Here is a 144179-nt window from a genome sequence, read left to right as displayed (position 1 = left end):
GTTTTCTGCATAGTGCATTTTTGATAAAACCTCCCTGGAAAAAAAATTGTAAAACATAATCTGAACCTCCCTGCAACCTAAAAAATTATTTTCCCAGAAGAGGCTGGAATTTTCACTTTCATTCACAGAACGTTTAAAAAACATTGGATTTTACCTGTCAGGAAACTCATGGCTTCATTCCCAGAACCAATGGGACAACAAAAAATGTATAAGGAACCAAATGTGCTAGCTGGGTTATGTCCCCCAATTTTTTTTTACCCACAAGCCAAATTCGGCATGCGGGCCACCAGTTGGGGAACCCTGCTCTACCAGCATCTTTCCTTCCCATAAAAAAAACCTAAAGGAGCTGTCCATTTCAGAACCACATATCATCGCCTTTGCGTATCTATTTCAGGTAATGTCTATTTCAACCTGACGATCCCATACCTGATGGGACTCGAAACGATCATCTCGAAGATAAGCTCGTCTGTATGCGGACTGCAGTGCCAATAACAGCGTGTTGCCTGCAGTACGCCGTTGAAATAGGCTACCCATCGCCCATCCGTGGGCTATGCTATAGTAACATGCCGTCAGACCGACTCACCGATACCGTGCTGTCCTTCTGCAACGTTTAGCCTTCCAAATGTCCCGGTAAGTGTCCAGCAAGTGTCACGTTTTACACCTTCGCATGTAATTAATCAACAGGACGTCACGTTCCTGTGCAGGTCATTGTTATAGATAATAGGTGAAATATCAAATGGGAAAAGTAGCCTTCTACTCAAACATATCAATGACTAATGTCAATTAAGAATAACTTGACGCTCGGGACATTCATTGCACCATGTTCTCGTGGTGTACCTGTAAAATGTGCAACCTCTAAAAAGGTCGTGAAGTGTCGTCGACGTTGCTGTAATTTAACTGTATCTATCTTTCACCATTCTTTTTTTTTTATCGCATTGCATATTTTAGTCATACACATTGGTATTAAGTTTTGGTCTTAAGTGGAAAAGTTATGTGTGATTGACGACTGTGGCATATTGATTGTGAGCTACGTGAGGAGAATGTAAATGAATACTTTAACCATCAGGATGTCTGTATCAGTCAGGCCAGGCTAATTGAGAGTTTATAATATCTACTCAATATAATAGAGTATTTTGAAGCAGAAAATATTGACATAAAATATTTTGTGTTAAATCTGTGTAAATACACATAATTGTTTATTTTAGTGAGAAATACCTCACATAACTGCATTTTCAGAAATTGCCACAGTGAGTGGCCGTGAGTTTCTGAGATTGTCAAGTTGCTATTGTCAACATATATAACATTACTAGTCTACATTGAATATTGAATGAGTTCTACATCAGATGAGGTCTTGCTATAACTTAGCATGTAGAGAGGCCTAGTAGAGACACAATATTTCCCATAATGTATGTTGATGTATGCTGATGATGATGAATTATACTGCAGAGACTGCTCACTACTGCAGCTGCCTTAGGGGAGAAGGCTACATGACCATTCCAGGACCACTGTCAAATGCCTCCTAGGAGGAGCTCTCTCCCCTACTACTACAGCCAGCTGAAAGTATCTGTCTTAATTTGTTGCACTTTATGAAGTGCTTTCGCACAGCCTGATCTCATAGACTAGACATAACATAGTAAATGTAAATCCAGGACACTTAAATTTGTATGATATGTTATGTTTGGTATGGTTACATAAGACAGAAGGTTACTTTAGGCAAAAACATAAGGAGTGGATGGGTGGGCGTATAATGCGAACGTCACAGAAAACTTTAGTAACATTGCAACTACTTAGCATGTTAGCTAACCCTTTCCCTAACCCTAACCTTAACCTTAACCATTTTAGCTAACCCTTCAACTAACCTTAACCCTTTAAACCTAACTTGTAACCTTAACTCTAACCTTAACCCCAGCCCCTAACCTAACCCCTAGCCTAGCTAACGTTAGCCACCTAACCACGTAGCTGTAGCACTAGGAAGTAGTTTCGGGGTGGGGGTGCTGCGATTTTGCAGAATAAAAAATTGCCCACGCTGAAGGCATCTATATTGGTCGCTAATACAGGACTAGTAAAGGCCCAGTGCACTACTTTTGTGATTTTTTAAAAACGAAATGTATTTGAGTGTTTACCAGCATTTGTAACTTGAGTCTGATAATTACCTGTACAAAATAGTTAATCTGATAATACTTGTGGAATATACAAATATTTGCTTGATATATGCTTTTCAGTTTCTTTAAATATTTTTCAAATGCAACTTATCTAGAGAAACTTACAGAGTGGAGTGTCTTGGATTTACATACAGAATGATACGAAATGCTCTGAGACCAGGTTGCAGCTTTCCCTGGGTTCTTCCACCAGGCTCCTCTCTCTTGCTCTTGCTCTGTCACATGACAACTGTATCACTGTATTCACAATGCTATTGTCCTCCTCACCTCCTACATACCTGGGTTGTTCCAACAATTAGGTGCCTTTTGAGTAGTGTAACTTGTTAGAAAAATGTATTTTCTTTCAGCTAATTTTAACATTCGGTCATAATCAACTAAAAAACAAATTTTCCCATTTTAGGAGGTTACTAAAGTAAGTGACTATTAAGTGCCTAATAAAGTAACAGGGTTGACCATAACAGGGTTGACGACTTCATCAGCTATAAATCCCCTTGTGACAGGGGGAATGGACGCTTGTTGTGTCAGCAGGGAGGGGCAATTGAATGCAAGCTTCACTAAAACATTGATATTGTTAAAACATTTCTAGCCTGTCTATCTATGGTTAACCGGGTTGACATGTTATGTTCTACCAGCTCAGTTTTCCACCATAAAATGGCCAAAAAGAGTAGAACCAGCTCACCTGCTTTTACACTATGATTTGACTATAAGTTGTTCAATGTCTCTTTACATTTGTTTTAAAGGAATAGTTTCACCATATTAAAACGAGAGTTCAGTTCACGTAACAGGGTTGACCTAAAAATTAGGTACAGGGGTTTTTGATGATAAAATGAAGCACTAATAACATGAAATAAATAATCATCTTTAGAAATGGCTTCGTCAACAACAACAAAAAATAGCTATGTCTTTACAATGATGGTGAAAACTTGGAGAAATGCGAGGTTAAGTGGGTTTAAATATTCCTAGAATTCACAGAGGATACACAGAAAAACATGTAAAAATGCTGAATTTTGGCACTTTAGCAAGTCTTTATTCATATTACAAATCAGATTTATTGAAATGTCCATATGGTATATATTAAAGGGTACTTCATTTAATAATACAGGCTTTTAAAATCCAATATTCGTTCACAAATTCTACTTAAAAAACAGCAACGAAAAAAGGCACTTATTTCGTGGAACGGCCCACCTATAGACACAGTACCGTGTACACACACGCACACGCACACACACACACACACACACACACACACACACACACACACACACACACACACACACACACACACACACACACACACACACACACACACACACACACACACAGATCTTCTTCATTATCTTTGCAGTTCTGCTTGCCATTGCATTTCCCTACAAAATAAATTGCTCAGCAGTTAACCAGTATCCATAGATTTCAGATGTACAAGAGGCCATATTATCCCTGCAAACCTGCGGCAAAAACTTCAGTTGAATGTTTATACCTCATTGAATCAAATCAAATCAAATCCAATTCAATTGGTCACATACACATGGTTAGCAGATGTTATTGTGAGTGTAGCGAAATGCTTGTGCTTCTAGTTCCGACAGTGTAGCAATATCTAACAAGTAATCTAATAATTCCACAACAACTACCTAATACACACAAATCTAAGTAAAGGAAGGGAATAAGAATATATACATATAAATATATGGATGAGCAATGACCGAGCAGCATAGGCAAGATGCAATAGATGGTATAAAATACAGTATATACATATGTGATCAGTAATGCAAGATATGTAAACATTATTAAAGTGACTAGTAATCCATTTATGTAGGCAGCAGCCTCCCTGTGTTAGTGATGGCTGTTTAAAAGTCTGATGGCCTTGAGATAGAAGCTATTTTTCAGTCTCTCGGTCCCAGCTTTGATGCACCTGTACTGACCTCGCCTTCTGGATGATAGCGGGGTGAACAGGCAGTGGCTCGGGTGGTTGATGTCCTTGATGATCTTTTTGGCCTTCCTGTGACATCGGGTGCTGTAGGTGTCCTGGAGGGCAGGTAGTTTGCCCCCAGTGATCCGTTGTGCAGACCACACCACCCTTTGGAGAGCCCTGCGGTTATGGGCGGTGCAGTTGCCGTACCAGGCGGTGATGCAGCCCGACAGGATGCTCTCAATTGTGCATCTGTGAGGGCTTTAGGTGATAAGCCAAATTTCTTCAACCTCCTGAGGTTGAAGAGGCGCTGTTGCACCTTCTTTACCACACTGTCTGTTCGGGTGGACCATTTCAGTTTGTCCGTGATGTGTACGCTGAGGAACTTAAAACTTTCCATCTTCTCCACTGCTGTCCCGTCGATGTGGATAGGGGGTTGCTCCCTCTGCTGTTTCCTGAAGTCCACGATCATCTCCTTTGTTTTGTTGACGTTGAGTGAGAGGCTGTTTTCCTGACACCACACTCCGAGGGCCCTCACCTCCTGCCTATAGAATGTCTCGTCATTGTTGGTAATCAAGCCCACTACTGTTGTGTCGTCTGCAAACTTGATGATTGAGTTGGAGGCGAGCAGTCATGGTTGAACAGGGAGTACAGGAGGGGGCTGGGCCCCAGTGTTGAGGATCAGTGAAGTGGAGATGTTGTTTCCTACCTTCACCACCTGGGGCGGCCCATCAGGAAGTCCAGCACCCAATTGCACAGGGCGGGGTTGAGACACATGGCTTCAAGCTTAATGAGCTTGGAAGGTACTATGGTGTTGAATGCTGAGCTGTAGTCAATGAACAGCATTCTTACATAGGTATTCCTCTTGTCCAGGTGGGATAGGGCAGAGTGCAGTGTGATGGCGATTGCATCGTCTGTAGATCTATTGGGGCGGTACGCAAATTGAAGTGGGTCTAGGGTGACAGGTAAGGTGGCGGTGATATGATCCTTGACTAGTCTCTCAAAGCACTTCATGATGACAGAAGTGAGTGCTACGGGGCGATAGTTATTTAGTTCTGTTACCTTTGCCTTCTTGGGTACAGGAACAATGGTGGCCATCTTGAAGCATGTGGGGACAGCAGACTGGGATAGGGAGAGATTGAATATGTCCGTAAACACACCAGCCAGCTGGTCTGCGCATGCTCTGAGGACACGGCTAGGGATGCCGTCTTAGCCGGCAGCCTTGCGAGAGTTAACACGTTTAAATGTCTTACTCACGTCGGCCATGGAGAAGGAGATCCCACAGTCCTTGGTAGCGGGCCGCATCGGTGGCACTGTATTATCCTTAAAGCGGGCAAAGAAGGTGTTTAGTTTGTCTGGAAGCAAGACGTCGGTGTCCGTGACGTGGCTGGTTTTCTTTTTGTAGTACGTGATTGTCTGTAGACCCTGCCACATACGACTCGTGTCTGAGCTGTTGAATTGCAACTCTATACTGACATTTCGCTTGTTTGATTGCTTGCGGAGGGAATAACTACACTATTTGGGGGTTAAATGCGGTGAATGCATTAACACTCTTATGTAGAAAAACTAGTATCTGACAGGATAAATGTAGACAAACTAGTATCTGACAGGATAAAATCAATTTAAATCTGGTGGTTTATTGATCACATATTGAACACAAATTGAAAAACATCTCTATAGGGTAAGGCCCAGGTTAAAAACTAAATTGGGCAGTTGCACTGTATATCTTTAAATGATTTGTCTATTGTGTACTGGGGGTTTGATTTGCAAACAATGCAGGAACATAATAGCTGTGAAAAATGGTCCACCACAGATTGCATCCAACATCATGCCCTGATAACATATGTTCTAGAGCTGGGATGAAATGGATGGCAGCACTAACCGTCTCCAGGAACCCAATCGATTCTCGGTGTAACAGAGGATGTGATTGTCTGCTGACCTCTCTATCTCACGCTGTTAGACAGGCTGAGGAAACAGACCATTGGTGACTGATCAAGCTTGAGAGATTATTTCGTCTTCCTCACACATTTTCAATTCGTTTTCTTCCCACACACAAATGCATACTACTGTGCTCTGAGCACACAATTTGGAGCACGGGAGGGTCGGCGTATGAGTCCAAATCAAAGTATGCGAAACGGAGCCCGGAGGGCACTTCTCGAATGCGCACTCCGTTTGTACATATTTTGAAGCATGCATAGATGCAAGCTTCAACGGAAAGTATGCAAAGAAATATGATGCAACCACATACAAAAAATTATTCAAATTTTCAATAGAGCTAACTGGCTAGCTACTACTGTTAGCTAGCCTGATAGCCACAAATGATTGTTAGCTAGCTACCCATGAATAATTGACATCAACTGTACCTTGCTTAAATAGTTTTTGCCTGTCCACCTGCTAGCTGGCTAGCTAGATTACAACGATTCACATAGCTAGCTGATAATTATGAAGTAAAACGTTTGCTTTGTCTATTTCTTGTTTCCTCTCTATTGTTGCCATTGTCCTGGCTGGAAGAAGGTTCAGTGAATGGGGAGATACAGCGTGAGGTAATACAGTAGGAGGAGTGCGAGTGCTTCTCAAATGTAATGTTTTATGCGTTCTCCACACTCTCGTCCTCACAAGAACGTACTCAAGAGAACATCCTCGGATAATGTACTTGGAGCATTAGAGTGTGCAGGACGGTAGTATGCATATTGAGAAACACCCACTGTTTCTCACTCATTCTCACTAACCTTTATCCCTTTGTCTTTTCCATCACTTTGTGTTATTGTGTTTTCCATTTGAAATCATTGGATGGCTAAGGAGCTCATAGATTGTGGAGTCATATTCATCCCACAAAGAGGTTCCAGACCGTGCTGCTACTTTTAAACAGGTGGATGTAAGAGTTATTGAACAGGTCAATATTGTTGTTGCTGTTTATTTGGATTGCTTTTAGCCTATCATCAGGCTAATCTTCAGATAGTCTTTACATTTACAGAATACATACAAAATGCATATAAATACAATCAAAACCATGGACAATACGGTTAAACCGAACAAGCTATAGCACATTGTATGGGGGTGGTGCTGCTGGCACTAAAGAGGGCGGTTACCATTTGGAGACTGCGATTATGGCACGCATTAGCATTTCACATTCCTGCTGCTTTCCCTATCATGAGGGACAGAATTAGCACAATCTGTGGAGCTATCTTGGCTTTGCTGCAGATGGAGGGCTTTGCAGTAACCTGTATTCCCTGTGCGATTAATGAAACTAAAACCTGTTAAAGAGCCACTCTGTTGTTGTTAGAACCGAAATGCCTCCTCTGCTGCTTTGTTTAGAGCTGTGTATTGGCATGTGTGAGATATTTGTTTAGAGCTATTTCATTGCCAGGAATTGATTTTGTAGTCTGTTCTTTGATAGTCACGCAGGACTGTCCTTTGTGTGATAGCCAAATTTATGTCACTCTACATGTCGGCGTACATTACATTTTAGTCATTTAGAAGACACTCTTATCAAGAGCGACTTACAGGAGCAATTAAGGTTAAGTGCCTTGCTCAAGGGCACATCAACAGATTCTTCACCTAGTTGGCTCATACTTCTAATGCCAATTGAGGCATTGATGTCCAAAAGTATTTTACCTCTTAAGCATCCCTTTTTAGCCACAGTCTGTCCAGCTATGATCATCATCAATACAATCGATTCTTGATCTTTCGCAAGATAAGCCAAATAGTATACTTCTCCAAAACATTTTTGAAAGATTGATAGAGAGGAACTAACTCCATTCACATGAAGTGTTCGGGCGTTACTAACTAGTCACTTAGGGTTGCAAAGCTACCGGTAATTTACCAAAGTTACCGGAATCTTCAGTAATTTTGGTAATTTACACTTGAATAACTTCATTTTAAAAAATTCATATATAGTATAAATGTATTATATCTGCGTCCATATTGTTCATGAGTTTATAGTAGATAGACCATATGGTTCAAGAGAAAATAGCCTAATTAATGAAAAAAGCATCTAATCAACAATGGCATTATTTTCAATTAACTCTGCAACTCTTCCAACTATTGACTTTTTTCACAACTACCACCAGTTTGACACCAAAACATTGACAACAAATACATATTGACATAGTAAAGAAAATAAGCGGTTGTAAAAAACAATATATAAAGGATATTTCATGCTGAAACCCTCATATTCAACACCAATGGTATTCACTACGTTGATGGTTTATATTTAGGATAACGTTTTACGGCTTTGTCATTCTATTTTTTGTTTTAAAATCATCTTTTGTAATTATTTCATATATGTTAAATGTGATAAGGCCACACAGAGGGCCAGAGATAATTACAGACACCTATGATAATCGGAAGGACCCAAGAAAGGCATTTCACTGTACTCGTGCATGTGACCTTAAAATCTTGAATCTTGAAACTTGAAAAGGGCCACTAGATGTCTCGTGATAGATTACATAAAATCCTTGAAAGATACCAAAATTCTGGAAGTTGACTGGTAAATTTCGAAAGTTTCCAGTAATATACCCTCCCTTTGCAACCCTACTTGTCCCATTATGACATTCACCAACATTTATTTCAGTACCCCCACAAAAACAGTGACATTTTTGGTCTTTGTACAGGAGACTGTGGAAGACGAGCCAAATTGCCACAGCTGTGGAAGCAATCAAGATAATTCTAAAGTTTGATTGGCCTTAACATTATTTGTTTGAAACGCTTTCTTTTTACAGTGGGCTATAGCAAGGCAGTTTAAGCTTCAATGTATTTAAACCCCCTCCGCATGCATTTGCCTTCTGGAGTGCGAGTGCTGACACTGCTCAAAGGTAAAAGCTGGCTTCAGTGGTGTGTTTTGGTGCAGTCTGCAGAGATAGCTCGGGCTGTTGTTGTGATAGTTGACAGGACCCTATGAATTCTGATGTCTGTTATGAGGATACCCTGCTTTGAGTGACGCCGTGTGATTGTGCAACTAATGTCATCATGTTTATCCTTTTACGGTTGTCTGTTGCCAAGACAGGCGACACCAATCTGTTGCAAGACGAGAATCCTGGACGCAAAACATCTGACATTTAGAGTGTCATGAATCAGGCAGAGGTACATGTCTTCAAATCCTGAAAGCTACTTATTCATGAATAGAAAGCTTAGGTTTATGTTTTCAAGTTCCATTTCCTGTCTTCTGAGAGGACAAGATACTTTTTCCGCCAAACAGCCCCCATATCCAACAGTGTCCAGGGGAACACATGGCTGCAGACAGTGACACAGGAGTAGAGCTACAAATGTGATGATAGGCCAGGGTACATTGGAATAAATGAGCTGGCAGCTCCAAGGTTCCATTGGAGGTCATAGGTAGAGAGGTGGCCAGCTGCCCTGCAGCACTCCCCTATTGTGACTGGTAATCATTTTCACTTGACTGCGGGCAAAGGCTTTCCCTGGCAGTCCCGATGTCATCACACTAAAGGTGTGTTCTGGGGGGGTGGCTGTGTTGACAGAAGGAAAGGACATGTTTTTGGATTGTCCAAGGCTGTTAGAGGAGAGGCAAGTTACAGCTTCTCCTCTTAACCCGTCTATTGTTTATCAGGGCTGTCTCGTGTTATCAAGCTCGGCAGCGTCTGCTACTGGTGGCTCGTCCTGTCACACAGACAACCTGCCTAGACAGTCCTTTCTGTCTGTCTGTCTGTCTGTCTGTCTGTCTGTCTGTCTGTCTGTCTGTCTGTCTGTCTGTCTGTCTGTCTGTCTGTCTGTCTGTCTGTCTGTCTGTCTGTCTGTCTGTCTGTCTGTCTGTCGTTGTTACGTCTGTCTGTCTGTTGTTGTTACGTCTGTCTGTCTGTTGTTATGTCTGTTTGTCCAGTCCTGTCTGCCTACTGCCTGTCTACCTGCCCATCCATCCGTCCATCCATCTGTTTATCTCTAACCAGACCACACTGTGAACTCCAGCATACAAGCAGACAGGAGCATCAGCAGTGGTGTAGTGGATGGTATACGCTGGTATACGTCGTATCAATTAATAAGGCTGATGGAACAGATCAGAATGTTTAGTTAAAAAATGTTGATAAGCGATTATTTCTTACAATTTTTGTCACAACAATGTGCACACGGCGGCAGGCCTACGTGTGAATGTTCCAAAATGTAATTTGCGGGAAAACACAATTCTAAACTGTGCACTGCACATGTGAGTGGTTGCATGGACAGAGATGCAAATATCCATTAAAACGTTTGAAAGAGGGTAGATCTAAAGATGCAACAACTATCAAGGGTGCTAATATGACTAGGATAATGCCTTTGGCTGCTAAACAATAAAATAAAGTTGAAAGAAAACCAATAGAACAGGAGAACACATATGAGGAAGTCTTTATAAAATAATTGCATCCACATTTCTGTGGTGGGATTTTGGCTATAGGCTACTTTAAAACAAGGTAAGACACCCTCTAAAAAGAAAAGGTTCCTGGAGTATCCTGTAGGGGTTCTTCAAATTTCAACTGTGGGGGAACTCCTTTTAATGGATCCTCGAAGAACCTTTTGAAGAACCTTTAGGGGTACATTTTTTAACTACCCCCCCTACTATTATTATTAATACTCATAACAATTAAATCAATAACACAATATTTTAGTTGTCAGTGTTTATTCTGATTTTATTGGCAAAGCAGAATAAAAAAATCGAAATATGAGGTAAACTCCCAGCAGAGCCCCAAGTCTAATGGGTTTATCCTCTGGCGTGTTGATGTTAATGTGTTGATGTTCTCCGTATCCATAGCCAGAATGATTTTGCAGTGCATGGTGATCGAACAGGTTTCCTGCTATATTCATCAGAGGTGAAGTCTGTGAATCCCCAAAACATTTATTATACAGATGATTAACAAAACATGCACACGGCTGTATTCATACCTTGTTTTTTTGTGGTAAGTGTGGATAGAAAAAACTGTTTGGATAATGGTTTTCATACACACACCTTGTCCATAATATAGAGGCCTATGGAAGAGGCAAGGGAGGAGGATGGTACATGTGATCTGCATAACATACCAATACCAATTGACATGCCTCCTCGTCTGTATACCTGCAGACACAGACACAAAAGTGAGCAGTTCAGTCATCTGCACCCAATACAGTTAGCCTTCAACATAGTCTTATAGCCTACATATTATTACCTCTGTTGATTGATATCCATTGAATTGTGTCATTTTTCTGTTTTAGAAAGATTTGCACAAATACGAAAAGAGAGATGGTCTCATCATAAAACAATATACATTTAGATCATACAAGAGACAAACCTTATCTTGAATTGAGATCTTTACATTTGTCAGTTAAGTAGGACTGCACCTGCTGTCCTTTCAAATGAAAATCCAAACGTTTCAGTTGGGCAGTTAGGTTCCTGCAAGAACCCCCACCAACTAAGGAGGTTCCTCGATTAACCCCACCTTCTGTGGGGTTCTTGGAAGAACCTTTTGGGGGCAATTTTCAGTGCCAAGATCCCTAAGGTTTTTCAAAGAACTTTGAGGATCTTAGAAGAACCCTTGTTGAACCCCTAATTTTTAGAGTGCATGCCTCATAATATGAAGTGAAACTTCCAGGTTTCAAACAAGGAAAGAACAGGAAAAAGAGACAGATGATAATAACCTTCTGGTAGGCCTAACCGTCTTCTCAATTAAATGTTAACTAGCTACAAAGTAGCATATGCCTACCTGGCGTAATGATATCATGATTGTTTGTATCAATCCAGTGGCCATTTGTTTTGCAAACTCCATCTCATGTGCTACAGAAACACTGATAACCAAACAACAGTGCTAGGCACCTGTGCACTTGAATTAAGGTTGGGTTGGCCTGACTGTGAAAGACCAATATGGGATTTGTCATTTTACGTCATTCAGAATCTATGTCACTGTTTGTCATATCATTTTTTTTTTTACACAGGGCGCCTTTCCTTTGTGCCGTATGGGAAATATTTGGCTAAATTAGAGTATACCCACTTCTCCAGCACCACTACACCACTGAGCATCAGTCTTTTATAGAAGAAGAGCAAAAAGATGGGATTTTCATTGATCGTCACTGTTCTGTTGTGTCATGTGGCATACATTAGAGATTGTCACACCACATGACAGGAAATGTATAGGCACACTTCGCACAGGATGGAAAGGCACTGAAAAATATAGGTTTGCTCTTTTATTTAAAGCTACCAGCGATGCTCTTTAATATTTCATAAGACTGAAAAGTGTGCTGTAATCTTTTTCTCTGTGCTGTTCTGAGCATCTGAGAATGCTTTAAGACTTCACAGCAGGATCTCGCAGCAGGATCTCGCAGCAGGATCTCGCAACTGTCACTCCGGATGTAACAAGACATGACTACGCAGTCCGATATCTCAAATCCTGATTTTGTCGTCTTTGGGATATCTCTCTCAATATCACAGTTATAGGGATATAATTTAAAAATCTTTAGGACTTCAAATTATGTCAGTTTCAATGGAACTTTGAGTCACAAAGGTGCTCGAAGCAAAGCTTAGCTTTTTGGTTAACTTTTGTAGGTCCTCTCAGGCTGATCTCTGTCAGTTCCTTCATAGTACTCAGATCTTCCTACAGTTTCATCTTGAAACTCATGGATGAGAATATCTCTGGTTATCTAATAGGTCATAGTTTGATAAGCACGTGTGGTCCATAGGGGTTTATCAATACCACTTTGCCAAATACAGAAGGTTTCATAACACATTTTATTGCTGGTTATAAGAGGAACAAGATTTAATATTTCCTTGAATTATTAAGCCACCCATATTCATTGCGTGATACGTTTACATTATTCATGTTGCCTATGCATTGTACATATGGCTATATTAACCCTAAACCTACAGCTCATGCTGAAGGTTAGTTATGATTTGTTTATTCAAGTACATGTTCAGACGTGTGTGTGTATGTGTGTGTGTGTGTGTGGTGAGTATTATATACAGTGCTTTCGGAAATTATTCAGACCCCTTGACTTTTCCACATTTTGTTACGTTACAGCCTTGTTCTAAAATTGATTAAATTAATGTTTTTCCTCATCAATCTACACACAATACCCCATAATGACAAAGTTAAAACAGGTTTTTCAAAATCTGGGCAAATTTATTATAAAAAAAACACAAATACCTTATTTACATAAGTGTTCAGACCCTTTGCTATGAGACTCGAAATTGAGCTCAGGTGCATCCTGTTTCCATTGATCATCCTTGAGATGTTTCTATAACTTGATTGGAGTTCACCTGTGGTAAATTCAATTGATTAGGCATGATTTGGAAAGGCACACACCTGTTTATATAAGCTCCCACATTTGACAATGCATGTCAGAGCAAAAACCAAGCCATGAGGTCGAAGGAATTGTCCGTAGAGCTCCAAGACATGATTGTGTCGAGGCACCGATCTGGGAAAGGATGCCAACAGTTTTTTGCATTGAAGGTCTCCAAGAACACAGTGGCCTCCATCCTTCTTCAATGGAAGAAATTTGGAACCACCAAGACTCTTCCTAGAGCTGGCCGCCCGGCCAAACTAAGCAATCGGGGGACAAGGACCTTGGTCAGGGAGGTGACCAAGAACCCGATGGTCACTCTGACAGAGCTCCAGAGTTCCTCTGTGGAGATGGGAGAATCTTCCAAAAGGACAACCATCTCTGCAGCACTCCACCAATCAGCCAGACAGAAGCCACTCCTCAGTAAAAGGCACATGACAGCCCGCTTGGAGTTTTCCAAAAGGCATCTAAAGACTCTCAGACCATGAGAAACAAGATTCTCTGGTCTGATGAAATCAAGATGGAACTCTTTGGCTCTTTGGCTATCCCTACGGTGATGCATGGTGGTGGCAGCATCATGATGTAGGGATGTTTTTCTGCGGCAGGGACAGGGAGAGGGAAAGATGAATGGAGCAAAGTACATGGAGATCCATGATGAAACCTACTCCAGAGCACTCAGGACCTCAGACTGGGGTGAAGGTTCATCTTCCAACAGGATAACAACCCTAAGCACACAGCCAAGACAAAGCAGAAGTGGCTTCGGGACAAGTCTCTGAATATCCTTGAGTGGCCCAGCCAGAGCCCGCACTTGAACCCGATCAAACATCTCTGGAAAGACATGAAAATAGCTGTGCAGCAACGCTCCCCATCCAACCTGACAGAGCTTGAGAGGATCTGCAGAGAAGAATGGGAGAAACTCCCCAAATACCGGTGTGCCAAGCTTGTAGCGTCATACCCAAGAAGACTCGAGGCTGTAATCGCTGCCAAAGGTTCTTCAACAAAGTACTGAGTAAAGGGTCTGAATATTTACGTAAATGTAATATTTAATTTTGCTACAAAATCTAAAAACCTGTTTTTGCTTTATGATTATGGGGCATTGTGTGTAGATTGATGAGGATTTTTTTAAATCAATTTTAGAATAAGGCTGTAACGTAACAAAATGTGGAAAAGTCAAGGGGTTTGAATCCTTTCTGAATGCACTGTACTACAGTAGCAGCATTGGTCAGGGTTTGGCTATATATTGTTGTTCCTCTCCCATCTGCCAACTCCCTCCTAAACTCTATCATGTCACACTTCCCTTCTGTCCTAGTGCCCTTTGTGCCTAGAAATCAACCCTAAAACTCCTGTACCCACCACCACACTCACTTCGACCGTTTACACCACCACAAACTACTCCACACACGGTGTGTGAGGCAGAGTGGGAGGGCCAGCCGGTTTGAGTGTGCTGATTGGTTAGTGGGGTGGTTAGTGGGTGTGGTCTGAGGCAGCGTTGCCTGCAGGGGGAGGCTGGCCAGTATAGCAGCAGCCTGGAGTAGTTGGGCAGGTCTATGCATCTACTGCATGCTGCAGCCGGGTAAGGAAGGAAAGAAAGAGGGCAAGAAGGAAGAAAAGACGGACTAAGAAGTCCGTGTGGGAGGTGTAAATCCACTGTGGATGAGCATGCTGAGGGGAGAAGAAGAGGTAATAGAGAAGGAGGGAAGAGAAGAGAGGCAGGGAGGCAGGAGAGGAGATTCGGCTGGCTATATGTGTGAGGCTGCAGTTGCTGCTTCTCCCTCTGCTGTTTCTGCACTGTGTGGTCGATCACGATAAAGCTTCACCAAGATAACAGAAGGCTTTGACAGAGGATGAAGGTGTGTACTGTATCTAATATTTGGGTGTAATTATAATGACTAACTGAAGAGATGAAGATTAGTCAGAGCATGGGAAAGTAAGCCTGTTTGAGTGTGTGGTTTGCCTGCGAGGGGTGTGTGTGTGCGCGTTCGTGCATGCGTGAGAGAGAGCATTTGTGAGTAAATATGTATGCATGGGGGTGTGTCAATGTTAGTGTATACTTAGAATATGAGGGCATGTCAATGTAAGCACTTTCAAGTAGTTTTTCTGTCCCACATATATGTACTTTACAGAAGAACTGAGCAGTATTTTGCATAAGTGCAATGCATCAAACACTTGGTATTTATTTTTTCAGTGTATCGTAATTCAAAACCCAGTACTACTATAGTTGTATGTGCCTGTGCCTGTGCCTGTGCCTGTGCCTGTGCCTGTGCCTGTGCCTGTGCCTGTGCCTGTGCCTGTGCCTGTGCCTGTGCCCGTGCCCGTGCCCGTGCCCGTGCCTGTGCCTGTGCCTGTGTGTGTGATGGTTAAAAATATACAGGTCAGTATTGGAGAACTTACTGTAGGCCTATGTGGTTTATCTAAATGAGGCTTCTGGAATCTTTGTTTTGGCTCTCAGTAGGAAAATAATGCTCAGATGCTGACAGTCTCCTTCCCTTTATCAGAGCCAGTAGCTTCAGTCCCTTCATCAATGTAGCGCATGTTAACTCTCTTCTCTCAGATAGTGGGGCCAACCAGATACTTCACTGGAAAACAGTGCTAATTGAAAACAAAATAGCCCTTGTATTAATTAGTTCTCATCGAGTCCTGACAACTGGTTCAGTTTAGGACAGTTTAGGACTTAGCACTGAGATGTTTTTTCTCCTGTGTTGGTAATGTCTCCAAGGACTGGGTTTTCTTTCTCAAACATGAGCTGGCTTAGAGACTGTCTCTGTGGTTCAAAGAGAGGAAGAACAATTGAGCGCATTTGATCAGAGTTGTGAAGTAGATTCAAATATGCGTTTTCACTCCTACCTTCACCCTACAGCCACTAATAAAATACATGTGACCCTCCTGTTAATAACACTGATGCTCCATTAGTCAATAAATGGATGGACACATAAGCCTCCTTGTCTTAAACTGAACAATGTGCTGCTGGCCCAGAAAGAGCTTGAGATAAAGGGATGTTTACTAGAAAACAAAATATTGGGGTGTGTCTTGGTCACATGCTGTTATGTCATTCGTCATTGTTTCTTTAAAAAGTCACAAAAGCAGTGAGGAATAGATCTTTACCTGCCACAAGGTCATGTACCACTTCATACCATTCCACTAGTGAGTACTGATGGAAAACACGTCTTTTCTTCTCCATCTCTCTCTCTCTCTCTCTCTCTCTCTCTCTCTCTCTCTCTCTCTCTCTCTCTCTCTCTCTCTCTCTCTCTCTCTCTCTCTCTCTCTCACTCTCACTCTGACATGCACAGACAGACAGACAGACAGACAGACAGACAGACAGACAGACAGACAGACAGACAGACAGACAGACAGACAGACAGACAGACAGACAGACAGACAGACAGACAGACAGACAGACAGACACACTCTCTCTCTCTCTCTTTCCCTTTGTGCCGTCTGTATGAGTCAGACGGCATCTTTGTCTCTGTCTCAGTCCCTCTTGGAAGAAAGTTGAGAGAGAGAGAGAGAGAGAGAGACGAGAGAGAGAGAGAGACGAGAGAGAGAGAGACGAGAGAGACGAGAGAGACGAGAGAGAGAGAGATGGCTTTGTCTCTGTTCCAACCAGAGTCATATTTTAAATGTTAAGGGCAGCTACGTACAGTACGGTACAACTCTCATATTACATCAGCCTTGTTAGTAAGCTTCTTGGCACTGTTAATTCAGTACAGCATATTGGAGGTTCATTGAGTTTGTAGTGTATTGTAGGAGCGACAGCTCCTTACTAAGCGTCTGCTTCAGATATGTGTGAGACATACAGTGAACAATGACCGGCGGTCATACTATCCCAAGGAATCCATGCTGTCAACATTCAATCAATGTGAGTAGGAGAGTATAGATAGAATTGCCAGAGTCATGTCTTTGCTATGACCGTATTCGTCACACATGAAGGGACTACAAAACTTTTCTTCTCTCCTGGCTTTGAGGCGTCACAACACTGCGAAGCTTGCTGTCATGCTGCTGAAATCATAGCTGCCTGCTTAAGACGGTCAGCAAGCTTGTGGCTAATATTAGCACGCTCACACCGTCGTTTCCCTGCAGCCTAATATTAGCTCTCTGTGCTCACTGGGGTTTAATTATCTGTGTGATTTGACTCAAACACACACATACGCACACACATACCCTGAGCCCCCTTGCGCTGATTGCTGGAGGGGTGTCAAATTCGCCTGGTGTGTGTCCGTCCTCTGTGCTTTGTGTCTGTCCTTCTGTAACAAGCCTCATAGAGTCACGAATGGAGAAGCTCCTTGGGTTGTCATGGAGAGCAGAAATGGAGGAGAAATCCATACAACCCAAGGACATCAGACAATCAGTATCTCTGATAAGATTCAGGAGTTTCTGACTTACGTCTGATTTGACCATGGCATTCTCATCCTATATCTGATTCTATTATATAAGTCACAGTAATTACAGTACCTGTCAAAAGTTTGGACACACCTACTCATTCAAGGGTTTTTCTTTATTTTTACTATTTTCTACATTGTAGAATAATAGTGAAGACATCAACACTATGAAATAACACATATGGGATCATGTAGCAACCAAAAAAGTGTTAAACAAATCAAAATATATTTTATATTTGAGATTCTTCAAAGTAGCCACCTTTTGCCTTGATGACAGCTTTGCACACTTGGCATTCTCTCAACCAGCTTCACCTGGAATGCTTTTCCAACAGCCATGCTGGTTAAGTGTGCCTTGAATTCTAAATAAATCACTGACAGTGTCACCAGCAAAGCACCCCCACACCATCACACCTCCTCCTCCATGCTTCATGTTGGGAACCACACATGCGATCATCCATTCACCTACTCTGCTTCTCACAATGACACACAAAGACACAGAAATCTCAAATTTGGACTCATCAGACCAAAGGACAGATTTCCACCGGTCTAATGTCCAAGTCTCTTCTTCTTATTGGTGTCCTTTAATAGTGGTTTCTTTGCAGCAATTCGACCACGAAGGCCTGATTCACGCAGTCTCCTCTGAACAGTTGATGTTGAGATGTGTCTGTTACTTGAACTCCATGAAGCATTTATTTGGGCTGCAAGTTCTGAGGCTGGTAACTCTAATGAACTTACCCTCTGCAGCAGAGGTAACTTATGGTCTTCCTTTCCTGTGGCATTCCTCATGAGAGCCAGTTTCATCATAGCCCTTGATGGTTTTTGCAACTGCACTTGAAGAAACGTTCAAAGTTCTTGAAATGTTCCCGTATTGACTGACGTTCATGTCTTAAAGTAACGATGGACTGTTGTTTCTCTTTCCTTATTTGAGCTGTTCTTGCCATGATATGGACTTGGTCTTTTACCAAATAGGGCTATCATCTGTATACCAACCCTACCTTGTCACAACACAACTGATTGGCTGAAACGCATTAAGAAGGAAAGAAATGTTAATACAACTTTTCCTTTAAGTCCAAGTCAACAGTAAATCAGTAACCACATGGCAGCTGGGTAGTGGTAATGATCTCGCTCCATTGGGACTCTTGGCACGGCAGACCGGTGTGTGTGTGTTTGTGACTGGAGAGCGCCCATATCCCGCCAGCCTGCATGCCAACTTGGCCAACTCTCAGTGAGCAGGGCATTCAAGGGTGGCACTGCAGCATGTATACCACCGGTACTAAGGATAGACGAGGAGGAGGACAATATGTCCCTTAACTCTGTTCCATGGCATCTGGGTGCTAGTCGGGAACTGTTGCTTACCTAAGCCCTATGTAATTCCGTTACCGCAGGCTACTTCCTGTAAATCTCCACTCTGATCACTTTGTCTTCCTGCCACTTCCTCTCTCCCTGTCGTTTACACAGATTTTTCGTCCTCTCTTCCTCTATCTCTTTCTGTCTTTTTCTCCCTCACAGTCCTGTCTGGGCCGACGTGGTAATGGATAGTAGGGCGTCAATGAGGTTGAGGCTCATCAGCCTCCAAAATGAATACGGCCCGGTGTCGTCTTTCAGCTGACGGCCTGACAGCTACAAACATAACTGATAGTTGTGGTTCATCAGCCAGTAGCTTTCTGAGGTGAGATCATTGCTACCAGGAACAGGAGTGGCTGTCACGTTTATGACACTGGTTAAGGAGATTATCTTCCTGTTGACACCATTTAGACAATGAGACCTCATGGGGCCCACTGCTGTAAAACCCCTGTAACAAATTGTATAAAAGCCTCATTAAGGCGTCTACATTGCCTGTGAGTTGGCGCTAGCTCCGCTGAATGAAGGTGCGATGGGTCGTTCCACGAATAGAGGGCATTTTATGTTCTTGAGACATTTTGTGGGGTGGCAGGTAGCCTAGTGGTTAGAGCGTTGGGCCAGTAACAGTAAAGGTTGCTAGATCGAATCTCCGAGCTGACAAGGTAAAAATCTGTTGTTCTGCGCCTGAACAAGGCAGTTAACCCACTGTTCCTAGGCCGTCATTGTAAATAAGAATTTGTTCTTAACTGACTTGCCTAGTTAAATAAGGGTTTAAAAAAATGTGAATGCATTTTATTATGAGATTAAACACACAATTTAACAATAGGATCACATACATCTACAGTCTAACTATACTATCTAAGCTAAAATTCCAATATTCAAATAAATGTGTTGTTTTCTCAGAAAATCCAAGTTTTAGCATGTCTCATGTCTGTCCGACCCACTTAACCCCAATTTCTGACGACCCTGTTACGTGAACTGAACTCTCGTTTTAATATGGTGAAACTATTCTTTTTTAAAGTCATTTTTTCAAAAGAAATATTGTACATCTAATAGGCTTGTCAAATCATATTGTAAAAGCAGGTCAGCTGGTTCTCGTCTTTATGGTCATTTCCTGGTGTTTTGTGGTTGAAAACTGAGTGAGTCGAGGATAACGTGCCAACGCTGTTACCCATAGATAGATAGGCTAGAAATGTTTTGTCAAGTTCAAATGTTTTGCTAGGCTTGTATTTCATTGTCCCTCCTTGTTGCGCACAACACGCTTCCATTCCTCCTGTCACAAGGGGAGTTATGGCTGATTTAAGCTGAAATTGTCAACCGTGTTATGGTCAACCCTGTCACTTTTTAATTTTCAGTTTAATGTCATATTTCTTAATTTAACCTCTTGAGTTAGGAAAACGTGTTTGTTATGAAGTTGAACATGTGCTCTTTATGACATAATGTTAAAAGTATAAATTGTTTTTTTTATGCCAAAATTACACTACCCAAAAGGCACTCTAAGCATGGAATGAAACTGATGTGGAGGGAGGTAGGGGTCAGAGAAGGGGGGTAAGCAGGCATAGAGGAGTAGTCTTTGTAAAATGCTGTGTGTGTGTGTGTGTGTGTGTGTGTGTGTGTGTGTGTGTGTGTGTGTGTGTGTGTGTGTGTGTGTGTGTGTGTGTGTGTGTGTGTGTGTGTGTGTGTGTGTGTGTGTGTGTGTGTGTGTGTGTGTGATGCCAAGTCTTAAACACATTCTCTTTGTTCTGTTAAGTCCTATTTGACCCCCACCGATGCACACGCTTTCTCCTACTGTTACCGTAAGGCTAGCCTTAGCTCCAATCTGTCCCCCTCTTCCACTTGAGTTCCTCCTTGTTTCTGTGCAGCTTCTCATAGCAACACGGGGAAACACTTTTGATGGTTGGACAGCAGGTATTTCTTAACTGGAAGCATTTTGTAGTTAAATATGGTTAAATATGGCTAGTCTTGGTTTAAAAACATGTTTTTAATGTGTTCAGACTTTTGTGATGAAAGAGGGACAGCTTGGTGTGTGACATACTGACATACACTGACAGATCTTTGTTATGACATGTTTTGAAGAAGAAAATATTTCCATATGTGACTTGTGAGGGAATTCCAGACGTTTGACAGATATGAGCTATGTGAGATTGAAGAGGGTGATGGCAGGTTCGAATACACCGCTTATTTGACTAAAGATATGCCATATCGGGAAGCAATGCCAAAAGTCCTCAGTCTCCTTCCCACTGCATCATTGTCTAATGGATTCCTCTAAAGAAAGCCAAGTCTTCATTTCCTACAGCTTAAAGCTTCCTAAACTGAGACTCCTTGAAGTGTCTTGTCAGAATAGATACTGTGATGGTCATTCTAACAGCCAATCAGGATAAAATGTAATTCTCAATCACTAGGCCATCTTACACACTGTGTTAAACCGATAGAGAGCCAGAAGGTTGGCATTTAGTCATCAGGGAAAGCAGCTTTCCTTTGTTGTTGATTAAGACAATTATCTCAAAGCTGTAAAGTCTAGATTGGATGATTGGAAGTGATAGTGTGTAGTACACCTCTATGTCTGTTGAAGTGTACAGCATTCTATACGGATTATGGATTACCTTTCTAGGTTATCTGAGGAAAAGCTGTTTGACTTCTCACTACAGCTTCTCTCTCCCTCCCTCCCTCTCCCCCCTCTCTCACAGGTATGGTGACTAAAGATCTGCTGGAGGCGTCCTAAGGGCCTGTTTGTCCTCTGTTTGCCCATAATGTCCTTAGTCTTACTGAGTAGGAAGGAATATGTCCTAAAAATACAGTGACACCCCCATCAACAGATAAACAAACAAAACCCTAGTAAAAGGAGAGGAGGCCAGTCTCTGTCTTCTGTATCACTCGCGCTCTCTTCCTGGCCTCGAGTGTGAGGTCATGTCCCAGTCTGGAAAAGTCCTTCATCTGTACGTGGAGGTAAGGTCAGCCCCGGAGCAGGAGGGGAAGGGGGGCTTGGGGGGAGGAGTGGAGGGTCCTAGGACTGGGAGTAACTCAGCCTCAGCACAGGATGGGCCAGCTGGGCTTTTGTCCAAGCTAACCTGCCAGACAAAATGTCAGACTCCTACCAAAGCTCCAACGCACCGCCTAGCCCATAACTTCACTCACACCCAGTCTCCCTCCAGACACACAGTGAGCTTCCAGCTCCACCAAGGCAATGGCAACCAGTCGCCTAGCATCTCCAAGCGGCAGAGTTTACCAGCAGCACTGAACCACTCCCCAGCCTTTTCCAGAAATGGGAGGACCACCACCCCCCACAAACCCTCCTCCAAAGGGCAGGGGGTGGGGGGAAATGCCAAACGCTCGGTGGTCACCTTCAGCTACATTGAGAAGGCTAACGTCAAGACAGTGGAGAGCCCACAGAACTCTGCCTGTCAGAGGAGGTCTAGGGAGGAGAGGTCGTCCCCACCTTCCTACCCCCGGAAGAGACTCAGCGACCCCATCTGGTTGGGTAGTCCTGGCTCCTCCTGCAGCTCCAGTCCCAAACTAGCGTTTCGTCCCCCAGGGTGTATCCAGCAACAACAGCAACCGTCAGTCTCCCCCAGCCACCGCCACCCCGTCTTGGATCCCGTTGGCAGGGCAGCCACCCAGCTTGCCCTGGAAGAGTTTGGGTTTGGTTCCCCCCTGCACAGGAGTAAGATCCTCCATGGGCTCGAGCAGAGTCCCAGGTGCTCCCGCCACAACCAGCAGGCACGTTGCCTGTCCTGGGCAGGCGGCTCTCCTGTCCAACGCCACAGCGCCTGCAATAATCTCCCCAATAATCACGACATGGACACAGATAGAAACCGGGCCATTTGCGGGCCATTACCCAGGAGCCCAGCCTCCGACCAGCTTTCGTCTCATGCTAGCCAGGCCGCTCTGGTTATGTCTCCTAACTCGAGACCCAGGTTGTGTATGGGGCCCAAGGCCCAGAGCCCACACCAATGGGAACGTCAGGACAAAGCTATCATAGGGAGTCCAGCCACCCAGAGACAAGTACACAAGCCCTGTAACAGCAGTTCCTCCCCTCAAGGGACCATTCTCCAACTTAGCAATAAACTAGGGGTGGGAACTGTACTGAACCAGCTAAGTGGTAGCAAACCCTCCTCCCCATCCAACAGCCCTGAAGTGGCCCGGAGGCTAGCTGAGGAGGCTACTAAAGTGTCCTCTATTTTAGCAGAGGTAAGGAGGAACTCATTGACATTGCACAGCACTTTAGACGAAGTAGAGAGCCTCAACTGTGGATGTATGTCCAGAGAAGCCAACAGTTCTGTCCCAAAAGCACATCTGCAACATTTGCAGCATCAGAAAGTTAAGATGAACATCCCTTTACACGGCCTACACACACCAGCATCGAACGACACTGACTCTCACCAGACTGGAAACTCTTTACCATCGTCACGCACACAGGACACAAACTCTCCAACACTAACCAATCATGGGACACAGCGCGGAGGAGGGCAGGCTCTGGGTCAGAGCTCCATCCTATCAGACGCAGTAGTGGATGGAGGAGTGTCCCCAGCCCTGCCTTCACGCTTCCTCCGTCCATTTCTTCCACCAGCCGAGACCAGCTCCCCTCTGAGGGACCCCAGGCTGCTGAGAGCCCAGCTCAGAGTCACCGACAGCCCCACGCTGCACCGCTGTCAGCCCCCTCAATACACTGGAGATTTCTGGTCCTTTGAGCCGGACAGGAGAGCCGACTTGTCCTGCTTCGACAGGGGGGACAGTGCCGAGCTGGCCCGTAGGCTCTACATACGCCAGAGTGTGGAAGAAGCCCCTGTCAGCTGGACTTCCAGGCAGCCCTGGAGCCACCTGGTAGGGGAGGAGAGCAGCAGCTCCAGGTCCAGCCCCAGACATGGACCTGGACCCGGTCAGCAGCCCTTGAGCACGGCCCAGCAGAAGAGGGCTGAGCAGAGGAGGAGGGAGGTTCTGCTGCTGGGCCCTGTGGTGCTGGATTCCCCAGAGGAGGACGAGGGCCTGGATGGGGATGGGGAAGGGGAGGAGGTTTCAGGACAAGGGCAGCAGCCAAGCCTGCTGAGGGTGGAGGAGCCTCGAGGGGGGGAGCAAATTGTGATAGCGGGGTCCTCGTCGCGCAGCTCCAGCGGGGTGACGGGCAGCCTAGGTGAAAGGGAATGTGTGTCCCCAGAGTCCAGTCAGTCCAGCCACCAGAGCAACGAGACAGGGGCTGCCACTTCAGGGATACAGGTGAGACATTTCTCTTCTTACACTGCCCTACATATTTATTTGTACAGTGAAGTTAAAACTTTTAATTTGTCTATATTCTCCAGCATTTTGGATTTGTCATTTTGGATGACTACTTTAAAACACATATAAGTGAATTTGTCAAAATGTCTTAATGGTAAAGCAGATATGTATGAAAATACCCTCAACTTAAAGGTGACATTATGTACTGTTGCCTCATATGGAGTATTGAGCCTAATTAAAAGTTTTAGCTTCACTATCAAAATAAATATGTAGGGGAGTGTATATGCATTCAAATATTAATTTAAAGATATTAATGTTAACTAAATGTATCTTGTATTTTGTTAAATTTGCCATGTGTACATGTCTGCGTGTGTGTTCCAGACGGACAGTGGCACTGCAGTCCCAGGCCCCTCCCTCCACTCCCAGAGGATAGCTCGTGCCAAGTGGGAGTTCCTATTTGGGACACCCGCTGAGGAGGCTGCCAGCAGGGGGGAGAAAAGTGAGAGCATATTTACCACCCATACCACGCATAGAGCTATATATAGTATTTATCTCTGTCTATGACCCTTTAACTGTTCCCACAGGATAGACACTATACTGTAGATGTGATTCAAGTGATGCATGAAACGTATCATAGCACGTGTTCAAAACACGCACATAGGTCGGTGTTCAGCAACCAATAACAACAACATTAACATTAGCATGGTAGCGCAGGAGTTTTCTGTACTTTTTCGGTGATATCAACTGCTTCCTCTGTTCCATCATGGCAGGTACCATCGAACCCTCCACAGCTCCTCCCAGTGGCCAGTCCAGTGAATCCCCCACCTCCCCCACCTCCCTCCCCCTCATCTCAGCCAATCACGAGGTGCAGCACGTGGAGGTGGAGCTGGTGACTCCAGCGGCGGCGGGGGAGTCGCCAAAGACGGGCATCATCCGGAGGACCCTCAAGTACTCGGAGACGGACCTGGACGCCGTGCCCCTGCGCTGCTACCACGAGACCGACATCGATGAGGTGCTATTGGCTGAGCAGGAAGACGCCGACTCAGCGTTTGGGAGTAACCGTAGTGTGAAAAGCACGTCGGGTACAGGCAGCAGCCCCCTGGGTGTCTGTCCCTATGAGAGAACGAGTGGGGAGGAGGAGGAGGTGGAAGGAGAGGAGGAAGAGGAGGAGGATGACGAGGAGGACGAGGAGGAGGTGGTGAGCTGGGTCTCAGTGAGGATGCAGGGGGACATTAAGAGGCAGCAGCAGCAGCAGGTGATCAGTCAGCTGCTGAAGAGGTGAGATGGACACACGCATAGACACGTGGAAACACACACACACTCAAATGCATACACAAACACACACACACACACAAATATGCTTACACATACAGATTCATACACACACACACACACATACATACACACTCATGTAACGCAGATACACAGAAACACACATTTCAAGTTTGACAGGATTTTGACCAATTTATGCATCCTCACATGTTCATTACAGACCACTATGAGTGCTGTCTATTTCTAGCTTCTGTCCTTGTGAATAGAACAAAGATGCTAATGTTTTTAGTTGGTGTCATCATTTTTTTTCTCCCACAAGAACACTGGTGGATCAGGATCTAGCAAGAACTCCCGTACAAAAGTATGAATGTGTGTCTCTTTCTGCTACCGCCTGTTGAGATCTTCCTAGCAACCTACTTACTCAGTAGACCTCTCAAACCAGTTTGATGACATTGTTTTTCTTTACCACTCGTAGTTTTCTATGGTCAAACATTTACAGTGTACCGTAGTCAGGCACTTGACTACAGTTTATTTTATCGCTTCGGTGCAATTTTCACAGGTATGTGGTATATATATATACAGTTGAAGTCAGAAGTTTACATACACCTTAGCCAAATACATTTAAACTCAGTTTTTCACAATTCCTGACATTTAATCCTAGTAAAAAATCCCTGTCTTAGGTCAGTTAGGATCACCACTTTATTTTAAGAATGTGCAATGTCAGAATAATAGTAGAGAGAATGATTTATTTCAGCTTTGATTTCTTTCATCACATTCCCAGTGGGTCAGAAGTTTACATACACTCAATTAGTATTTGGTAGCATTGCCTTTAAATTGTTTCGCTTGGGTCAAACGTTTCGGGTAGCCTTCCACAAGCTTCCCATAATAACTTGGGTGAATTTTGGCCCATTCCTCCTCCTGACAGAGCTGGTGTAACTGAGTCAGGTTTGTAGGCCTCCTTGCTCGCACACGCTTTTTCAGTTCTCCCCACAAATTTTCTATAGGATTGAGGTCAGGGCTTTGTGATGGCCACTCCAATACCTTGACTTTGTTGTCCTGAAGCCATTTTGCCACAACTTTGGAAGTATGCTTGGGGTCATTGTCCATTTGGAAGACCCCTTTGCGACCAAGCTTTAACTTCCTGACTGATGTCTTGAGATGTTGCTTCAATATATCCACATAATTTTCCTCCCTCATGATGCCATCTATTTTGTGAAGTGCACCAGTCCCTCCTGCAGCAAGGCACCCCCACAACATGATGCTGCCACCCCTGTGCTTCACGGTTGGGATGGTGTTCTTCGGATTTCAAGCCTCCCCCTTTTTCCTCCAAATATAACGATGGTCATTATGGCCAATCAGTTCTATTTTTGTTTCATCAGACCAGAGGACATTTCTACAAAAAGTACGATCTTTGTCCCCATGTGCAGTTGCAAACCGTTGTCTGGCTTTTTTATGGTGGTTTTGGAGCAGTGGCTTCTTCCTTGCTGAGCAGCCTTTCAGGTTATGTCGATATAGGACTTGTTTTACTGTGGATATAGATACTTTTGTACATGATTACTCCAGCATCTTCACAAGGTCCTTTGCTGTTCTTCTGGGATTGATTTGCACTTTTCGCACCAAAGTACATCCATCTCTAGGAGACAGAATGCGTCTCCTTCCTGAGCAGTATGACGGCTGCATGGTCCCATGGTGTTTATACTTGCGTACTATTGTTTGTACAGATGAACGTGGTAACTTCAGGCATTTGGAAATTGCTCTCAAGGATGAACCAGACTTGTGGAAACTTGTTGATTTTCTCATGACGTCAAGCAATGAGGCACTGAGTTTGAAGGTAGGCCTTGAAATACATCCACAGGTACACCTCCAATTGACTCAAATTATGTCAATTAGCATATCAAAAGCTTCTAAAGCCATGACATCATTTTCTGGAATTTTCCAAGCTGTTTAAAGTCAGTCATCTTAGTGTATGTAAACTTCTGACCCACTGGAATTATGATACAGTGAATTATAAGTGAAATAATCTGTCTGTAAACAATTGTTGGAAAAATTACTTGTGTCATGCACAAAGTAGTTATCCTAACCGACTTGCCAAAACTATAGTTTGTTATCAAGAAATTTGTGGTGGTTGAAAAACAAGATTTAATGACTCCAACCTAAGTGTATGTAAACTTCCGACTTCAACTTTTCTCTTGAAGCATATGGTCTATCTACTACTAGAAACTCATGGACAATATGGACCCAGATATAATAAATGAATAAAATGAGTTTGACATCCTTGAAGTAGAGCCTTCCTGTGCCTCACTCTTGGTTGTTATCCTCTTTCCCTATTTCTCTCTTTCCATCTAGGCCATTGGACAGTTTCTTCGACAACCTCCCGGTCCTCAAGTCGCCCATCCTGGTTTCGGGGCCTCGTCTGGCAGGCACGACTGAGGACACCTTCAGCCGCCATTTTGAGAGCATTATGGAGTCACATCGCGCCAAGGGCACATCCTACTGCAGCCTGGACAGCGAGGAGCTGCTGACCTCCAGCACCCAGACGGTCCTGACCTTTGACCTTCCCACACTGACCCCAGAGATCCAGGGCGGTCAGATGATCTGTCAGAGCGCCCGGCACATTGTCAAGTTGAGTTTCGCCCCACTGGCCCACTGCGAGAGGGGAACAAGCCTATCAGATTCCATCGTCACGGTGACAGGCGACTCGGACGCCACGCGCGCCCCCTCCAGCGAAAGGCTGAGCAGTGGCTCGGAGGACACACTCCCGCGAGGGGGCGGGGCACGGATGTTGGGGAGCAGCTGGTACAGCAACCCCACATTCTCCTTCCCTAGGTCAGTGATGTCATACAGCAGCAACCCCTCCCTCTCCTTCCACAGGTCAGTGATGTCATCACTACTGCTCTGATGTAGTACTTTATGAAAGGCCAGACCCGATAGGCTGCTGACATAAAGTACCCACTGGGCACAGACGTCATATTAACGTCTAGTTTTGAATTACATTTGGTTGAATTGTCAACTAACGTGAATTCAACATGAAATCACCAAACATATCACCCTGTCATTGAATTTAGGTTAAAAGTTGGGTGATAAAAGACAAATCCAATCAGTTTGCCACGTTTTTGGTTGAAATTACGTGGAAACAACGTTGATTCAACCAGTTGTTGCCCAGTGGGTATGAGGTTACTCTCATTGATGAAGTAAAGCCAAGGTAGGCTTCTATTCAGAACATACAGTATGGTATAATCTAAGATGAAATAAAAAACAACAATCACTAAATTATACTATATTGTCCATGTACAGTATTAGAGGACAACGTAATAACTGAGGATCATAATGTGCATATGTTATGTACTGTATTTGTACATTGAAAATATACTTTTTTAAGAGTCTTCCCCTAACAATATCAGTTACCAAAAGCGCCAGTCCTAGGCTTGTCTGCTGGGACACAGCACCTGCTGCAGTGCGATTTTGGAGCAGAGCTGTTAGTGAAGGTCGCTAGGAGGCTGTCTGCCTCACCGTACCGCTGGTTTCCATGACGGCATGCGGTGTGAGTGTGTGTGTTGGTATGTGTGACTATACGTGTGTGTGTGTGTGTGTGTGTCTGTGTCTTTGCCGTTGTGTGTGATGGCTGGAGCAGGTGACTGGTACTGACTGGGGCAGGTGGCTGTGGTAGTACATTCAAGTGATTCAACTAGCTTTGCTATTACTGTCAATAACAGGATAGCTGGAACTCTTTACCAATCAGATTGCGTGGCCAGATCGATCTGTTATATAAATATTAAGATGATGTATCATCATATATTATGATATATGCAAATATTGTCATTTTAGGTAGAGAATATTCTTATTTCTCATGTGGTCAATATACACTTCTGCTTAATCAGCGTTGATCATTTTCGTCAACACCAATAACAGAGAATGATCTGCTAGGGGTTTGACAACCCAGCACCATCTGGTGGGTTTTGTGGTTAGTGTAGAGAGGAACTGCAGTGCTGATGAGGGAGAGAGGAAGATAATTGTGTTTGGCAGCACTGCGGTGGCAGTGGGACACTGTCGCCTTGCGGTACAGACCACTAGATGCTGCTAAAGGACCATGTTGTAGGTTGTGGATTGATACTGTCTGAACATATGGATAAGAATGCCAATGGGTTTTTAGAGCTCAATGTGTGGACCACTTGGACCAATGTGTGGACCACTTGTGGTGTCTACTGTAAGTGATATTTGTTGGCGAAAACAGCATTAAAGTAGCGTTCTTCAGTGATCATACTGTTAACACGACAGACATATGTTTATTGTTCAAGATAAGGTAGTTGCGTGTGCGTGTGTGTACGTCCGTGTATGTACGTCCGTGTATGCATGCGTGCTTGCAGACTTGAGTGCGTACTGTACGCGTGCGTTTATAGGCTTCAGTATGTATGTTTACCATTGGCACTGGGCCACCACTGTTAGTCCTGGTCTGTAGGGCCGTAGGGCTGGTGACAGCAAAATGTGGTGACATCAGTCCATTTCCAGTAGTCTGTTCAGCTGCAGCCTGCCACGACACCAGAAGAACAGAACAGAACAGTGGCTGGATTGTGTGGGGCCAGAAAAGCCCTGAAAGCCCACTGACAGTGATAATTCACTCTTAAGTCCAAAGTGTTTCCTGGGAACACATCCAATGACCAGTACAAAACCAAACCAAAATAGGAAATAGTGGCTTAAAAAGTTCAACTCTGTCGTAGTTGACCAAGTTCCCTCTGTGAAGAACAAATTTATTCTATTCTATTTGTCTGGTAAATATTGACATTGTGCTGGTATTTTTACCACAGTTACTGTACAAACTGATCCACATATCACAGTCCTGCAAGAAAGGAATCCATGAAGAGGACACCAGGGAAAATATTTCAGAGGTCTTATCCACTCCATACTTTGATAACAGTTGGAATTTCAGCCCTCATGCCCCCCTCCTTCCCTCACATCTCCCTTTTGAGATGGTTTGAGCCATTAGACAGAGGCCCATTGTGTAGAACTATCCATCTAGACAGACGGAGGGGGGCCAATTGTGTGGCGATGGACCGTTGAAGTGGAGGCTGACGATAGTGGGAATTCTCTTATGGCCTTATGTGATAGCTGTTCAATTAGTGCTCACTACTGTAGCGTGCTATGGTGGTTATCGCCTGCAAGTTGCTTACAGTAAACAGGCACCTCATTAATGACTGGTGCTCACAATAGGCCTCTCTATTCCATGTATGTTTCTAAACCGGGGTTCAATCCCAGCACTAGCACACCTGATGGAAATACTGTAATCAAAGGCTTGATGATACAGTATGTTTACCAGTTGAGTCAAGTATGTGTGTACAGGGATGGAACAAAAAAGTTTTCCCCCTTTGGGTCTGGAGTTGAGGAATAAACCTGATTCCTTTCCCTGGATACCAAGTCGTTGTTGTGGAGAGAGAGAACAAAAATATTTGTTCTACTGTAATTTGTTAATAATATAATCATATTTCTATTATAGCACATACCTATAGGGTTTATCAATGGGAGTTGTCCCTGGCACTAACCCGCTTTGTTTTCCTTTGTGTGCTTATAGCTCCATTAAGAGTCGAGGTGAACAGCATGTATACCTCATCCAAAGGATGTACCTACTGACTATGAGTAATTGGAGCTTGTGAGAGAGGAGGCAGGAGGGAGGGTGGGAGAGAGTGTGAGAGCGAGAGAGGGAGGGAGAGATTTTGAGTGAAAGGCAGTCAAGTTCCGTGCCATGCTTAGTGCCCAAGGTCGGCAGGGGACGTTGCAAAAGTTTACATAGAGAGGGAGAGAGAGAGAGAGAGAGAGAGAGAGAGAGAGAGAGAGAGAGAGAGAGAGAGAGAGAGGGCGGAGTGAATAGAACAGAAACAAACAGAGAGAGAAGAGAAGAGAAAGAGGCACTGCTGGACAAAATGTATCTAGCTTGGGAAACTTGCTGAAAGGAGAGAAGGAAAAGAAAGCAAATAGAAAAATAAAGTGCCGTCACACAGCTGTGTGTGTTAGCTAAAGCTAAAGGGAGTGACTTGCTAGCTGAGTCTTAGTCCTTATGGGGTTAGAATCCAGGTGATGTACTGCACTAGGACTAGCTAGCAGACCAGCAGGCACTGAGAAAAACAGAGAGGTAGAGGGGAGCGGTAGAGGGGTTAGCGGGAGGGGGATGCGATCAGGCCGGGGTGCCAGGACAGGGAGAGGGGGGGTCAATAGGGTGACCAGTTTGAGACACTCGTACAGGGAGGGGACAGGTACAACAAGGAAGGCCAGCTCTGTGTTCTGTTGGCATGGCTCACTCGGAGAGGATAGGTACCTTCCTACTCGCCACTCGAGCTCAAGGCGGAGGTAAGAGCTCTCCTCTCCTCTCCTCTCCTCTCCTCTCCTCTCCTCTCCTCTCCTCTCCTCTCCTCTCCTCTCAGACTACTGTAGGTAGTGTGGAAATATCTGCCTTCTAATCCTCCCACTGCCTCTGTAGGCTGCATATGAGACAAGGAAACAAGGGTGTCTGGTGATCAGTCATTGCTCAGTAACAAAGCCATTCATTCAGCTAATAGAATGGCCTGTTTGCTCTGTGGAGGTGTGTATGACTCAGTGATAATAAGGAAGTCTGAATGTGCTGTGCTGTAGTCCTGGTAGTCTGGGTAAAGTGTGTTTCTGTCATACTTTAAATACTTTAAATACTGTTCCCAAGCTTGTATTCTTGGATGGATACAAACTCATCAAAAAAATATACATCCCTTTTTCAGGACCCTGTCTTTCAAAGATAATTCGTAAAAATCCAAATAACTTCACAGATCTTCATTGTAAAGGGTTTAACACTGTTTCCCATGCTTGTTCAATGAACCATAAACAATTAATGAACATGCACCTGTGGAACGGTCGTTAAGACACTAACAGCTTACAGAAGGTAGGCAATTAAGGTCACAGTTATGGAAACGTAGGACACTAAAGAGGCCTTTCTACTGACTGAAAAACACCAAAAGAAAGATGCCCAGGCTCCCTGCTCATCTGCGTGAACGTGCCTTAGGCATGCTGCAAGGAAGCATGAGGACTGCAGATGGGGCCAGGGCAATAAATTGCAATGTCCCCACTGTGAGATACCTAAGACAGCGCTACAGGGAGACAGGACAGACAGCTGATCGTCCTCGCAGTGGCAGACCATGTGTAACAATACCTGCACAGGATCGGTACATCCGAACATCACACCTGCAGGACAGGTACAAGATGGCAACAACAACTGCCCAAGTTACACCAGGAATGCACAATCCCTCCATCAGTGCTCAGACTGTCCACAATAGGCTGAGAGAGGATGGACTTAGGGCTTGTAGGCCTGTTGTAAGCAGATCCTCACCAGACATAACCGGCAACAACGTCGCCTATGGGCACAAACCCACCGTCGCTGGACCAGACAGGACTGGCAAAAAGTTCTCTTCACTGTCGCGGTTTTGTCTCAACAGGGGTGATGGTCGGATTTGCGTTTATCATCGAAGGAATGAGCGTTACACTGAGGCCTGTACTCTGGAGCGGGATCGATTTGGGGGTGGAGGGTCCATCATGGTCTGGGGTGGTGTGTCACAGCATCATCGGACTGAGCTTCTTGTCATTGCAGGCAATCTCAGCGCTGTGTGTTACAGGGAAGACATCCTCCTCCCTCATGTGGTATCCTTCCTGCAGGTTCATCCTGACATGACCCCCCAGCATGACAATACCACCAGCCATACTGCTCGTTCTGTGAGTGATTTTCTGCAAGACAGGAATGTCAGTGTTCTGCCATGGCCAGCGAAGAGCCCGGATCTCAATCCCATTGAGCACGTCTGTGACCTGTTGGATCGGAGGGTGAGAGCTAGGGCCATTCTCCCCAGAAATGTCCGGGAACATGCAGGTGCCTTGGTGGAAGAGTGGGGTAACATCTCACAGCAAGAACTGGCAAATCTGGTGCCGTCCATGAGGAGGAGATGCACTGCAGTACTTAATGCAGCTGGTGGCCACACCAGATACTGACTGTTACTTTTGATTTTGACCCCCCCTTTGTTCAGGGACACATTATTCCATTTCTGTTCGTCACATGTCTGTGGAACTTGTTCAGTTTATGTCTCAGTTGTTGAATCTTATGTTCATACAAATATTTACACACGTTAAGTTTGCTGAAAATAAACGCAGTAGACAGTGAGAGGACGTTTCTTTTTTTGCTGAGTTTATTATGACATATTATGGCTGAAGTCCAGACTTGTAGTTCAAGTCCTCTTCTACCATTCGAAAACCATGTATTATCAACAGATAGAACTCACAGGTCTTAATTTTCCACATTTTTCCCGAAGTGAAAAGCTCTGTGCTTGTTCCAAGGTGACATAACATGCTTAAAGCTATTACCACAGTATAATTGAGATATAGTACGGCGTGTCCTCCTGAACCCTCTACTGCTTGAAAGGGGGCTAAATGACTGGGTGATATAGAGAGAGTTGCAGGAAAGGATAGATTTACAGAAGGAGGTTATATAATGTGTCATTCTGCTTATAGGGCCCTGTTTATGCTTAACATGGTCCACATTTGAGTGTATTAATGTACTGAATTATCATTGTGTCACACCAGAAGAAAGCATTGGCCTACAATAGGAAAGGTTCCAGGACTATTCTTTTCAGTAGACCTGACCAGCGACTTACAGTTTTGCTGCAAGCTTTAAAGTGTTGCCGTGAAGAAATTACAACAAAGTGGGTTACATCATAATTTATCCACACCTCCCTTCACTCTTTGTCTTTGTCCTCACGCTCCTTCCCTTTCTCCCTCTATCCCCCTCCCTCTCCCTCTTAACTCGTCTCTCCCTCTCTTTCCCCCTCTTACTTTTTCTCTGCCCCCCAGGGAGAAGGCTCGTCTGGCGACAGACTCGGAGCTGGATCAGGACCTCAGTGAGCGGCTGGGACTGGGGAGCAGCGACACCCTCACCAACGGTAACCGTGCTGACGGGGAGGCCGCTAAGCGCCTGGCCAAGCGCCTCTTCACCCTGGACGGCTTCAGGAAGTCCGACGTGGCCCGTCACCTCAGCAAGAAGTGAGCACCTGGCACCCAGCCTTCTCGTGTTATCGATCCCTCTCTTTACGATGTGCTGCTATACTTTGTCTATGCTATGTGTAGCGCGTATACTGCCGATGACAACACCTAGTATGGATGTGGCTAACATTTCCAAGATCTCTCTCTCTCTCTCTCTCGCTCTCTGCTATACTAAACCTGGTCTGGACCTTGTCTGACCCCTTGGTTTTCCTCCGCGGCTGTGCTCTTGGATAAGTCTGTCTGTCTGTCTGTCTGTCTGTCTGTCTGTCTGTCTGTCTGTCTGTCCGTCCGTCCGTCCGTCCGTCCGTCCGTCCGTCCGTCCGTCTGTACCTTCGTCCGTCTGTTTGGTGAAAAGGAATTTGTGATGAAAAGATATTCCTTCTGTCTGACAGATTCACCCTGGGAATCAAAGTTTCAAACTGAGTGTTATTATAAGGGGAGTTAGTCCAAAGATGTCACGTTGGGGGGGCGCATCTTAAACTCTTACAATGATCATACCCAATGAAAAGCTGTCTGTCTGTATGTCTGTCTGTCCGTCCATCTTTCTGCACATCCGTCTTTCTGCACATCCATCCGTCCGTCCATCTGTCTGATGAAAAGGAATTTAGGATGAAAAGAGATTCCTCCTCTCTGACAGATGCACTCTGGGAATCACAGTTTTTGGCCCCAAGTCTTCGTCTCAAGGACACAAACCAACTGTGCTGTGTGACTGGCAGTGACTGAGAGGCTGAATGGCCTTGTGTGTTTGAGCTGGGAAAGCCAGCATCTGATTAACACGTTGTTCTCTCTCCCTCTCCCTCTTTCTCTCTTTCCCTCTTTCTCCCTCTCTTTCTCTTTCTCTCTCTTTTCCTGTCTCTCTCTATTTATTTCTATATGTTTCTCTCTCTCTCCCCAGCAATGACTTCAGTCATAAGGTTGCAGAGGAGTATCTACACTTCTTTAACTTCACAGGTCTTAATGTGGACCAGGCTCTGAGGTGAGAGGTTCAAACTGACTGACTTGTTCAACTAGCCAGCCAATGGTTAGTAGATGGTAATACTGCTCTCTGGTGGCAGGCTGAGGGAATGTAGCCTAATATGCCAGACTAGTGTTTCTAGCCCAGAAAAAACGCTCCTGATTCAATTAACCAAGGGCTTGGTGATTAATTAAGTCGTTGAATGAGGTGGACAGGTGCGTAATGAGGTGCGTTACCGCTGGGCTGGAACCAACATTTGCCACCCTTTAGGATACTAGAGAAACTGGATACTGGATTGGGGTTGAGAAGCACTGTGCTTCTGCTCAATGTGTGTGTCTGTGTGTTCCAGAGCCTTACTCAAACAGTTTTCCCTGATGGGAGAGACTCAGGAGAGGGAGCGGGTGCTGTCTCACTTCTCCAGGAGATACCTGCACTGTAACCCAAAACTCATACCCTCTGAGGGTAAGAGGACGCCACTGTCTCATTTCTACTATAGAAATAGCACAGCTCAGTCGTCATGGTAATAGATTGACATGTTTCCTCCTTATCCAGATGGTGTTCATACCTTGACCTGTGCCCTGATGCTGCTAAACACAGACCTGCATGGCCATGTAAGTCGAGTTCTGTGTGTGTGTGTGTGTGTGTGTGTGTGTGTGTGTGTGTGTGTGTGTGTGTGTGTGTGTGTGTGTGTGTGTGTGTGTGTGTGTGTGTGTGTGTGTGTGTGTGTTAGGGATACAAATGTCATTAAGTTCACGGTAGAGTTCAGTGTAGCGACATTTTTCAGAGATCCATTCCCCCCCAAGCTCCACTGACTCAGTATAGTGGTAGCTTTGGGAAATAAGCCCCCGACTTATCGAAAGCTGATCTGGGACCATCCTCCTGATTACAATGTGCTCTACACTATCATAAAATCCAGTCCATATCAAACTGTAGACTGATTCCAGTATAACTCTAAATCTAGGCCATCTATTGCTGCATGGTGTGATGTGCAGCCTCTACAGATGACTACAGGTAGTTTAGTCGAAACCGTTTATATTATATGGAAATATTCAGGTCTGGTTGAAGGGGCTAGAGCTGGCTTGATGAGAAACCCACTCTCTCAGGGGAAGGGGGGATTGAGAGATGCCTGGCTGGTATAGTTCTGTGCTTCATCACCATCATCATCATTCATCATCGTCACCAATGTCATTATCTTCTTCTTCTTCAAAATCATCATCGTCATCAATGGCGTCATCCTGATCATCATCATCATCATCATAGTCCCCCGCATCTTCTTCGTCTTTATCTTCACTCACTATCTCTTTTCAGCAATATTCCCAGAATGCAATAGTAGCAGATGGGGCTCTGTGAAAACTCACTCCTCAGCATGAAGTGTCTCCCCTTGCGCTGCCGAAAAACGAGCTTTTCCGCGGTGTGACTGAGTAAGACGCTTCAGGAGGGCGGCCACGTTTGTTTGCGAGGCAGAGGTCATGCGTTCGAGCCTCAGTGTGAGCCCAATCAGGAGAAAGCGGTACTCGCTAAGCAAGCAGCGTGACGTCCTTTAAACAATCTCCTTCTGAAAACTCTCAGCTCATCAGCTAGATTAAATCAATTGGATGAGGACCCTGAAAGTCATTTCTCCCCATAACATCCTTCAGAGATGAATTCTAATATAATAGTTTGTCAAAGAGCTGCAGAAGGACAGATGAATTAGACAATCTGTGCCTCGAATATTTTAGATGACTGATGTTGGTGATGCTTTTTAAAGATTATATTCATTTATAGCATAGTAGTCTCGGAAATCTCAGAGATAGGGCAATAGCGCTAGGTCTAACAAATCACAAGTTTGGCTAGGCGAGGCTTAAAAATAATCCCCTCGGAAACATGCCAGAGGCGGACACACAATATAGACGCGGATAGCTAGGCAAATTTTAGCCCCAGTCAGTGGTTTTAAGCTGGTAAAGCTAAAATATGGCGCATGCAAACTAGTCACTTGCGAAACACACTCATTGAAAATATCTAGCTAGCTACCGGAGATGTTTACGGCAGGGATCTGGACGGATTTTCCGGCATCCAACTCCGCCCTTTCCTCTCTGCCAAACTGACGTTGGTTTGAGGACAGACATGCTGGAACATTGGTACATTGTGGGAGAAAACCCATCTGTCTAGAGCAGGGGTGGGTACCTGACGATATTCTACTATGAGTTACAATAGTAGAATACACCAGCTCAAATTTCTAAATGTGGTTTTGCATCAGCAGTTGTTCTCTTGTTATGTCAGTCACTGACAGTCACTCAATGAGCCATGTCAGCTGACAATTCTTTAGATTGGTAGTTAGTTTAGCCAGTTATCGAAACGTAGTTTAAAATGGCAGGAAATTAGCTGTAAAATGTAACTTAGGGCCCCTAAAAGGCTAGGTCTCTACCATGTTTGGGTATGGATGTGGGTATGCAGACCAGCGAGTCACTGAGGCCCCTTATTACGAGTTCAAAAGTCCATGGTCTAGAGAGACTAATAGCATAGAGTAAGTACTGTGTGTCATGTTTTTCAGAACATTGGCAAAAGGATGTCCTGCACACAGTTCATTGACAACCTGGAGGGTCTGAATGAGGGTCACGACTTTCCCAAAGACTTGCTGAAGGTGAGTCACTGTACTGTACATTGCTATAAAAACACACATACACACACTAATTGTTGTGTTGTCTCGCAGACCAGGAGAAGACGTACTGTACCTTCCCTCTGGTGAATCTGTGCTCGAGATCGGACAGTATTAGATTATGCTATTAGCTTCTTTCTCCCTGTTGTGGGCAGCATAATGGGGTTAGGCCCATCTGGGGCCATTCATTGGAAGCCCACAGGCACACCAGCGGATGCCAGATGAGCTAAATCAGTGGGGTTGCCTGCCGTTGACGTGGCTAATGATGATGCGTTTGATTCGTGTTGTCTGCAAAACGTTCCCTCACCGAGTAAGTCAACAAGTTGTAATGGTGTATCTATAATACATGTGAGGTAGAGGGAACCGGGCAATATTTATCACCCAGAAATGAAGGAATATGAATTCTAAAAATGACAGGCTTTGCTGTTATTTAGTCAGGATAGCATCAGCTCCCCTGCCATGGTACAGCTTTTAAAGAGAGAGAGAGAGAGAGAGAGAGAGAGAGAGAGAGAGAGAGAGAGAGAGAGAGAGAGAGAGAGAGAGAGAGAGAGAGAGAGAGAGAGAGAGAGAGAGAGAGAGAGAGAGAGAGAGAGAGAGAGAGAGAGAGAGAGAGAGAGAGAGAGAGAGAGAGAGAGAGAGAGAGAGAGAGAGAGAGAGAGAGAGAGAGAGAGAGAGAGAGAGAGAGAGAGAGAGAGAGAGAGAGAGAGAGAGAGAGAGAGAGAGAGAGAGAGAGAGAGAGAGAGAGAGAGAGAGAAAAGCTGTTTTATTAATGCACTGTATATATCTAGGAAGTGTGTTTTAAATCATGCTCTCCTCCCACTCCCTCTTTCTCTAACTCTCCAAATGTTTTCCCTGCTCACTGTCGTGTCTTTACTATCATTAAATTGAATACTTAGTTTTATCAAAGATTCTCTGTAATTAGTATTACGCGATTAAACTGAATAATCATGTAACTGTAATTAACTAGGAAGTCGGGGCACCAAGGAAAATATTCAGATTACAAAGTTATAATTTCCCAATATAACCTTTCAGATATTTTCATATCTGATCAATAGTCTTCTGATTAATGAATTATTTATTTTACCTCACGTTAGTCTCATTCCAAACGTCGTAAATTGTTGGTTATCTGCACGAACCCAGTCTTCACTATGAGTCATCCATACATCAATTGTCTTAAATCATTTATTTATTACTAACTAAGTAATTCACAGAAATGCATAAACAAACAAACAAAGTAAATATGGTTACAAGAAATGATAGGAGAATGTCCCCTAGTGGGCTAAACCGGTATCGCGGCTTGGTGGACAAAAGGGGAAGTGGGGGTCAACAGAGATGAGACACTACAAAGTTGATAATTATAACAATTGAAATACTAATCCTTTGCACATGAACGCTCACTCATTCGGGAACAATTGCAATCAATATATATATTTACGCTCAGTGTGTCGTCTTGATCGCTGTTGAAAAGTTAGTTTCTGTTGGAGAGTTTCCGTCCTCTCTCTCTCGCTCTCTCTCTCTCTGTCGTGGTTAGAGTGGATAGTTCAGAGTGACATTCATTCGTGTTGTTGTAGAATGGATGTTTCGGCGGTTGTCGTTCTTCGCGTTCAATGATACCGAATTCCTAGCTGCAGACTAGTAATTAATATCAAAGACTTGTTCTTATGGGCCTCCCGGGCGACGCACAATTGGCCTAGCGTCGTCCGGGTTAGGGAGGGTTTGGCCGGTAGGGATATCCTTGTCTCATCGCGCTCCAGCGACTCCTGTGGCGGGCCGGTGCGCGCTAACCAAGGGGGCCAGGTGCACGGTGTTTCCTCCGACACATTGGTGCGGCTGGCTTCTGGGTTGGAGGCGCGCTGTGTTAAGAAGCAGTGCGGCTTGGTTGGGTTGTGCTTCGGAGGACGCATGGCTTTCGACCTTCGTCTCTCCCGAGCCCGTACGGGAGTTGTAGCGATGAGACAAGATAGTAATTACTAGCGATTGGATACCACGAAAATTGGGGAGAAAAGGGGGTAAAAATAAATAAATAAATAAAATACTTGTTCTTATTCTGTCGGTATCGATAGTCTAAGAGTTTAACCACGTGGTATGGTTAAAAGATTCAGCAATGGTCTGCAACCTTCGTCCCCTCCTAATGGAGAAAAACATGGTCTGTTGATAATTTCTCAAAGTTGGGTTTTATTCGGAATTGCAGAAAAGGGGCTGTCCCAGGATGCCTGACCCTAACTGGGCTCAGGGGCGGTCCTCTGATTTAGTTCAAATCAAAAGGGAATTGGATTTTCCTTCATTAAACAGTCCAAAATCATATTACACAATTTTACAAACAGTATCATACTCACTCATTCATCTTATACAACAATTAGATGTAAACCTCATATCTGAGGCTATTATATAAACAGCGTTATGGTAATGTGGCCACACCGTCTCCCATGAGCTTCCCCAAATTGTAAGAAATGGACCAGTTCGTAGCTGGATTCTTCACCGATCTTTTATACTTTCTCCGGAACATGAAATTTGTTCGTACCTCAAGTTCTGTGAGGTGGAAGAAATTCCTTTGTTCTCTTTGAAAATTTACCCTGCCTCTTATACTGTGTGGCCATGTGGCAGGGTCTTCTCCTCAGGAATTTACGACCTCTCTCTAACCACAGCAGCCTAGTTGAAGGAGGCAAGGGGGAGGCAGGGAGAGGCAGGGAGAGGGGGATGGGGCTTGCTATACCCAAAGAGGCCAACGTCATGACACCACTTTCTATCTCTCGTTTTCTCTCTTTCTCTCCCACTCCTTGTTCTCCTCGCTGCCCCAATCCCCTCCTAGCTTATCCCAACATCATTTCATTCTGACTAAATGACTGTCATGTTGTTCCCGATAATCTGCTTCATATCCTTCATTTCCTTCCCTCCTTTTCCTGCTTTCCCATTTCCCTTCTATCTCTGGTATGTATTCCCTGGTCACCCATTATCATAATAATGTTACAATACATACATACACACACACACACACACACAAGTGGGCGCACATGTATGCACACGCACGTACACTCAAACACAAACTGATCTGTGTCTCATACTTGGGCCAACCTGAGCCTGGCATCCCCACTAAAGTACTCAAAGTAAAGGGGCTCTCTCTCTCTCTCTCACTCACTCACTCACTCACTCACTCACTCACTCACTCACTCACTCACACACACACACACACACACACACACACACACTTTCTGGATTTTTTGGGGAGTAAACATTTTATTTCCATTTAAATCCTATTACCCCTAACTCCTAACCCTAACCTAACTCCTAACCCTAACCTAACTCCTAACCCTAAACTAACTCCTAACCCTAACCTAACTCCTAACCTAACTCCTAACCCTAACCTAACTCCTAACTCCTAACCCTAACCTAACTCCTAACCCTAACCTAACTCCTAACCCTAACCTAACTCTTAAAGTGGAAATGACAGCGGTTTAGTAACATGGAATCTTTGATCTCTGATCATAAACACACCCAGGAATAATATCTATATATTTTTAAGCGATCACTTAGATATGGTCATTTTCACATTTTCATAAATTCATAGGTTTGGGAATGACATATAGTAAGACATTTGTGAAAATTCTATAGCAATATAGAATGGGAAAGCGGCTGTGCGTTTGGACAATTAGTAGACACTGCAATACATAAAACCGAATAAAAAAATGTATTGTCCAGGAATTGAGTCTACGCAGACCGGTGCGCCATAGCCAATGAGAGCTACAGTAGGCCTATATGCAAATAATCCATTTGTCACATGGACCTGCCATCCATCACTTTGAACTGGACTGTGTGTTTACAGGCAGTAGCAACAGCACAACTTTAGATCATTAGAACACATTCACCAAAAGCTCCAAAATACACCTGAATGGATTTCTGCAAATTGGTAAATACCGTGGGAGTCCTCTTACATTTGGGAACTTTGCAGTACTATTGATCAAACAATCATGAAAAGGCAGGCTATCTCTCCTTCAGTTGCCTATGCACATCAACAACAACACGATCAACAACTAGCTCATGCTAGTCAGAACGAGATGAGCTAAAATCTAACAAGCTAGTTGAAATTGCACTGATAAATGATAGTAATAGTAGCCTGCTCATCGTTCTGCAGCATGCCTGCCAGTGCACGTTTTTACAACTGAATGGGAACTTGCCTGCCCTCCCATTCGATCAATGACAAATACATTTGATTGACAACTAAGAGATATGCTAACTTTGGATAACAGTTGTTCAAGTTCAGCATAGCTAGCTAGCAAAGCGATTCATATTTCTTGCTAGCTAACCAAATGACACCTGCATCTCTAGCTGTAGGGGGGAAAGTCTATCACTCACCCACTCCTTCAATGACATGGCATGACATCCTCCAAAAAGCTAGCTAGCTAACGTTAGGCTCCACCATACAGCAATATTGCTGTATGGTGGACTCAAAATGTCTTGTAGTTGAGTAGCCAGCCTAGGCTACTGATCAAATGTTGCTGTAATAGGCCTACATGTTTCTCATTTGCATGGTGTTTTGTTGCAGGTTTAGTTTTTTGGTAATTCATGGTCAAACTTTAAAAACCGAAGCCAGACTGCAACATTTTAGTAGCCTAGCTAGGACTGTGGCATGTCTTTCCCTCCGCTGCGCACTGTAACGGGACACACGAAAGAAGTTGAATTCACGATGCCAGCTCACTGTTGACTAATTTACCCTCCCTTGTGTGTCTATTGTCCTTTAGGAGTGATTTTTTGCCGGGTGTGAATCCTTTATCTTATAACTTTTTGACAATCATGATGTCATTTTCTGCAGGCTACAGCAATGACCTGTTGGAACCTAAACTTGGCATAGACATTTAGCCGACAGAGATGGTCGCCTCGCTTCAGGTCCTTAGGAAACTATGCAGTAATTAGTTTTTTTATGTATTATTTCTTACATTGTTAGCCCAGAAAATCTCAAGTGTTATAACATACAGCCGGGGGGAACTATTGGATATAAAAGCGACGTCAACTTACCAACATTACGGCCAGGAATACGACTTTCCCGAAGCAGATCCTTTGTTCGGACCTCCTCCCTGGACATGGGATCTTATCCCAGAGGCCGACCCAATACAACGTGGTCGTCGCAGGAGAGGCAGACCAAGCGGCCTACTGGTCAGACTTAGAAGGTGAGCACACCATCCAACGCTTCTGAGCATATTACTCGCCAATGTCCAATCTCTAGACAACAAGGTGGACGAAGTTAGGGCACGAGTTGCCTTCCAGAGAGACATCAGAGATTGTAACATTCTCTGTTTCACGGAAACATGGCTCGCTTGGGATACGTTATCAGAGTCGGTACAGCCACCCGGTTTCTTCACGCATCGCACCTACAGAAACAAACAACTCTCTGGTAAGAAGAAGGGCAGGGGTGTATGCCTTATGATTAACGATTCATGGTGTGATCAAAACAACATACAGGAACTCAAGTCCTTTTGTTCACCTGACCTAGAATTCCTTACAATCAAATGCCGACCGCATTATCTACCAAGAGAATTCACTTTGATTATACTCACAGCCGTGTATATTCCCCCCCCCCCCCCCAAGCAGATACCTCGACGGCCCTGAAATAACTTAATTGAACTCTATGTAAACTGGAAACCGGATTTTAACAAAGCTAATCTGAGAACAAGGCTTCCTAAATTCTATCAGCATATCAAATGCGCGACACGGGCTGGTAGCATTCTGGACCATTGCTACTCTAACTTCCGCGATGCATGCAAAGCCCTCCCCCGCCCTCTCTTCGGTAAATCTGACCATGACTCCATTTTGTAGCTCCCAGCCCGTGCTCAGGTCTATCCAACACTGGTCTGACCAATCGGATTCCACGCTTCAAGATTGCTTCGATCACGTGGACTGGGATATGTTCCGGGTAGCCTCAGACAATAACATTGACGTATACGCTGACTCGGTGAGCGAGTTTATTAGCAAGTGCATCAGTGATGTTGTACCCACTGTGACTATTAAAACCTTCCCTAACCAGAAACAGTGGATTGATGGCAGCATTCGTGCAAAACTGAAAGCACGAACCACTGCTTTTAATCATGGCAAGGCGACTGGAAACATGACCGAATACAAACAGTGTAGCTATTCCCTCCACAAGGCAATTAAACAAGCAAAGCGGCAGTATAGAGACAAAGTAGAGTCGCAATTCAATGGCTCAAACACGAGACGTATGTGGCAGGGTCTACAGTCAATCACGGATTACAAAAAGAAATCCAGCCCCGTCGCGGACATTGACGTCTTGCTCCCAGACAAATTAAACAACTTCTTTGCTCGCTTTGAGGACAATACGGTGCCACTGACACGGCCTGCTACCAAAGCCTGTGGGCTCTCCTTCACCGTGGTCAACGTGAGTAAAACATTTAAACGTGTTAACCCTCGCAAGGCTGCCGGCCCAGACAGCATCCCTAGCCGCGTCCTCAGAGCATGCGCAGACCAGCTGTCTGTCATCATGAAGTGCTTTGAGAGACTAGTCAAGGATCATATCACCTCCACCCTACCTGTTACCCTAAACCCACTCCAATTTGCATACCGCCCCAATAGGTCCACAGACGACGCAATCGCCATTACACTGCACCTGCCCTATCCCATCTGGACAAGAGGAACACCTATGTAAGAATGCTGTTCATTGACTACAACTCAGCATTTAACACCATAGTACCCTCCAAACTCGTCATTAAGCTTGAGACCCTGGGTCTTGACCCTGCCCTGTGCAACTGGGTCCTGAAATTTCTACAGGGAGGAGGTGAGGGCCCTCAGAGTGTGGTGTCAGGAAAATAACCTCTCACTCAACATCAACAAAACACAGGAGATGATCATGGACTTCAGGAAACAGCAGAGGGAGCATCCCCCATCCACATTGACAGGACAGTAGTGGCGAAGTTCCTCGGTGTACACGTCACGGACAAACGGAAATGGTCCACCCACACAGACAGCGTGGTGAAGAAGGCACAACAACGCCTCTTCAACCCCAGGAGGCTGAAGAAATTTGGCGTGTCACCTAAAACACTCACAAACTTTTACAGATGCACAATTGAGAGCATCCTGTCGGGCTGTATCACCGCCTGGTACGGCAACTGATCCGCTCACAACCGTAAGGCTCTCCAGAGGGTAGTGAGGTCTGCACAATGCATCACCGGGGGCAAACTACCTGCCCTCCAGGACACCTACAGCACCCGATGTCACAGGAAGGCCAAAAAGATCATCAAGGACATCAACCACCCGAGCCACTGCCTGTTCACCTCTCTATCATCCAGAAGGCGAGGTCAGTACATGTGCATCAAAGCTGGGACCAAGAGACTGAAAAACAGCTTCTATCTCAAGACCATCAGACTGTTAAACAGCCATCACTAACATTGAGTGGCTGCTGCCAACATACAGACTCAAATCTCTTGCCAATTTAATAAATGTAATAAATTTATTTTATAAAGGTATCACTAGTCACTTTAAATAACGCCACTTTAATAATATCTACATATCCTACATTACTCATCTCATATGTATATACTGTATTATATATCAACTGCTGCATCTTGCCTATGCCGCACGGCCATCACTCATCCATATATTTATATGTACATATTCTTATTCATCCCTTTACATTTGTGCGTATAAGGTAGTCGTTGTGAATTTGTTAGATTACTTGTTAGATATTACTGCACTGTCGGAACTAGAAGCACAAGCATTTTGCTACGCTCGCATTAACATCTGCTAACCATGTGTATGTGACCAATACAATTTGATTTGATACATGTTTAAACTTTCGGTCGGGTAGAAGATTTGTTCAGTGCCATTAGTGATGATGGGCTGGCTCCTGTTGGTCAGGGAGGAGTGTTGTGTGAGTGGCAATGCACTGCCGTTTGGTGTGCAGCACGCTCTTCTTCGATGGGGTTTAATGGCGGTTGGCATCCAATGTTAATGGTGCATTACCGCCCCCAGCTGGATAAAACAAAAAAAACATTGCGAGAAAGGGGGAAAACGACATCATACAACATAAAACACGTCAACTAAGAAAACCCATCCCACTTCTTCAATCCCAGTCCACTCCAAAATACATCCCTACACACGCTCAGGGGCCTGTGATGGCGGTACATTCACTGACAGGATTTCTTGCACGGCCTCGACTATGAAATCACAAAGACCCCAAAAAACGTTCAGCGGCATTCACAATGATTCCAATTTTCTTAGACTTCTTCTCCGCTTGTAGTTTATGACCATTTCAATAAATAATACAAAGTCCACCTTTTCAACAGGTAGCATTTCATTATCCCTCGATTGATGAGAACCCTTCACTGGTGGCTCTTCTACCATTGTTTCTGCCCCGCCACTCGTTCCTTCCAATCTTCTCACCACCTCCAGATAGGAGACACGCTGGACACTCCTTACCCTTGCCACCTCATTCTCCTTCACTCTAACAGGACACTCCAGGAATTCAGGCGCATTTTCACCTCCACAGTTGCAGCATTTCACTTCATCTGGCGTACGATACTCTTCCCTCCTGCACACACTTGACACATGACCAAATCTTTTACATTAATGACACTGAAGGGGCTCGTGCACAAAAGCTCTTACAGGGTATCTCATGAATCCTAACTTTATTTGAGAAGGGAGAGACTCTTCATCAAAGAACAGTAGCATGGATGAAGTCATTTATTTTCTCCGTCCACCATACAGGTCAGTCGACGTCCACCAACCACTCCATCGATGTTTTCAGTAATATCCTCTGCCTTTATTTCTTGCGCCACCCCAGAAATAACCCCCTTGATAGGCGACCTGTTGCGAAAATCCATACAGGAAACATTCCACTCCGATATCTTTTTGAGTCTTAAAACACACTTCTTCTGCTCTGCAGACACGCCAAAAAATCGAAATAAGACCACTATTTGTGACTCTCACCAACTCCACACTTTGATCCAAAACCCCTCACTCCGACTACAAACGAGTCCAGTGTTTTCCTCCACCACAGCGTTACTTCTCCTGTTTCCCTCTTTCTTCACCACTGTAACCCACTCATTCTCACTGTCTGTGCTATTAGCTTCACTCGACTCACTAAAACAAGACCTCAGTTTCTGCCATTTTCTCCACGATCACCCAAATCGCGCCTTTCCTAGTTGTGCAGCACGTTGGCAGCGCAACGCGGCCGGTATGGATTGACAACCCAAATCATTGCGTGGCCGGATAGAAATGTGTAACGCCTTGTGTTTGACATGTGACACATGTGCACTAGTCTATTACTCACGTTATGACTGGCTTGTGATCATTGCCCTTGCTAGTTTGATTGTATTGACATTCCCAGCCTTAATTACAGTCGTTTTTGTTCAAAATATTGAGTCATCGAAGCTGAAACAGTGCACCCCGAATGGATGGAGGAAGCAAACAATGTATCAGGACAGCTTTTATTTACAACCTGACAGCAATATGTTTTGGACTACCAAGAAATGTATCGGTGAATTATATTAATCATGCATTGAACTGTATCCATCTATTCTGCCAGCAATGCCAGCAAACGTCATGGGATTTTGAGTCAAATATAACCTATTTTTAAAAGCTATTATAAAGTTGGTTTTGTAGCATAAACTGGGAGTTTGATATTTTTGACTGATCCTATGATTGTTTGTTTCATATCTGCAAAGTAGGCAAAACACTGTCAGTTCCACTTTAAGCCTGAAATAGCATTTTAACAAATTCAGGACATGAAAAAAGTCCTTATTTCTTGTTTTCCTACCGTGTCAGGACATTCTGGTGACTTGTCAGGACATTGTGGTGACTTGTCAGGACATTCTGGTGACTGGTCAGGACATTGTGGTCTTGATAAGGTAGGAAAACATGTCCACATACAGACAGACAGACAGACAGACAGACAGACAGACAGACAGACAGACAGACAGACAGACAGACAGAGACAGACAGACAGACAGACAGACAGACAGACAGACAGACAGACAGACAGACAGACAGACAGACAGACAGACAGACAGACAGACAGACAGACACACTCCATTCCTCCTAATTTCTCTATTATGGTCTCTCAGTCTAAATCTCTCGGTCTCTCTCTCTCGGTCTCTCTCTCTCGGTCGCTCTCTCTCGGGCTCTCTCTCTCGGGCTCTCTCGGCCTCTCTCTCTCTGCCTTTCTCTTGGTCTCTCTCTCTCTCTTGATCTCTCTCTCTCTGTTGATTCTGTTTTCAGTGTAGCACCACAGCACCCCCACCATGCCACCCTCTCACTCTTTGCCTGCTCTCATTCACCTCCTCCCTCTCCTCTCCTCCCTCCCTCCCTTTTTCTTGAGGTTCAAAGTGTTTTATTTTCAGCGGTATGAAATAGCAGTGCCCCCGGAGGAGGCAAACCTGTGTGCTGCTCTTCTCTTCAATCTCTACCTCTAACATCACACTCTCTCTCTCTTTCTCACACTATCTCTCTCTTTCTCACACTCTCTCTCTCTTTCTCACACTCTCTCTCTCTTTCTCACACTCTCTCTCTCTTTCTCACACTCTCTCTCTCTTTCTCACACTCTCTCTCTCTTTCTCACACTCTCTCTCTCTTTCTCACAGTATCTCTCTCTTTCTCACACTACCTCTCTCTCACAGTATCTCTCTCTTTCTCACACTCTCTCTCTCTTTCTCACAGTATCTCTCTCTTTCTCACACTACCTCTCTCTCACAGTATCTCTCTCTTTCTCACACTACCTCTCTCTCACAGTATCTCTCTCTTTCTCACACTCTCTCTCTCTTTCTCACACTCTCTCTCTCTTTCTCACAGTATCTCTCTCTTTCTCACACTACCTCTCTCTCACAGTATCTCTCTCTTTCTCACACTCTCTCTCTCTTTCTCACACTATCTCTCTCTTTCTCACACTACCTCTCTCTCACAGTATCTCTCTCTTTCTCACACTCTCTCTTTCTCACACTACCTCTCTCTCACAGTATCTCTCTCTTTCTCACACTATCTCTCTCTTTCTCACACTACCTCTCTCTCACAGTATCTCTCTCTTTCTCACACTCTCTCTCTCTTTCTCACACTATCTCTCTCTTTCTCACACTACCTCGCTCACAGTATCTCTCTCTTTCTCACACTATCTATCTCTTTCTCACACTACCTCTCTCACAGTATCTCTCTCTTTCTCACACTATCTCTCTCTTTCTCACACTACCTCGCTCACAGTATCTCTCTCTTTCTCACACTATCTCTCTCTTTCTCACACTCTCTCTCTCTTTCTCACACTATCTCTCTCTTTCTCACACTACCTCGCTCACAGTATCTCTCTCTTTCTCACACTATCTCTCTCTTTCTCACACTACCTCTCTCACAGTATCTCTCTCTTTCTCACACTCTCTCTCTCTTTCTCACACTATCTCTCTCTTTCTCACACTACCTCGCTCACAGTATCTCTCTCTTTCTCACACTATCTCTCTCTTTCTCACACTACCTCTCTCTTTCTCACACTACCTCTCTCACAGTATCTCTCTCTTTCTCACACTATCTCTCTCTTTCTCACACTACCTCTCTCACAGTATCTCTCTCTTTATCACACTATCTCTCTCTTTCTCACTCTCTCTCGCTACAACACTTCCACTCCTCTGTTTTTTTACTTTCCCACCTTTCCTTATTATTTTTGTGCACACCCCCGTCTTTTATGCATATTTTATTTACCATGAAGTTACAAGGCATGTTGTACAGTTGTTTGTTTGTTTATGTACATGTTTATATTCATGTTCAAATACATCATAGAGACGTTGTTTAGTATGTAGAATATTGTAGAAAAACACAATGGGAGCATTTTCAGTTATACAGATTATAGACATGTCTGAGGTGATATTTTGGGGGATTTCAACCTGTGCCATATGTTGAGGGATGGCTGGGAGGGACAGGCTACACAGAGGGGTACTAAACTGAACCCTCCAGCTACAGCTGAAATCAGGAACCAGGCGGTGTGTAAAATAATGAGTAGGCTAAGCACCCCCACGGTACCCGTTTCACCGTCTCTCATTCTCCCCCTCTGTACTTCTTGCTCTCGCTAACTCTCTTTCTCACTAACTTTCCCTCTCCTCTCTTCCTCTCTCCATCCCTCCCCCTCTCTCTCTCTCTCTCTCGCCTCTGCAGCTTTTTCAGATTAAACCCAGTGATATGTTTCCCATTAACACTACAATAGAGAGACAGAATGGAGCAATCTCCTGTACTGTGCAGATAGCTGGCTATGGCGTCACACTTATCTCTCAGCCTTCTCAACACAATATTAGGCCTACATAGCAGGAGTTTAGCATATTTTCTTGGTTCCAGGCTATTCCTTCTTAATAATATAATAATTATTCAACTAATTATGATAGAGGGTTAGAGGGCATTCATTTTCAATTACTTTGTTCAACAATACTGTTGTAGGTTTTGGAGGGATATTTTTGTTTAGGTTTCATAAGTAGATGAATGCATTGGAAGAATGATGTGATGATAATGACTGTAATAAGTACAGGTCCACCGTCAAAATTCCACAGAGGTGAAAATATGGTCAAGTCTGCTAGTAGATAACCAATGGTATAAATGATTACTGCTTTAAGAGTTCCTTAACATATGTAGCCCACGTGTCTGATGTTTCATGTCCCCTTTTCTGCATTGCCTCTCTAAGTCTAACCTCGTTCAGTGCATCATTAGCTGGTTCTAGAAGATCATATTACTGTAACATGTGTACGTGTGCTTTCCGGTAGCACGCACACTCTATCAAGCTATGTATACATCTATTAGTCTGTGCCTGTGTGTACCCAATTGATACCAAGGACACTATAAACTATCCAGATGTGCACTAGGGGCCACTGTCCTGTCCCCTAGTCCCACATGCTATCGCTCAGCAGAAATACACTACCGGTCAAAAGGTTTAGAACACCTACTCATTCAAGGGCTTTTCTTTATTTTTACTATTTTCTACATTGCAGAATACAAGTGAAGACCTCAAAACTATGAAATAACACATATGGAATCATGTAGTAACCAAAAAAAGGGTTAAATAAATCCAAATATATTTTATATTTGAGATTCTTCAAATAGCCACCTTGATGGCAGCTTTGCACACTCTTTGCATTCTCTCACCCAGCTTCATGAGGTAGTCGCCTGAAATGCATTTAAATTAACAGGTGTGTGCCTTATTAAAAGTTAATTTATGGAATTTATTTCCTTCTTAATGCGTTTGAGCCAATCAGTTGTGTTGTGACAAGGTAGGGGGGGTATACAGAAGATAGCCCTAGTTGGTAAAATACCAAGTCCATATTATGGCAAGAACAGCTCAAATATGCAAAGAGAAACAACAGTCCATCTTTACTTTAAGATATGAAGGTCAGTCAATACGGAACATTTCAAGAACTTTGAACGTTTCTTCAAGTGCAGTCGCAAAAACCATCAAGCGCTATGATGAAACTGGCTCTCATGAGAACCGCCACAGGAATGGAAGACCCAGAGTTACCTCTGCTGCAGAGGATAAGTTCATTAGAGTTACCAGCCTCAGAAATTGCAGCACAAAAAAATGCTTTACAGAGTTCAAGTAACAGACACATCTCAACATCAACTGATCAGAGGAGACTGTGTGAATCAGGCCTTCATGGTCGAATTGCTGCAAAGAAACCACTACTAAAGGACACCAATAAGCAGAAGAGACTTGCTCAGGTCAAGAAACACGAGCAATGGACATTAGACCGGTGGAAATGTGTATTTTGGTCTGGAGTCCAAATTGGAGATTTTTGGTTCCAACCACCGTTTCTTTGTGAGACGCGGTGTGGGTGAACAGATGATCTCTGCATGTGTATTTCCCACCATAAAGCATGGAGGAGGTGTTATGGTGTGGGGGTGCTTTGCTGGTGACACTGTCTGTGATTTATTTTGAATTCAAGGCACACTTAACCAGCATGGCTACCACGGCATTCTGATACGCCATCCCATCTGGTTTGGTCTTAGTGGGAATATGATTTGTTTTTCATCAGGACAATGACCCAACACACCTCCAGGCTGTGTAAGGGCTATTTTACCAAGAAGGAGAGTGATGGAGTGTTGCATCGGATGACCTGGCCTCCAAGGTCCCCTGACCTCAACCAAATTGAGATGGTTTGGGATGAGTTGGACCGCAGAGTGAAGGAAAAGCAGCCAACAAGTGTTCAGCATATGTGGGAACTCCCTCAAGACTGTTGGGAAAGCATTCCAGGTGAAGCTGGTTGAGAGAATGCCAAGAGGTTGCAAATCTGTCATCAAGGCAAAGGGGGGCTACTTTGAAGAATCTCAAATATAAAATAGATTTTGATTTGTTTAACACTTTTCTGGTTACTACATGAGTCCATATGTGTTATTTCATAGTTTTGATGTCTTCACTATTATTCTACAATGTAGAAAATAGTAAAAATAAAGAAAAACCCTTGAATGAGTCGGTGTTCTAAAACTTTTGACCGGTAGTGTATGTCACACAGAGAGATGTTTGTACACTAGTCATAGTCAACCACCCAAAGGATTCAGTGTTCAATTACGTAACTAGACAGCCAGAACTTTCCCATCACCAATTATTGGAAATAATTAGGATTTGGGGCCCTTGTATAGCACATAGTTGAGATTTTCACCTTGAGCCCAAACCCCTTAAAACCCCTCTTTTTAATTTGTTGGCTGTTAGCCCAAGCCAGTGTGTCACTGTGCAGAGGTCAAAGGCCAGCAGGGCCAGGTATCTACTGTAAGCTTGCCCTCTTGGGGACCTTCAATGCTGCAGAAATGTTTTGGTACCCTTCCCTACGGTGAACCATGGTGGTGGCAGCATCATGCTGTGGGTGGTGGCAACATCGTGCTGTGGGATGTTTTTCAGTGGCATGGACTGGGAGACTAGTCAGGATCGAGGCAAAGATGAACAGAGTAAAGTACGGAGAGATCCTTGATGAAAACCTCCTCCAGAGTGCTCAGGACCTCAGACTGGGGCGAAGGTTCACCTTCCAACAGGACAATGACACAGCTAAGCACACAGACAAGTCTCTTAATGTCCTTGAGTGGCCCAGCCAGAGTCCGGATTTGAACCTGATTGAACATCTCTGGAGAGACCTGAAAATAGCTGTGTAGCGACGCTCCCCATCCAACCTGACCGAGCTTGAGAGGATCTGCAGAGAGGAATGGGAAAAACTCTGCAAATACAGGTGTGCAAAGCTTGTAGCGTCATACCCAAGAAGACTCAAGGTTGTAAACGCTGCCAAAGGTGCTTCAACAGAGTAAAGGGGCTGAGTACTTATGTAAATGTGATATTTTGGTTTTAAATGTTTAATACATTTGCAAAAATGTATAAAAACCTGTTTTTGCTTTGTCATTATGGGGTATTTTGTGTAGATTGATGAGGGGGGGAAACGATTTAATCAATTTTAGAACAAGGCTGTAACCTAACAAAATTAGAAAAAAGTCAAGGGGTCTGAATACTTTACTGTCTTTTCACCTCTGTGGAATTTTTAGGGTGGGCTGTGCTTTTGCGTCTACATTTGGCTGTGTGTGTGTATCCAAAAGCTCTGGGAGCCATTCACACAGGCCAGCATATCTTATGCCATGCTGCTGGGTGCCAGCCTTCCAGTCTGGGCTGAGGGAAAGAGGTCATGTCTGGTGCTAGCTGGCTGCTTAAATTAGCAGAGACGTGGGGTGTAGAGTGCACCCCACCCGCTCCCCAAGCTGTCTCACAAGTGAACATATGAGAGAGGGACAGAGTGGGAGAGAGAGAGGGAGAGAGAGGGAGAGAGAGAGAGGGAGAGAGAGAGAGGGAGAGAGAGAGGGAGAGAGGGAGAGAGTGTACATGTGGCAGGTTAGCGTTTTTCGTCATGAATCTTGTTCTGGAGGCAGCTCTGCAGTGTGGTCATTAGCTGGCACAGCCACAACGTCATAACATCTGATAACCTTAAACCTAACCTTAACCACACTGTTAACCCGAATGCCTAACCCTAACCTTACATGTTCATGAATTTTTACATTTTAGCCAATTTTGACTTTACAGTTGGCCTGTCTAGCGGAAATCGCTCAGTTCAGCCTCAAGGACAAGATTCATGACAATAAACGTCAACCTGCGTTTGAACTGGACCTCTCAGCTCCGACCGCAGACTTTGATAAGGTCACACAAGGCACTGGCAGGTGTAATGCATATATGTTGGACAAAGCATTATCTCATTGGATCTAAGTTGTTGCCCTGTTCTCTCTGTCCATTCTGCCCCTCCCACTTCCCTGTAGTCTATCTTGTCGGTGGTGGTTTTTTGGACTGCTGCTCATTCGCATACGGAGAATAGATCTAGCTCCATTGTCTAGCCTCTCGGCGTGGAAACCTGAGTGGTTTCAGTCTTGCGGTCATATCGATGAATCACGAGCTGCGTGAGTGACACCCTCATTATATCTCTTGTCAGCCCGATGGCTGTAGATTGTGTGATTAATCCTGTTCTCTCGTCCCTCTTATTGATTCGTAATGTGGCAATCAGCAGTTGAAACAATAACAAAGCCGCCCCCTGTTTCGGTAAAAAGCTGAGGGATGGAGCTTGAGAACTGTAACCACACTCAAATTGATAGACACAGCTATGGATACAAGGACTGACCATCCCATGATATCAAAATGATAGTTTTAACCGTGTTTTGAGGCTACATAGTGTTTGTTTACGTTTACTGTGTTTACAAGCCGCGCTTATATTTGGGGTTCTGATGGGGTACGACAGTTGAACTAAGCTCATGAGGTATTTCTAAGTTATATTCTACACAAATCAATGGGTATATATCATTTCTAAGTCCAAAAATGTATGTAGCAGATTGCCCCTTTAAGTCAACGATTCTATCTAACAAGTTTTTCCGGAGGCTAGTCCTCTTCCTTCATGGCTCTTCTCATCCCAGGTTGCTGACCTGGGCTAATTTTTCTCCTCCATCTCCTCTATCATGTTTCTTCCCTGACCATGGCTTACATGCAAATCCTGTTTTCTAGCATTGGTGATAGGGTTTCAGGTGTGCGATTGTAGCTGAGTTGCACTTGGGGAAGGGTTCGAACTCCAACCTAATCATTCATGCAGGCGAAGGCCTTGACTGAAAGAACAGGAGCACAGCAAATATGCTTTTAGAAATGGTGCTACTGCATTTTGTTTTGGGATGTTTTGTCCGTCGTTCAATAGCGGTTGTCTCGAATGTTAAACGCGCTTGTTGCTCACGTGTGGGCTGGTTTGAGCTTGTTCAGTATGGGTTGAAGTTCTGGATTTTTGTTTAGTTGTTGCTCTCTGCATTGTTGGGAAGGGCCCGTAGGTAAGCATTTCACTGTTAGTCCACACCTGTTGTTTACGAAGCATGTGACAAATAAAAATTGATTTGAGAGAAGAAAAAAAATCACACACAAGATATCACACACACACACACACACAAAATAACACACACACACACACACACAAAATAACACACACACACGTGCATAAACACATGTTCCTGCTGATTCCCACCGCTCTCTCCACAACCTCACTGAGGAGACAAGCACCGAATGCTAATCACCATTCAAAGAATATTGAGGAGTGCGTGTGTGCTGCGCTCGTGAGTGTGTGTGTGTGCTGCGCGCGTGAGTATGTGTGTGTGACTGGAGGAGGGAGTTGGAAGTCTGTGATTCGCTGCCGACAGACAGAGAGAGCGAGCGAGCGAGAGAGAGGGAGGGGATGGATAGAGGGAGGGGCTCATATAGAGAAGAGAGCACATACACAGTTGCCGTCAGGTCTCTCTCCTCAGTACGATTCCGGCAGCTCTCCGACACAGAACCAAAAAGATAGACGACTGAAAGACAGAGAGAAACAAGGAGGGAAAGACAACAGCAGGAGGACAAGCTTTTCTCTAACCCCCCCCCCCCCCCACAATGGGAAGAGATTTGGAACCGTTGAAAAGAAGCATTGAGAGAGATGGCACGTTGAAGAACAAGGAGAAGGTGATAAAATAATTGAGGGATCAAAGAAGTGAGGGATCAAAGAAGTGAGGGATCAAAGAAGGAGTAGATGCCGACAAGAGACCCGGACAGATGGACGGACGCTGATCTCCTAAAATAGAGGGGTAGTCATCCCTCCATCATTCTGGGTGACGGACAAAAGGGTGTTCATCTTCCATCTTACACTGGGAGCAACAGGATATAACATAGCCCCCTTTAACTCTACTGGGTAGACTGAACCAGGCAGTTCTACTGTATCTTGTTCCTCTCTTCTCTTTTTAACTGGACGTTGGTCTAGTTAGACAGTTCCTTCAATTCTTCTCCTGTTTCTTCATTACTTTTTGTTTGTGTTTTGGGGGCAAGTGACGCAATCGAGAGTGCTATTTGGGATCCCTGCTCGAGAAGTGGGAGGAGTCCTATGTGGACTCTTTACTTTGTGTGTGTGTGTGTGTGTGCGTTTCTATGTGTGTGTTTGTGTTTCTATGTATGCGAGCCTCTGTGCTTTTTACCTCCTTATTTCTGCCCTTGGCACCCATCTGTTTCATGCTGGCTGTCCTTTCACACCTCTGCAAGTGTTGCGCACCATCTGTGTGTGTGTCATCGTGAGTCTGTCAACGTGAGGGTGTGTCAACGGGAGTGAATGTAAGTATCTGTCACCCACAGTTACGCCACTGGTCAAAAGTTGGCCAATTACCATTTTTGGAGGCACAGCCCGGCATACTGTTTAAGCTGGGCAGAAGGGGGACAGAGGGCCTGCTTAGCCAACAGCTGTCAAGGGAACAGTTTGAGAGATTCTACTGTCTTTTCCCAATAGGACCGATAGGACTATTATTAAACCTCCTGGAGGATCAATTCAATGAGGATCTGATCCAAGAACAGTGTTAACTGATCACCTGATACGCCCACCTGTGGACGGTGTCGCTTGGGAATACATTCAATCCAAAATGTCAGTGTGACATTGAGTGGAAATGAAGGAATTGCCATACTATGTTTTATAGATGAACTGTCCCATCATCCATTATTTGATCAGATTCCAGATTACCTAATGAGTGTGTGTGTGTGTGTGTGAGAGAGAGTGTGTACCACAGTTTGATGCTCTCGGGGACGCCGTGAGAGTGACAGCAGCAACGCGCTGTTTCCTGCGACAGACGGCCCTCTATGAACTGTCACTCAACTGCTTGGCCCTCAGTCTCGTCACTGTACTTAAGAGCTGCCAAGACAGACTGACAGACAGACAGACAGACACCTTTTTCCTCATGTTCTTGGCCATGCCCTACTGTACAGCTCTCTGAACAGAAAGACGAAATCTGGGTGTATCTGGAACCATCGCTTGGCTGTGTGCAGTGTGTACCTTTCTCTGATTGGCCTATCTAGTCCTGCTGTGTAACATTACCCTCAGGGGGGCCATGATCGGCGTGAACAGCCTGCACTCGGCGGGGCGCCTGCGCTCGCGCTCCCTGTGCTCGGTCCGCTATGGCCGAGACTTCCGGATGATTGACCCTTTCCGCTACCCCCGTACGCCCCGCTCGCGCTCCCTCAAGCCCCTTATGTTCCCAGACCTGCTGGGCAAGGCCCAAGACGGACAGAACCACCCGCAGGCCCGCAAGAGGAAGAAGGTACAATGTGCCACCCGGGTAAGACACCGACTAACATAGCACGACCTGCTGCGTTTCACTGTTCGACACTTAATTCAGCACTTTGGTTGTGTTTCAAGCACTTTCTTATTTCTGATGACATTGTTTATCGCTGTCATGTCAACGTACTGTAAAATGCCATGCCTAGCACTGTCGGTGTTTGTAATTTAGGGACATTTTTGTCTGTCAACCAAAGACAATGCAACCTTGTACATCCACAGATTCATACATTTATATATGACTTTTATAGGGTTGTGAATAATTTGTGAGTTGAGTAGATTGCAGATTGGGTGATTACCAGGCTGACAGGCCCTTCCGTAATCTAGGCTACCGCATGTTGTGTGTAGTAACCGGTGGTAACACCAGCCCTCAAGGCTGACTCTCATTCGCTGTCCGGGTGCCGTTGCGGGTGCGTTGCCGGGTGCGCTGACGGAGCGCGTAGGTGAAGGTGACGAACATTCATCCTGATCTGAATGAGGCCGACTGCTCCCAGTGACACTGATTACGCCTCTACACCCTGTCCTCCCCCTCTCTCTCCCCCTCTTATGGTTCTGACAGGGCCTCCCCATACTTCTCACTTATTCCCACATGAACCCCCCCCCCCCCCCCCCCCCTCACCCCCACACCTCCATTACTTTATACTCCCCTCCACCGACTCCTTGGCAGTCAGGACCAGTGTAACGTGTATATTAACATCTGTCTCTCTCAGCTTGATTTCCTTCCAATGTACTACTACTGTAATGCCAATAATTATGGACCCCCTGTATGTCTCAGCTATACGACTTACTCTCATGTTTAATGTTGTGCTTTCGGGTCAGTTTGCCTGGTTTTCCAATCGGAGTCAAATATTAACAGGATTTGTAATTACATTTGAGCGTCTATATGTAGAAACCAATAATTGACTCAAATCTGACCATGAATCTCAAGTTAATGACATTTCTCAATGAGCCACTATGGCTATAATTGCTGTTGCTACTAGCAACAGTAGATCAATCCATCTGTTTTTCGGGTTCACAAATTCACCCCCGGATTTGATGCTGAAGACTTTTGTGCTACAAAAGAGAGTGCATCAAAATTAGACTTTGAAATGGGCCAACGCCGGCTTTCCACGAAGACGGCCCTTATCTGCGCTGAATATTCATATTCATGAAGCTTGTAACACAGTTTGAGTCTTGATTTTTATACAGCACGTCTCCATAGCAAGGGGACATTTGAGCCCAGAACCTAAAATCCAAAAAGGTCTGGCTGCTCATGAATATTCAGACGTATTTCAATTAGTGCCTGTTTAATAGGAAACGTAGGACATTAGTTTGAATGGATACACTGCATCAAACACATTGTTCATTTCAATGGGTTTGCCTGAGAAACCACAGCTCAATATTATGTCTAGAACAGTCAGTGAAACCCAACACTAACTGTCAATCAACTCGATCGAATTGAATATCATCAGAATCAGTTTCTTAAATCATACAAAATGTGAAAATAAATAACCTCAGACTGATTTCAATGGCAGATAAGACGTACTACCTTGTACAGCCATTTGTCCCATCTCCTTATGAAAACAGCATTGTATATTTTCCCAGACTTCAGAGGATCTGGGAGGGACGTGGGGATGATGTACTTCCTGCTAGAGTCCTCTCCATCGCGTCAGCTGTCACAGTTGTCCGTCAGTCCCTTCTAGGCCTTGATCTGAATTCACCATCAGGGGTTGATAGCTCTGCACTCCTCTTCCTCTAAACTCTTTTCACAGAACCTCAGTGCTAAACGGTAGATCATATTCCGCTAGCATATCCCATTGTCACTAACAGGGGCTGGATTTGAATAGGAATGTCTAAATGGCTTGGCTGTCACAGGAGATTAATAGGAAAGCGAAACGCGGGGACTCCAAACGCCTGTTGTATTTATCAACGAGGGTGCACACAGAAACTGCAGCCTTTTTCTTTAAATCCCATTTTGCCTGCTGTGTTATTCCATAGACTCCCCTTAAAGGGGCAATCAGCAGTTGCTACATACATTTTTGGACTTATACATTAATGATGTCTACCCATTGATTCTTGAAGAATATAACATAGAAATGGTGCATGAGTTTAGGTCAACGGTCGTGTTTGCCCTAAAGAGGATTCTTGAAAGGAAGGAGGAGACAAATGATTGATTGGTTAACTGGCTTTCTGACTGAGTAGTTTATTGATTGATGGATTCAACCATTTGTTTCTCCCAGGTGAATCTGTGTACTATTTCGTCATTATTATCTAATGGATTTTTCTTCCACAGGCCCTGTACAACTCAATCAAGAATGAGAAGCTTCAATGGACAATGTGAGTTCCACTTTAATGCCTTGTTATCAACAGTATATACAGTATTTGTGCATTTAAGTGTATGTTCTGACACACACACACACACACACACACACACACAGAGAAACACACAGAAACATACTTCACTCAGAGTCCACACACACACACAGTTCACCTAGAGTTCATACACACGCATAGTATTTGGATAGTGAAGAGTATTGGTTGATTCGATAGCATCCTTATTAATGACGTGCATGTTGTCAGGTTGTGATGGAAACATTTGTGTGTCAAGGGTTGCTATTCTGGATCTCAGCTCACTGTGCTTCAGAGATGCCAATTAAGTCTCTGGCTTTCCAAGCTTTGTTGCCATAGTTACAGCACCATGGCTACAGCTACATAGCGACCGTTCTGCTCTTGCCTCTGTGTTCCGGTGCAAGCACAATCACAGACTTCTGACGACACACTCACACACACACACACACACACACACACACACACACACACACACACACACACACACACACACACACTCACACACACACATCTATCATTCCAATAAAAGGGTCCTCATTGCATCCTGTACAAAGGTGTGACCACAGCCTCCCACTACCTTCCCAAAAATAGCAGCACTCCCAGAGCAGCTGACTGAAAAGTGGTCAGAGGAACAGGTCTGGGAACAGATCCACAGAGAGAGAGGCAATCCAGTTCAAACATCTCCACAGAAACAGACACCCAATTAAAATACATGGCCATGATGCTGGGGACAAGAGGCTGAGGATAGACTAGTCATTTTTAGACACATCTATACAGATACGAGAGAGAGAGAGAGAGACCCATCTGCTCTATTATTCCTTCTATTCTGCTAATCTTGCTCTCCTCCATTATTGGCTCTAATCATCATGTCTTCCATTGTTTCCTATCCTGCTAGCTTTTATCGCCCGTTAGAAAAAAGAGATAAGAAGAACCTATTTCACTGGCATTACAAAATAGACACCACCTCACACAACGTTATCATAATAATACCAATATACCAGTCCCGTTTCAATGATGTATTTATTCATTTGTTTATAAGGGACCATGCAAATAGTACCTAAAGCTACGCACCTCAAATGCATGGTGATGATTTTCACAGATTTTGGTTACGATAAGGATTATTCGGATATCATGGCTGAAATGCTTTCTATCGTCACGGTAATCTACGTCAGGCGTTGTGATTACTTCTGCTCTGCATCAGGTGCCCTATTCATAGTACACATATTTCACATGACCACAACTGTATACAGTCAGTGACAGGTAACATGTGTGTTTTAATGGGAAGTGTCACAGGTATGACAAGACTATTGTGTTACACTACATGACCAAAAGTATGTGGACACCTGCTTGTCGAACATCTCATTCCAAAATCATGCGTATTAATATGGAGTTGGCCCCCCTTTTGCTGCTATAACAGCCTCCATCTCGTCTGGGAAGGTTTTCCACTATATGTTGGAACATTGCTGCGGGGACTTGCTTCTATTCAGCCACAAGAGCGTTAGTGAGGTCAGGCACTGATGTTGGACGATTAGGCCTGGCTCGCAGTCGTTGTTCCAATTCATCCCAAAGGTGTTTGATGGGGTTCAGTTCAGGGCTCTGTGCAGGCCAGTCAAGTTCTTCCACACCGATCTCGACAAACAACTCTGTATGGACCTCGCTTTGTGCACGGGGGCATTGTCATGCTGAAACAGGAAAGGGCCTTCCCCAAACTGTTAGAAGCACAGAATCGTCTAGGATGTAATTGTATGCTGTAGCATTAAGATTCCCATTCACTGGAACTAAGGGGCCTAGCCCGAACCATGAAAAACAGCCCCTGACCATTATTCCTCCTCCACCAAACTTTACAATTAGCACTATGCGTTGAAGCAGGTAGCATTCTCCTGGCATCCGTAATACCCATATTTGTCCGTCGGACTGCCAGATGGTGAAGCGTGATTCATCACTCCAGAGAATGTGTTTCCACTACTCCAGAGTCCATTGGTGATGAACTTTATACCACACCAGCCGACGCTTGGCATTTCACATGGTGATCTTAGGCTTGTGTGCGGCTGCTCGGCCATGAAAACCCATTTCCTGAAGCTCCCGACGAACAGTTCTTGTGCTGCATTTCTTCCAGAGGCAGTTTGGAACTCGGTAGTGAGTGATGCAACCGAGGACAGACTCAGCGGTCCTGTTCGTTGTGTGGCAGCTGAGCCGTTGTTGCTCCTAGATATTTCCACTTAACATTAACAGCACTTACAGTTAACCGGGGAAACTCTGCCAGGGCAGACGTTTGATGAACTGACTTGTTGGAAAGGTGGGATCCTATGCGTTGAAAGTCACTGAGCTCTTCGGTATGAGCCATTCTACTGCAAATGTTTGTCTATGGAGATTGCATGGCTGTGTGCTCGATTTTATACACCTCCCAGCAACGGGTGTGGCTGAAATAGCCAAATCCACTCATTTGAAGGGGTGTCCACATACTTTTGTATAAAAAGTGTATGTTACCGTTAGCTTGCTGTGCAGCAATGTCTTCACACATTCCCAGCCTAAGACCTCAAGAGCTACCTGGATAACTGCAAGCAGATGGTGAGGTGGAGAACATACCATTCTAACTCACAGCCAGTCCCAGCTGGAGTTCCCCAGGGTGGTGTGCTCTCTCCCCTACTGTTTGTGCTATGCATGAACACCCTAGACTCCAGCCTTCCAATCAGCATCCATCCTGTCAAGTGTGCTGATGACCTCACACTCATAGAGTTGTTTCCTGGCAATCTACCTGGCCAAACACAAGCAGCCGTCAATGCAGTGGCTGAGTGGGGAAAAACCAACTGCCTGTATGTGAACGAAAAGAAAACTACGGATATGCTCATCAGCTTCAGAAAGGCTGCTGGCTGACAAGTCTTTTCCACCTGTAAACTGCCTCCCAGTTGAGCGTTTGGAGTTTTTCCGACGGATAGGTGTGATGATGTCAGCTGACCTGTACTGGGACGAGCATGTCCGGTATATCCTAAAAAAGCTTCAACCAAGGATCTACTACCTAAGTGAAGCAAGACAAGCTGGCCTCCCAACTGAAGTCCTACTGCAGATATACTTGACCTTCATCCGTCCCAATCATGGAGTATGCCTCGCCAGTGTGGCCTGGCCTTCCAAAGTGTCTCTCTGAAGACTTAGAAGGCATTCAGAGACGAATCTGCTGCGTCATTGGCACTCCCTGCAACTCACTCCCATCTCTGGAGAGCAGGCATGATGAACCTACAGTCAAGACCTTCAAAGGGCTCCTGCATAGCCACACAAATCCTCTGCACTAGTTTCTACCCTACACAGAGACCGCATAATCTAAGGAGTTTAAGGCAATACTCTATCGTAGAGGTCCCCAATTACATTTAGTCGTGGGACAATTTTCCCTTGGGCGGACGGTCGGGGGGCCAGATATATATATATATATTTGGTACACTGCAAATTGACCGCAAGAATCCCAAACACAGTATAGTATTTGACAAAAACAGAATCATTTCAAACCTTGATTATATTGGGACATGATCACATATGCCTCTCTATCTATGCGTGGGAATACTTTCAGAAATTAAAATAACTTTGAGCTGATTTCCTGGTTATTTTACAGTCTTATGTCCAACAACATAAACAAATGTTTTTTTTATACGTTATTATAAATACTGTATACTGAACAAAAATATAAATGCAACATGCAACAATTTCAACAATTTTACTGAATTACAGTTCATATAAGAAGACAGTCAATTGAAATTAACTCATTAGCCCCTAATCTATGGACTGCATATGACTGGGCAGGGGCACAGCCCACCCACTGGGGAGCCAGGCCCAGCCAATCAGAATGATTTTTCCCCCCACAAAAGGCCTCTGTTACAAATAGAAAAACTCCTCAGTTTAATCAGCTGTCTGGGTGGCTGGTCTCAGACGATCCTGCAGGTAAAGCCGGCTGTGGAGGTCCTGGTCTGGCGTGGTTTTGAGACCGGTTGGACGTACTGACAACCTTTAACAGTTAATTATCTGGCAACAGCTCTGGTGGACATTCCTGCAGTCAGCATACCAATTGCACGCTCCCTCAAAACTTGAGACATCTATGGCATTGTGTTGTGTGACAAAACTGCACATTTTATAGTGGCCTTTTATTGTCCCCAGCACAAGGTGCACCTGTGTAATGATCATGCTGTTTAATCAGCTTCTTGATATGCCACTTGATATGACATTATTCTAAAATGTATGAAATAAAATGTTTTCCTCACCAATCTACATACAATACCCCATTATGACAAAGTAAAAACAGGTTTTTTGACATTTTTGCAAATGTATTACATATACAAAACAGAAATATATTTTTTACATAAGTATTCCAACCCTTTGCTATGAAACTCGAAATTGAGCTCAGGTGCATCCTGTTTCCATTGATCATCCTTGATGTTTCTACAACTTGATTGGATTCCACCTGTGGTAAACTCAATTGATTGGACGTGATTTGGAAAGGCACACACCTGCCTATATAAGGTCCAACAGTTGACAGTGCATGTCATAGCAAAAACTAAAAAGTATTGATACCCCTTGACTTTTTCCACATTTTGTTAGTGTGAAGCAGGTTTTCATCAAGGATCTCTCTGTACTTTGCTCCGTTCATCTTTCCCTCTTTCCTGACTAGTCTCCCTGTCCCTGCCGCTGAAATACCTCCCTACAGCATGATGCTGCCACCACCATGCTTCACCGTAGGGATTGTGCCAGGTTTTTTGCAGACGTGACACTTGGTATTCAGGCCGAACAGTTCAATCTTGGTTTCATCAGATCAGAGAATCTTGTTTCTCATGGTCTGAGTTCTTCAGGTTCCTTTTGGAAAAATCCAAGTGGGCTGTCATGTGCCCTTTACTGAGGAGTGTCTTCCGTCTGGCCATTCCACCATAAAGGCCTGATTGGTGGAGTGCTGCAGAGATGGTTGTCCTTCTGGAAGGTTCTCCCATCTCCATAGAGGAACTCTGGAGCTCTGTCAGAGTGACCATCCGGTTCTTGGTCACCTCCCTGATCAAGGCCCTTCTCCCTCGATTGCTCAATTTGGCCAGGTGACCAGCTCTAGGAAGAGTCTTGGTGGTTCCAAACTTCTTCCATTGAAGAAGCATGGCCACTGTGTTCTTTGGGAACTTGTGTTTTATGTTATGACATCATATTTGATGTACGTATGTTTCTGCAAGATGTTCAAATAAACCTACACCTAATCAACCTGTTCACTCTCTTCCTCCTCCGCACCACAACCCCATCCCCCTCTCCTCTCCTCTTTACTATGGCTCCTCAATTGACTGATTTCCTTATATGAGCTGTAATTCAGTAAAATCATTGAAATTGTTGTATGTTGTGTTAATTTTTTTGTTCAATATATATTGCATTCGGAACGTATTCAGACCCCTTCCCTTTTTAAACATTTTGTTACGTTACAGCCTTATTCTAAAATGTATGAAATAAAATGTTTTCCTCATCAATTTACATACAATACCCCATAAAGACAAAGTGAAAACAGTTTTTTTGACATTTTTGCAAATTTATTACAAATACAAAACAGAAATACCTTTTTTACATAAGTATTCAGACCCTTTGCTATGAGACTCGAAATTGAGCTCAGGTGCATCCTGTTTCCATTGATCATCCTTGATGTTTCTACAACTTGATTGGAGTCCACCTGTGGTAAATTCAATTGATTGGACATGGCTCATCTTAGCTTTGTCTTTCTAGGCTTTTGTTTTCTCTCCTCTTTTTAGCTCCCTCGCTCCCTCATTTCCATCCATCCCCTCGCTCTCTCTCTCTCTCGCTCTCTCTCTCTCTCCCTCTCTTTCTCTCCCTTTTATTTTGACTCAGTGTAGAGTGGGATTCACACAGACCAGCAGTTACCAGGCAACAGGCTAGAACTCTGAGACACATGCTCATCAGCTCTCACTAGCTCTCCATCATGCTCTCTCTCGTGTAGAGCTAACTGTTGTTATATACGGCTGGTTACTCATATCATACTCTGAAAGGGTTACAAGGGAAGCCATTTTGATGGTGGTTTGCGTGTCTATTTTGAATGTGAACTTTTACACATGGTGAGGTAACGAGTGTAGTCCTCGTTTAAACTGGGTTCGACTGATTTTGGGTGGATTGACTGACTAGTATTGGGAAACGTTATAGGAAAGGTTTCGCTTTTAACATGAGTCATCCTCTTAACTGCTGCCTCAGGTCCAGATCATACCACATGTAAAAATATGTTAACAACACCCCAACCATGGTTGTAGGATTATCATATCAGTAAGGGGACATGTGGTGTGCATGGCTTATACTAAGTACAGTATCTTCATTTTGAGTGGGACTAGAGTGGTCATCATTTGAACCTTTTTTTTTTCATCAAAAAAGCGTGCTATCCGGGATTCCTTGGGACGTCCCTATCCCATTGAAGTTGACATTTTAAATGGTTACGGGTAGGGTTAGTTAGGTAAAGGGTTATAGTTAAAGTTAGGGTAAGGGTAGGGATTATGGTTAGGGAACACATGGAATGGCATCAAACACATGAAAACCAAATGGAATGGAAACCATGTGTTTGATGTGTTTGATAATTTTCCAATCATTACATTTTAGCCATTACAATAAGCCACCCTCCCTCCACCAGCCTCCATTGGTATAAGAATTACACTCAACTGTATACTAAGATAGTTATATTTTCATCATGCACTAATACACACAGACATTTTCTAGTTCTGTAATAACACATCAATTGTAGCCCATTTATTTGTTTTGTTTTGAGGTAGGAAAAGTATGACTTTTCACAGTTCTGGAGCAGTTCCTCTCTTGATCAATGGGGAAAAACAAAACTGAAAAAGCCAGTGACAAGTCTGAAATTAGTCTCAAAAATAGGAAGTCCCTAGTGAAACGGAATGCCCTCGTTTTTCACCTCAAGGCCGCCACGCGATTGATCGTGTCGCTCTTCTACTGCAGTGTGTTTTGATCTAGGAGAGTGGACTGGTTCTCTGGAGACCAGGAGGGAATCACAACGACATGGTCGAGGAGGGAAGGGGCGAGGGAATTAACTGAATTAAGGCTTTGAAGAAGAAGAAACACTTTCATTCACTCAGGTTCCCCCTAGGTAGAATTGTGCTTTGTATAAATGTTATATAACCAAGGCTATGCCCACAAAATTCACTTCAGTGTTTTTGGTAGATGACAAAAAGCACAATACAACCAGTGAAGAAGGAGTTTGTATGACCTACAGTTGAAGTTGGAAGTTTACATACATTTAAACTCTGTTTTTCACAATTCCTGACATTTAATCAGAGTAAAAATTCCCTGTATTAGGTCAGTTAGGATGACCACTTTATTTTAAGAATGTGAAATGTCAGAATAATAGGAGAGAGAATGATTTATTTCAGCTTTTATTTCTTTCATCACATTCCCAGTGGGTCAGAAGTTTACATACACTCAATTAGTATTTGGTAGCATTGCCTTTAAATTGTTTAACTTGGGTCAAACGTTTCGGGTAGCCTTCCACAAGCTTCCCACAATAAGTTGGGTGAATTTTGGCCCATTCCTCCTGACAGAGCTGGTGTAACTGAGTCAGGTTTGTAGGCCTCCTTGCTCGCACACGCTTTTTCAGTTCTGCCCACACATTTTCTATAGGATTGAGGTCAGGGCTTTGTGATGGCCACTCCAATACCTTGACTTTGTTGTCCTTACGCCATTTTGCCACAACTTTGAAAGTATGCTTGGGGTCATTGTCCATTTGGAAGAGCCATTTGCGACCAAGCTTTAACTTCCTGACTGATGTCTTGAGATGTTGCTTCAATATATCCACATAATTTTCCTCCCTCATGATGCCATCTATTTTGTGAAGTGCACCAGTCCCAAACATAATGATGGTCATTATGGCCAAACAGTTCTATTTTTGTTTCATCAGACCAGAGGACATTTCTCCAAAAAGTACCATCTTTGTCCCCATGTGCAGTTGCAAACCATAGTCTGGCTTTTTTATGGCGGTTTTGGAGCAGTGGCATCTTCCTTGCTGAGTGGCCTTTTAGGTTATGTCGATTTAGGACTCGTTTTACTGTGGATATAGATACTTTTGTACCGGTTTCCTCCAGCATCTTCACAAGGTCTTTTGCTGTTCTTCTGGGATTGATTTGCAATTTTCGCACCAAAGTACGTTCATCTCTAGGAGACAGAACGCGTCTCCTTCCTGAGCGGTATGAAGGCTGCATGGTCCCATGGTGTTTATACTTGCGTACTATTGTTTGTACAGATGAACGTGGTACCTTCAGATGTTTGGAAATTGTTCCCAAGGATGAACCAGACTTGTGGAGGTCTACAATTTTTTTTCTGAGGTCTTGGCTGATTTCTTTTGATTTTCCCATGATGTCAAGCAAAGAGGCACTGAGTTTGAAGGTAGGCCTTGAAATACATCCACAGGTACACCTCCAATTGACTCAAATGATGTCAATTATCCTATCAGAAGCTTCTAAAGCCATGACAGAATTTTCTGGAATTTCCCAAGCTGTTTAAAGGCACAGTCAACTTAGTGTATGTAAACTTCTGACCCACTGGAATTGTGATACAGTGAATTATAAGTGAAATAATCTGTCTGTAAACAATTGTTGGAAAAATGACCTGTGTCATACACAAAGTAGATGTCCTAACTGACTTACCAAAACTATAGTTTGTTAACAAGAAATTTGTGGAGTGGTTGAAAAACAAGTTTTAATGATTCCAACCTAAGTGTATGTAAACTTCCGACTTCAACTGTATGTGTTCGGCCATTGAAACTACTCTTTCTCATCTCTGTCTTCTAATGGACAGTCACAGAGGGAGACAGCTGGAAAGTGATTGGTTGAACGTGATTGGTTGACCTGTTGCTAATGAGGTGTGGTAAAACAGCAACCAGGTTGCTCATCCTTCTGTTTGTTGTCGCCGTAGCGATGAGGAGGAGATGCGGAAGTCTTTCTCGGAGCTGGGGGACACCAACCAGGCTGACTCCACCTCTAAACACATGAAGAGCATGGCCAGTGGTGGGAAACACCTCGTGGTCATGGCCCAGCCCTCGGGAGCCCTGCTGTACAAGAACGGCTTCCTGGTGCGCAAGGTGCACGCCGACTCAGACGGCAAGAGAAGTACGTGTCAAAGCCATAGATATATTGTACATTTATAGCTTATTGGTCTGAACCCCCATTGACCCCCCCTATAAATCCTTATAGTATGTGTCGTATTCCCTCCTTATCCTCATCGCTGTTTATTTGTTAAGCCCACCCCTCTTTATATTCATATTTTTGTTTTGTTTTGAATGCTATTTTTTTGTTTTATTTTCATTTCTACATTTGTAAAGTGACTTTGAGTCCTTGAAATGCATTAAGTCCCATTTTTTTTTACTATTATTATTATTATCATTATTACTCATTTACCCCTATACTGTTATTTTAGCAACAGCTACAGCATACTTATTGTGGTCCACATACAGTAAATTGTATAACATCCATACTTGCCTACCACTTAGTATGAAACAATGTATTGAGTATGTATAGGTGTGAAGGTAGTATGGACATTTGAAGGTGACCTATGTTTTGACCAAACTATTCTCCTGATCTCAGCACCGCGTGGGAAGAGAGGATGGAAGACGTTCTATGGCATTCTGAAGGGGCTGATTCTCTACCTGCAGAAGGTGAGCAGGTGTGACTACACTTCTGTCACTTCTGTCTCACTTTATGAACTCGCAACACATTCACTGTCCCGAAATTCTGAAAAGTCTATAAATGCCTGCTCAGTCAACTCACTTTTTACATACTTGTATTCAGTGACATTATATATGTTTTTGCACCAAAGAAAATCCACAAATGTCCTGAAAATGTAAGTCTAAAAAGACTGCTACACAATAACATTTGTGATACACATAGAAGAATACCCATCTTTGACTGACAACACACTGAAATACAGATCTCACTCTCCAGCCATCCGGATGGCTTTCCATACCCTGTTGGGTGTTGATATTATCAGTATGAGGTAATGCATAAGTATGAGGTTGAGTCCTTGGTTCAGTGCCTTCAGACTGCAGTCCTCAGACCTGGCATTGCCGTCTATACCCATTTGGACCAGTGGTCCTGGCCTTTGCTACGGGCAGCCCTGCCAGCCCTGCCAGACTTGTGTGTGACTCGGCCACTTTGAACAGAAGCAAGGGTCCCAACCAGAGGCAGTCCCATGGCGACGCAGCTGTGCCAATGATGTATGTTATGTACTGTATGTCTATTGGCAGTGCTCTCTGGTCCAACGGTCATGTCTGAGTTGGGCAGAGGCAAGGCACCTACTCGGGTGTCAAAAATACCCATTTCCTTAGTGTGGTTTGTTCTGTAACATCCCATCAACAAGTCATCCTGCTAAAAGAGAGGTCTGGACACAGTTATCTTCTAGATTGTCCTGATTCAATCACCAACGGTTCAGTTAACCTTTTACTGCAGTGGGATAAATCAGGGTCACACAGAGTGTTTCTTGATAGTCTTAAACAAATCTACTTTGATAAAAAGTATACACCTGACAAACATGGTTATGGGCTTAAACAAAAGAAGACACCTGTACCATGTCAGATATAGACTTCAAATGTATTACATTTTGAGTTTGCATCCCAATATTACACTTTATTTAAATCACTGAAGACTGAAATATAACAAAACCGTTTGACATAGAAACACTGGATTTTCTGCAGGTTTTTTAAAAGAATGTTTATTAATTATGAATTTATAAAATAGTAATAACATTCCACCCATGAGGCCACTAGAGGGAGATTTGGTCATTTGATTGCAGGAAAGGGCTACAATCAATTGCTGTGTTTTTTTATTTCTGGAATTTCACACCATAACATCCATTACCAACTTACTGATGCTTGACATTCTCACATTACAACTCAATTAGATTACCGGTACTCAAAGAACCATCTGGGGGTTGAATACACTACCCTGTGGTCAGAACTACTGCGATGGTAAATGAAGATATCATGATGTAATCACACTTTATGATGATTGTCATTGTTTGACCATGCAGGGAGAGTACCGGCCAGATAAACAGCTGTCGGACGAGGATCTGAAGAACGCCGTGTCTATCCACCACTCTCTGGCGATGAGGGCTGCTGACTACAGCAAGAGACCCAATGTGTTCTACCTCCGCACCGCCGACTGGAGAGTCTACCTCTTCCAGGCACCGTGAGTCCCATCCCTCGCTTCACTCTTCTTCTCTCATTCCTCTGTAAGATTGAGCCATCCCTTGTTTTCACGAGTTCAGGTTACACACTATAAGTTGAATGCGAGATGGTTCATTATTTGGCTTGGAGCCATAACCTGCAACTGCTCCCTGCACAGCACACATCTGCCGTTGGTTAACATCTACCCTCTGTTAACATCTGCCCTCTGTTAACATCTGCCCTCTGTTAACATCTACCCTCTGTTAACATCTGCCCTCTGTTAACATCTGCCTTTGGTTAACATCTACCCTCTGTTAACATCTACCCTCTGTTAACATCTGCCCTCTGTTAACATCTACCCTCTGTTAACATCTGCCCTCTGTTAACATCTGCCCTCTGTTAACATCTACCCTCTGTTAACATCTGCCCTCTGTTAACATCTGCCTTTGGTTAACATCTACCCTCTGTTAACATCTACCCTCTGTTAACATCTGCCTTTGGTTAACATCTACCCTCTGTTAACATCTGCCCTCTGTTAACATCTGCCCTCTGTTAACATCTACCCTCTGTTAACATCTACCCTCTGTTAACATCTGCCCTCTGTTAACATCTGCCTTTGGTTAACATCTACCCTCTGTTAACATCTGCCTTTGGTTAACATCTACCCTCTGTTAACATCTGCCCTCTGTTAACATCTACCCTCTGTTAACATCTGCCCTCTGTTAACATCTACCCTCTGTTAACATCTACCCTCTGTTAACATCTACCCTCTGTTAACATCTACCCTCTGTTAACATCTACCCTCTGTTAACATCTACCCTCTGTTAACATCTGCCCTCTGTTAACATCTGCCCTCTGTTAACATCTACCCTCTGTTAACATCTACCCTCTGTTAACATCTGCCCTCTGTTAACATCTGCCTTTGGTTAACATCTACCCTCTGTTAACATCTGCCTTTGGTTAACATCTACCCTCTGTTAACATCTGCCCTCTGTTAACATCTGCCCTCTGTTAACATCTACCCTCTGTTAACATCTGCCCTCTGTTAACATCTACCCTCTGTTAACATCTACCCTCTGTTAACATCTACCCTCTGTTAACATCTACCCTCTGTTAACATCTGCCCTCTGTTAACATCTACCCTCTGTTAACATCTACCCTCTGTTAACATCTACCCTCTGTTAACATCTGCCCTCTGTTAACATCTGCCCTCTGTTAACATCTGCCTTTGGTTAACATCTACCCTCTGTTAACATCTACCCTCTGTTAACATCTGCCCTCTGTTAACATCTGCCTTTGGTTAACATCTACCCTCTGTTAACATCTACCCTCTGTTAACATCTACCCTCTGTTAACATCTGCCCTCTGTTAACATCTGCCCTCTGTTAACATCTGCCCTCTGTTAACATCTGCCCTCTGTTAACATCTACCCTCTGTTAACATCTGCCCTCTGTTAACATCTGCCTTTGGTTAACATCTACCCTCTGTTAACATCTACCCTCTGTTAACATCTGCCCTCTGTTAACATCTGCCTTTGGTTAACATCTACCCTCTGTTAACATCTACCCTCTGTTAACATCTACCCTCTGTTAACATCTGCCTTTGGTTAACATCTACCCTCTGTTAACATCTACCCTCTGTTAACATCTGCCCTCTGTTAACATCTGCCTTTGGTTAACATCTACCCTCTGTTAACATCTACCCTCTGTTAACATCTACCCTCTGTTAACATCTGCCTTTGGTTAACATCTACCCTCTGTTAACATCTACCCTCTGTTAACATCTGCCCTCTGTTAACATCTACCCTCTGTTAACATCTGCCCTCTGTTAACATCTACCCTCTGTTAACATCTACCTTTGGTTAACATCTACCCTCTGTTAACATCTGCCTTTGGTTAACATCTACCCTCTGTTAACATCTACCCTCTGTTAACATCTACCCTCTGTTAACATCTACCCTCTGTTAACATCTACCCTCTGTTAACATCTGCCTTTGGTTAACATCTACCCTCTGTTAACATCTACCCTCTGTTAACATCTACCCTCTGTTAACATCTACCCTCTGTTAACATCTACCCTCTGTTAACATCTGCCTTTGGTTAACATCTGCCCTCTGTTAACATCTGCCTTTGGTTAACATCTGCCCTCTGTTAACATCTACCCTCTGTTAACATCTGCCTTTGGTTAACATCTACCCTCTGTTAACATCTGCCTTTGGTTAACATCTGCCCTCTGTTAACATCTACCCTCTGTTAACATCTACCCTCTGTTAACATCTACCCTCTGTTAACATCTACCCTCTGTTAACATCTGCCTTTGGTTAACATCTACCCTCTGTTAACATCTACCCTCTGTTAACATCTACCCTCTGTTAACATCTACCCTCTGTTAACATCTGCCTTTGGTTAACATCTACCCTCTGTTAACATCTACCCTCTGTTAACATCTACCCTCTGTTAACATCTGCCCTCTGTTAACATCTGCCTTTGGTTAACATCTACCCTCTGTTAACATCTACCCTCTGTTAACATCTACCCTCTGTTAACATCTGCCTTTGGTTAACATCTACCCTCTGTTAACATCTACCCTCTGTTAACATCTGCCCTCTGTTAACATCTGCCTTTGGTTAACATCTACCCTCTGTTAACATCTACCCTCTGTTAACATCTACCCTCTGTTAACATCTGCCTTTGGTTAACATCTACCCTCTGTTAACATCTACCCTCTGTTAACATCTGCCCTCTGTTAACATCTGCCTTTGGTTAACATCTACCCTCTGTTAATATCTGCCCTCTGTTAACATCTGCCCTCTGTTAACATCTGCCTTTGGTTAACATCTACCCTCTGTTAATATCTGCCCTCTGTTAATATCTGCCCTCTGTTAACATCTGCCCTCTGTTAACATCTGCCCTCGGTTAACATCTGCCCTCGGTTAACATCTACCCTCGGTTAACATCTGCCCTCGGTTAACATCTGCCCTCTGTTAACATCTGCCCTGGCTTTTCTTTTTATTATTTGTTTATTTTATTGAACTTTTATTTAACCTGGCAAGTCAGTTAAGAACAAATTCTTATTTACAATGACGGCCTACCCCGGCCAAACCTGGACGACGCTGGGCCAATTGTGCGCCGCCCTATGGGACTCCCAATCACGGCCGGTTGTGATACAGCCTGGAATCGAACCAGGGTCTGTAGTGACGCTTCTGGCACTGAGATGCATTGCCTTAGACCGCTGTGCCACTCAGTTAACATCAGCCTCGGTCAATAAACCGGATCTTGACTTTGCAAGGGCACTCTCCTCTTGTCTCCTTGTTTGACCACTAGCTGTCTTGGGCCAGTCTCTCCCCTTCTCACGAGCGAGTCATGGCTGTTGCTACCTCCTGCTGTGTGTGTGTGTGTGTGTGTGTGTGTGTGTGTGTGTGTGTGTGTGTGTGTGTGTGTGTGTGTGTGTGTGTGTGTGTGTGTGTGTGTGTGTGTGTGTGTGGTGTGTGTGTTTGGGAGGAGGAGGGTGAGGGGGGTGTAAATCAAGAATGCAGAGGCACATGATGTGGCCACATGTTCCAGTCACCCAGGAGGACCAGATCTGCTCCAGTTGCAGCCTGTCCCAGATACCTTCCTCTCTCTCTCGATCTGTCTCTCTCTCTCTCCATCTCACTTTCCTTCCTTTCTCTCCCTCCCTCTCTCTCACTTTCCTTCCTTTCTCTCCCTCCCTCTCTCTCTCTCCCTCTCTTTCTGTCACTCTCTGTCTCTCCCGCCCCCCTCTCTCCTTTCCTGCCTCTCACCCGCTTATTTTCACCCTCTCTCTCTTCCTCTGTTTCTCCCCCTCTCTATCTCGCTCCCTCGCTCCATCCCTATCTCTCTCTCTTCCTCTCTCTCTCCCTCCCTCCCACCCTCTCTTCCTCTCTCTCATTTCTCAGCCAGTGTCCAGGTAGTTGTGACAAAACCGTCTGATTCCATCTGATTACTCTCCGGGGTCTCTAATGGCCCGTTAGTAGATAACATCTATTAATTGGCCCCTCAATTATTTATTTCTCAACAGCAAAGCAGCGTTTTTCAATACAGCAGCTGTGATGATAATCACTATGATGGCTTAGTTTAGCTCTGTGCAGTAGGGATTGATGTGTGTGGGGTGTGGTGTGTGCGTGCGTGCGTGTGTTTGTACAACAAGATCTCAAAACACATGTGTGTGTTTTGTCCTCCATAGAAACGCGGAGCAAATGCAGTCGTGGATCACGCGCATCAACACGGTATCAGCCATGTTCTCAGCACCACCCTTCCCTGCAGCCATTGGTTCACAGAAGAAATTTGCCCGACCGCTGCTGCCAGGCTCCACCTCCAAACTGTCACAGGTACCCGCCTCCGTACCATATAACCAATTACATTTACCATACCACATCACTACCATAATTGAAAACATCCCTGAAGGCACTCTTCAAAAATGAATGAATAAATGCTATTATTTTAAATGTCCACAAGGATGATTAAAGGACAAAACTCGCGATGATCTCAGAAATAAAGTATAGGCCTACAGAGGTCAAACTAGTGATGATCATGTGCTGGGAGAGAATACATGGCCCTCTGGTGACCTGGGTGGTGAACTCTGACCCTAAGTATCTGTGTTTACAGGAGGAGCAGGTCCAGTCCCATGAGGCTCGGTTCCGGGCCATCTCCACTGAACTGGCTGAGCTGCGCTCGTATCCTCCAGACCGAAAGGTCAAAGGCCGTGAGCTGGAGGAGTACCGCCAGCGGGACGAGTACCTGGAGTTTGAGGTAAGCCCGAGGCGACAGTGTGTGAACTTTTCAAAGGCTACAGGAAAAGAAAAGAAAGAAATTGGAATCAAGTCAAGCGTTAAGCAATTATGCAGCACGGCATTTCTGCCTCGCTCACTTTCTCAGTCCTCTCTCTCTCTCTTTCCCTTCCCTTCCCTTCCCCCTCTTCCTCTTCCTCTCCCTCTGTCCCCCTCTGCCTCCCTCCCCTCCCTCTTCTGTAATGTAGAAAACGCGCTATGGTACCTACGCCATGCTACTGCGGGCCAAGATCCGCTGCGGCGAGGATGACTTGTCCGTATTCGAGGCCCAGATCCTGGAGGACAATGGCCTGCAGCGCGCCCACTCCAGCCCCACACTGCAGGACAGCAGCCAGGCCAGCCAGGCCAGCCAGGCCTCCCAGGGCAGCAGCACCAAGGAGCCGGTGGGCTGCAGCGGTATAGGAAAAGGCTCCAAGCGCACAGAGGGCCAGAGATACAGCTACCGCCAGGCCGTCAAGAAGTGAGTCAGGGCGGGGTGCTGGGTGGTGATGACGTGGCAGGCTTGTCTCCCTGCGCAGGTTATTTGAGATCTGGGTGAGGGGGGGTTATAGGAGCATGAAAAGGAGCAGCGTGAGAGTTTACTGTATACACCCTACCCCCCCCCGCCCCCCATGGCGCCCCCATCCAGCACCCCCGATCTCCTCAGCCAGTAGTGGAGGTGTAGAGGTGCAGGTCCTATGACTGGCGCGGTCACTGGCCAATGCCAGCGGTGTGTTGGGACATGAGGGAGGGAGGAGCATTGGAGAGGTCATGGAGCTTGGACAGGAGGTATTTGAGAGAAGGCTTTCTGGATACAGTAATAGACTGTACTATACCATACGGTAAGACAGAGGGTCCTCCTGTAAGCGGTAGCTCCGCCGTACAGGGACTCCCATCCAGCATCCTTTCCTTCTAATTCTTTGAGGTCACCTCTCTCACAAACCCCTCCACCAACCTTTTTTCTTGACGTTGTTTTTTCTGATTTGGGACCAAACATGTTTACACGTTTGACACCTTAAGTCTCCAATGACTGTTCTGTTGATTTCAACATGTGTTACAGTACTGCAATACTGCAGTAAGAGGAGCTAGACCCTAGACTCATTGCAGTTCCATTTTTTCCACAACATCAGGGTGTGTCCACATTCCATGAGGGAGCCTAAACACTCGGGTACTTGCAGTTCCTGAACTTTTCTTTGGGGCAAATATGGCGGCAACAAGGTGGCTCTAGTGGATCCGTAATGGCAGTGCACTATGCATCAGGATCCGCAATGGAGGTTCAGTTGCAGCTCTTCCTCCTGGCCCGAATCAGGGCGAGGGCAGAGGAGAGACTGAGCTCTCATGACTTCAGACACTCCACTCTCTACAGACTCTCACTCTTCTCCCCTCTCAGAGAGGGGGTAACTGTGGCTCCCATCTCTATCCTATCTCCCAAATGGGTTGTCAGTGTGGCGGATGTCATTTGAGGCATGTCATTATAAACTGGGTGGTTCGAGCCCTGAATGCTGATTGGCCGACAGCTGTGGTATATCAGACCGTATACCACGAGTATGACAAAACATTTATTTTTACTGCTCTAATTACGTTGGTAACCTGTTTATAATAGCAATAAGGCAGCTCGGGGGATGCGTCGTGCCTAAGAACAGCCTTTAGCCGAGGTATATTGGCCATATACCACACCCCCTTGTGCCTTATTGCTTAATTGTACTGCATCATCCTCTCAGCAAGAGACCCATGGTTTCTTTCCTTTTCCTTAAAGGGGCAATCTGCGATTGATATATACCCATTGATATTTTAAGAATATAACGTATATATGCCTCATGAGTTTAGTTCAACTGTTGTACCCCATCAGAACCCCAAATATAAACTTGTTTTTCTCCTTTGTTTGTAAACAGTGTAATTGTAAACAAAAACAGAATCTCCACAAAACATGGTTAAAACTATGTTTCTGATATCATTGATGGTTAGTCCTTGTATCCATAGCTCTGTCCATGGATTTGAGAGGGGTTACATTTCTCCAGCCCCATCCCTCAGCTGTTTACAAAATCAGTGGCAGGGTGGATGCTTTGTATTGTTGAATCGCAGAGTGCCCATTTAATAACAGTTGATACTACTCCTACCTAGCCAGTTGCTTTAGCTTTGTCTTGTGGTGGGCTTCTGTTCTTCTTTCTTACTTCTCTGGGCTGAACTTTGTTTTTTTCTCAGCATGCCTGCATTGAGCTCAGCTTTTTCTTTTATGCCTTTTTCTTCTTCCTGGGAAAAAAGAGAGCAGCAACTGTTTGGGTTGTGTTTTTATTCACGCTGTTATATTGACATGTCCTCCCTGTTACTCCCTGACCTGTCCTCCCTGTTACTCCCTGACCTGTCCTCCCTGTTACTCCCTGACCTGTCCTCCCTGTTACTCCCTGACCTGTCCTCCCTGTTACTCCCTGACCTGTCCTCCCTGTTACTCCCTGACCTGTCCTCCATGTTACTCCCTGACTTGTCCTCCCTGTTACCCCCTGACCTGTCCTCCCTGTTACTCCCTGACCTGTCCTCCCTGTTACTCCCTGACCTGTCCTCCCTGTTACTCCCTGACCTGTCCTCCCTGTTACTCCCTGACCTGTCCTCCCTGTTACTCCCTGACCTGTACTCCATGTTACCCCCTAACCTGTCCTCCATGTTACTCTCTGACATGTCCTCCCTGTTACTCCCTGACCTGTCCTCCCTGTTACTCCCTGACCTGTACTCCATGTTACACCCTGACCTGTCCTCCATTTTACCCCCTGACCTGTCCTCCATGTTACTCCCTGACTTGTCCTCCTTGTTACCCTCTGACCTGTCCTCCCTGTTACTCCCTTAATCTATGTGTATATGTATAGGGCACTTGTTTATAAGACCTATTTAACACTCACCAGGCAGACCCTGAATGTTCTTGTTTTTTTATATATTTTTTTAAAGTATTTTACAATAGTCTGTCGGACATGCTCCTCTTCCTCTTGTGTACTGTTGTAAGCGTCATTGTACTATGAAATATCAAGAATATAAGAAGTATTTTATTCATATTCATAGTAAACCTATGGCAGCCGTTTTATAATAACCTGTCAGCTACTATATTATGCTTATATTGTATGATACATTATACAGTATATGTACTTTTACAATATATCCTGGTGAATATGCATAAAATAAACATACAGAGTTGATATTATACATTCCCTGTATTTAAATGTTCTGAAAGTGTTCTGTGATAATCATGTGTTTTTACGTAGAATTCTTCTGTATGTAAAGGGGCAACAAAGGCACCAGCACAATCTGAGTATTATCTAAAAGACTATGTATCTATCAAACAATGATGAGACTGAGAAAGAAGACCTAGCAAAGTGGGACAGTGCCACAATCAATTCCCATCATTATTTCAACTCTCTGGTCTGAATTATTTGGAAGAGAGTGAGAGAGGCATTCTTCTTTAAATTGTTTGCATGATTTACTTTGAAGGTATTTGTTGATCTTGTCAGAGAGTAATGTTTTGCTGTTGTTGCTACATGAAAAACAGACATGGAATAATGTAACAGGTGAATGTGAAACGTGGAATGTGAGAGGATTGCCTTGCAGGCTATAGACGGGGGGGAGCGGCAATGCATTTACTGACGAAATATGTATGGAAGCATATCCATACCATATCCTCAATCAATGTAAATGAAAAATAATCAACATAGCCATTTCATGACATACCTTCAGTTTCAAACATTCACTGGAGAATGTCATACTGTTGCGTAATATGTTTGAAGGATAGACATTTTCTACTCAGGCTTTCAAACGTCTCCTTGAACAGCTGTGTTGCCAGCATCCTACCAGCAGAGAGAGCTGTTTAGCAGGACATTCAGTTACCTTTCAGCCATAACATTGCTGCCCCCGCACTGCACAAGCTTGTTAGGGTGGCCCGTTCGCAGTCTCTGGCTAGGGAGTACTGCGGAGCTATCTGTGATCGTTGATAGATAGTGTGTGTGTGTGTGTGTGTGTGTGTGTGTGTGTGTGTGTGTGTGTGTGTGTGTGTGTGTGTGTGTGTGTGTGTGTGTGTGTGCTCACGTGCGAATGCGTACATCTGAGGAGATGTGTTTTTGTTCTGCTGTAGGCTTGTGAATGTCATTGAATGCAGTATGCTGCGACCTGGCTGACCTGCTGTTCTACTAAGGAGCCTATTTAAGGAATGTGGCTGAGGAGAATATTCTAGCCGGCAGATTCATGTAATGTTTTGAAGCAGAAATGGTTTATCCAGTTGTGTCCATCGCATGTAGTTACCTTGCTGAAAAAAATATCTGTACAATTTTAGTACAGACAATTGAATGTTAAATCGAAGTTTCACTTGGTGTATTTTGCCTCTCGTCTTTTCCTATCTCACTTCAGTTATTTTTGCATTTGTCACCTTCCTTTTCCATGATCTCTTTCCACTCCAATCTCATACCCTCTCTATTTTCCCCTTCACTCCTCCTCCTCTCTCGCGTCACTTCATTTCCCCCTTGTCAGTTTGCTTTGCCCTCTGTCTCAGTCATCATCTCACTGCTATCACTCTCCTACACAATCTTTTGGGAAGCTGCCTTCATCACTTAACTGCTTGTGTATATTGTTACTATTACTGATGACATATACCTTGAATTGTATTGTAACTTGATGTTACTGCTGTGATATTACTGCTTGGTACTTGTATTTATTGATGGTGTTTCACACTTGTGGCATATGTGATCAGGTTAGCCTATCACAGAATGCTATGTCACCTCGGGACATTGGAGGGTACAAGGTATGAGGGCCCTTTACATACAAATGGACGTTGTGTAGTTCAATCAACAGGTGAACAACACTGAAAATGTCATCTTCAACACACTATTTCTTCATATCTTGGGGTCTATGCAGTACGTGCCCTGTTCCCTGTGGCCCAGGCACTAACCACGAGGGAGAGAGGCACAGACAGTTTGATACGGTACGCTGTCTGTTGTACAGCAGTATGATAGTCAGGACTCCGCTTCAAGCTCAGCGAGCTCTCTATGCCCACCCTGCCACCCCGCCCCCTCTGACGTTATCACAGAGCAGCTGCAGGGTCTCCATGGCACTGGTTTGCATGGAAACCGCTAGTTCCCTCCAAATATGTCAAATGTGCCTATTTGATTGTGACATTTTCGGGAAATAAAATCTAAATGTTGGCTCCTTGATACTGAAATGAAAGCCTAGGTGTTACTGTATGTTTGACCCTTTCCCAGCCAGCACTTCTGAATGTGACATGTGTGTATATACTGTATATATACAGCATGAGATAATATTATAATGGTCTGCTTTCCTTTGTATTATGTTTAGAGTATTTAATGAAAGGTTAATATATAGAACAACATTTTTGTCCTCCAGTTCATTGTCATGATTTTTTTATTTTATTATAAAGCTGAATGAAGGAAAAGTTGTTGTATTTCTGCTGCTTTCTGCTAATGTGTTGTAGACACCACACCAAGCCACCAATGCATTCAAAACTGTGATATAGTGTACTACGGTGGGGTTCTGACTGATTGCAGTTTTCTTAGACTGCTGCCAATGAGAGACATTTGAAATGTTTTTACTTGGATTGTTTTACTCATTTTAGCTGTACACGTGTCGACTGCCTGTTAAAACCTCACTTCTTTAAGGAAACATTGTTTGTATATGAGCTCTTCTGGGGAGGCATAGCGGGGAAAAATAAAAGTGTTTCAAAAAGTGATTGTTTGTGCATTATTGTATTTTGTCAAATGTCAAAGTCAAACTACATAAAATAAGATACCACCACAAATGGGGCCAGTACTGGAACTCCAGAGAGGACATATAAATAAATAAAACTATTTCCCTCATTATGTCGAAATCACGACTTACACGACTTACATGGCCAAAAGTGGACACCCCTTCAAATTAGTGGATTCAATTATTTCAGCCACAACTGTTGCTGACAGGTGTATAAAATCAAGCACAACGCCATGATATCTCCATAGACAAACATTGGCAGTAAAATGGCCCGTACTGAAGAGCTCAGGGACTTTCAACGTGGCACCGTCATAGGATGGCACCATTCCAACAAGTCAGTTTGTCAAATTTCTGCCCTGCTAGAGTTGCCCCGGCCAACTGTAAGTGCTGTTATTGTGAAGTGGAAACGTCTAAGCGCAACAACGGCTCAGCCGCGAAGTGGTAAGCCACACAGAACGGGACCGCCGAGTCCTGAAGTACGTAGTGCTTAAAAATCGTCTGTCCTCGGTTGCATCACTCACTACCGAGTTCCAAACTGCCTCTGGAAGCAACGTCGGCACAAGAACTGTTCGTCGGGAGCTTCATGAAATGGGTTTCCATGGCAGAGCAGCCGCACACAAGTGTAAGATCACCATGCGCAATGCCAAGTGTGGAGTGGTGTAAAGCTCGCCGCCATTGGACTCTGGAGCAGTGGAAACGCGTTCTCTGGAGTGATGAATCACGCTTCACCATCTGGCAGTCCGACAGACTAATCTGGGTTTGGCGGATACCAGGAGAACGCTACCTGCCCCAATGGCATAGTGCCAACTGTAAAGTTTGGTGAAGGAGGAATAATGGTCTGGGGCTGTTTTTCATGGTTCGGGTTAGGCCCCTTAGTTCCAGTGAAGGGAAATCTTAACGCTATAGCATACAATGTGACATTCTAGACGATTCTGTGCTTCCAACTTTGTGGCAACAGTTTGGGGAAGACCCTTTCCTGTTTCAGCATGGCAATGACCCTGTGCACAAAGCGAGGTCCATACAGAAATGGTTTGTCGAGATTGGTGTTGAAGAACTTGACTGGCCTGCACAGAGCCCTGACCTCAACCCCATCGAACACCTTCGGGATGAATTGGAACACCGATTGCGGGCCTAATCGCACAACATCAGTGCCCGACCTCACTAATGCTCTTGTGGCTGAATGGAAGCAGGTCCCTGCAGCAATGTTCCAACATCTAGTGAAACACCTTCCCAGAAGAGTGGAGACTGTTATTGCAGCAAAGGGCGTACCTACTCCATATTAATGCCCATGATTTAGGAATGAGATGTTCGACGAGCAGGCGTCCACATACTTTGGGCCATGAAGTGTATTTATTTCATGATCACAACATAATTAAAGTTGTTTTGTTAAGATCACAAGGTAAACTCAAGATAGGAGTGGACATAGTGATGATAGATGGACAGCAGTGTCATAGTGCACCAAAGGCAGTAAGACTCTACAAAGATCTAAGACCTTCGAGTAGAGCATTATCTGTTGTAAGTAGCCATGTGCTACTGTATAGGCCTGGGTCTTCTTATCAAAGCTCCAGCAATAAAAGGCCACTAATGGCAAACTGAGGAATTCCAAACAAACTGCAGGTGTTACAGTACAGTATGTGTCTAGTCAGTGAAATGATTTGTATGACCGGAGGAGCTGTCCTTCAGCACCACAACATTTTGCCCACCATTTGGGGCTGAAATGACCATTAGACTGTATCCTACATTAAATGTTGGAGTATTTAGAAACCTCAACATGTGATTCACTTCGCCTGTTTTGCTGTTAAAAATGTTCTGTACTACCTGTTCATTGTTATTTATGACTGTGTTTTTTCTTCTATTGAGAGGCTGACCTCTGTTAAAACTATTTAAGAGATTAAAATACATTTTTATTGGTAGTCTGACAATCTTTCATTGGTAGTCTGAAACCACAGACCTCGATGTTAACGTTTCTTGCACTGAACATTGCACATTCAATCCATTTAAAATAGAAGTGCAACCACACTTTTGCATGCCTTTAAAACGTGATTGTAATGGAGCCAAAACTGGAAGACATCTATAACTGACCGACATAATGACGTTTTTGCATGTGTTAATCACTGATCATGGCTGAGGGCTCTGCCTCAGCCATAGTCAATCTATCATCAATAAGTCCACAAATATCTTCTGATCTCGACAAAACGAGGGCATATTTTGATGTATTTATATATCCTCTCTGGACTGTCATAGGCCAGAGCGTTTGCACCTGTCTTTTCAAAAGGTGAATACGCATTGAGTATGGAACAAGAAGAAAGTAAAACTGTGTGTGTCAGTCACGTACTTTCACACTCATGGTGTTCAAGGTCTTTGGCATGACGTCATACTGAGCAGCAACTTTTGTCGGACACAACAGTTGTGTCTAGATGTATACAACTACGGACGGAAGTGATGCATAAATCGTCCAAAAACTTTTTGGGTATTTTCTGGGAGAACGTTAACGAACCCTAAAACGAACTATTGTCCTAACCTTAACCTAATTATCCTAACCTGCTAGGTTAATTATCTTAACCTGCTGCGTAAGTTCTCCTAACCTTCTACGAAAAGTAAATGTCCTTAGCTTTATACCATCTAGTCCTCACCAGGAGCTCAATTATAACCGTTGCGTACATTTAATAAATATCTGCGTGTGCCATTTCTGAAAAGACTGCACAAGCAGGCTACAGGTCTACTTACAGTGGTAGTCTATACACTTCAATGCAAAATATCAACTGTCTATTCAACTGTTAAATTCTACTGTAAGTTATGAACCGCGCTCCCTTTCTGACGCAAAAACTTGAAATTACAATATCTAATAGGCACAATGAGAGATGTGCATGGTAATTCGCTGTATGGCTACTTCGGGAATATGAACTCATCATGGCCAGCAAAGGTGAGGAATGTATTCTACAATGGTTATGATACTGTATATGTACAATGTTAATAAATTAAATATTGTCTACTGAAGAAATGTAACATTACAGTATTCAGATGCAGTAGCCTACAAATGTCAATGGAAAAGGTGAACCGTCTGTTCTACTGTTAAACTGCGCTTCAGTTCGGGTCAAATAGAGCAAAATACTTGAAATGGCTTAATCTATTTGCTACTGTGAAGTAGTTCCAATTAAATAAGAGATGGAGCGAATGGTAGACTATCCTAACTATTTCGCGAATATTAAACCATCACAGTCAGCGTAAATAAATGAGGCCCCTGGCCCCCGTTTCATTTTTTAAATTCAGAAAAGCTGCCGGGTTTGTTGGTGACGTCACATCTGGGAAAGCGCACATTCATGTCTAGGTGCATTGGTCAGACACAATAAGATCATCTTTATTTTTCTGGAAAAAACAGCCAATGACTCTCGTATGAAATAGCAAAGTAACGTAATACTTATCTTAGATTATAGTATTACTCCAATAATTCCCCAGTTTTGATAGCCAGCAGCGTCAGCTAGCTGTCTGTCCAACGAGCTAGCTAGCTAACGGTAGCTATGTTTACTTCGTCTACGAGCTTCGTTGAACAGTCATGGGTGCAACCCTGCGAGGAAAATATGGGCGATTGTAAAGTTTAAACGTCTATATTGGCTATTAATACGTTTTGTTTACGGACATCATCTGACGGTGGAGCTAAGTTGAAGGTACTAGTAAGGCAAACTTGAAAGTTGTTTAGCTAGCTAACGTTAGCTACCACCACTAACGTTAGCTGTTATAAGTAGCTTAGCTATCAAGCTAACAGTTAGCTAGTAAATGCTTGATTTACAGCATAGCTGGTTAACTATACATGTTGCCAATTTGCATAGCCAAATGTAACATTAATCGTTCATGTTATTAACGTTACAGCAATGGATAAGCCTCCTTTCAGACAAAACCAAAACTGTGGAGACTGGGAATTCAAAGAGAGATTGGGCATGGGCAGTTTTGCCCATGTCTACCTGTATCAAAATCATGTAAGTATTCCAACTAGCTAGCGAATGTTAGCAACATTTCTATAGTTAACCCTAGTTGTTCTGGATTAGAATAAAGGTAGCTACACATCCGGCTGCCAAATCAGATCTGGAGATATGTTTACAAGTAGGTGAAAGATTGTCAACCACTTCCTAGATGTAAACAGTAGGCCTGACTGGGTGGCAGATAATGTATCATAGCGTTCTGTTTAGTATGATGTAAGAATGTAAATTGTTGATCTGTATTTGAAAAAATAAATAATAATAAGATAATGTATCATAGGTCCAATGGCCACCAGTTGAGAGAAACACTTCGTAGCCTAAAAATAACTTTTGGAATACTGTACTGTTTTGTATTTTTCCCTCTGTGAATTCATAAGTACACATCTGTTGAATTAACCAGCTGTTACAGGTTCAATCAAGATAATAGATGATACTTTTTCCCCCCTTGTTTCCAAGGACACATCGGAAAAAATAGCTGTGAAAATGTGTCGTCTGGAGTTAATACCAAGAAACAAAGACAGATGGAGCAGAGAGATCCAGATCATGAAAAAGTTTGTCTTCATCGTATTATCCTTTGTACATCATTGAACGCCACACATTTGAACAGTGTGACTTCTACCTTTTCACTGATACATTGACATATCGGCATTTGCTTCTTGTTAGTATCAAGTACAATGTTTTTCTTATCTCTTTCATATTCAGGTTGAATAATCTCAACGTAGTGACAGCGCGAGACGTGCCAGAGGAGATGAAGCACATTGCCTTAAACGACCTTCCACTGCTGGCCATGGAGTACTGCTCCAAGGGAGACCTCAGAAAGGTGGACTGTAGAGGATTAATACTTACTTGTCAATTTTCCTTAAAGTCCACGTAAATATGTAATTTTGATTTGAAACCCCTTGGCACCTACATACTCTCCTGGGGGGTTAGAAACACACGGTTAGCCACGTCGCAGTGCCCCTGGAGTAGTTAAGTGGTAAATGCCTCGCGGAAGGGCACGACAACAAAATTGGGGGCTTGCTCTGTCATGAGGTCTGAAGTATACATTTTTTTCTTCATATTAGCAGGCATTTGTCTAACAATGTGTTAATGGTTGAATTTGACAGATGCTGAGCAAGCCAGAAAATTGCTGTGGACTGAAAGAAAGTGAAGTGCTTTCCCTGCTTAATGACGTCGGTATGTACTGTACCACACCGTTGTATTGTGTCAATCGTTGCTCTGCATAGAGCTGATTTTCTGAATGGTCTTAACAGGTTCAGGCATCCAGTATTTACATGAAAACAAGATCATACACAGAGACCTTAAACCAGAAAATGTAGTCCTGCAGGATGTCTACGGAAAGGTAACCCAATATTTATGGACCAGCACACAGAATGTATCACCATGCTCTGTTTTAAAACAGTCTACATTTTTGTGCTATTGGTGTTGTAAAGTGTGAAATCGACTATGGTGACATTGTTATTTTGAAAGATTACTGTTCATCTTGCAATGTTACTATTTCTCATGTTTTTCCTTGTTCAGTTGGTTCACAAAATCATAGACTTGGGCTATGCCAAAGACTTGGACCAGGGGAGTCTGTGCACCTCTTTTGTGGGAACACTGCAGTACTTGGTGAGCATCATATCCATCCCCCCGCAAGCACTCCTAGATTCCTATTGATTCAACGCTACACCACTGTCTTTGTTTGTTTGTTAAAACCGGACATACATATTGATACATTGCATATCTTTTCCCCAGGCACCTGAGCTATTTGAGAATAAGCCTTACACTGTCACAGTGGACTACTGGAGTTTTGGCACAATGATATTTGAATGCAGCTGTGGATTCCGGCCGTTTCTGCACAATCTTCAGCCGGTCCAATGGTAGTTGTCCCTCTGCATTTGATTGTGTCCCCAACCCCGAAGGAAATTAATACATTAACACAGTTTTCAAGTGCTAGTTTTAATTCTAAGTTATCCTCCAAGGGGCACTAGGTAACCATCCTAAATAGCCATTTCAATGTTGTTATTCCTCAGGGCCAGCAAAGTGCGGAGCAAAGGTCCCAAAGACATCATGGCTGTGGAGGAATTGAATGGAGAAGTCAGATTCTCCACACATCTACCATACCCCAACAATCTAAGCAGGTCCGACGCCATCACACACTTCATTCTGATGGCGTTATTAACTACCTGTCGCCTAACATCTTTATGTATAGCAGGGTCCTCGAAGGATGTGTATGCTGGTTTTCATTATAACCTTTAGCCACAGACATAGTTCTACTTGGGAAACCAGGGGCCTGTTCAGTAGGGTGTCATGTAACAGAGCATTGAGATATATAGACACACACACAGTACCAGTCAAAAGTTTGGACACACCTACTCATCTAAGGGTTTTTCGTTATTTGTACTATTTTCTACATTGTAGAATAATAAGGAAGACACCACAACTATCAAATAACACATATGGAATCATGTAGTAACTAAAAGAAGTGTTGAACAAATCAAAATATATTTGAGATTCTTCAAAGTAGCCACCCATTGTGTTGATGACAGCTTTGCACACTCTTGGTATTCTCTGAACCAGCTTCATGAAGTCACCTGGAATGCTTTTCCAACAGTCTTGAAGCAGTTCCTACATATGCTGAGCACTTGTTGGCTGCTTTTCCTTCACTCTGCGTCCAACTCATCCCAAACCATCTCAATTCGGTTGAGGTCGGGTGATTGTGGAGGCCAGGTCATCTGATGCAGTACTGCATCACTCTCATTCTTGGTCAAATAGCCCTTACACAGCCTGGAGGGGTGTTTTGAGTCATTGTCCTGTTGAAAAACAAATGATAGTCCTACTAAGCGCAAACCAGATGGGATTGCATATCGCTGCAGAATGCTGTGGTAGCCATGCTGGTTAAGTGTGCCTTGAATTCTAAATAAAGCACTGACCGTGTCACCAGCAAAGCACCATCACACCACCTCCTCTATGCTTCGCGGTGGGAACCACACATGCGGAGATCATCCGTTCGCCTACTCTGCGCCTCACAAAGACACGACGGTTGGAACCAAAAACCTCAAATTTGGACTCATCAGACCAAAGGACAGATTTCCACCAGTCTAATGTCCAATGCTCATGTTTTTTGGCCCAAGCGAGTCTCTTATTGGTGTGGTTTCTTTGCAGCAGTTCGACCATGAAGGCCTGATTCACGCAGTCTCCTCTGAACAGTTCATGTTGAGATGTGTCTGTTACTTGAACTCTGTGAAGCATTTATTTGGGCTGCAATCTGAGTTGCAGTTAATTTGCCGATTTCTGAGGCTGGTAACTCTATTGATCTTATCCACTGCAGCAGAGGTAACTCTGGTCTTTGCTGTGGCGGTCCTCTGAGAGCCAGTTTCATCATAGCGCTTGATGGTTTTTGCGACTGAACTTGAAGAAAGTTTCAAAGTTCTTAATCTTCCGTATTGACTGAGCTTCATGTCTTAAAGTGATGATAGACTGTTTCTCTTTGGATATTTGAGCTGTTCTTGCCATAATATGGACTTGGTCTTTTACCAAATAGGGCTATCTTCTGTATGTCACCCCTACCTTGTCACAACACATCTGATTGGCTCAAACGCATTAGGAAGGAAAGAAATTCCACAAATTAACTTTTAACAAGGCACACCTGTTAATTGAAATGCATTCCAGGTGACTACCTCATGAAGCTGGTTGAGAGAATGCAAAGAGTGTGCAAAGCTGTCATCAAGGCAAAGGGTGGCTACATTGAAAAATCTCAAATATATTTTCATATAACAGTGTTTTGGTTACTAAATGATTCCATATGTGTTATTTCATAGTTTTGATGTCTTCACTATTATTCTACAATGTAAAAAAAATAAAGAAAAACCCTTGAATGAGTCGGTGTGTCCAAACTTTTGATTTTCTGTCATGTAGAACAGTGAATCGTGTCAGCTCAATTTATGACAACATTCTAAACGTTTCACCTCATTGAGTAGCATAACTTGAAATTTGAAAACCGGGACTCTTAACTCGAGAGAAACGACCCATGACCTGTATAGAGTGAACCTATTTATTTCCCCTCCACCGGGGGCAATGTTAATTTGCGCTGTGCTCATTCAGGACACTGCTGGAGCGCATGGAGTTGCTGCTTCAGCTGATGCTGAAATGGGATCCTATCCAGAGAGGAGGCAAGACCAACGCTGACAGCAAGAAACCCCAGTGCTTTGAAGTGCTGGAACAAATATTATGCATGAAGGTTAGTTCTGTAATGTATCATACTGTATTTCTTGAGCTGACCATAGTGTTTGAGATTCTCTGTCAAGGCTGGCCTCATTTATTTGGTTTGGTCTCATAGGCAAAATTCAGTGAACTCTTTATTTTTCCTCTGTAAGTGAATGTGCAATTAATATACTTTTTCAGCAAAATGTTAAGTTTGACTGTCAGTGCTTGATATTTTGGATTGACTCAATTTGCTAGCCAGTCGGCGTCCTTTATTTTACCCATATATTCTCTCTCATTTGCAGGTTGTCCACATCCTAAACATGACCACAGCCCAGGTCCACTCCTTCCAACTGGTCCCAGAGGAGAGCCTCCATAGCCTGCAGCGCCGCATCGAGACGGAGACCAAGATTGAGCTGGTCAACCAGGAGCTTTTGCAGGAGACGGGGGTGTCGCTGGACCCCAGGAAGGCTGCAGCCCAGTGTGTCCTTGACGGGGTGGTAAGACTCCTTTTGGTTCCACTCTGCTACTTCGTTGGTGTAATGTTATTTGTTAGAATGTAGTTTTGATTGCCTGGCTTCCCAAACTCCTTGCTCCGGCCAAACGCTACACCACGCCCACGGACGTTAGTTTGTTCTCCGCAGTGAGTCTGGATCGGAGTACCTCCCTGACAATTTCTAGAATGGAAATCCGTTCTAGACCGTCTGATTGGTCGCAGAAACCGATATGTTGGGCCAGAGCCAAAACACACGTGGGTAAAGCGACGTTTTGAAAAATGTGTCATTGGGATTGATACTGTTTGGTTCGAGATGATCCAATTGCTTATAACTTTGTTTTGTACAACACCCCTCATTTTGACGTCACCACAAACAACTTAAATGACGGCTGTCTCAGACTGAAGTATGTAGCAAACGATAGAGCAGCGGAAGAATTCATTTTGAGTCGTCGGGCAGGTTTCGATGCAACACATTGTACATCTTACTTACCTCTTCAGCATTAACATGTTTAGCATTTGACCCCCATGTAAAGTGATTGTGTGTGCTTTGTGTGTTGTGCAGCGAGGCTGGGACAGTTACATCATCTATTTGTTTGACAAGAGCCTCACCAAGTACTCTGGTCCCTTCAGTGCTAGACAGCTGCCTGATAAAGTCAACGCTATTGGTGAGTACTGTCTTCTCTGCCCGCTGATAAATATTTTGAGATGTTATGCCGATTTGGATCGGATTACAAGCTCATGCAATTAGAGGTAGTTTTTTTAGTTTTTTGGGCAAAAACAAAATTGTCCTCCTTCCATCGTTTGGTTCAAAAATGTCTTCAGTTTGTTCTTCCTTCATATGTACCAAGCCTTATGTAGAAGCTTGTCGTCTTTTTTCCCCAGTACGGGAAGCTAAGTCCCAGCTTCCCTTGGTGATGCTGAAGAAGGTGTGGGGCGAGGCGGTTAGTTACATCTGTGGACTGAAGGACGACTACAGCAGATTGTTCCAGGGCCAGAGGGCTGCCATGTGAGTAAGCCAGCCTGCTGTACTGGAATTAAACAAATCTGAAAGGAAGTGAGGTTCTTTACGTTGAGACATTACCATATTCCCAAACTGAAATTGCTAAAAGAAGTTCCCAGACTTGCTTTCGAAGAATCGGCCAGTTGCTTTTTCATCTGTGGCGTGTGATTCAATGTTCCCAATGAGCTTTGCACGCGCAGCCGTGCAGAAGCAATGCCAGCCCGCGCTGAGACGCATGAGATTGAACTGCACTAGTGTTGCCCCATTAGTTTACACTAGCTTTCAGATCAACTTTTCTGATGTGGGAATTAACATAATATCACCCTCTTTAAATGCAGCAAACCTAACTTTGCAAGATTGAGTCAGCGATTTTATTGTAAGCGAAAAAGGTTGCAGTAGAATTAGTGCATTTTGACAGGTACGAGTGCTCTTTCAATTACCCGCGGGTGCGAGTAGATGCTCTTAACTGGTACAGCCTCAGTGTTCAGTTAAAGCGTTCCAGAAATCGCACAGAAGGCTCACGATGTTCACCTTTCCGTTCACGAGCGCTGAAATTAGCTCGAGGCTGATGTTCTTTGGAGGGAAATTGGTGTGATCCCGTGTTATCTTGATGTACATTTCTGTCTTTGAACAGACAGTTATTCTATTCTGTGTGTGTGTCCAGGCTGAGCCTCCTACGCTACAACACCAACCTGACCCGGTGCAAGAACGGCATGTTTGCCTTCTCCCAGCAGCTGAAGGCCAAGCTGGACTTCTTCAAGAGCAGCATTCAATACGACCTGGAGAAGTACAGCGACCAGATGCATTATGGGATCTGTGAGTGTCTGCCGGCTAATGATTGGTAGTGCCAAGAATAGTCAACCACATGGCCCTGTGTCTGAAATGGTGCCCTATTCCTTATATAGTGCACTGCTTTTCATTAGGGCCCATAGTAGAGAATATGGTGCCATTTCCCAACTTAGGGAATAGGGTACCAGTTCAGAAGCAACGATGGTTTTGTGTTGTGAAAAGATGGAGTTGTTTTCATGAGATTTGGTTCTTTTTACCCCTCAGCGTCAGAGAAGATGCTGAAAGCGTGGCAGGAGAACGAGGAGAAAGCTGCTGCTTATGCACAGGTACCAGCAGGGATGGGGACAAAAAAATACACCCGGAATATATATTCTCATGTACAATGTATTTTCTTCATTCCAAATTGATTGTTGGTATAGAACACATCTGCCCTTGTTTTGGTAAAAGGCTGAGGGATGGGGCTGGAGAAATGTAACCACTCAAATTCATAGACAGAGCTCTGGATGCAAGGACTGTCCATCCATGATATCAAAATGTATAGTTTTGAGGTTATAAACTGTTTTAGAATGACATTGTTTACAAACATTGGACTAAAACAAGCTTATTTTTGGGGTTCTGATGGGGTACGACAGTTGAACTAAACTCATGACGTAAGACGTTATATTCTTCAGGAATCAATGGGTACATATAATTCATTTATATGTCCAAAAAAAATGGATGTGGCAACTGCAGATTGCCCCTTTAACCACAGGTCTAGAATCAGATTACCCCACCAACTGTTATCATCAGGTTAATAAAAGTATGACCCTCTGTCAGTGCTCAGGGACAACTATACCTATTACCGTTGAAAGACCAGGTGTAATGTGTCTGGTCCACCAGGTGGCAGAGGTGAGCCACCTGGATGAGGAAATCATGTCGTTACACTCGGAGATTGTGGAGCTGCAGCGGAGTCCCTACGCCCGTCGCCAAGGAGACGTCATGGAGCAGCTGTGAGTGTTCTATACTAGGCATGAATGACACACTCTGTCTCTCCTCCATGAAACGCATCAAGGGTCTATCTGTCTGAGTGATGTTCTATAGATTCCTGGGGTCATTTCATGTTTTCCTGTGTATCTGCACTATACGTTGGTCAAACATTCAAACCGGGTGAATCTTTCCTTTTTAAGTAGAAGTGGATGGAACCTTATTGAGATGTCTGGCTTCTGTGTCCAGCTAAAGCTAGTAGCTGACCTGACAGCTAACCTAATGTTGTTCTTTCATTTGCATTGCCAGTCATATACATTTTAGAGAACTGTTTCCCAACCCTGGTCCTCCAGTACCCCCAACAGTACACAGTTTCATTGTAGCCCTTGACAAATGCACCTCGTTTAAGGGCTTGATTAGTTGAGGGCTTGATGAGTAGTTGACAAGTTAAATCAGGTGTGCTTGTCCAGGGTTACAATCAAAATGTGTGCTGTTGGGGGTACTCGAGGACCAGGGTTTGGAAACACTGATTTTAGAGTACTCAAATGCACACTTTTTATGAAGGAAAGGTCAACTCTTCTGTATAAAATGAATATTCTAAAATAATGACTTGTGTATTCGTTGTTTTCAGAGAGGAAAAGGCCATTGAACTCTACAAACAACTGAAGATGAAATGCAGAAGTAAGCCACTTTGGACCAATAAACAGTCAGTGCATTGCAGCTGTCGTAAATGTCCATAAGACAGTAGTACTTTTGGATATTGAATAGAATCTGTAATGGTACAACTGTAATTCTAAACGCTACCACCACCTGACACCAGTGTGCTGTTCTTCCCTCAGCGCCTGACCCTGATGTGAGCAGCGACAGCGCCGAGATGGTTAAAGCCATCATCCAGACTGTTCAGAACCAGGACAAGGTCCTCCGAGACCTCTACACACATCTCAGGTAGACAGGGTCCGGCACTGTTCAGTGGACTGTCACCTCACCCGGGTCACCAACTGAGCGTTGCAGATAGAAATAGCATGAATAGAGCTGACATGATTCTATACTCTACATGTCAGAGGCATGTGTCTGTTCTATGTAATATATTTCTCTTGGAATTCTGAACGTTCCGCAGAAATGTGGTGATATGGCTGCCTAGTTGGATTTTGCCCTCTTTGCTATTCCTGAGGTTTTACCGTCTGCCCCCCCCCCCCCCCCATGCAGTAAGATCTTACTGAGCAAGCAGAAGATAATTGACCTATTCCCACGCATTGAGAAGACGCTGGAGAACATCAAGGATGCCGACAACACTGTGATGCAGATGCAGGTCAAGAGACAGAGAGAGTTCTGGCACCTACTGAAGATTGCCTGTGTGAGTGACGGAGAGGTAGAACCAGAGTTAAGTTAGTCATAAGGTCATGAGATCTACTGTAAGATGGCAGTGGGTTATTTTAAATCGTGCAATTTTCTATAGAACTCACTTAGCTAGCTAGGTCATAAGTGAACACGTGTTCAGTGTAAGTAATTTGTCTTCTCCCAGGCTCAGAACTCTGCAAGGAACTCGATAGCAGCCAGCCCAGAGTTGTCCAACCCCCTGCAGGTGTCCCAGTGGGCCCAGTCTGCCCAGCCCATCAGCAACCCTCACCCCCTCACCTCCTTACCTGGACCCAACGATAGGTACGGGGCTATACAGTAGACAGATGGAAGGGGTTGACGTGTTATATGTAGCAGAATGAAAAGGAATGCCCTTAGGACAGTAGGTGACTTGTTCTCTCTCTTTCTCCTTCCCTCCAGTGCTGCTGCCCCGCGTCTGCTTCAGGAGAACCAGAAGTACCTCAGTCAGCTGACCAGCCTGATGCAGGAAGCTGCTGACGAGCAGTCCAAAAGCATAGTGGTGAGTTGGGCCGTTTTCTCTCAGCTGGCAAGAATTAACGTAATGGAAGCCTGGTATTCTGTCAATGCAGTGTCTTATGTTGCACGTCACCACGTTTTCTGCAGTGTGTTAAGTCACACGCACATCTGTACTGAACAAAAATCATTTTACTGAGTTATAGTTCATATAAGGAAATCAGTCAATTGAAACAAGTTCATTAGGCCCTAAACTATGGATTTCGCATGACACCCCTACGGCGTGCAGCCATAGGGAGCCTGGGAGGGTATAGGCCCACCCACTGGGGAGCCAGGCCCAGCCAATCAGAATGAGTTTTCCCCACATAAGGGCTTTATTACAGACAGAAATACTCCTCAGTTTCATCAGCTGTCTGGCTGGTGTCAGACGATCCTGCAGGTGAAGAAGCCGGATGTGGAGGTCCTAGGCTGGCGTGGTTACACGTGGTCTGCGGTTGTGAGGCTGGTTGGATGTACTGCCAAATTCTCTAAAATGACGTTGGAGGCAGCTTATGGTAGAAAAATTAACATTACGTTCTCTGGCAAAAGCTCTGGTGGTCATTCCTGCAGTCAGCATGCCAATTACACGCTCCTTTAAAACTTGAGACATCTGTGGCATTGTGTTGTGACAAAACTGCACATGTTAGTGTTATTTTTTATTGTCTCTTGCACAAGGTGCACCTGTGTAATGATTATGCTGTTTAATCAGCTTCTTGATATGCCACACCTGTCAGGTGGATGGATTATCTTGGCAAAGGAGAAATGCTCACTAACAGGGATGCAAACAAAATTTGAGAGCAATAAGCTTTTTGTGCTTCTGGAACATTTCTGGGATCTTTTATTTCAGCTGATGAAACATGGGACCAACACTTTACATGTTGCGTTTATATTTTTGTTCAGTCTATTTATAACGTGGGATTGAAACGTGTAGGTACTTGTTAAGTTGGCACCACTGGTGTGCGTCATTTACCAGTCACACTCTTCTGTATGTCCACTCCCTATCAGGGTGGGATTAGGTGTCCCAGGTCAGGAGGGTGATAAGGTTCCCTCTGTCTTTTATCCAACCTTTTGTTGTATTAAGTGGGCTCAGACATGTCCTTAAGGCTAACTGGCTAATCTGATCCATTCAAAACATGTCTGGGGAGGTTGGCTGCCTTTCCTGGAGGGCACTGAGATTGATACTGTGTCTAAACCACAACCCAAACACCATGGGTCGTCACTAGTTACCGCAGCCATGAAGTCAAACCCCACCTAATTCTACAATTTGTCTTCTTAAAATGTGATTTTAAACCTTAACCACAATCACACTGCTAACCTTATGCCTAACCCTAGCCTTAAATTAAAAACCAAAAACCACATTTTTGTTCATGGTTTTTCACGATATAGACAATTTTGACCTTGTGGCCACTCCACAGTTAACCCTTTGTTTGTTACAGCGACAACCTTAAAGCTACATTGAGGTCAAGTGTTATGTCATCTCTTTGTAGGAGCAAGATTGGAGCTGGACTAAATACGAAACGTTGTCTACGAAACTGCTCAACCGAAATGTGTGAATACATGTCAACAGCAAACGAAGCACTGTCCAGCTCACCCCTGCCTGCCCTCCAACCAAGTAACACTAAGGACAGAATGCTGTTAACAAAATGGAGTCACGGCAGTTTATGTAATAGTACATTTTGATGTGTGGATTTGGTAACTCACTTTAACGGCTAACCTGAGCTTCTTAAAAAGGCAGATCAAAAAATACAAATGCTCAATGGTTTTTCTTCTCCGTTTTCTCATCTGTTTGGTGAGAAGGGTGGATGATGTATCATTTTGTTTTTATATGAACACGACATGTCAGTCGTCCATTACTCTTCAAGCAAATGTCACCTTTTATTTTACCTCACAGATCATTGTGCAAATCTAAGTACCACTATTCATCAAAATCCGTATTTTACTATTATCTTATCAAAGTATGAGTAAACTGCATTTGATTGTGAGTCAAAGTTTTGGAATGACAGAGTATAGCTAGAAAGTGTTTGGGCTAAGGAAATGGGACTGATGAGAAAGCTTTCTATGAATGTTGAGCCCCATCATGTCTTGTGATGTGACACAGCACAAGGAAAAGAGAGGGGGAAGGAAATTACAATCAACCAACAGCACTTTGACATTCCCAAGCATCCTCCATCCTGTTTGTGCCGAGGAAGTAGTAGTCAGACATCCGGGGTCCTACATGCCCTCTAGAACCCTATTTATCAGTCTGGGCCCTTGTGACACACCTCTTGTTACATTTCCTGTCCCGTTGGATGATTGTATCAACTGTATTTGAAATCAAGTCATGCATCGATCAAGGGGAAAGGGTTTTGACCATATATAAATTGTTTTTTGATTGACTAAAAGTATTCTATCACGACTAAACACACTTTACATGGAAGGGGGGGAAAGATGGAAATCCTATAGTTACTTTGTGACGTTTGTGTCACCAAGAATGCTGGTATGTTTTTTTCCCCATATGTTGAAAATGTTTAAACCTGAAAATAGAATACCACAAGTTAAATTCAGTTTGTCAGGTGCACTGTCATTCTTGTGTACTTTCTTTTCACTGGATGCTCAATGAATAGAAACATATGGCGGGCCATGATAAATGATTGAATGTACAACCCGAGAGGTGTAACAAAGATAAAGTGCACACTTTGCTCCAGAAAGACATGTACATTAAATCTATAAGTTGTATTTATGTAGTTTTAAGTGCAATGGATAACGTTTATTTTGTAGTATTTAAGTGACATGCTATGTCAGTTTCCCTCTTCAAGGTTTGTCACCATCTGATGTTAAAACCCATGTCTGAATGTTTACTTTTTAGTAATTGTATTGTATAGATATCAAACATTGACTTGGTATTACAATAAAAATGGACTTGGCATGAATTTGTATTGCTTTATATTAGTTCTAAGAAGCTAATGTTTGTGGTGTTCCCTGTTTCTGCGAGTGGTGGCCACTGTCTATATTTTCTGTTCTACCAAATTCCAATGGTGGATTTTTAACTGAGGCTTCCTGAAGACGGAGGCGTCTGTGTGAAGAAGTTGTTTAAAGGATGTTTTGAAGATTTAATGGATTGATCGTATAGAATAATCTAGAGCTACAGGCAACGCTGTCTCTTGTGCTTTTGGCAATGATTTCACACGAGGCCTATTTTACATGCTATGCCTAAATACTTATAACCACCAGGCTTATAAATATACACGTTTTTCTTTCCATTATTTCATTACCTACATGTTATTTTAAGTTATCCATTTGGAGCGCAACATCACGTTGTTAAAAAGGATGTCTAAATTGGGCATGCCTATAAATGATTAAATTGAAGGAATCTAGGGCTTATGTTAACTTTGATTGTGTTTGATGAAAATGGTAGACCTTTCCAACTTTGACTGTCTACTGTGCCAAAGTGATTTAGTTGTTAAACGGGAGTGAGGAGTGTGTTGATATAATGGTAATTATTGTCAAAATTCCACTTTTAACAACCATCAGAATTAGGCAATAATTAAGAGTAGGCAACGTGATCATGTCAGGTGAAAATATATATCAAATGTTTTACCGTTGCAACATTTGATGCAGTCACATTCACTGTGGTTGTCTGAAGCAACGTGTGCTGTAGAGTTCTTTGGTTATTCCCCAATTTGCAACAACGTCAATGAGAGTCATCACTATCTTTCCTTTGCGGTACCTCAAACTGTCCTGATAAACTTGTATGAGTTCATTTGACTCCTGGCTCACAGTTTGTCTGGGTACTATCATAACATCATCCCAAAACCTACTCTGAGCTGTAAGTTTTTTTTTGTCTTTAAAACAGGTTTTAACAGGATTCCTAAGCCCTTTTCTAAGATGCTTTGTAGATATGGGCCAAGTTCTGTTCCTGCACACTAAAGCTGCGTTTACACAGGCAGCCCAATTCTTGTCTTTTTTTCACTAATTGGTCTTGACCAATCACATCAGCTCTGAAAAAGATCTGATGTGAAAAGATCTGATGTGATTGGTCAAAAGACCAATTAGTGGAGAAATATTCCGAATTGGGCTGCCTTTGTAAACGCAGCCTAAGAGTCAGTCACTGATTCAATACGTGAGTCACTGACCACTGAAGGATGTGCAGGATATACTGGCCTTGCACTTTCCCCACCCTGTCATTATCACCAATGTTTCTTTGTTTCCGTTGAAAAGAGTCACTCTCAGCTGGCCATGTGACATATTAGTTTTACTGCAGATGTCAGGAAATGATTTAAGAGCGGGGGGTGAGTGCCTGTGGAGCTGGACAGGTCATGTCCGGCAGGGAAATGTAACCTACTCCCCTTCTTGGATAATTTTATTAAATGTAATAGTAGGTCTTTTTGTCCTCTCTTCAGACATGTGACCGTAGCATTTGTCAGATGAATATGTTTGCATTCCCTTCTCCAAGAGGCAGTTGGTTCTCTCTTCACCTAGTATTTGAGCTTTAGTTGCTTGTTTGTGCTTCTTTTTTGCTCCAAAGAAAAGAGGAAGATATCTTCATCATCCATGGTTCTGTGGAACTTCTCATATTTCTTTGCTCACCCGGCATCATTTAAATATAGGCTATTAGTCAATCCTACTCTGTGGGTGTCATCACGTCTTAAGAACCTGAGTTAGTTTCTGCTTTGCATTCATTTTGCCGTGATGGATGAGGGAAAAAGAATTCAGCTATTCAGCGTTTGCTGTGGCCTGGCAAACTGCACTAAAATAGCAACTGCTTGTAAGTAACAACTGCCACTGTAGAAGTGTATAAAAATAAACGTGTGGTCTGACTGCCCTGAAGCCAAGTCTAGGACTCTAGGTTTCGCGAGGCAAAGTGGTTTTGTCTGGTGTTTTTCATTTAGCATTTTACAATACGAACATTCCTTAATACAAGACCACAATAACTGCTGTACGTTTTGTTCCATGTTCCAAGTGTTGTTAATGTACTCTTTTCTAATAATACAATTTATTCTTTGTAATCCCTCCAACCCAGTAACCACTGTTGAAATCTGAGTGAACAACAAGCGCAGAAACACAAAATTCATTGTTTCGTTGTTAACTCCTAAATAGAAAACAAGACATCCTTGTTTCAATGTTAGTGAACCAAGTACTAAACAACTCAAACAAGCACAGACACAGACATCCCATCCCCCATTCTAATAACAACCAGCAGTGTTTTAATACGTTGATACTGAGTGAATCAGACTGAATCATCGGAGGCCTCAGCATGCCTGAGACCAACCCCTACTTAATGCTACATTCCTGAGCATAAAGCATCTGAGTGCTGATCTAGGACCAGGTCCTCCCTGTCCACGTTATCGTGTTCATTTGGGTCTAAAAGGCCAAACTGATCCTAGATCAGGATTCCTGTCTGCTCTACTCCTCAGTCCGCGCTGACCCAGATCAGGGCCTCACGGGGGAGTCACTCCATGCTTCCCAAACCATTTCCTTAGTCACTCACGAGACTGCCCAGGAGACTGCCCGTATATCTGGGAGCTGTTCTGAGTCAGTTTGTAAGCAATAGGCTATGTGGCCAATAGGCCTGTGGCTCCTGGCTGGCAACACCATCTTCTTTTGTGGAAAGATTTTGTGTGTGAACTGAGAGAATTTGTCAGAACTGAATTGGATGCCTAGGATAAGAGTTGCAGTAGTTCCTGTGGTTGGGTTTTTCGTCTCTGGTTATTTGGACAAATCAAGATTTCGCAGGTGTTAGCATCTTTTGAATTTCGGAAGGAGAGGGTACATTCGGCCTGTAACTTGCAAAGAGAGAGGGCGGAGCTCCTCCTTTCGGTTCCGCTCCTCTTTCTAGCATTTCTTGCTAGAACGTTTGGTCATTTTGGATAGTCACTTATGAGACTGCACAGGAAAACCATCAATCTGGGAACTATTCTCAAAGTCAGTCTGTGTCAACACTTAATATACAGTACACAGTATGGTCTACTGTATATGGCTCAGCTGGTTAGGGCATGGTCCTAGCAACAACACAGTGAGTTTGAATCCAGAGGCTACACAGATCTAACTTTGGTTGGCTTTGGATGAAAGCGTCTGGGAAAGTATATCATATGACATATTACACTTGAAATTATGGTCCATCAATGATTGTTCTTTCATTGGATGAGTGTTCCCATCATGACCCCACCCCCCACCAGAATGAATGAGGGATATTTTAGGAATGGTTTCAGGCTATTAACACCAGAGATATCAAGGGAGATAAAATGAGTAATTGAAGACTGCCGTTGCATAAAGGAAGGGACCAATGCAGACACAGTGGACAGATAAGAGACACCTTTTAATACTACGTGTAAACGCGTCTGAAAATGTGGGCACAATCGGAACGTGGACAAGATCAGGGCCAAGGATGCATGTTAGCGCCAGGTATAAACGGAGCTTAAGACACACTGTAAGACTAGAAATCTTACTGATTGGGGCTTTAATGCAACGTTTCCCTTTGGCACATTTGCCATCGAATTAGATATTGACAGAATCCAAACTGAATTTGTCACTGAGCTGTTTTTGTTCTCCTAGATGTAGCAATTGCGCAATATATAGATGGGTCTAGCTTCCTCCTGGAGCAACTGAGGGCATTTCCTGTTCTGTTGTTTGCAACCAACACAACCTGTTAGTGAATACTGTATTGTTCTAGTGAGATACATACTATATTGTCAACCTCCAGGCCACTGACTGGAGGTTGGCAAGGATTCACTATTCATTGAGCATGTATGAAATCCTGTGTGCTCCTCAGCTTGTTTCCCACAGACTCGTGCACCCCATGACTGCCGTGCTTGACACAGAGCGGCGCTGCAGCATGTTAACAAAAACAAGTGTCTTACGACAAGAGATATTATGAAACCATGAAGTACTGTGGAACTAATGCTCTTAGCTAGTGAGACTTTTCTGCTTTTGGCTTATCGTGTAATTAACTAGATGACTCCTTGGTGAATTCTGTCTGAGTAAAACTATTCAGTTCCACTCGAGCATTAGCTTATCATAAAAAATGAATGATTGTACTATCAGAGGAAGGAATGCAATGAATATGTAAACATTTCTTTTAGCTTTTCTTGAATATAAACAGTGTTCTCCCCTTTTTCTCTGTCCTACTTCTGGGCTGAGATGAGTAGTGTCTGATAAAACTAAGACAAACACTATGTATTTGTTTAGGCACATTTTTATTTGTATTACAATCAACAGTTTCCTAGGCCATTTGAAGAACAAGGATGCATTGGACTGGATTATTGCACATATCACAATAAGCAGATATAATACGTACAGTATTTCATTTCAGTAAGCCTATCTCTCACTTGTAATATTAGTAATATCTTTGAAAAAATAACTAATATCAATGTAATAAATACATTTTCGTTTATAAAAAAAAGACAATGGCTTGAGCACATGACAAGCTTAAAATGAACATTCATTTGTACAATTCCATGAGGCTCTCCCCCTCATCATTTTTTTTGAAGCAGCCTATAAAAACAAGTACAACTGCTAGGTTTATTTAAAAGGGAGTGGTCTACTATAAAAAAAAAAATTATATACAATTATTGTAAAAAAATAATAATAATTGAATAAAAAAACACTGCGTGGGAAATGCACCAGCAATTCTGTTCCAGCATTTTCCAAACCACTTTTCCACAGTGGTTGAGGAGAACATTTTGAGACACCACCATGTTGATGTTGAGTCTTCAAAGATATTCTCCACAGTTGACTTTAGCCTCGGTCCTCCAGGACCTCCTAGAGCCTGAAACAAGGACTAGGCTCCTCCTCAAAGCCTTGTCTTCCTATGAGTCACCATACTGCTCCATGCAGCAGTCATCATCGACGTGGCATGGGGGGAGGCTTCAATGCAATCTTGTGGCTTGCTCCTCCTGAGGTCTGCTGAACACACAGGGATCAATTAGACGGCCATCTTGAAACGTGCCCTTCAATTCTGGTTACGCAAAGAATTACGAACACAAAATGTATTTTTTATTTTATTTTTTTAACTTTTACTTTCCTGCGATGCAATGGTTTCAGAAGAGACTTCTTTTTTTTTTTTATCTAACTGCTATGAAGAATTTGCAAGACATGACTACGAAAAATGTGTTAGATAAACAATTACTTGTGGGTATTTGCTGGGTACCTTTGGTGCTGAGGGCTTGACTGGAGGCACTGGGTAAGGACTGGACTTGACTGGAGGCACTGGGTAAGGACTGGACTTGACTGGACACACTGGGTAAGGACTGGACTTGACTGGAGGTACTGGGTAAGGACTGGACTTGACTGGAGGTACTGGGTAAGGACTGGACTTCACTGGACACACTGGGTAAGGACTGGACTTCATTGGTGGCACTGGGACGACAGGCTTGATTTTCTAATAGAACAATATAAAACAATTGATAATCAGTTCATGATTAGACTGTGTGGAGACCATGTAGTTACTTGTTTTAACAGTTATACCATGTTGTTAACATGTTAGTCATCGTAATGGCTGGAATGACTCACCGGTTTGCTACTCAGAGTCGGCAAAGGCTTTGACGGAGGTAGAGGTTTAGTCTGATGATCAAATAAAAATGCTTGTATGAGTTTGGCACTGCAGAATACATTTCTAAGATTCCAGAGTTTATTAATATGATACATTTCGGTATTTCAATTTGCATAGCTCACCGCTTCAATGCGAGACTGTGGCTGCACTGCAGGCAAGCTCTTTGGTGGCTGCAAGACAACATTTTCTCATAAATATTCCTCTCCATTTAATTGGCATTTTTCTTTCCAAATATCCCTAGTCTATTCAAAACATACCAACCTTAACTTTGGGCAGGCTATCTTTACGAGTTCAGCAGCTGTTTCACTTCTTGTTGCTATCAATATATTGCACATAGGAACTACATACAACATGTATGATAATACTAGTAACTCTACATAACAGCTCTTCATCAGTCAGCCTGGAGGAGTGGTCATTTTGAGATAATGTTAACTTGTGGTAATGTAGCTCACCTGTGGAGGGGGCCTGGAAGGGACCACAGTGACAAACAGAGCGGTGCAGGCTTGTGTTGCAGATGACTCCATGAAGGTGGGTTGGCTAATTTGGGGGGGCTTGCTCAGAGGTTTGCTCTTCGCACCCCTCTCCCGGAACATTGGGTTCAACTGACCGGAGGTAGAGTGGACTTTCCTGCGCATCACACATCAATATGTTGATTACGTACCAAATCATTTGAAATGACAACTGCGAAGTGGTATTAACAATTCGTTTTTTAAAACGTGTATGTTAGTGAAAAAACTCACCTTTTGGAGGTGTAATTTTCTCTCTTGTTTTTCTTGCAGCACATCAGTCCTGCAACCAGGAAAGTGAGCAGCAACAACACAGCTATCGCTGCTGAGATGCCAGCTACCACCCCAAACTGGTCTGCAAAGCAAAACATAACCAATCATTAAGATGTTCATTTTCATGAACAACAATGCATGTCACAACAAAGTGAATGAGGCGTACCTTGAGGCAAGTCTGAATACTTGACGTCACAGTAGGGTGGAGCCCAGTCTGGGTCACAGTGGCACTGTCCCTTGTTGTTGCACACCTAACAAAAGAGCGCACAGTGTGAAGATTGGGTCCATACAATTCTAGCTAAGTTTTACTAACGACTCGAAATCGACAGCCAATGCACTCACCCCATTGTTGTGACATTTGGATGAACAGTCCTCCGTTTGACCATAGATTTTGACATCTTGGCATTTGTGATCATAGCAAACCTGTGGAAACAAAGAATTGTTCACTTAATTTGCCCTCTCATATGAACACCATGAATTCGTGTCCATGAATTCATATAGGCCCTCCCGAGGGGTGATTTGGAATTCATAAACAGTCTTACCTCGTTCACGCCACATTTAGTTCCTGTTGGGACCATGTCCAGAGATCTTATTTTATCCTGGTCCACTGCTATGTTGCATGTCCCCCCTCCCTGCATATTGTAGAAGGCCTTCTGCCCAGTGATGGGATACTCATCTCCTCCAAAGCAAAATAGTGTTCCACATTTCATATTCCTAGGAGAAGAAAACAAATTGACTTAGTATTTGATGTCAAAATATGGCAACATGTTTCTTAACAGCACAAACGTATGGAAGTCTTGTAATATCTGTTTTCTTCTATTTGTAAATTGCCTTCTTTACAATTGGCATTGTGTGGTCACATTCGATGGGAAACAGGAAATGTCAGAACACAGGAAGTCAGATGGGCGGGCACGTACTGTGGTGTGCAGCGAACAAAGCCATTTTTGGTCCTTCCGCAGTGGGCTCCTTCATTGCCACCCAGGTTTAGATTAAAGCAGGAATCCGTGCCTACTTGTGCCGCTAGAAAACAAGAGGAAAGGTGCGACAGTTACGACATGAATCCTTACTGTAGATGATCATCGTTGCACAATTCACAATATGACGTTCAACCTGCACTGACCGAATGAGATTATATCTAGGCCTAGTTTTTTTCTGGAAGGGTTCTGCTTTGTGCTAATGAAATAACATCATAGGGTTTTGGATGGTTACGCCGTGTCACAACTCGTGTAGTGTAAATGAGTGGCTATGTACTTCAAACAATAAAGACAGAAGTACCTGGTCCCCACAGTCTCTTGCAGTGTTGCTGAAGGGTCGGACATTGCCCATTGTAGCAGTAGCCCTGACCATAGCTACAAGGTTTCCCATTCATCTGAAAGGTGTCTTCTGGGCAATGCGCTGAAGTTCCAGTGCAGTACTCTGCCAAGTCACAGTCACTGGAAGCTCTTCTACACAAACTGGCTGCTTGTTTCAGCTGAAGAGTGAGAACAAATAGTTTAGCGGTTGAGGAATGACTTGATTTGTGCAGTGCTTTTCAAACATTACGCTCAAAGCGCTAACTTCAAAACGAAAATTGGACTCTACTACTACAGCAAAGTGTATGGTTCTTGGTTAGACGCCAAGTTTGGTTCATACAGTAAAAATAGTTTTTGATGACTGACTATGCCTGCTGAAACGTCTGTGTACACGTCTGTCTTACAGTCCCCTGACTGTCATATTAAGGAAGGATATGTGTAGTACAGTACAGGGAAACACAAGTGCATCAGTCTGTTTCCTGGTATTATTGCTGCTATTTCAACCCTGGTTTCTCCGAACACTCCTTCTCTTGTGGCTATGTTCTTTTTTTTTGCTGGTGGTTATTAGTTGCAGTTGGTTGGGTGTGTCTGTCTGAGTGGTGATGAGCAGAGAGAGATTGTACTGTATGTCATTGTTTAGTATGTTAGTCAATTTATGTCTACTCTTGGGACAAAAATGGGATGATAAAATGGAAGGTTTGTAATTGGCCGGCACTTTCTCTTTATGGACGTTACCAGCTGGTCTGACTCATTCAATCATACGGTGATGAGGCCTCCCGGGTGGCGCAGTGGTCTAGGGCACTGTGTGCCACCAGAGACTCTGGGTTCACGCCCAGGCTCTGTCGCAGCCGGCCGCGACCGGGAGGTCCGTGGGGCGATGCACAATTGGCCTAGCGTCGTCCGGGTTAGGGAGGGTTTGGCCGGTAGGGATATCCTTGTCTCGTTGCGCACTAGCGACTCCTGTGGCGGGCCGGGCGCAGTGCACGCTAACCAGGTCGCCAGGTGCACAGTGTTTCCTCCGACACATTGGTGCGGCTGGCTTCCGGGTTGGATGCGCGCTGTGTTAAGAAGCAGTGCGGCTTGGTTGGGTTGTGTTTCGGAGGACGCATGGCTTTCGACCTTCGAGCCCGTACGGGAGTTGTAGCGTTGAGACAAGATAGTAACTACTAACAATTGGATACCACGAAATTGGGGAGAAAAGGGGGTGTAAAAAAATTTAATTAAATTAAATCATACGGTGATGAGCAGAGAGAGATCAGAGGTGGACGTTACCAGCTGGACTGACTCATTCAATCATACGGTGATGAGCAGAGAGTGATCAGAGGTGGACGTTACCAGCTGGTCTGACTCATTCAATCATACGGTGATGAGCAGAGAGAGATCAGAGGTGGACGTTACCAGCTGGTCTGACTCATTCAATCATACGGTGATGAGCAGAGAGTGATCAGAGGTGGACGTTACCAGCTGGTCTGACTCATTCAATCATACGGTGATGAGCAGAGAGTGATCAGAGGTGGACGTTACCAGCTGGTCTGACTCATTCAATCATACGGTGATGAGCAGAGAGAGATCAGAGGTGGACGTTACCAGCTGGTCTGACTCATTCAATCATACGGTGATGAGCAAAGAGAGATTAAAGAAAGATGAAACCAGCTGGTCTGACTCATTCAATCGTACGTTTAATAAAGCACCCAGATTTCCCAGGACTTGACATATGACCGAAAATGCACTTACCTGGCAGTTTTCACAGCATGCTCCATGAGCACAGCTGGATCCCTCAGTGAGGCGACAGGTAGTGGGGTCACAGCAGGTATTCTTACACTCCTAGGAGGGACAAAAATCACACCAATCAGTTACAAAAGACAAAATAACAATTTAATCTAACCAAATGTATCGTTTAGTCAGTCATCCAAAATGTCTAATTTACAGTGCAAACAAAGCAGTCATGCGTGTGTATTTTTTTCTCGCCCTTTTATAAGCTTTTACAAAGTTTTATCATCTTGGATTGAGTCAGTGGAATAGTGTAAGACGATATAATCAATGCCAGTGCACCTTGTGCACCAGTGCACCTTGTGAGCCTGACTTACCTCCACAGTTCCACAGTCACACTCTTCTCCCGGGTCCAGGAAGGCATTGCCACAGGCAGGCCCCACATACAGCCTATCAGAGCCAGGCGTGTCCAGCAGACATCTGGGATTGGCTCTCTCCAGGAAGTCACTCAGCTGCTCCTGACTGCAGCCACTAAACAGCCCTGGGTACTCTGACCTAAAGGCGTGGGAATGATGGCTCACTTTAGAATGACTAACATAGGACAGTCCTCACTGTGTCAATGTGTTAGTGAATGTGTAACGTGTGAGTGTTTTTGTATTTACCTGACCCGATCTGCCATGACACAGTTGTCGTTGGACAGCGATGTCCCACAGGTGCAGCCTGAGGTATCATGGGACATGCCCAGGTTGTGGCCCATCTCATGAGCGATGGTTGAGGCAACGCCAATAGGGTTCATGTTGTGGTCCTGGTTGACTGCACCTGAACTTCCAGTGCACATGGCAAGTTTATTTGCCAGTCCGACAGTATCGCCCAAGAAATCTTTACCACTGTTGAAAACAACAACCAAATGTTGGAGGAAAGCTTTAGAACTGTCATTAGCTTTGCAAACCCCCCGAAACAAGACATTTGGCCATCGTTTCAATGCTATGCATTAAAAACAACATTTTATATTGATATTTTTTACAGCATATAATAACAAACAATTAAATAATGGTAAAATGATTGTGATTAATTGCAATCCATTTCCTTCCACACAATACAAACACAAAGAAGATAAGGCTAACTACTCACGTGACAAACTGGGCATTGTCATGCTGTGCCCTCTTCAGAAGGTCGTCTTGGCGCCACTGGAGAAACCTATTCAGGGTGTTCTCAGGACTGATCGTGACGTCAATGTGATCCCTAGTAGTCCATATCTCCAACCCCACCAGCATGACCCGGATGTTCAATGGCCGATACAACTAGGATGTAAAGACAGAGGTCTTTTCAATAACTCCTTCATTAATATAAGATATATGTACTAGAGACAGGTGGGGTGGGGGACTCCAGGCCCTAGGCCCTTGTTATTACAGTAGGCTAATTCAATATAGCATCCTAAGTACCTATAACTAGAACCTGGACCAGCTCAGAAAAACTCATTGACCTAACTATGCTCATGCAGCCATTCACAAACAAACACACAAAATGACTTCCTTGAAAAGGTACCTTATCAACATGATTGGCAATTTCCAGCATTCGACCTTGGGTTTTGCTTCCAAATCGTTTGTACTGAAAAAACAACAAACACACATAGGTTAGCCACCAACAAAGGCCGTCAGGAAACAAGAAAGAAAACATTCATCTATATTGATACATAACATAAAATACCTCTGTATAGTCAGCCACCAGATACATCTCCACAAATCTTTGAGGCCCAGTGATGGGTTTACTTTTCTGAAAAAAGAGAGAGAGAGAGAGATAAGAAAACATTGGACTCATCTTACAAGATAAATACAACATACATAACCTCTGAACACTTTGGATGTGTATTGTGTAAGTAACCAGAAGGAAGCATTAGTAAGTAACTGCATACCCAGCCTTTGGACTTGAAGAGGCCTGAGAGTCTGGGGGCCGGTCCCTGGTCATGGTCATAGACCGTGCTGTCGTTGGAGTGACCACAGCTGGCCCTGTTGGCTCTGAGGTGCTCCTGTCTGTACAGAGCATGCTCCCCATCGGCAGAGTCTCCTAAAGGTTCAACCAGGTAGACTTTCTGCTCAGCCCTCACAAAGCCACTGGAAAGACACATCAGAGGGCGGTTTTCTAAGTGTTGCATTGAAAAGCATGGACAATCAGTTTCTCCCCAATGAACATAGCGTTGTTCCTTCAAACGATATGATATAGTATGAATAATCAACATCAGAAGACAGTAAGCTATTCGGTATAGCAACTCTAATCGTTGTCTTAGAGGTGAAATGGCACTAGAGGCAACGTCATAAAAGAAGGGGACATTTCTAAATGTGTAAGACCTCTTTCAAAATGATTTCAACCCCAAATGTTTGTCATTCCTATTACACATCTGTGGAAATGTTGAAATTCTCAAAAGAGAACTTTGACTTCCAGTGAAATGTCAAGTCATTCAAAGGCATTCAAAAAGTTCAGAAACTGCTGATAGAAAACAGGAAATATGGAGATATCTCACTTACCTAATGCCAGAACAGATTCCAACACTAACGGATGAATCCTCAATACCTTGAATATGACCATGATAATAGCAGTGGTCCTAAAATGTTGAAATTAATACAAGTATTGGTTGAGAGCATATCTTAAAATACTGTACACATTAAATCTGCATAACATGCAATGAATCAAAAAATGTGACACAAAATGTAAGCTATTAATTTAAATGGCTTAAATACCTCATAATTTGGAAATGTTGTCACCCTCCTTCCATCTTCTGAATAGTGTGTTTCGGCGTAATTCCTCCCAATAAGTTGCCTATGAAAAGAGTAGGTAGTAGAACAATTAATTTAACTGCTACCAAATATGTTACCAAAACTCGTCTAGTAATTGGTGGACAGTTAAAAATTATTTACCTATTTTTCTCCAGATGAATAGTGTGGTTCTCGCCATCAATGGTTAATGCATATTGTAACTCGTCAGGATAAACCTAGCAAAGATGTTGTTTAGTTGTCGACAATGAAAAGCTATCCTGTTCTTTATAACACCCCTCATCATTGGGATTTGAAATATTTCCCTAATTTGCAGGGAACCACTATTACCTAATTATAGAGAAAATATAAGGGGATGTAAGCACCTGGTTTGAGAAAATGTTTCTTTTGACCCGACCAGTCAGTCTCTGAGGTCGGACGACATCGTAGCGCTCCACATGATCCAATTTCCTTGCGCCCTTGACCAGTACAACTGAAAGAACAGACATCCAGACCTACTTTAACAGTCATCTTTTTCTTATAGTAATTGTCATTGATTTAAAGTCTAGACTGTAGACATTGATTATACTACGAGCATCATACAAGTGATCAACTTTGCAATGTTATAAATAAGTACTACATGTGCTATTAACATTTGCGCTAATTAGGTCGCTGTCCTTAAAAATACTGTACAATAAAATACACCTTATTTTTGTAGTTGTTCATTGTAATTATATATGATTATATGTGAAATAAAGACCTTCAGATAGCAAATATTAAACCATAATGATATATTTTCAATTTACCCCAATACGTGATGCATAACAGGAAAGTATATATAGTGTATCGCATGGCTGGAGCGTAATATCCCAGAGTTTCTCAAATGTGCTGTACGCACCGATACTAATTTGATAGTGAACATAGAAATTAAGCAGCTCTGTTCCAGTGCCGCCTCTCCGTGACGTACGTTATCGCCAAGGGGCAGCCGTTTCTCGTAGCAATCATGACATCACTCACATATTACCGGAAAACCGGTCGAGATTATTAAGAAGGCTATAAGGCCACGCCTGACGCCCAAAGCGATATTTCACAATTTATTAAAATTAGTTGAAGGTTAGAGTTAAGGTAAGGATCAGTTTTACGTTTTTGCTAGTCGGTTTAAGCTTCAGCTGTGTCCTTATAGCCTCTTCCTTATTAGTAGGGGTGAGTGGGGTAAAATTAGCCATTTTTACATTCAGCATCACTAGGTCAAGGGAAATATAGTATTCTTTCTAACATATATTTCAGGATGTGGAGTATCCATGTCAGTAATCCAAATTAATGTAAACATAGCAGTTCTGAAAACATAGCATGTCCAAATAAAAGTGACCTCTTGGCACAATTTACCAGGTATGGGGCAAAATTAGTATAAGGACAGGGTAAATTCAGCCTCCTTCACATTCGTGGGCAAGTTCTCTGCATTTGAGGCAACTAAACCCATGAAACTGGTCAGTGAGATTCTTGATATGTTTAGCAAGCTCAGACTCCATGTCATCAGGCAAGACCTTCTCGCTACTCTATCATATCCTCTCTTTCGCACAGGTACATGTTAATTTATTTTTTGTCAATGTACCTCTTCAGTATCATTCAGTCTATTTTTTTTCATCCCTTGCTGCTGCTCAAATGGACTTCTTCCCTTCACTTTCAAGAACCTCAAAGGGGGCTAGACCCCTGCTTGTTTACCGTTTGTTTACACGGGGCATGATGATGTTACTTTTTTCAATCTTTACTAACGACATGCCACTGGCTTTCAGTAAAAAATGTACCGTTTTATATTTTGTTTTATATGTAATGTAAGTGCCTTAATGTGTTTGGACCCCAGGAAGAGTAGTTGTTGCCTTGACTATGTTAGCCCACACAGCTACAAGGATGCACTCTCATGCTAGGTATATGACCTCATATTGTAGCTTATAGAGACCCCGACTAATGTATAAAACAGTCTTAAAAACGATCTACTTTGGTTTAGAGACAAACATCATGAAACCTAAACCACAATAAATGTAAATAACTTTGTGATTTTTTTTGGGGGGGGGGGCCTAACTTCATTACCAATTTTCCCAAGTGGTTTCTTCTTCAGACTCCATGAAATTAGGACCTCTTCCTAAATATTTGGTCACATTATTCATTTTGTGTATGGTTTCCTAGAAACAAGGGGTGGCTCAACTAACCCTTTGGCACCCATTCCCCCCTACTGTTTACTGTCCTAGGTGTTTTTTAATTATGTAAGCAAAGATGACAAAGAGAATGCTTGGGGACATTTAATATTTTTTATTGTACACAGGAAACAAAACAAAAAAACATGAGGTAAAAATTAAGTTACCCCTATAGAGGTCCAGGTTCTTTTACTTCTGAGAGAAATGCATACAGTTCATGGTTATTTAATCCTATGCCCCTCTTAAAAAAGGGGGAAACACCATAGAGCCGGTTTCAAAACACATCAATATCTATGGTGATAGTTTCTTGAATCAAACACTAAACCATTTTATGTTTGATATGTGGAGAAATGTCATCTTTGAAGGTGGTTTTTATATGAGCAGGAGTAGGAGAAATAAATACGTATTGCTTGGGTTACCATCAAGCACACTTTGACAATGCTATGCTGCAGCCTTCTGTCTTCTCTCTATAGCCATCCTCTCAAGGCGCTCTGTGTAGAACCCGTTGAAATCCAACCTATGGAATCAAATTCAAAGCAGTTTTTACTAGGATTGTAACCATCTTAGCATATCCATTCGAGCAACTATCTATAGACCAGGAGTTTTCCACTCCGGTCCTGGAGAGCTGCGGGGTATGCAGGTTTTCGTTCCAGCCCTGCACTAACACACCCATTTCCAATAACCAACTTCTCACAGTGTTCAGTCTGGACCATGATCAGTTGAATCAGGTGTGTGGGTGCTGGGCAGCAACAAAAGCGTGCATAGCCAGTATCTCTCCAGTACCAGAGATAGCCCTGTGCAGTAGAAGACCCACCGGTAGATGATGTTAATCATGCTGTGCTCACAGTCGTTGGTGCTGTAGACACTGAGCTTGTCCAGCAGGTCCAGGAGCAGTGTGCTGAAGTTGCTGTCAAACTTGCTGATGGTGGCTTCGAAGCACGAGTCTGACTGCAGGGCGTCCATGTGCTCCGCTAGGAACTGACGACGGGGAACAACGACATACAGTTAAAGTCGGAAGTTTACATACACCTTTGCCAAATACATTTAAACTCAGTTTTTCACAATTCCTGACATTTAATCAGAGTAAAAATTCCCTGTCTCACTGTATTTTAAGAATGTGAAATGTCAATAATAGTAGAGAGAATGATTTATTTCAGCTTTTATTTCTTTCATCGCATTCCCAGTGGGTCAGAAGTTTACATACACTCAATTAGTATTTGGTAGCATTGCCTTTCAATTGCTTAACTTGGGTCAAACGGTTCGGGTAGACTTCCACAAGCTTCCCACAATAAGTTGGGTGAATTTTGACCGATTCTTCCTGACAGAGATGAGTCAGGTTTGTAGGCCTCCTTGCTCGCACACACTTTTTCAGTTCAGCACAAATTTTCTATAGGATTGAGGTCAGGGCTTTGTGATGGCCACTCCAATACCTTCGTTGTCCTTAAGCCATTTTGCCACAACTTTGGAATTATGCTTGGGATCATTGTCCATTTGGAAAACCCATTTGTGACCAAGCCTTAACTTCCTGACCGAGGTCTTGAGATGTTGCTTCAATATATCCACATAATTTTCCTTCCTCATGATGCCATTTATTTTGTGAAGTGCACCAGTCCCTCCTGCAGCAAAGCACCCCACAACATGATGCTGACACCCCCGTGCTTCACGGTTGGACACCTACAACACCCGATGTCACAGGAAGGCCAAAAAGATCATCAAGGTCAACAACCACCCGAGCCACTGCCTGTTCTCCCCGCTATCATTCAGAAGGCAAGGTCATTACAGGTGCATCAAAGCTGGGACCAAGAGACTGAAAAACAGCTTCTATCTCAAGACCATCAGAATGTTAAACAGCCATCACTAACATTGAGTGGCTGCTGCGAACATACTGACTCAAATCTCTAGCCACTTTAATAATTAAAAATTGGATGTAATAAATGTATCACTAGTCACTTTAAATAATGTTTACATACCCTACATTACTCATCTCATATGTATATACTGTACTCTATACCATCTAGCCTATGCCGTTCGGCCACCGCTCATCCATATATTTATATGTACATATTGTACATGTTGTGAAATTGTTACTTGTTAGATATTACTGCACAGTCGGAACTAGAAGCACAAGCATTTCGCTACACTTAAATTAACATCTGCTAACCATGTGTAATAACCAATAAAATTTGCAAAATTTGTTAGCCTCCCCCTTTTTCCTCCAAACATAACGATGGTCATTATGGCCAAACAGTTCTATTTTTGTTTCATCAGACCAGAGGACACTTCTCCAAAAAGTACGACCCTTGTCCCCATGTGCAGTTGCAAACCGTAGTCTGGCTTTTTTAATGGCGGTTTTTGGAGCAGCACTTCCTTGCTGAGTGGCCTTTCAGGTTATGTCGATATAGGACTCGTTTTACTGTGGATATAGATACTTTTGTACCCGTTTCCTCCAGCATCTTCACAAGGTCCTTTGCTGTTGTTCTGGGATTGATTTGCTCTAGGAGACAGGACGTGTCTCCTTCCTGAGCGGTATAACGGCTGCGTGGTTCCATGGTGTTTATACTTGGTTACTATTGTTTGTACAGATGAACGTGGTACCTTCAGGCATTTGGAAATTGCTCCCAAAGATGAACCAAACTTGTGGAGGTCTACAAGTTTTTTTTCTGAGGTCTTGGCTTATTTCATTTGATTTTCCCATGATGTCAAGCAAAGAGGCACTGAGTTTGAAGGTAGGCCTTGAAATACATCCAAGGGTACACCTCCAATTGACTCAAATGATGTCAATTAGCCTATCAGAAGCTTCTAAAGCCATGACATTTTCTGGAATTTTCCCAGCTGCTTAAAGGCACAGTTAACTCAGTGACTTACTGGAATTGTGATACAGTGAATTATAAGTGAAATAATCTGTCTGTAAACAATTGTTGCAAAAATTACTTGTGTCATGCACAAAGTAGATGTCCTAACCGACTTGCCTAAACTATAGTTTGTTAACAAGAAATTTGTGGAGTGGTTGAAAAACTAGTTTTAATGACTCCAACCTAAGTGTATGTAAACTTCCGACTTCAACTGTAGGTAAAGACATTTTTCTGATTGGGATACAGTAATGTTATATTTGATAGATCGTACTTGAGACAGAATACAAAATGTCCATTGACATCATTACGATACTATTGTATTTGGTTGTTGTTCTATGTAACATACCCAGGTAAAACCCATGTCATACTTTGACGTTTTACCTTTGAAAGCCATGCTTCAAGTTGTTTATAGTAGTGAGTATCTGCTGCAGTTGAGTGAGTATGTGTGTAGTTACCTTGGAGGTGAGCCTCTTCTTCTCTTGCTCCACGGTGCGTTCGCTCTGGGTGGGAGGACCCTCCATGGTGCCGTGCTCCAGAGACAGGCGGTTCATCTCCCGGTCCAGCTTCATGCTCTGGGTGAAGCGCTACACCAGGAAATAGACACACATTTAATAAGGATCAGCAGTGAGACACAGTATAGTCACACTGGGGGGGGGGGGGTATTGGGCTACATATCTCAATACTTCTAATGTGCATGAGTTGCATGTATTTGTATTTAATTTAAATACAATACCATTACGTGTAAGCTACAACAAGCTGCCTTGACATTCCCAGTTTGCGTTCCACATCCACTAACCTGCATGCAGTTGGTGAACATGACACACACGGACATGAGCTTGGAGAAGATCTTGAGCAGCTCTGGGTTGGTCAGCATGCAGTCCTTCAGGCAGTTGTCCAGGAAGCTGGTGTGATGACACAGCACGTCGTCTATGTTGGAGGCCTGAGAGAGACAAGATGGACTATATTAGGGCATTTCTGGTCAATGCAGGGCGTGGCATGGTTATGACAGTGTGCACTAAACTGCAGCATGCAGTTATTAGGAGCATTTTAAATGAATGTAATATTGAAAATGGGGACTGGAAAAAACGTTTGACCGCAACAATCTTAGGTCAAAGCAAAGTAAAGGCTTGTGGCTGACATTTGTAATGGATGCCAATCTACGACACCAGGCACAGAACAATTACGCCACAAGTAGCTATAGGCTGATACATGATAGCACTGAATGCTATCAAGGTGAGGAGCAGCCTTGGTTCCTTTCCACTCACAGATTTCAGGTTGTTCTCCATGATATGCCAGGTGGGCTCCATGACTTCAAACATCATGTAGTACTGGATGTTCTGGACAAAGTTCAGCATGCGCTGTCTCAGGGCAAACGCTGCTGCAAACCTTCAGGGAGGAGGAAACCAGATATAGCAGGTTCTAATATGAGCTTAGGAAGTTGGCACTAAGAGGAACAAACGAGGAAGTCAAGTGAAGAAGTTTCGTCAACTCACCACTTGGCCCTGTGCAAGGCGTACTGCTTGGCTGTTTTGTTGCTGATCCACACGTTGCACAACAGCCTCTCGACATGTTTGCAGTAAAAAATGTGACGGAATAGCATCTGGTATCTCGTAAGCGCTTTCCTAGAAAAATACAAACTCTGAATCAGAACACATGGTTATAGTATTGGCATTTAGCATGCCCTGGGTCCCCGGGGGGGGGGGGGGGGTTGTCAATAGATTGAGAAAAGCTACATTAGGGTAGAAAAGTACATATTTTTTATTTTAATCTCATCTTCAAGTGAGCTTTTTTTAGCCTTCATTTAACCAGGAAGTCATACCGAGGTCAGAAGACCTGGCCCTGAATATAGCCCCAGTGTACCGACCTGTTGATGATAAGTGACAGTGGCCACTTGACGATGTAGTCGAAGGAGAAGGCCTCCAGGCCGCTGAGGGCCACCTCGGTGGGGTCGGCATTGATGATGGCCTTCTCCTGCTTGGTCTCGATGGCCAGCACCCGCAGCAGTTGGGTGATCACATCATGTGGCATCAGGTCAATCTGGGAAACAGGACCAGAGGGTGAGTGGAAGAGTTCAGTGTGACACCCCTCCCAAAACAGTCACATTACATACCAGTTGTTTAACTTAAGTCTTTTATATGTATACCCTATAGATCGCAATTTCCCCTCTCCCAAAAATATATTATGGATCCCTATCCTGGAGTCCAGCAAAATTAAGGCAGTGAACAGGGTGAACAATTTGCGAGGTGAACAGGCCGTGGCTCGGGTGGCTGAGGTCCTTGATGATCTTCTTGGCCTTCCTGTGACACTGGGGGCTGTAGATGTCCTGGAGGGCAGGCAGTGTGCCCCCGGTGATGCGTTGGGCTGACGGCACCACCCTCCGGAGAGCCCTGTGGTTGTGGACAGTCCAATTGCAGTACCAGGCGGTGATACAGCCTGACAGGATGCTCTCAATGGTGCATCTGTAGAAGTTTGTGAGGGTCTTCGGGGGCCAAGCCGAATTTCAGTGATGTGAAAGGTTGTGCACGCTGAGGAACTTGAATGACCCTCTCCACTGCGGCCCGTCGATGTGGATCCTGGCACCACTCTGCCAGGGCTCCCACCTCCTCACTGTAGGCGGCTCATCGTTGTTGGTAATCAGGCTTACCACTGTTGTCGTCAGCGAACTTGATGGTTGAGTTGGAGATGTGCGTGGCCGGGCAGTCATGGGTGAACAGGGAGTACAGGAGGGGGATGAACACGCACCCCTGTGGGGCCCCTGTTGAAGATCAACGTGGCGGAGGTGTAGTTGTCTCCCACTTTGCTCAGATATCATATTAAAAACATTTCTCTCCACTCTATGGCAAAATTGCAGAAAATGTACTCTAAAGCTGCTTACGGCACCCAAAAGGCTAGGGCCGGCTCTGACTGCATGTGTGGTTATGGATATGGGTACGCAGACCCGTGAACCACGGCGGCCCCTCATGATGAGTTCAGATCTTTGGTGACCCCCACCTCCATCAAAGTTGCCCATCCCTGCTATACAATTGTGATTCTGCCCCTCAGCAATTTTCTATTACTGTGCTAGAGTGCAGCTATAAGAAATGGTCTAATGCAGTAAACAGCAATGGACGCACCACTTGAATAACAAGATAATAAATGACTTCAGATTCACCTCAAAGTAGTCAATAGTGCCCCCAGCTGCTGTAAGCAAACATTAATATTCTCAGACTTATTTTGGGAAGGTTACGCGAGCCTATTCATCATAATGCATGCATGAAAGGATATTTAAAATCATACCGTGTAGTATGTATTTAGGTCATGATGCTTGAACTAAACCCATTTATAAAACTGAAACTGAATGAATAAGGTAACCACTAGATGGTGCTGCTGTTATCAAGATAGCATAAATTCCAGACTGTTACTCGTCTAGGATATTTAATCAATAAGGTCAGAGGGGTTTGATATATGGCCAACATACCACAGCTAAGAGCTGTTCTTAGTCACGACGCAATAAGGAGTGCCTGGATACAGCAGTCTAAGGCACTGCATCTCAGTGAGGCGCCATTACAGACACCCTGGTTTGAATCCAGGCTGTTTCACAACCGGCCGTGTTTGGGAGTCCCATAGGACGGCACACAATTGGCCCAGCATCGTAAATAAGAACGTCTTCTTAACTGACTTGCCTAGTTAAATAAAAGTTACATTTAAAATAAATAAAAACCCGGTTTATAATTACCTTCAGGTCATCTTTAAATGGGTCTGTGTTAGCAGTACTCATCCTCAGAGCCAGCTCTAGCAAGGCCTCCAGTCTGGGAGGGACAATGTCATCCACTGGCTTTTTCAGCTCCTCTTCTGTCAGATCCATGAAATGGACAAAGAAATCTCCCTTGTCCATTAAGAAGTAGTGCTTGATTGACCTAGGAAGAATACATATTTTAGCATACAACTGAACAACAACTTCTCCCTCAATGTGAGCAAGACAAAGGAGATGATCGTGGACTATAGGAAAAGGAGGGCTGAACAGGCCCCCATTTGCCCCCATTAACATCGACGGGGCTGAAGTGGAGCGGGTCGAGAGTTTCAAGTTCCTTAGTGTCCACATCACCAACGAACTATCATTTACATTTACATTTAAGTCATTTAGCAGACGCTCTTATCCAGAGCGACTTACAAGTACATACATTCATACTTTTTCTTTTGTACTGGCCCCCCGTGGGAATCGAACCCACAACCCTGGCGTTGCAAGCGCCATGCTCTACCAACTGAGCCACACGGGACCATGGTATCATGGTCCGAACACACCAAGACAGTTGTGACGAGGGTATGACAACACCTTTTCCCCTTCAGGAGACTGAAAAGATTTGGCATGGGTCCCCAGATCCTCAAAAAGTTATACAGATGCACCATCGAAGAGCATCCTGACCAGTTGCATCACCGCCCGGTATGGCGACTGCTCGGGATCTGACCGTAAGGCACTACAGAGGGTAGTGCGTACGGCCCAGTACTTCACTGGGGCCAAGCTACCTGACATTCATAGACTGTTCTCTCTGCTACCGCACGGGAAGCTGTACCGGAGTGCCAAGTCTAGGACCAAAAGGCTCCCTAACAGCTTATACCTCCAAGCCATAAGATTGCTGAACAACTATTCAAATGGCCACCCAGACTATTTACATTGACGCTCCCCTTTGTTTTTATACTGCTGCTACTCGCTGTCTATTAGCTATGCATGGTCACTTTACAAATGACCTTGACTACCCTGTACCCCTGCACATTGACTCGGTACCGGTACCCCCTGTATATAGCCTTGTTATTGTTATGTAATTTACTTGTGTTACTTTTTGATTTAATTTTTTTTACTTTAGTTTATTTAGTAAATATTTTCTTAACTCTATTTCTTGAACTGCATTGTTGCATGTGACAAAAACAATTTAATTTGAGCATACCAAATCAGAAATACCCTATCAAACTTGAATGATCTATTTATTGTTGTTGTTGTTTACCTAAGGCGTGCGACCAGCTCCTTCTCCTCCATCAGGAAGTCTAGGAGGACCTTACTGGCATAGTAGTATGATTTTTCTATCTGCTCCACGTAGGCTCTCTCCTTGAGAGTGTAGAGGATCTCCTTAGCATCGGGACAAGTCACGTCCCGGCCACACTCTCTCACCACGTTGAGGTACTTCCCTATAGAACAGGATAAGAACATAAAAATAAAAAAAAACTCCACTACAAATGATCAGGACCTTGATACTCCTTGTTTTCTACACTATAAGAAGCACTGTGAATTGCACTGGCCATGGTCAGGATGCACTAAAAGGGTGATCTGAACAAATCTGATGCGAACAGTATGATGCGTCTTACCTGTACTTAAAATTTTGTCTGCCATTTTCTGAAGAAAGGATGGAATTCTGTGCTGCACGATTGTGTACCGCTGATCCCAATACTTGTCGTTGTAGTCCTCCTGGATCTTCTCTTTCTGTAGCTCGTGCTCTTCAACCATGAATTCACTATGAAGACAAAATAAATCACCAAAACATGAACAAAACTAACTAAATGTGTGAAAATCTAAATTGCCATAACTCATGTCCAAGTCTGTGACATAATAGAGAAGTACCTATTTGATTAAATGTGGGAAATGAGTTGCGCGACAACAAAAAAAACAATACCTGTAAGGGTCCTTGATGATGCCTCTATAGATCCATTTCTCCAGTATCTCAAAGTAAGGCACACTAGCTGCTTTCGTGAGGTAGAGGCACAGTTCCTGGGCTTGACTGTCTCCAGTGTAGTTGAAGGTACGATCGTGAAGGAGGCTCAACGTCGACCCACCCATGCAGTCTCCTTTGTCCACCGAGGAGGCTTTGAGAAACAGAACATGCAACCCACTGATTTATCTTTTTTACTAGGAGCACTTTTTACTTTGGGCAGTCTGCAACAACATACCACACATGACCATCACATCCTCATAGACCACAGGACAAGACAATAATCGGCATAACACCTCTGACAGATCTATCTAAAAAGCAATAATACAATTGAATGTCCAAAAGTGCAATGCAAATATAGCTACTAACCAACCAGAATATATATATATATATATATATGATTGTGTGTATGTATGTATATATATGGAATCAAGAAATTCCACATATTAACTTTTAACAAGGCACACCTGTTAATTGAAATGCATTCCAGGTGACTACCTCATGAAGCTGGTTGAGAGAATGCCAAGCGTGTGCAAAGCTGTCAAGGCAAAGGGTGCCTACATTGAAGAAACTAAAATCTAAAGTATATTTTGATTTGTTTAACACTTTTTTGGTTACTACATGATTCCATGTGTTATTTCACAGTTTTGATGTCTTCACTATTATGTTGAAAATAGTAAAAAAATAAAAACCCTTGTAGGTGTGTCCAAACTTTTGACTGGTAATGTATATATATGATGCATAAGGATCATACACTGGGTGTATAAAACATTAAGAACACCTGCTCTTTCCATGACACAGACTGATCAGGTGAATCCAGGTGAAAGCTATGATCCCGTGTTGATGTCACTTGTTAAATCCACTTCAAAATCAGTGTAGATGAAGGTGAGGAGACAACTGAAAGAAGGATTTTTAAGTCTTGAGACATGGATTGTGTATGTGTGCCATTCAGAATGCCTTTGAATGGGGTATGGTTGTATGTGCCAGGTGCACCGGTTTGTCAAGAACTGCAATGCTGCTGGGTTTTTCATGCTCAACAGTTTCCCCTGTGTATCAAGAATGGTCCACCACCCAAAGGACATTCTGCCAACTTGACACAACTGTAGGAAGCATTGGAGTCAACACAGACCAGCATCCCTGTGGAACGCTTTTCATGCCCCGACAAATTGAGTCTGTTCTGAGGGCAAAGGGGGCAGGTGCAACTCAATATTAGGAAGGTGTTCCTAATGTTTGGTATACTCTGTTTATATATACGATTTATTGTATTGTATGATCATGACAGCTTTACCAATGGAGGCTAGGATCTCCATGGTCCTCATGGTAGGCTGGATGTAGAACCAGAGCTTCTGCAGGGAGAGCATGCCCTGCCTGTGGAGGTGCTCCAGCTGGGTCACCAGGATCAGGTACTCCTTCATCAGGGTCCTCATGGCCGCCGTCAGGGCGTGGTTCACCTGGCCGTACTCAAAGGACGACTTCTCCTCAGTGAAGCTGCCAGACATAAACACAGCCAAACTGTTATACCAGACAAAACACAAACAAATTGTTTGACAACGCAAGCCACATGATACATCTCCAGATGGTGTAAGGATCACAACTTGAGTCCCGCAGAAACAAAACAAAGTTAAGTATCTAGACTGAGTGTACAAATTATTAGGAACACCGGCTCTTTCCATGACAGACTGACCAGGTGAATCCAGGTGAAAGCTATGATCCCTTACTGATGTCCCTTGTTAAATCCACTTCAAAATCAGTGTAGATGAAGGGGAGGAGACAGGTTAAAGAAGGATTTTTAAGCCATGAGAGGGTGGTAGTAGGTGCCAGGCGCACCAGTTTGTGTCAAGAACTTCAACACTGCTGGGTTTTTCACACTCAACAGTTTCCTGTGTGTATCAAGAATGGTTCACCACCCAACCGTGGGAAGCATTAGTCAACATGGGCCTGCATCCTTGTGGAATGCTTTCGACACCTTGTAGAGCCCATGACCTGACTAATTGAGGCTGTTCCGAGGGCAAAAGAGGGGTGTAATTCAATATTAGGAAAGGCCTTAATGTTTTGTACACTCAGTGTATATTTCCTTGTTAAAGTTCACTCACCGTGTTATAGTAGAGTAGTATGAGGCGACTGGTAGTATCCTATTGACCAGCTCCTTGATGGACATGTCAAGGCTGGGGTCAACAATGAAGGAGCGGTTCTGCCTCCCGAGGACAGGCTGGGCTGTGATGTCTCTGCCATCCACACCGATCAGCACAAACAACAGATCATCAACCAAAGCCTGCTCCTGAGCTGGCAGGGACATTGTACCTGATCATAAAACACCAAAGAGATTTGAGGTACATTTTCACACATTTTGTTATTGCATACTGTACATAAAAATGAGCAGTCACTGCCCTCAGAAAGAATTCACACCCCTTGACTTTTTCCACATTTTGTCATCTTGCAGCCTGAATTTAAAATTGATTAAATAGAGATGTTGTGTCACTGGCCTACACACAATTCCCCATAACGTCAAAGTGGAATGTTGTTTTTAGAAATTGTTACAAATGTATTAAAAACAAATAGCTGAAATGTCTTGAGTGAATAAGTATTCAACCCCTTTGTTATGGCAAGCCTAAATACGTTTAGGAGTAAAAATGGCTTAAAACAAGTCCTATAATAAGTTGCATTGGCTCACTCTGTGTGCAATAATAGTGTTTAACATGATTTTTGAATGACTACCTCATCTCTGTACCCTACACACATACAATTATCTGTAAGTTCCACAGGCGAGTGAGAAAAAAAAAACGACATTGAAAATCCCTTTGAGCATGGTGAAGTTATTAATTACACTTTGGATGGTGTATCAATACACCCAGTCACTACAAAGATACAGGCGTCCTTCCTAACTCAGTTGCCGTTGAGGAAGGAAACCGCTCAGGGATTTCACCATGAGACCAATGGTGACTTTAGAACCGATAGTTTATGGCTGTGATAGGAGATTACTGAGGATGGATCAACAACATTGTAAAAAATGTAGCAAAGCAATTCACTTTATGTCCTGAATATAAGTGTTATGTTTGGGGAAAATCCAACACATTACTGAGTACCACTCTCCATATTTTCAAGCAGAGTAGTTGCTTATGTTAAGGGTATGCTTCTAATTGTTAAGGACTGGGGAGTTTTTCTGGATAAAAAAGAAACGTAATGGAGCTAAGGAAAGCCTGGTTCAGTCTGCTTTCCATCAGACACTGGGAGATGAATTCACCTTTCAGCAGGACAATGACCAAAAACACCAGGCCAATTATACACTGGAGTTGCTTACCAAGAAGACCGTGAATGTTCCTGATTGGCCTGACTTAAATCTGCTTTAAAATATATGGCAAGACATGAATGGTTGTCTAGCAATGATCAATAACCAATTTGGCAGAGCTTGAGTAATTTATAAAATAATAAATGTGCAAATATTGTACAATCCAAGTGTGCAAAGCTCTTAGAGACTTACCCAGAAAAACTCACAACTAATCGCTGCCAAAGGTGATTCTAACATGTATTGACTCAGGGGTGTGAATACTTATGTAAATTTTATATTTCTGTATTTAATTTTCAATAAATTAGCAAACATTTCTAAAAACATGTTTCACTTTGTCATTATGGGGTATTGTGTGTAGATAGGTGAGAAAAATAATAAATTTAGAATTCAGGCTGTAAAAACAATGTGGAATAGGTCAAGGGGTATGAATACTTTCTGAAAACACTGTATGCACAAACTTCATGAAATCTATCAAAATGTGTCAAAGTGAGACATATGAAGAACATTCATACCAACGGCCACTGCTGGGTCTCCTCCTGCTGGTGTGGCACCGGTGATGAAGTCCCCAATCAGAGCAGGCCGGTCATACACCCAGTTTGGAAACACTGGGTTGGGCTGAGTGGGGTTCTTTTTGTTGTGTCTGTCCCTCAGCATCTTTCGTGTGACTTCAGCCGACTGTAAAAATGGAGGACAAGTAGTAGAACTTACAGATGTATTCAACTCTAGCCTTTTCAAAACTATTTGGTCCGGCCCACTTGAGGAGTCTTTTCTGACTACATGACTTCACCAGGAAAAACTCCAGACCTTAGTTTACAACTATGTAACAGACTATAAAAAGGGCCAGAAAATATCCTGTCCCTAATTATAAGTAACCTTTAAAATTATGTGAGTACACACCTGGGGCACGTTGGAGCAGGCAGTGACGTTTCCCAGCTTCTTGCGCAGCTCTTCCAGTTCCTGCATTGACATCTTGGTGCTGGTTGGAGGGATAGCAAAGGTTGTGCTTGTACTTGATGTCACATTACCAGATGCTTCAGACCTTTCTTTGGCATTCTGTTGCAGACATTGGAGCGTCTGGAAAATATTAACACACAACACATTGTTATTGGGACATAATACTGTACTGTAAATTAAACAGTGTAGGAATTGTCAGCATCTGAGTAACATATGCAAAATGATTACCTCTTTGTCCTCGCTAAGCTTTGATAGGAGGTAGACCAGTGGGTCCAGGTTGCGGACATTTTTTGACTTGAGCTCATCATATTTCCGTAGGAAGTCCTCTGGCGTCTTTGAATACTCTACTATTTTGACCTGAGAATGAAAGTTGAATTAGTCAAGGATATTGGTAGAAAGAGCATAAACCTTTACAAAATTTGCCAATAATTTCCCCATCAATCACCTTTGCACTGTGTGCAGACACTGTTGTGGTGACATATGGTGTCCTGTTCTTCTGCAGTAAATCAATATACACTTCTGCTCCATCACCTCCTCGCACATGAAGCAGACTGAGCAGCTCGTTGACGTCATGATGTATTCGAAACTCACTCATGGCTAAGGCTGTTGAAATAAGAAAGGTCAATAACTAAATAATCCTCTGTCAAGTTCAACTCTAACAGTTAGCTTATCAGTTTAATAATGGCAGTTAAAAGTTAAAGCATGCAAATGTATAACTGAATGTGGCTGATTGCTATCTATCAATATGTCCCTGCCCTCCACCCTCGTATTGATGTTGCAGCTTCTCTGGCTACATAAGGACACAACTGATGATGCTTTAGATTCTAGTGGCTGCCCTTTCTGGCTTTAGTATAACGAATTGAGCTGGCTAGACCACATAGCTTGCTAGCTAGTTAGCCTTTTCTACGAGAACATTATTAAACTAACTGTTATTTTCTTAACTAGCTAGTTATGAAGCTAGCTCGATGGTCTTCAAATTGACCCAATTTGGTCGAGCTACATTTTTAGCAAGCAAGCACACTAGCTAAACTACTAGAGTAGGGTCTGAAAATAGAGCTTGCTAGCGAAAATTGTATCTACCTGGTTAGCTATATAAACGGAATCTTGAAATTGATTATCTGGAAACACTTAGCAAGTAAAGCATGATTTTAAAAAAACATGAAAAATTGATAGCACATTACCTGAAGCCTCTGTTGACTAACAAGCAGTTACCGCCAACTGTCAACCGGCAACACAACATGTACTGTTTCAGATTTTCATAATAAATGTTTTTAGATTAAAATAAAATTTAAAAGTGCTTAATATAAGGAGATTTACAACATCAACAGAGAACACATTTTTTATTTTAAATACTAACTATAGTATGACTGAAAATAACACTTATATTTAATCAATTAACTCTTATTTTGGAGGGGGAAAACGACACAGCGGAAGTATACAGTAATGACGTTCCAACCCGGAAGAATTGCCCTCTTCTGATTAACGTTTGAATAAACAAGAATGGCCAATTTGTTTTAGGAAAACATTGCAAGCGATGTTGCTTAAAAATATCGTATATTTAAACTAAGAAATATAGATGTCTTGTTTAGAGGTCTTGTAAGGCGTGGACATGAACGAATGTGTGTAGCAACGCCCTAATGTCAGCCACCTTGTTGGAGAAAAAGAGCCCCGTTGTGTTTACAAATCGGTAGGAATTATTGTTACCCTGCAGTGTGATTGTTTTGTCGAAGGAAATATGGCTGAATTGCATGTTGTGGAGCAGAGTGGTACTAGCACTATAGGTCAAACCGAGCACCGTGATGTCCGAGGCTCTGTTCGGCTGGCTTCGTCCAGTCTCATGGTTCCGCCGCGGAGTAGCTTGCCCACCAGTCCCGGGGTATCGAGTACTAGCAGAGTAGTGTTTGGGTTCTCAATGAAAAGCAACCCCAGTTCCCCGTCAGAGCCAGCAGAGAAACCCGGATCCCGCTGGGTTCGCCTCAATGTTGGTGGAACCTACTTTGTCACAACCAAACAGACATTGTGCAGGGATCCCAAATCGTTCCTGTACCGATTGTGTCAAGAAGATCCGGATTTGGACTCTGATAAGGTAACATAATCAACCATAATGTGTGGCAAACCGTTCTATCATTAATCAAGGTGCATCAATGTAGCATTCATAATGCATTGCCACTGATGATCATGCATGAGATTACACCCAAACACCTTCAGCTAAAAATGTTCAAAAGTTGTAACGCACATCAAAGTCTACTGCTCAGCTATTTGACAGTAATGCAGGATTTGATCTGCATGTGAAGAAGCACCAGAAAAACATTTCTGACACTAAAATGGCAGGCATGCAATGGGCTTTTTTTCTAACTTTTATAAATATTTTAGGATGAGACAGGTGCTTACCTGATTGACAGAGATCCCACATACTTTGGCCCCATTCTGAATTACCTGCGGCATGGGAAACTGATCATGGACAAGAACCTAGCAGAAGAAGGTAAGACTGTCCAAATAATAGTTCCCCAAATTGTCAAATACAATCCCTATCACACACCATGCTTTTATTTAGAAGCAATGGGATTCTGCAGATGTGTGATACAGGCCCTTTCCTTATTAGTGTCATGCGACTAAACTATTGGTTGGCTGTCTCAGGTGTCCTTGAGGAGGCGGAGTTCTACAATATTGCGTCATTGGTGAGGCTGATAAAAGAGAGGATACGGGACAACGAGAACAGGACATCTCAGGTATGCCAGGGAAACGCAGAGAGGATGAATGGAAAAGGCCTTAGTCTGGGATGGATGATGGCATTGAGGCTGTGAAATAACACATGCTAAAACAAACACTAACATTCAGAGGATGAATGTGTTTACAAGTCTGTGTTTGTGTGTATACTGGCACACGCACACACACCACTCACTGTTCCAAAGCAAAACACCTACCCGCCAATTAACCCTAATGTGCTCTGGTAGACACATGTCACTGTGTGGAAACATGGGGCTTTTATTGTAGTATCTGTTTTTCTCTCAGGGCCCAGTGAAACATGTGTACCGGGTGCTGCAGTGCCAGGAGGAGGAGCTCACCCAGATGGTGTCCACCATGTCAGACGGCTGGAAGTTTGAGCAGGTGGGCCTAGTAGTCCTCATGTCACACTTGTCTTTAAATCCATAGGTCATTGGTGGTAAATGTGGTCATGCCCATACCTTTTTCCAGTGCCTTAAAATGTTCTTGTGAAATTTGAAAATATGCCTAAAATTTCATGTGAAGTTGACTTTTAAGGTAATTTACAATCTCGCTCACCCTTTCCCATCTCCCCTCACAGCTCATAAGCATCGGCTCGTCCTATAACTATGGCAACGAGGACCAGGCTGAATTCCTGTGTGTGGTTTCCCGGGAGCTCAACAACTCCACTAACGGCATTGTCATCGAGCCCACTGAGAAGGCCAAGGTGAGATCAGCATCTGAGAGTGTCTGTGAGTCATGTGTTAGGCATAAAGTCAGAAAAGTCTCACGTGTAACATCAAAGTTTGTCAGGCATTTTCAGACTTCAAAAATGGTGTAATGTATAGATGAGGCCTCATCCCACGTCATCGGTTGTATAGATTAAGCTTCACTGTTTTATTCAACCCTAAATGAATGGGAATGATAGGCACTGAATAAGGTCATGAAATCAGCCGGTGCCTAATCTTGGAAACCCAGAGCTAAAATATTGCGTAATTACATCAGATGCTCAATCGAGTTTGAAAAAGATACTAGAAAGAGGAGCAGAGCAGTAGCTGCATCCCCCTCTCTCTGCAAGTTGTGGGCAAGTCTATGGGCCAAATGTCCCCTCCCCTTCCTAAAATTTGAAAAATGCAAACACCTACGAAATCTGGATTTTTCCGAATGATCAGTGACGGAAAAATCTGTGTAGGGTCGTTCAATGTAATTTCAGCAAGCCACGACGCCCATCATCTCAGAGATTGTTCTGAAATCGTTTCTGTAATTAGAAACAGATAAGATGAGCATTGCAGAAACATTATTTTGTTGAAATATAATTTGATATCGGAGGAATTGCACCCAAATTGTCCATTTTTAATTGATAAGATTGATATAATATTCAATTAATGATAGTACCTAATATCTAATTCGGACCAAACTTTTTTCTAACAACGAGTAAGACTAGAGGAATCCAACAAGTTGTCATAAGCCATCCACAGACCACCCACATCCCACGCCAAACCCACCCCAACAAGTATATACTACAGTATCAGTTCTCTGTTTGACAAGTAGTATGAAGCTGCGGCTCTGAGTATTGTTTCTTCATCCTATATAATGTATTTTCAGTGAATTTGTTGGTGTTTCTTTCCCCTGTTCAGAGCAATGTGTAATTTAAGTTGTTTATGTCCCATCCTACATCATGATATTAGGAGTTTCTGAACACTAGATGGTGCTGTTCCTGCTATTAGGTTATTGTTAAAGGGATAGTTCACCCAAATTACAAAATTACTAATTGGTTTTCTTACCCTGTAAGGGTACCCTGTCAGGTATTACAGCAACCTATGCTTTGGTTTGCAGGTGATTCACACTCACACAATAGACACACATAAGCTATCACACATACACACACAGACACACAGAGAGCCAATGCTGCTGTCACATGTTATAGAGACATTGAACCACTGGACTCTTTCTGTTTCACACTGTTAGGTTCTAATTTTCAGAGTAAAAACTCACCGGACACTATGAAAGCTCAAACCAAGTTTATTCTTCCCAGAGGATCAATACAGCTGCATCAGATGACGACATATTCACACAGGCACTGATATTTAACACTATCTCCTATGCTGAGTCTCCTCCTACACATCTGAACAGCCAATGCATTTCTGTTGCTAGACAGAACCTTAGTGATATCTGTTCTTCCTCACTTCATCTGACCTGACCTCTGCCCCAAAGTGCTCACTCCTCCCCAACTCACGGCTGTTATGGTGACTGGTACCAGACTGTATCTCTTCTCCTCCCAGAGGATCCTTCCCATAGGATGCCTGATGGCTAACAATAACATATCCTGACATAATGTAAACGTTATACATTACCCTCTCTCTTTCAGTGACATGAATAAGTATATTTCATATTCTCAGAACCCAACAACACTGTGTATTTAAATACTGTATCCCCAATATAGCTCATTCTAATATTTCTACTACTGTAAATTGTATTTTATTTACACTGTTTATACACCCGCATGTTTATATACTGGATTCATGAGATAGCTCACTCTAATATATCTACTGCAATGCATATCATTCTTAGTATATCTTGTGTAAATTATCCCGGTATACATATGTATAGATTGCATTTTGATTACTATTACAATGCTATTTGGGTTGTTAATTGAATTTGTCCCGCCGTTCTTGATTTGTTATTTATTTTATATTTACACTAGGCCTGTCTGTGTTCAAATTCATCCCAAAGGTGTTCGATGGGGTTGAGGTCAGGGCTCTGCAGGCCAGTCAAGTTCTAACACACCGATCTCGACAATCCATTTCTGTATGGACCTCGCTTTGTGCACGGGGGCATTGTCATGCTGAAACAGGAAAGGGCTTCCCCAAACTATTGCCACAAAGTTGGAAGCACAGAATCGAGAGACCCATGGGGGGGTGCACAATTGGCCCAGCGTCGTCCGGATTAGGGGAGGGTTTGGCCAGCAGGGATGTTCTTGTCCCATCGCGCTCCAGAGACTCCTGTGGCGGGCCGGGCGCAGTGCATGCTGACACAGTCGCCAGGTGTATGGTGTTTCCTCTGACACATTGGTGCGGCTGGCTTCTGGGTTAAGCGGGCATTGTGTCAAGAAGCAGTGCGGCTTGGCTGGGTTGTGTTTCAGAGGACACACGGCTCTCGACCTTCGCATCTCCCAAGTCCGTACGGGAGTTGCAGCGACGAGACAAGACTGTAACTACCAATTGGATACCACAAAATTGGGGAGAAAAGGGGGTAAAAGTTTAAAAAAAATAAACAATCGTCTAGAATGTCATTGTATGTGTAGAATTAAGATTTCCCTTCACTGGAATCAAGAAGCCTAGCCCAAACCATGAAAAACAACCCCAGACCATTATTCCTCCTCCACCAAACTTTACAGTTGGCACTATGCATTCAGGCAGGTAGCGTTCTCCTGGCATCCGCCAAACTCAGATTCGTCTGTCAGACTGCCAGATGGTGAAGCGTGATTCATCACTCCAGATAATTAATTTCCACTGCTCCAGAGTCTAATGGCGGCGAGTTTTACACCACTCCAGCTGTCGCTTGGCATTGCGCATGGTGATCTTAGGATTGTGTGCGGCTGCTCGGCCATGGAAACCCATTTCATGAAGCTCCAGACGAACAGTTATTGTGCAGACGTTGAAGTTTGGAACTCGGTAGTGAGTGTTGCAATCGAGGACAGATGATTTTTACGCGCCACTTGCTTCAGCACTCGGCGGTCCCATTCTGTGAGCTTGTTGGCCTACCACTTCACGGCTGAGCCGTTGTTGCTCCTAGACATTTCCACTTCACAATAACAGCACTTACAATTGACCGGGGCAACTCTAGCTGGGCAGAAATTTCATGAACTGATGTATTGGAAAGGTGGCATCCTATGACGGTGCCACATTGAACGTCACTGAGCTCTTCAGTAAGGCCATTTTACTGCCAATGTTTGTCTATCAAGATTGCATGGTTGTGTGCTCGATTTTATACACCTGTCAGCAACGGGTGTGGATGAAATAGCCGAATCCACTAATTTGAAGGGATGTCCACATACCTTTGTGTATATATACAGAACCAGTCAAGTTTCAACACACCTACTCATTCAAGACTTTTCTTAATTTTTACTTTTTTCTACAGTGTAGAATAATAATGAAGACATCAAAACTATGTCTTCACTAGTGGAGCACCTGATAACATCTTTTGATTAGGATTTGTTTCCCTGTTTGAAGCTATTTGAAGGATCTACATTTGTAAGTGCCATTGCATTGAGCACAGCCATTACACTTGTAGTTTCCATTCGGTAATACGAGCATTCATGAGGTATTTAAACACACAGATTCTTTCAGGGTGTGTTCACGGTCATAGTGACACAACTGCAGATAATACTTCAATGTACAGTACCAGTCAAACATTTGGACACACCTAGTCATTCAAGGGTTTTTCTTTATTTTTACTATTTTCTACATTGTAGAATAATAGTGAAGACATCACAACTATGAAATAACACATTTGGAATCCTGTAGTAACCAAACAAGTGTTAAACAAATCAAAATATATTTTATATTTGAGATTCTTCAAAGTAGCCACCTTTTGCCTTGATGACAGCTTTGCACACTCTTGGCAGTCTCTCCACCAGCTTCAAAAGGAATGCTTTTCCAACAGTCTTGAAGGAGTTCCCATATATGTTGAGCACTTGTTGGCTGCTTTTCCTTCACTCTGTGGTCCAACTCATCCCAAACTATCTCAATTGTGTTGAGGTCAGGTGATTTGTGGAGGCTAGGTCATTTGATGCACCACTCCATCACTCTCCTTCTTGGTCAAATAGCCCTTAAACAGCCTGGAGGTGTGTTGGGTCATTGTCCTGTTGTGGTAGCCATGCTGGTTAAGTGTGCCTTGAATTCTAAATAAATCACTGACAGTGTCACCAGCAAAGCACCCCCACACCATCACACCACCTTATCCATGCTTCACGGTTGGAACACATGCGGAGATAATCCGTTCACCTACTGGTTGGAACCAAAAATCTCAAATTTGGACTCATCAGACCAAAGGACAGATTTCCACTGGTCTAATGTCCATTGCTTGTGTTTCTTGGCCCAAGCAAGTCTCTTCTTATTGGTGTCCTTTAGTAGTGGTTTCTTTGCAGCAATTCGACCATGAAGGCCTGATTCACGCAGTCTCCCCTGAACAGTTGATGCTGAGATGTGTCTGTTACTTGAAGCATTTATTTGGGCTGAAATTTCTGAGGCTGGTAACTCTGAAAATCAAATCAAATTGTATTTGTCACATGCAGACGTTAATGCCAGTGTAGCGAAATGCTTGTGCTTCTAGTTCCGACAGTGCAGTAATATCTAACAATAATAGCTAACAGTAATATCTAACAAGTAATCTAACAATTCCCCAACAACTACCCAATACACACAAATCTAAAGGGGTGAATGAGAATATGTAAGTATATGTAAGTATATGGTGCAATAGATGGTATAAAATACAGTATATACATGTGATATCTTACATTACTCATATGTAAACATTATTAAAGTGGCATTATTTAGAGTGCATTGTATAAAGTGACTAGTGACCCATTTATTAAAGTGGCCAGTGATTGGGTTTCAATGTAGGCTGCAGCCTCCCTGAGTTAGTGAATGCTGTTTAGCAGTCTGATGGCCTTGAGATAGAAGATGTTTTTCAGTCTCTCGGTCCCAGCTTTGATGCACCTGTACTGACCTTGCCTTCTGGATGGTAGTGATGTGAACAGGCAGTGGCTCAGGTGGTTGATGTCCTTGATGATCTTTTTGGCCTTCCTGTGACATCGGGTGTTGTGGGTGTCATGGAGGGCAGGTAGTTTTCCCCCGGTGGTGCGTTGTGCAGACCGCACCACCCTCTGGAGAGCCTTGCGGTTGTGGGCTGTGCAGTTGCCGTACCAGGCGGTGATACAGCCTGACAGGATGCTCTCGATTGTGCATCTGTAAAAGTTTGTCAGGGTTTTGTGTGACAAGCCAAATTTCTTCAGCCTCCTGAGGTTGAAGAGGCGCTGTTGCGCCTTCTTCACCACGCTGTCTGTGTGGGTGGACCATTTCACTTTGTCTGTGATGTGTACACCGAGGAACTTAAAGCTGTCCACCTTCTCCACTGCTGTCCCTTCGAAGTGGATAGGGGGTGCTCCCTCTGCTGTTTCCTGAAGTCCATGATCATCTCCTTTGTTTTGATGACGTTGAGTGAGAGGTTGTTTTCCTGACACCACATTCCGAGTGCCCTCACCTTTTCCCTGTAGGCTGTCTCGTCGTTGTTGATAATCAAGCCCACTACTGTTGTGTCGTCTGCAAACTTGATGATTGAGTTGGAGGGGTGCATGGCCACGCAGTCGTGGGTGAACAGGGAGTACAGGATGAATTAACTTATCCTCTGCAGCAGAGGTAACTCTAGGTCTTCCTTTGCTGTGGCGGTCCTCATGAGAGCCAGTTTCAAAACAAGTCATTTTTTTCATTTCACTTCACCAATTTGGCCTATTTTGTGTATGTCCATTACATGAAGTCTGAATAAAAATCAATTTAAATTACAGGTTGTAATGCAACAAAATAAGAAAAACGCCAAGGGGATGAATACTTTTGCAAGGCACTGTATCTTCTGTATACCACACCTACCTTGTCACAACACAACTGATTGTCTCAAACGCATTAAGAAGGAAAGATATTCCACAAATTATCTTTTACCAAGGCACACCTGTTAATTGAAAAGCATTCCATGTGACTACCTCATGAAGCTGGTTGAGAGAATGACAAGAGTGTGCAAAGCTGTCATCAAGGCAAAGGGTGGCTACTTTGAAGAATCTCAAATCTAAAATATCTTTGGGTTTGTTTAATACTTTTTTTGGTTACTACATGATTCCATATCTGTTATTTCATAGTTTTACTCTACAATGTAGAAAATAGTAAAAATAAAGAATGAGTAGGTGTGTCCAAACTTGTATATATATTTATTATTATTATTTGTACTTGTTTGACATTTTACTGCATTGTTAGTAGATAGTAATATAAGCATTTCGCTTCACCCACTACAACACCTGCTAAACTGTGTACTCAACCAATACATTTTGGTTTGATTTAGATTTTTGTTTACCTTTACCCTGTTTGAAATGCTAACTTTTTTTTCTAGGTAAACAAAACCAAAACATGAGTTGCTTTCATACCTGGTTCATAGACTGTTACAGGGTAAGAACCAATATGTAATTTGGGTGAACTATCTCTTTAACAATGGGGAGGGAGGGATTCTTTTTTTAAATCACCTCATAGGAGGAACAACACCATCTAGTGGTCAGAACCTGGTCATATCAGGATGTAGGATTGGGCATAAACCCAACAACTTCAATGACTAATTTCTTAGAACATGGTACAAAAATATCACCATATTCACTAAGAATACATTACACAAGATGAACAAACAATACTCAGGGCTGCAGCTCCATACTACTTGTCAAACTAATACTGTATACTCATTGTTGGGGTCAGATTGGCGTGAGGTGTGGGGGGTCTGTGGGTGGCTTTACACCGTTTCTTTGGATTCCTCATGTCTATCTCAATGTAGGAAAAAGTTTGGTTTAAATCGAATGTTAGGTAGTATTTTTAATTATATATGAATCCTAAAAATTAAAATGGCCAATTTGGGTGCAATCAATTAGCTTAATTTCTCAGAGATCAAATGCGTTGTTGTTGAATGGTTGAACATAAAATACTGTAAAAACACCAGCAACTCAGCTCCAAGTGATTATCATTTGGGAAAGCTGTTCCAAAGTATTCCCAAGCACAAGAGAGAGATATATGATCATATACAAATGTAAGCAAGGTTTGAAATTATTGTTTTATTTAAATATTATATATGTTTGGACTTCTTGCGATCAATTTGCAGTCAACAACTTATTTGTATTCATGACCTGGCCCCCTGACCATCCTCTCAAGAAAGAATCAGCCCGCGGATTAATCTAGTTGATGATCCCTGATCTAGACAGACGCATTTTCTCTCCTTACAGATCCTCCAGGAGAGAGGTTCACGGATGTGATGAGACTCCCAAGCCTGAGCTCACCCTGCTCAGCTCATGTGACATTTCCTGATGTCTCCTGCACCATCTCAGCTATGGTCCAAACCTTCACCTGTTCCACCTCCAACCCCATGCCCCTTTCACCTCCCCCTCCTCTGGGTGTGCCTTTCCACAGTGGGGGGGGGGTTCCCATCCCCCTCCCCTACAGTGCTGCAACATAACCCCATTGTCATTTCTTATTCTCAGTTATATTCATGAACATTTTGAGGGATTCTGAAGAGATGACAATAGAGTATTATTAAATGCAATACCTGTTGTCATAAGTTGGCTTTTGAAGATTCAGGTTTTGCCCCTGATCATAATCCCCATCTTGTCCATAGTACCTCCACACAGAGCTAAATCATTGTCACCTTCCTCATTCAGGTGATCACACAGTTAGTGGGGAGCCCTTTCCTTGTCTGTCCGGCTATGTCGACTTGGCGGAAATCTGTGATAATCTCCTCAGGACTTTCAAAGGACAAAAAAAAGGAAAACAAAAAATCTACTGACTGTGACCTGCCCCACCTACAACCCTGAATATCCACCTGAGATGTGAGATGATACTGTTAGCAACATGGCCCACCCTCTGACCTCCAATCCTAGTCCTTCCATCTCCACAGCTGGAGCTCCAAGACAGTTCATGTGTCGCTTGGGAGGCTGAAGGCGGAGAGGTTGGGCTAAGGACAGTGAAGCCATCAGAATCTTCTATAGCCCTCAAATTCAAATCTGGACCTCAAAGCCAGTTCCTCTGCTCCCCCCCCCCATTCTTCCCCTCTAATCAGGGACAGATTTAAACTTGGGACACGAGGTGGGTGCGATTTTTAATTATCAGGTAGGACAGAAAACCAGCAGTAGTATGGACCTTGTAGTGTAAGATTTGAATACCCCTGTTCTACAGTATCTCTTTTGGTCATCTTGTGCAGTCAGTCCTGCTCTCACAGAAACGCTTGCATAATAAAACTAGAGGATAATGGGGAGGAACAGACCCTTGTCTAACTGAGGGTCCACCCCACCGTGGTTCATCAGTGACTTTCACTGCTGAGTGCTGAGCATCCATCACCCTGAGCATCCATTTTCTTTTTGGTCAAAGTCCTTTGTCACCAGGAGGGCACATCTTTTTTTTGCAGCCGTGCTAGGGATGTTTCAGTGCAAAGGAAAACACACAACTTAAAAGACTAAACCACACACATGTACACAATTGTCAGGCATGTGAGGAATATAAATCTATATATAATGAAATTATATGGAAAAAATGAATGCAAATTATTAATTTTTGTCATATATTGGTGTAGTATGGTGAGTTTTATTCCATTCGGGGAGGACATATCACTCCTCTTGGTGTTTCCCCCAATGACAAAAGTGTAAGTTTGTGTATGCAGTGCCTCTCTGCTATACGTCAATGATTGAAGATATGATCAGCGACCCAGAGTTTTTCAATGACACAAATTCTAAGTAGATTTTCTGTTCCTTATAACCCTTTCAAACGATCCTTATTTCTCGCAGCTCTATTATGTTCTCTTTGCATATCTTAAAATTGTAATCAGAGATAAGAGACGGGTTACTGAAAAGCTTTTATTTGAAATGAAGAGATGGCATGTGTCCAGTACAGTGTGCCTGTTGGACCTGTGATCATCTGTAATCTGCCTAGCCTTGTTACATTTTCATGCCAATTATCACTCACTGTGCATTTGCCTGCTACACACCTTGGCGTATGTTCAGGTAACAGCTTTGCTTTATATTTTGCAGTATGCACTGTTTAGTAATTCTAGAGTATGCTGAAATGAATATTTGACATACATACTCTGGAATTGTTATAGAGTAGGTATACCCACAGGAACATTGGGTATTGAAATTGCCTCATGGATGGGACATTTCAGCTTCTTGAGTTGTAACGTTGGGGGAAAATAAGGAAAAGTGTTACATCTCTCTGTGCCAACCAACAGTGATGGGTACAAGCTTGTCTGGAGTATACTTCTCTTATACGCATATCATTGTCCCAGGAGTAAATCCTGGTATTACCCCATTTGTACTACATTCTGTCAATTTGACTGTGTACTTAAAATAAGTACCCCATAGGTGACCAATATCACATCCTTTTTATTTCACGGGCGTCACATAATCTGTACACCTTTTCCTGTGTATAATGAATATTTGGTGCAATTATGTTATATTGGCATGTGTAAGAATGCGTTCAACTTAAAAACCACACCCCAAAATAATTACCTGTGCTGTTGTTATGCTCCCTGACTTTTTTTTTGTGTGACTTTTTGTTTTTACTCTTGGAGTGTATGTTGTGCAATTCTACTACTAAACTGGGAGAAAACTGCAGTAGCGCACAGACTGTGCTGCTGGAAGAATGACTGACTGTCTGATAGAGGCTCTTTTTCTCCTCTTTGGGCCTTTTTCAAAGCCCCTGGGGGTTGTTCTCTTTCCCTTTGTCTGTCTGTGTCCAGTGTTGTGCCTTAGACGTCTTTCGTGCACAGTTGTTGCTCCTCTCGCATTGGAAATGAAAAGCTACGAGGCACCCGTGTGGCGTGGTTCCTCTGTTGGTTCGATCTCCCGTTATTAGTCAGCGAGAGGAAAACTCCTGGAATAGACCTTGACCGAGTCCATTCTGCCGTCATGACTAGGTCCTGTTTGTTTACGTACAGTGCAGATTATCAGGCTTAACTCCTTTTCTTTTGTGCCAATACTTTTTAACCAAGCCCCCCCCCCCCCCTTATTGATCCCTGTACCTTAGCTCTTGAACCTTTTGCCTGTTAGTTTGTCGCTGCATTCCTTTGTTTTCTTTCCTGTCATTAATGTGTGGACTGTAGGTGCAGTTGGCCTTGTAAGTTTACCCCACAACCAGCTGAGAGGCAGAGAACAGGAGACAGTGGTTGTAGTTGTGATTTTATCTCAGTAAAAGGTTCCTTCCACCAAGTCGGTGCCTCTTGAGATGTGTAACTTGGTGAAACAATAACATTTGATTTCACCTCATTTTTTTTTCATTTTTATAACCGGCATTTACAATTCAATATTGGTTGGTGCACAATTTCACTTAAAATATCAAAGGGACTCAAAAGGCACTCATTTCGTGGAACGAACCAAAAGCCAGCAGTGCACTTTTCTTTTGGGAAAATGGCAAGACATGTTTATTTGGCTTTCTTTCTTGAATTGCATGTTTAAGGCAGCTTATGCTGTCTGTTTTGATCCCATGACAATTACACTGACAGAACTGTTTTGTTGTTGATGTATGCATTCACTTTGAAGCACTTATTTTTCACTCCAGTGAACCCAAATTTCTCCTTTTGACATTTCTTTGTTTCCTTTTATACTTGAAGATTGGTTCATTCAATTTTGAAATTGAACTTTGTACTTAGATACAAACGATCATTGCAAAAAAAATAAAGTGTTTCCCCTATCACTGCACTATTCAGATATGAGCAATTTTAACAAATCTGCAAAAACACATGCAGTGTACTAGAGAATACGATGTTGTGTACTGGAATTTGTCTGACATCTGTGTTAGTGAAAACTGTATATGGCGCATGGTTGGAGAGCAGAGGGAGGCATGGCTGTAGTAGGTGTAGATTTCTTGTGTGGAACAGTCTGCAACTAGAAGTATTCTCTAATCATGTTTTGTTTCTGTTGTTTTTGTGTCATGTCAATTTAACAGTTGCTAAAAAATAATAATAACTAGTTTTAAAGTTAACCTCACTAAATTAACAGACTCTTTGTCTATTGAACACTGAACAAGTCTGCAGACCCCAACCTTGGATTTAGTAATGACTCAAACTAGAAGTCCACATGCAAAATGAAGAGAGGATCATTTTAATCCGGGCTCATTCTACCATAGTTAATCTGTAACATCTGCATGTGTTTATACACATACATGCTTGTACACACATTTAGATGTACTGAAAACTTAAATTATTTTAAGTGTATTAATTTATCAACAATATTCATGTCATGTGACTATTGTCAATGGAGACTGGAGAACTATTTTGAAGCTGAAACAACATTTTATCTGATTTTCCTTTTATTTATTTTATATTTTGGAATTTTGTCTACCAATGCAGTTTCTTTAAATTGAATAATTTTAACAAAATCCAGTCTGGTTTTTAATTATAAAATGTGTCTCTGTGTTTCAAAATGTGTGTGTAACTTGTTTTTGTACAGCTGTTTAACTAGTGTGTGTGTGTGTGTGTGTGTGTGTGTGTGTGTGTGTGTGTGTGAGAATAATAGTGGATTTAAAGGTCTTATACCACCTCAAATATTATTTTTAATAATTTTAGAAAAGTGAACAAATCCACAAGAAATTCATACACTTTCTGATTTAGCCTATTATTGGGCCCCTGTCCCAAATAACTACATGTTTCAGTATCAAACTTCACACATAAACCAAGATTACCTTTACAGTAGCCTAAGGCTGCTGCAACCTGGTGTCAGAGCATTTCGTATTATTATGTACGTAAATCAGATACACTCCATTTTTAGTATAATGTCACATTTCGTATGGTATGTATTAATTTGTGGATGTCCATCACCCATTTCGTAAGATATGTTACGAATTTGTCAAATGTACTATCCACCTCATTTTCGAACACATTTAAAACATGGAAGCCAAACGCGGAAACTATGGGTACAACTTACTCTATGCTCGCGCGTTATCATAAATTAGACTAGAGTTGTGTACTCACTTGAAAACAAAATGTTTCATTACATTGTGTTGTTGTAGCCTATGTAGGATACATTTCTTGTCCCTAAAAAACTGAAACAAAAGGGTAGTTTTTCGAGCTGCATACCTGGGGACTGGGAGGGAGCGCGCTCAGCCTCAGGAGTGCACATAGTGTAGGCTACGATTTCATTATCTGATCACTTTTTTTTCTTTCGCTGTGTAAATTGACTGGATATATTCACTACATTATTAAGCCTAACATTGAGTTTATGAATTATGGGCTAATATGCATACGCTTCTAATTTAGGTTATAGTCTACATCTCGAGCCTGTCTGACTTTGTTCTGTTGCACAATTGTGCACCTGGCCTCCGCAACCAGGACTTTTCCTCTTAAATCTCAAGAGTCTCAAGAAAAGCCATACTACAAAAACTGGTTGGAAAACTTAATTAATTTTCTTTAGCCTACTAATAGCCTATTGGAGGATAGATGCATGCTTGCTTGTGCATGCTAAATGTAAAATAGGCTACAGCAATAGGAACGGGCAGGGAGTTGGAAAGGAGAAACCCATATTTTCCTATAGCAGTCCTATCTTAATACCGGGCTACATCCTGACAAAGTGGCCTGCTAATGTACCTTTCTGGACATTCTAAACAGTCGAGAATAGACCCAAACTGATCCGAATGGTTGCATAATCAGGCCTAGGTTGTAGGCCTCTGCAGTTACTTCAGCATGAAACAAAACAGAACTTCACCTACATCACTGCAGTTTACAGCCTATGGCCAAATAATTGTGGACTCACAATTGCATTATGTTGTTAGCCCAGGTATAATAATTGTCTAAAAACGTAGGCCTAGAGGCCAAATCAATAGTGGCGCTTTGTGAGCCTGGGGACCACAGAGCGCAGCAGAATGCACTACAGATCTACCATTACATCATCTGTTAATTATAATTTTTTGCACTGCACTTTGACAGGTAAATATTTATCCTAAATCCCTAATATTTAGCTAAGGAATGGCCTAATATCTAGCTAATAATTAGTTCTTACTTTTAGCTACACATCACTTCTATTCTAGCTGTTCCCGTGCACGACAGGCTATAGGCTACACAAGCCTCTCTGCAATAGACCATTCCTATAGGCTATAGAACAGTCATTTTGATCATTTTTGTATACTAGGCCTAATAGCCTATTCAGGAAAAGAAGCAGGCTTGTTCTTGCTAATTGCTGAATGTAAAACAGGCCTACAGCATAGAAAATGCATGTCGAGGAAAGTTGAGGAAAGAAGGTGCATTGGTGTGATCCCTTTTGGCTAGTTATGATAACATTGTTGCAGGACATACAGAGAGATGAGCAAAGTGAAAAAGGAGACCCAAAGGAATTGGGAAAATGGAAATGACTTGCAAACCACTTGAGCAATGACATGCTGTAAAATAATTGCTACATTTAAATAAGAGTTACTATATAATTTTTTATTAGGCCTACATGTACTGTACCAGTCAAAAGTTTGGACACACCTACACATTGTTTTTTAAAATTTTTACTATTTTCTACATTGTAGAATAATAGTGAAGACATCAAAACTATGAAATAACACATATGGAATCATGTCGTAACCAAAAATGTGTTAAATAAAAAGTTTATATTTGAGATTATTCAAAGTAGCCACCCCTTGCCTTGATGACAGCTTTGCACACTCTTGGCATTCTCTTTTTTGGTACCCTTCCCCAGAGCTGTTCCTTCAACACAATCCTGTCTTGGAGCTCTATGGACAATTCCTTCAACCTCATGGCTTGGTTTTTGCTCTGACATGCACTGTCAACTGTGGGACCTTGTATAGACAGGTGTGTGCCTTTCCAAATCATGTCCAATCAATTGGATTTACCACAGGTGGACTCCAATCAAGTTGTAGAAACAGGATGCACCTGAGCTCAATTTCGAGTCTCATAGCAAAGGGTCTGAATACTTATGTAAATAAGGTATGTTTTTTATAAATGTGCAAACTTTTCTAAAAACCGGTTTTTACTTTGTCATTATGGGTTATTGTGTGTAGATTGATGAGAGGAAAAATGTATTTAATCCATTTTAGAATAAGGTTGTATTGGGGCCTCCCGAGTGGCACAGCAGTCTAAGGCACTGTATTGCAGTGCTTGAGGCATAACCACAGACCCAGGGTCGATTCCAGGCTGTGTCAAAACCGACCGGGATCAGGAGTCCCATAGGGCGGCGCACAATTGGCCCAGTGTCGTCCGGGTTAGGGGAGGGTTTGTATACTTGTCATATCTGAATGTCTAGCATGATTGATGCTACAGAGCCCCATACAGCTTATAACCCTCCAACCCTGTTCCTGGAGAGCTACCATCCTGTAGGTCTTCACTCACTCTTCCTTAGGGGTTTCCCATTCGAGATTGGATCCAAAGATACCTGCATCTTCGTCCTCTGTTCTGTCTCCCTCTCCGGTGACTTCTACCTCAGGTTCAGATCCTCAGCACTCCCACCAGACCGTGAGGCTGCCTGAGAGACCGGCCCATTCACCAGCTGTCATCATCAGCAGCTCTATGGTGAGAAACATCTCGGTTCCCAATGCAAAAACCCTGCGCTACCCAAGAGCACGAGTACAGGACATCACAAGGCTGCTTCCGACTGTTCTACGGCAGATGCCGGGAGCTGGCGCCGTCATAGTCCATGTGTGGTCAAACGACATCAGGAGGGCTAGCTTGGAACATCTGACAATGGATTTTAAAGAACAGATTTTTGCATTAAAAGACTCCATATTTGGGCTGCGGATGTGAAAGATTCAGCAGGCTACTGGCATTACACATCTGGCTAAAATATTACTGTAGCTCTGCTGGAATCACTTTTATAGATAACTGTAACACCTTCTGGAAATACACTACAGGAATGACGGAGTCCATCCAAATCATCTTGGCTCCTGGACACACATTTCAAGGCTGCTTTAAAACAATGACTTATCAATGACCCAAGACCAGCTCAGTTAATCCCTACCACTGTGACAATGAGTCATCATAATGCTGCATCAAATCTACATTATCCTAGGGGCGTTGGCAGACACAATGTAAGTAACTTAAATGATGTCCCCCTAATTACCCTGAATACCTCTGTTGATCCTACAGCTATCGTATGCCGTAATTATGAGCCTATGAACCAGAGTTATACTGTTAGCACTGAGGCGGTGTGCTAAAAATAGCCCACATTAACATATGCAGCCTGAGAAACAAGGTCCATGAAGTCAATAGTGTTTGTAACAGATGACATTCATATTCATATTATCTCTGAAACGCACTTAGATAATACATTTTATGATACAGTGGTAGCAATACATGGTTATAACATCTACCAAAAAGACATAAATGCTAATGGGGGCGGTGTTGCGGTCTATATTCAGAACCACATTCCTGTAAAGCTTAGAGAAAATCTTATGTCAAATACTGTTGAAGTAATATGGCTACAGGTTCATCTGCCTCACCTTAAGCCCATTCTTGTGGGAAGCTGCTATAGACCAAGTGCTAACAGTCAGTATGTGGATAATATGTGTGAAATGCTTGATAATGTACACTACCGTTCAAAAGTTTGGGGTCACTTAGAAATGTCCTTGTTTTTTTTTTAAGAAAAGCAAATTTTTTGTCCATTTAAAATATCACATTTATCAGAAATACAGTATAGACATGGTTAATGTTGTAAATGACTATTGTAGCTGGAAATGGCAGATT

At 43.3% G+C, this 144179-nt stretch overlaps 5 protein-coding genes across 7 annotated transcripts; 3 read left to right on the top strand and 2 right to left on the bottom strand.

Moving 5' to 3' along the window:
* The first annotated feature begins 31656 nt into the window (after positions 1–31656).
* LOC120045378 (PH and SEC7 domain-containing protein 1-like) lies at positions 31657–77501 on the top strand. The gene is made up of 14 exons (XM_038990252.1): positions 31657–31835; positions 34347–34535; positions 35431–35511; positions 35840–35952; positions 36043–36101; positions 38021–38110; positions 59972–60015; positions 68956–69149; positions 69624–69694; positions 71065–71222; positions 75404–75548; positions 75826–75969; positions 76196–76467; positions 77117–77501. Exons 1-14 carry the CDS (start codon positions 31657–31659, stop codon positions 77169–77171), a joined length of 1794 nt encoding a protein of 597 aa, XP_038846180.1. The 3' UTR covers positions 77172–77501.
* Positions 77502–85020: 7519 nt separating this feature from the next.
* On the top strand, positions 85021–97904 carry LOC120046219 (inhibitor of nuclear factor kappa-B kinase subunit alpha-like). Its single transcript, XM_038991270.1, has 22 exons — positions 85021–85384; positions 85587–85693; positions 86150–86244; positions 86396–86513; positions 86800–86869; positions 86947–87035; positions 87215–87304; positions 87431–87555; positions 87709–87816; positions 89780–89915; positions 90184–90378; positions 90937–91039; positions 91257–91380; positions 92039–92190; positions 92428–92489; positions 93043–93152; positions 93758–93807; positions 93966–94071; positions 94333–94480; positions 94649–94785; positions 94903–95002; positions 96483–97904. Exons 2-22 carry the CDS (start codon positions 85589–85591, stop codon positions 96546–96548), a joined length of 2289 nt encoding a protein of 762 aa, XP_038847198.1. The 5' UTR covers positions 85021–85384; positions 85587–85588; the 3' UTR covers positions 96549–97904.
* A 4246-nt stretch (positions 97905–102150) lies between these two features.
* On the bottom strand, positions 102151–110974 carry LOC120046218 (zinc metalloproteinase-disintegrin-like 4a). Of its 3 annotated transcripts, none has more exons than XM_038991266.1 (23): positions 110857–110974; positions 110437–110543; positions 110216–110289; positions 110039–110117; positions 109826–109902; positions 109216–109414; positions 109011–109076; positions 108849–108911; positions 108435–108604; positions 107966–108190; positions 107681–107858; positions 107328–107417; positions 105577–105772; positions 105219–105321; positions 104844–105015; positions 104644–104724; positions 104468–104552; positions 104263–104383; positions 103975–104149; positions 103645–103692; positions 103483–103533; positions 103100–103351; positions 102151–102876 (listed from the first exon to the last, which is right to left on the bottom strand). In XM_038991266.1, exons 1-23 carry the CDS (start codon positions 110900–110902, stop codon positions 102814–102816), a joined length of 2721 nt encoding a protein of 906 aa, XP_038847194.1. In that variant the 5' UTR covers positions 110903–110974; the 3' UTR covers positions 102151–102813. The 3 variants fall into 3 exon arrangements, with proteins under 3 accessions (XP_038847194.1, XP_038847196.1, XP_038847197.1); XM_038991268.1 differs by having other exon boundaries at positions 103121–103351; XM_038991269.1 differs by having other exon boundaries at positions 102151–102873; positions 103121–103351.
* Positions 110975–112342: 1368 nt separating this feature from the next.
* LOC120046217 (gamma-tubulin complex component 2-like) lies at positions 112343–126256 on the bottom strand. The gene is made up of 18 exons (XM_038991265.1): positions 126194–126256; positions 125458–125615; positions 125241–125369; positions 124956–125132; positions 124571–124733; positions 122866–123073; positions 122061–122260; positions 120737–120926; positions 120432–120577; positions 120074–120254; positions 118810–118990; positions 116959–117131; positions 116588–116716; positions 116360–116480; positions 115891–116034; positions 115550–115678; positions 113057–113220; positions 112343–112759 (listed from the first exon to the last, which is right to left on the bottom strand). The coding sequence occupies exons 2-18, from the start codon at positions 125605–125607 to the stop codon at positions 112684–112686; spliced, it is 2661 nt and encodes an 886-aa protein (XP_038847193.1). The 5' UTR covers positions 125608–125615; positions 126194–126256; the 3' UTR covers positions 112343–112683.
* A 224-nt stretch (positions 126257–126480) lies between these two features.
* On the top strand, positions 126481–139203 carry kctd2 (potassium channel tetramerization domain containing 2). The gene is made up of 6 exons (XM_038991264.1): positions 126481–127098; positions 127386–127494; positions 127650–127741; positions 128025–128120; positions 128317–128442; positions 135745–139203. Exons 1-6 carry the CDS (start codon positions 126748–126750, stop codon positions 135772–135774), a joined length of 804 nt encoding a protein of 267 aa, XP_038847192.1. The 5' UTR covers positions 126481–126747; the 3' UTR covers positions 135775–139203.
* The last annotated feature ends 4976 nt before the right edge of the window (positions 139204–144179 follow it).

The sequence above is a fragment of the Salvelinus namaycush genome, chromosome 4 (genome assembly GCF_016432855.1).
Source record: "Salvelinus namaycush isolate Seneca chromosome 4, SaNama_1.0, whole genome shotgun sequence".
NCBI classification, from domain to species: Eukaryota; Metazoa; Chordata; class Actinopteri; order Salmoniformes; family Salmonidae; genus Salvelinus; species Salvelinus namaycush.
Note: the sequence above shows the minus strand (reverse complement) of the source record. Positions and strands in the feature narration are given on the sequence as shown.

Bases quoted from the DNA above. Each gene is read 5' to 3' on its own strand.
- LOC120045378 (XM_038990252.1), top strand. From the start codon at position 31,657: ATGCGATCAGGCCGGGGTGCCAGGACAGGGAGAGGGGGGGTCAATAGG. The intron at 35,953-36,042 runs GTAAGAGGACGC...CTCCTTATCCAG, and splicing joins AAAACTCATACCCTCTGAGG to ATGGTGTTCATACCTTGACC. The intron at 75,549-75,825 runs GTACCCGCCTCC...CTGTGTTTACAG, and splicing joins CCACCTCCAAACTGTCACAG to GAGGAGCAGGTCCAGTCCCA.
- LOC120046219 (XM_038991270.1), top strand. From the start codon at position 85,589: ATGGATAAGCCTCCTTTCAGACAAAACCAAAACTGTGGAGACTGGGAA. The intron at 89,916-90,183 runs GTTAGTTCTGTA...TCTCATTTGCAG, and splicing joins AACAAATATTATGCATGAAG to GTTGTCCACATCCTAAACAT. The intron at 95,003-96,482 runs GTGAGTTGGGCC...ATCTCTTTGTAG, and splicing joins AGCAGTCCAAAAGCATAGTG to GAGCAAGATTGGAGCTGGAC.
- LOC120046218 (XM_038991266.1), bottom strand. From the start codon at position 110,902: ATGCGATACACTATATATACTTTCCTGTTATGCATCACGTATTGGG. The intron at 110,544-110,856 runs GTAAATTGAAAA...CTGTTCTTTCAG, and splicing joins GTTATGCATCACGTATTGGG to TTGTACTGGTCAAGGGCGCA. The intron at 107,859-107,965 runs GTAAATACAAAA...CCACGCCTTTAG, and splicing joins GTCATGGCAGATCGGGTCAG to GTCAGAGTACCCAGGGCTGT.
- LOC120046217 (XM_038991265.1), bottom strand. From the start codon at position 125,607: ATGAGTGAGTTTCGAATACATCATGACGTCAACGAGCTGCTCAGTCTG. The intron at 124,734-124,955 runs GTGTGTACTCAC...CCATTTTTACAG, and splicing joins CCTGCTCCAACGTGCCCCAG to TCGGCTGAAGTCACACGAAA. The intron at 116,481-116,587 runs GTGAGTTGACGA...TCCTCCCTGAAG, and splicing joins GCCTTGCACAGGGCCAAGTG to GTTTGCAGCAGCGTTTGCCC.
- kctd2 (XM_038991264.1), top strand. From the start codon at position 126,748: ATGGCTGAATTGCATGTTGTGGAGCAGAGTGGTACTAGCACTATAGGT. The intron at 127,742-128,024 runs GTATGCCAGGGA...TTTTTCTCTCAG, and splicing joins ACGAGAACAGGACATCTCAG to GGCCCAGTGAAACATGTGTA. The intron at 128,443-135,744 runs GTGAGATCAGCA...CTCTCCTTACAG, and splicing joins AGCCCACTGAGAAGGCCAAG to ATCCTCCAGGAGAGAGGTTC.